Raw genomic sequence first — 114,331 nt, 5'->3', positions numbered from 1 at the left:
TCATAGGTATTCCAGATTTAGCATACCATATGGGATGATTTTTACCCTACTGTTCAAACATTTTAAGGTTCCAATTCCAGAAAATGAGCCGGCAAAACCTTTAAGAAACACTGACTACTACAATGAGAGCACATTACATAGGATGGAGTTTCACAAGAAAAACGGATCTTGGGTTAAGGCCCCTAAAAGAAAATTCCAAACCATAGAGCCTGAGATCCCACATCAGGAGCCTGACCACCTCTCACCTCCACATAGTCCCATGGCTTTTCCTGATGTACCTTCCAGCTCGGCTGGACCATCCACCTCAATGCCTCCTCCTCCAGTCAGTGGGCCATTCACTCTATCAGATGAGCAGATGCACACCCTAGCATCTGTGATATGCCAGCAGATGAGCGAAGAGATGAGATCAATAGTCTCTGCTGAGTTGGCTCCCATCCGTACCTCACATGAAGCACTTCTACAAGAATTGAAGGAAATCAAAGTTCAGATAGAAGCTACAGCATCAGAATTGGTTCATGTGGGAACAAGTCAAACCTTAAGATCAATTGAGATACAGGCTGACTTGAAGAACATATCAGATGGTCTTCAAGAGTTGACGAGCCCTGGAGGCAATGTGGGCACTGTGGTTGCCCAACTTAGAGGAAAAATTGAAAGGGCAAGTCTTGAGTTTGAAGCACTAGTGGCAGCCTTCCATCAATCTCAGGGAGATCAGTTCAGAACTCTACTGGATTCAATAAATGGATTTATAGAGGCAGCTGCTAGGGCTATTGAGCAACGTCGCCGGTGAAGGACATTTTGTAGACATCTAGGGTTCATCTTTTTGTAAAACCCTAGGCTTATTTGAAACTTTCTTTGTATTAGCAATCAATACTTGTAATGGTTTCCTTTTCAAACTTGTAATGACTTCAAATGATTGCAATGATATATGAATTTCATACACTTCCTTTTGAAACTTTGTGTATGTTTCTAATTCTGTAGTATCAAACTTTGTGTATGCTGCTAATTCTGTGATGTGCCATAAAAATATCATAACATACTTTAAGTGTTCAAATTTGACACTATCCTGCCAACTTATCAATGCATATGAAACAGGGGGAGCACAACTTGTGATAACTGCTTTCAAAAAGTCTGAAATGAATTCCAAACCAAAGGGGGAGTAAAATGAATGCTGAATTCATGGATGGCAATAACTTGGAAATCATTGATTGCTTTATCATAATATGAATGCTGAATTCTAATAGGAATTGCGTTTTAGGTACTTAAGGAAAATTTGTCCCCTTCATTGTTGATGACAAAAAGGGGGAGTAGAACCTAGAACCAATATATGGAAACCAATATATGGAATGCAAAATACAAAATTTACACTCATACTTAAAAGTTGAATTAGAAAAGATAAAATTGAAGAATATTGGCTTTAAGATAATTGCCCTTCTGGAAAAGAAAGGGGGAGTCAAAAAGTATTTAGCTTTCAATTGTCTTTAGCATCAATATTTCATTAATTTACATTTTAACTTGATTCAAATTCAGTTGATATGCTAAAATTGCTCAAGAGCTACTAAGATCAATACTTATGCATAAGGATAGAACTGAAAGTTGACTATTTTGAATTATGCATACTGTATCTAGCTCTAACCAAAACACAATACTTGTACATCTGATCAAATACTGTGTATATGTTTAAATTTTGAATTTTGCATATACTCAGTGTTTTGTCATCATCAAAAAGGGGAAGATTGTTGACCCCCTAATGGATTTTGATGAATACAAAACACTAGAGTATAATTCCCTTTATCTTAACAATTTATTTGAGGATTTCAGGTGTTTAATTAAGAATATTGTTAAGAAATGTCTAGGCAAGTTCCCATATTTTTTAAGGATTTATTGAAGAATTTTTGAGATGAAGAAAACAGATCAGGGACAGCCGAGACGTCTCCGGTTTGTCCCAGAGACGTCTCTGGCACGAACAGGAAGAATTGGCACGTCTGGAGACGTCCCCGGCACCTGGCGAGGCATCTCGCAGGGTCGGAGTCGACTCCCGACTTTGCGGAGTCGACTCTCTCAGAGGCGGCAGAAAGACCAATTTCAAGGGATGCGCGCGAGTCGTCTCCGAAGGACGCGGAGTCGTCCCTACGCATAAAAAGCAAACTTCCCGAGACGTCCCCAGAAAGCGCGGAGTCGACTCTCTCAGGGGATTCCAGAGGACTTGTTTTTCGGTGATAAAACTACGGAGTCGTCCCCGACGTCGCGGAGTCGTCCCCATGTAAAAAGCGCAAACATCCCGAGACGTCCCCGTAAAGTACCGAGCCGACTCTCTCAGAAAAACAGAAAAACAAGCATTCAAGCTGCTCTTCTTCAGAGACGTCCCCGTAAAGCGCCGAGTCGACTCCAAACAACGTCAAAAGAAATTTTATACAGCCGAGACGTCTCGCGTTCAAGCGGAGACGTCTCCGGAGCGCCTGGGACGCGACTGACACACTTTTGCAGGTTTGTTTGAATTTCAAATGTTCATATTTTTGTGTCTAACGGATCTATTGCTTTTTGGGCTATAAAAGGGAGCTTTTAAGTGCCTTCCAACAATTTCTCACCAACCTAACACAAGATCATTCAAGAGAGAAGAAAGAGAAAGAGGTTCAAGGGAGTTAGTGCTTTCAAGAGGAGAAATCAAGTGCATTCAAGCTTTCCCATCTGATTTCGTGCTCAACTACTCACTCCCACTCGGCATTCAAAGCTCACATTCAATCCAACGCGATCCACATCGAAAGAACCACCATTACCCACGCTTCCAATGGCAAAAAGGATTCTTCCGGATTTTGTTATTTCTCATTGATATATTTGCCTTCTTAAAAGCTTTCAAATCTTTGTGAAACACTCGTTTATTGTGCTTGTTCCAGTCAAGGGACTTGGAACAAGGGATAGGCGTCCCAAGCCTAGGTTAAATTGGGGGATTGTAGGGTTCGTTGTTAGCCCGATGTAAAACAACGAGTTGGGTAGTGCACTCGCAAAACTACCGGACTGTAATCGCGGATTATAGTGAAATTCCCAAAGGTATTTGGGGAGTGGATGTAAAGCAGTGGAAGCTCCGAACCACTATAAATCTTCGTGTTTGCAATTGACTGTGCTTATAGCTTTATCTTTACTTTAGCGCATACACTTGTGTGTTTTATTTTTAATTAGACAAAAAGTTTAAAACACCCAATTCACCCCCCTCTTGGGTGACCATCTCTGGGCAACACAGCCTTAGCTGCGCGCCATTCGACTCAGAGCCACCCTCTTCTCATGATGAGGGCGGACAATGCCTCTGCCACCTGCGCCTCTCCACCGGGACTATAAATAGCCCGATCAGGTAACTTCGAAGGGCCCTCACTGGAAATACCGGTAGGCTTTGTGCAGGTCCGCCGTCGCTGCCGCGTAGGAGTTGGCCTCCGTCTTCTTCCTCCAAATGACTGGCAGCTCTCTCGACTCCTCCGGCGTGGTCACCCTTGGGCCAGATTCGAACCACAACTGTGAGACCCTGGAACTCGGCCCGGTCCACTTGACCGGCCCAATCCCAAGACTTGGCGTCACGTGCAACGCACGTGAGGCAGCGAGATGAATTCTTTCCATTCCGAAGAAGGAGGAAGCTCTGTTTTTAGGGCTTCTTCTCCTTCTCTTTGAGGCCACCCGAGTCCTCTCTTCTTCCTTGTGCAACCGCCTAAGAGGGAGAGAGAGAGAGAGAAAGAGAGAGAGAGGGAGGGAGCCGTTGAAGCCGGTCTTCTTTGATCCAGGTGGTTCCATTGCCGTCGGAGAGGAAAGAGCCGCCGGAGAGGGAGGAAGCCGCCGGACCTTTACCGGGGCTGAGGTAAGGATTCCTAACCTTTACCTCTGAAGAAGGAGAAGGCCGACCGCTGTGGGCTTTTCCTCTTCTTCCGTGTGCATACCTCCTCCGCGGGAAGAAGGAGAGAGAGCCGGCGGATGTCTTCCGAGCTCGCCGACCTCCCTTCACGGGAGAAGAAAGAAGAAGAAAAAAAGGGGGGGAAGGAGAAGAAGTCGGGAGAAGAGGAGGAGGAGAAAGAAAAAGAAAGAAGAAAGAAAGGGGGGAAGGAAGAAAAGAAGTCAGAGGAAGCTTCGGGAGAAGAAGGAAAAAGAAAAAGAAAAGGCAAGGAAAGTGAAGAAAAGAAAAGAAAAAGAAAAGAAAAGAAAGAAAAAAAAAAGAAAGAAAATAATAATAATAATAATAATAATAATAATAATAAAATAAAGGGAGGAGGGTGGTCTACGGGTATGAACCCGAATCCGAACCCGAAACCGGGGTGCTAGACACCTTTGCAGGGTCAGCCCTGGGAGAATGTTAAAAATTTAAGTTTTATATATATTGTGATGAATTTTAAAAGAAAAAAATAATTTTTGGATATTAGGTTCTGTGAGGAATTTGTGAGATTAATTGAAATTATTGTGAATCGCTTTCGAAGTAAGTAATGAACTGCCTTCTCTAGACTCTTCATTTATATAATATTATTTTTGCATCGAATAAATTGTTAATGAATTTATATGTTATTTATGAATTTTACGAGATGATGCTTTGAATGAAAAATAGATAGGTGAATTGGAATTAATATTTTTCGGATATACTTACTATTCTTGCATCGTATATGCATATTTAGATCGGATTATGATATATCTATTATGTTACAAAAGAATTTTGATGTGCATCAGATTTAGAACTCTCAGCATGGCTATGTTCTGGACCCTGCCAATAGGGGGTTATGCATTGGCAACTCTGGCCCCACCACAAGGTATAAGTGTGGTATTCTGGCCCACTCCGCAGGGTATAAGTGCGGTATTCTGGCCCACACCGCAGGGTATAAGTACGGTTTTGTTTCTGGCCTAGCCACAGGGTATAAGTGTGGTCGTAGCTAAAGGCTGTTGAGATGAATGTGATTTGTTTCGAATCAGATTTACGATTATGTATATGGATATTTGAAAGATACGGATTTCAATGAATTTGTATTTGAAAATGAATTGATTATGTTATTATGCTGACTCATCGTAATTTGTATTCATATTTTATGTTATTATATGAACTGACTAGTTAAGGTGTTTATTACTTACTGGGATGTCTAGCTCATTATACGATTTTTTACTGTTTTTATAGATCTGAAAAATTAGCTCGATCCGGGGTTTTACAATATGAGAGAGCGAATAAAAGAATTATGGCACAAGTTATCTTAGATTAGGTTTTATTTAAATTAATGTTCTATCTTTATTGTTCCGCTGCGTATTTAGAACTGTGAGACTTTATAATTTGTATCAGTCAATGGAATAAGATTGCATTTATTTTAGTTGAATTATTTTAGTTACATTTTTAAGATTTAGTTAAGATGCCTTGCATGCTCGTGGAGAGAGTTTCCTACGGATGTGCGGCGGTTAGCGCGGACCCTCAGCTCGCGATCTCGGGCCGGGGGCGTGACAACAACAATTCTTATTCTTAATGTGGATCAATTAACAACTATGTCTAAAAATTTTTTACTTTTGACCCCACTCAAGTTTTAGATTCTCGTCAAAGGTGCCAACATATCAAGCTAGCAAAGTCTTCGGCAGTTGGACCAAGTGACCCAAAATTGAAAATTGTAATTTACATTAATAATAGGCTTTCAACTAATGTTGGAAAATAAAAGAAGCTGCTCAGAGCAAGTGAGCTATGAGTTACTGGACTCTAACCAAGGATGCCAATTAAGGGATCATGGAAATTGAATTTGTCAAGAATCATGAGAATATGATTTAGATTTTTTTTTTACTTTTAGGATAAACAATGCTACGAACACAGTAACCCCAGAAGCTTTGATCTGGCAAGTTCCAATGATGGTCTTCGACAAGACGATGGAAGAGAAGAGGAAGAGCAGAGTTTGTTGCAAAAAAACCTTCACTTTCTTTATTTGTTTTTAAATAAAAGTGACTTATAATAAAGTTGGGCAATGGATAGAGATGTGCCATGCATTAGCATTAAAATTTTACGTCTATTTAATATATGCTCAAGTAGAGGAGCTACAGAGGTCTTTATAGCCGAGTGTCATGGCCCACATCACCTGATAAGAGAATGCCACATGGGTTTATAAACTTAATATGATCCTCTACCTAATAGGTTAAGTTTTTTAGGATGCGAGTCAATGGCAGATGGTATCGGAGCCAGGTTCAGTATGCATTACAACCTTATTAGTCATATGGATCCTTCGCCAAGGATATGAGGGTCATATGCGATCTGAGCCATGGATGGGCTTGTCTCTGGCAGAAGAGCCAATCTAAGATGAAGGCGTAATGATAGTGGGTGTGTGATATTATCATAATGGAACATTGGCTAATAAAAGAGTGCCGCATTGGTCGATAAGCATATACCAATCCTCCACTTCGATCAAAAGTACATAACATTGGGCTTGAGAGGATTTGTAGCCACTTCGCTAGTCTTTCAAATGTTGAGCCAGTGTCTGTAGGAGCGGCCCAATATATTTGGAGGTCTAAGGCGAATTTACTAAGAGGAACCTTTTTTCTTTTTTTTTAATCTTTGAAATCATTCCTGTAGTAGGTCGGCCTAAGACGAACTTATTAAGAGAAACTTTTTTTCTTTCTGTTTTGTCTTTGAGGTCTTTCCTGTGGTGGATTTTTTTTGGGCTGGGTTTTAAGCGACCGCCTCAATCGGCTAAGGGTTGGGCCGGCCCTGAGTGTCTGCAGCGATGTTGAAAATATCCAAAATACCACTATTATCGAGTTTTCTTGGCTTGACATATTATTGCAACAACTGCCCATGCCTCTTCTCTCTCTCTCTCTCTCTCTCTCTCTCTCTCTCTCGGCTGAGATTAACTTATTCAACCTGTGGACAATTTATACCAACAGCGAAACAGCCCTTAATTATCGATGCCACGAGAAGATCTCAGAAATTTTTAAACTTTATTAAAAAATATTAAAATAAGATAATTAAGGTATATTGATGGAGATAAAAATATAAATAGAGTTGTTCGATATAATTGTCAACGTAAAATGAGAACCAATCTGAGAGTCGGCATGAGCTTGTCTACTGCCACGAACGCGCTCTATATGTGCTGAAATTCCCTAGGAGGCTGAAGCATCATCGCTCTCTCCTGCCGTCGAAGGTGGCGACCACCAACTCCACCCCCGCCGTGGCGTCTCAGAATCCTGCACTGTTGAAGAAGAAGAAAAAAAGCAACAAAATTAACACCAGGAACAGCGACATCATCAGCACCAAACCGGACAAACTCGCTGCTTTACTCACGTCCCTGCCATGCTCCTCCCCCTCCCACCTCGACCAAATCCACGCCCACCTCCTCCGCTCCCCCCTTCCGCCCTCCTCCCTCTTTCCCGCCTTCGACCGTGCCGTCCACGCCGTCTCCAAGACCAAGCCCATCCTCGCCCTCCGTCTCTACCTCCTCATGACCCGCGCCGCCCTCCGCCCTGGCCGCTTCACCCTCCCCTTCCTTCTCAACTCCGCCGCTGCCATCCCCCTTCCCTCCGCTGGCGCCGAGCTCCACTCCCGCGCCCTCCGCTCCGGCCTCCTCTCCTTCCTCCCCGTTGCCAACGCCCTCATCGATATGTACTCCAAGTGCCGCGCCCTCCATCTCGCCCGCCAGGCCTTCGACGAAATGCCCCTCCGCGACGTCGTCTCCCACAACGCCCTCCTCGGTGGCTATGCACGTCTCGGTGTCGACATGCCTGCCGCGCGCAGGCTATTCGACGAAATGCCTGAGAGAAACGTGATATCATGGAACGCTATGGTCGTTGGGTACGCCAATGCCGGTGATCTCGCCGCTGCGAGAGACGTCTTTGATAAAATGCCCGTCAGGAATGTCGTCTCGTGGACAGTGATGGTGTTGGGATACTGCAAGGTTGGCTCGGTAGACGCTGCTCTGGCCCTATTTGAAGCGATGCCTGAGAGGAACTTGGTCTCGTGGACAGCGATGATTACTGGGTTCTCCCAGTGTGGCCGGGCGCAAGAGGCCCTGGCACTGTTTCATGAGATGGAAAGGGAGGGGCTTGAGCCGGATGCAGCTGCCATGGTTGGTGTCATCTCAGCAGCTGCCCAACTCGGGAGAGCCGAGCTGGCGAACTGGGTTGCATCGTACGTCAATTACAGGAAAATCGAGCGGAATGAGCGTGTCCTCACCGCTCTTGTTGATATGCATGCCAAGTGCGGCAATGTTGATGAGGCCTCCAGCTTATTCGATGAGATCTCCTCTCCAGATGCGTACGCATACACTGCTCTCATTAATGGGTTGGCTTCCCATGGACACGGGAGGAAGGCACTTGAGATCTTTCAAAGAATGCAGGTGGAGGCCATTGAGCCGGATCCCATCACGTTTGTTGGTGTGTTGAGTGCGTGTAGCCATGCAGGGCTTGTTGACGAGGGTTTGTTTTTTTGGGAGAGCATGGTTCGGGACTTTGGTATGGAACGTGGACCTGACCACTATGCTTGTGTGGTTGACATGCTTGGACGGGCAGGGAGGCTTGAAGAAGCTCACGAGATGGTGAAGAGGATGCCGATGGGGCCTCATGCAGGATCTCTGGGAGCGTTGCTTGCAGCCTGCAGGACTTATTCCAATGTTGACATTGCTGAGAATGTTGCAGAGGAGCTCTTTAAGTTAGAACCTGACAACACTGGGAATTATATACTTCTTTCGAGTATATATGCAGCAAGAGAACAATGGGCAGATGCTGCTAGAGTTAGAGCAATAATGAGAGGAAAAAGAATTAGTAAGTTTCCAGGTTATAGTTGGACCGAGGACAAACGGAGGGGCCATATTAAGTTGCAAACAATGAGCTGACAAAGCTTGAAGGCAAGAGGGCTTTACGTTGATGCTGGCTAGTGCTGTCAAGTATATATGAAGCAGGGTAGCTTGCAAAGATAATCCTTACAATTGAATGATCTTACTAAGAGTTTGTAGCAGAGAAGTGGTGCAATCCGTATACAAAGTGATGGGGTGCCTGAAAGCTAGGAGGCCTGACTGTAGACAATATACTGGATTTGGATGTGCTTAGATGGTAGGATGAATTCGTTGTTTCCAGAGCTCAGCAAGAAATAAAAGGTGAGCTAAAGATACTGAAGTGGTATCTGACGTTTCATGTTCTAAAACACTGAAAACCCAGGATATTTTTGGGACATGAAGAAAATGATGTAGTCATGTAAGAAAGATTTATTTGATAACTGATAAATATAGCCATCAACCCTTGTTTCAACTATTTTGTGCATTAAATCCTACTCATTATATGCCGTATTTTCTTGTATTCGTGAATCTGCACAGCTTACTGACCTCCAAAATTACTTTTGTTCACTAGAAAATATTAGTGGCCTTTGACTAGGCTTCTAGTTGCATACATGAATGCAAACTATATATAGTTTTGAGTCACAAGGTCCGCCGTACCGGTACCGGTCAGCGTACTGTTGGCGGCCCGGACCGGTACGAACCGGTCCCGTACCGGTCCGAACCGGTCCCGTACCGGTCCGAACCGGTCCCGTACCGGTTCTCCAACAATAAACTACCGGTACCGGATTCTACGCTGATCTGATACCGATCTCAGGCCGGACCGGTACGTATCGGCCTGTACCGGCCGGTACGGACAGGTACGGCAGACCATGGTTTTGACCCTTTTAAAATCTTATGTTTGACATGAAGCTCCAATTAATATTGCAATAGGATCTCAGATTTCGGTCAAGGCCCCCTACATGGCTAGGATGGATGGGGAATTCTTGGAGTTTAATATAGATGATTTTAAGATCAAAAGAAAAGTATGTATCGAAAAATGTGTCGAGTTCGGTATCGCAGTCCTCACCCTTGACTTGGCACTCTCACGAATGAAATGCACCAACATGTTGTCAAGCTTCGTGGTCTGGAAGGGATCTAGCATGAATGCTTCTGGTGAAGTATCATCAAACTTTGTTGTTTAGAGGTCAATGATAGGCTTTATAGCAGTTTGTACCAAAATCCACAATCTCGGTAGCTGGTATTGTATCAATACATTATTGGTTCAGTAGGATACATGTTGGTATAGGACACACCCTATACCGAAACAGCCTTCCAACTATTTTTCTCACTTTTTATCTTGGTACGTCTCAGTATGGGTCGGTACGTCTCCTTATGGATCGGTACAAATCTTTACATCTCGGTATAGGATGGTACATACCTCATTACTCCTCGGTAGACCTTGGTATGTCTCGGTACATCTTAGTACGTCTCAGTAGAGATACGGGGCCTATACTGATCCGAACTTGAGTTTCGTTCTAGTACCCACCCAGCATAGTACAGTGCACCCCGTACAGGGCGGTGCGGGGCGATACAATAGTCCATGGTTCATACACTCCTACAGGCTACTTTGATTTAGTTGGTTTGTATTTGTGGATGAGATGCTTTAATTGGTGTTCTTCTTAGATACATGTCTGTCTGTGGGACATTATGATAGGAGTATATGGAACTAATACACATTTTTCATGCTCTTGATTTTTCTTCTACTCCAGATGATCTTTATTTAAATCCATTGGCTTGTACAAGTTAGTACAGAAATTTTACTCCTTTTACTGCAATTCACTGCTAGGCGTCTAGTGTTCATCTTAAGGATCCTGAAGCATCATAATGTAGAGTTGATGGCGTGAGAAAGTTGCTTATTTGCATGAGTCGGGTTATGCAGAACTTAAGAAACATATATGACATAAATGAAATCCATGTAAGTGCATATCATGGATTGAGGTCAAATTACTGCTTAAATATTCCTGCCAGTTATCTATTCTATCATAAACTGAACTGGGGGATTACTTGGAATGCATGCCACATGGATGTGATATTGTATGCTCCATACACCTTCAGATACTTGGGCATGGCTGTGTTTATGGAAGTGTTCCTATCTCTTCTTTTTTCTAGTTTACCCTCTTAATGCATTCAAGTAGTTGAAGGATCTAATTGTACAGCCTGCAGACTTACAATGGATCTATATTAATTGTCAACTCTTTAGACAATTTTGCAGTTTCAATGATGAGAACAAATGAATAGGATAGATAGAGAAGATATATCATATACCTATATCATGTTTGGAATTTGTGGTTTATATTGGTGTAAATCCAATCACCTAGATTTGAGATGAAAAGCAATTCCCTAGTACTGCATCATTTCTATGGCAGCTACGTGATTGAGCAATATGAAGGGCACAACTTTTGATGAGCGAAGGCCCCATCCTTTTGCTGTTTCAGTCCTGCATATATTGTATACTCATGTCCAGCTTTTGCATATTCTGAGAAACCTGGAAAAGTAAAAGAATATAATTTGATATTGCTTACAGTCTTGATATTTTTATGCATATAGGTTGGATCTTTTGATTATGAAGACAAAAAGGTGCTCATGAAAAAAAATGTCAGCCATAATGCATATATGCTAATGCAATTTCTGTAGCTCTCCTAATACTTATTGTTTTTATCAGATCTCTCATATAAGTTAGAGCAACAAGAACTGTGCTACTCTGGTGCTCCTGCAGGGCTAGGGGTTCTTCACATGGGCCGCCTTCTGCAAGGCAGGTCTCTTGATGGCACCTTGCCTACCTCACAGTGCTCTTGTCGGTGGCAGTTGTTCAGAAGGCGTTTAACAAATCCTTCATAGAATCCTTTGAAATATCAGTATTGAGCTACTCCCCCCTTTCTGATTAAGCACATGCTATTTTCAATATCCAGCATTCAAAGCTCTGAACCTTTTTTAATACCGGCAAATCAAGGTTTGCCGTACCGATCCCGGATCCCGTACTGGTGCCACACTATCATACGGACCCCGTACCGGTGCCACACTATCATAATATCGATACAGTATGGTATGCGGTACGCCTAGCATACCGAGTATTGGCATGCCACCGGTACCGATATGGTATGGTACGTTATACTATGTGTGGCAAATTAAGTTATGTTCTGCAGGTTTGCCAGCATAAAGTGTGCCTATGTCTGGGATTGTCAAAATCCTTTTGCAGATATGTTGTGGCTGGTGAAGCTGCTGGGATAGCATGGGGTTACTTTTGGCTGGACTGTAAGTGTGATGCTTGCATGTGCCCATGATACAAAATATGATGTTGAATGACATGTAACAATAAATAATCCTTTGGTCATCTATTTAATTTTTGTAATGCTTATTATCTTATAATGGTGTCATTATTTCTTGATGAAGAAAAGAACCCTTACTATTCCTTGTACATAGACCTTAAATATTTATGAAGCTGAAGTGCACCATTTATTGTAATCTTAGTATTAGGTTCAAACTCAGAAGGCCACTGCCTTGTTTTAAAGCTGCACATTTTCCATTGTTATGCATTTGATTACTTGGTCATTTACATTTTCCAGGAGCTGGTTGCTGAGAATTGCATTGACAATTTAGAAGGAGAAGAAGCTGAACTTTAGCAGGTCAGTTTGCCATTGCTGAAGTTTATAGTCGATATCTACATTCTTCGGAAGTAAAATATTATCTTTAACTGATCTTGAACTTGATTTTGCACTAGTCATTTTATTTGCTGAAGATGCGCCCAAGAATTTTGATACGTGCTTCCAGAAGTCTAGCTAGAGTTTTCCAAGGGAGATAGTTTAGATCACATACTTTTTGTTTATCTGTAGTCTGTACCTTTTATTCAACTGGTCATGTCAGTCTGTCACTGAGTTTAAATTTCTTTCATTTATTGCTCTGTTGAATAAGTGGCTCATTAATGTGTGTCACTTATTTATTACTTACTGTATTTCTTAAATAGAGTTCTGCATGAAATCAGAAGAAATGATTGGTATGTTGTAGACTTGCCGATTAATGTTATCCATGACGGTCCATGCTGTTAGTCGTTAGACCCTATGCATGCTCCTATATCATTGACATATGTTTAGTTATTTGCCTACATCATAGACGTACAAGAAATTCTTTCAATGTGCCATAAATATGTAATTTGTGTTGTTTGGATGCTATCTTACATCAGTGACTTGATTTATTGTTTATGAATACAAGGGCATATTCTCTTTATCTATATATTTAAAATTACATTATTATAACTTTCGTTAAAAGGGAAAAAAGACATTATTATAACTTTCATTAAAAGGGAAAAAGAAAGGCATTTCACTAATATTTCCAACATAGCACAGTTGGTTGCTTATGCAAAATTTAGTCGGCTCTTTTTATGACATTGTCCAAACTCCAAAGCTTACTATATTAAAGGAAAAGCCTCTGCTCCACAGAAACAACGAAGGAAAAGATAAAGAACAATGAGCTAAACTAGTAATCTAGAATTATGGAGTCAACGGTTTTGGTGGGAGGGCCAACTTGTGGGCCAATAGGACCAAACATCGGCTAGGATTAGATGCTATAGACCATGATTTGGGAGCTGGAAAATATAGCTAATTTATTAGATGAGAGCTTGGCTATTGAAACCAATGGCCTATCAGAATTTTCATAATGTACACGTACTAATACATGCGCATGCATGTATGTGTGCATGTATCCAATAAGATAAAGTAAATTCTTTAAGGATGTCTAAGCTCAGGCCTTTGTACTAATAATCAGGCCCAAAGCTTGCAAATCCAAGTAACCTGGTTCGGGGCATATCGAACTAAACTGGTGCAAAACTGTGTCAGTTTGCTTGTTCAGTTTGAGACTTGGGCCGAACCAGTCTTAACCGATCCAAACTAGTTTGAACCGGTTTAAATTGAGCAGAACCGCCTAGTTCTTCTTGCTACGACTCGGTTCGAGTCAGTTCTAAGCCCTCCTACAAGTAAAAGGGAGGAGAAGGAATCCTAATGCCTTTTTCCTGACGGGAATGTTTAAGAAATGATGGGAAGGTAAGAAAAATTAGGGAAGAAAAGGGATTTTTTGTATTTTTTGAGCCTCAATCCAAGCCAAGATCGGTGTAATTTCCTCTCTCTTCATTCTTCTTTTTTTTTTATAACTTAAAATAGGCTAAGAAATGGTAAAAGAAGTGAAACAACTTATAGTACTGATGGCTCCCTCCCTTTCAAGAAGATGACTTCTGATGTTAATTGCAAGGTGTGAAAGCATGCAGGGGATCTTTCTGTGATCACTAGAATTGGATATTGTGACAATTCAAAAGACAAACCTTTTCACATCTGATGCCTTGCAGAAGTGAGAAATGATGGTGCATCATATTCTTAATCTGTAGTAAAATGTAAAGTGAACATATTTTAGTACTATTCATATCTGTATCATTAGGAGTAGCATATCCCATTCTTTACAGCCAAGGAACACCATTCCAGATAAATTTTCTAAGTGATTCTTCCGTAGCATACTCAGATTTGATTATCTGGAGGGCCCGATTTCAATATGAAAAATATCAGCTTGACTTTGCTGTCTCAATTGCAGCAACTAAATCATCCAATTTGGCCCCTGTTACTTCCTTTACAACCTTGCTGTCCTTGAGAATCTTGAAGGTCGGGACGACCCTTATACCCAACTCTTTAGCGAGGGGCTGCAAGCAACATAATAAGGATCAAAACCCACCAGTATGATGGAAGATTAACAAATATTGGGGAGGAGTATTGGAATACCCTATTTTCTTGATTGCAGTCAAGCCTCAGAAATACAACATCAAGGTGCTTCTCAGACAATTCTTGAAACTTAGGAGCGATCACCTTACAAGGACCACACCTTCAACAAAATGTTCCCATCAAGACACATACATGCTTGTAAAAAATGTGTTACGAACTCATGCTTGTAAAAATGTATACAATTCTGCTGACTGCTAGGATGAAATTGAACGTACTATTATAGACAAATTAAAGCAAAAATCAAGACATATGCACACAAGGAAAGCAATTACAAAGTGGCAATTAATAATTGATTAGTGTTACATTAAGATTTCCGAATATGAATATAGTCTATGATAGGACAATGTTAGGCATTCAAGATCTATTGAGGCAAGCCTGGATGTAGTCAACATATCACTTGACTGATGTAGATTACCAGAAATGAAGCTAGGATTTCATTACACTGTTATAGAATAAGTTGCACCTACAGGCAAATGCAAGTGATTGGTTATCTTATATTCATAAAAGATTGGAAGATGTGAATATTGGTCCACAAGAGGAAATTCTTAAAAATTAAACAGAACCAACATCTAGACGTGTACTGGTCGCTGCACCTCATATCCAAGTCCATGTAACATAGATGATATCTTACTGTTTCCTTCTTAATTTTACTACGAATTCATCTCAACAATATCATCTTCATTATGCTCTTTTTTTTTGCACCCGAACTCTTTTTGTATATTGAAAGATTTTGGAACTTGTCATATTATAGGCCTTGTCTTATAAATTCCCAAGTTCCCAAGGCAGCTGCAGATCACAAGACACTTTGAAACTACTCATCTACTTTGTTTACTTTGCTTGGATTCTATCACATGTATTATCTCTTTCTCTACTCTGCTCTTTTTTTGGTATAAAGTCCAAGATAGCAAAACAAATAGTGTTATATCTATAATAGATACATTTACGTATCAGCTCCATGTATCTCAGAGTAGAATTGCTTGTCCCATTGGCTATTGGTGATATTCCACTGTTCTCAAGAATTTTTTTGTCATGGCCCTTTGGCCCCATCAATGCCTTCATCAAAAGATCATCTTATCTCGATTAGTGCTGCTTACTATCCTTAAAATCTTTACAAAAGTTTCAAGTAGTGTAATCCTGATCCCCATCCATAAGCTATCAATAGGACATCACATATATCTCATCCTTGATCCTTCTATCCTTAAACCTAAGCATACAGCATTTGGTAGTCTAATCCTACATGCTGAAGATGCTTTTTAAATCATTATGATGCTTGTTTATTGATTGCAGGGATACAAAATGAATGACGAGTCATAAGATAACAGGCTATATAGTTCTCCATTCCCTATCACCCTCTTCATCAACCATGTTTGTATTAGACCTCATCAGCAACTATCCCTGGAAATCACCTCTTTCATCTGAGGTTTATCTCCAATGACCTTCAGCATCCAATCTTAATAGAATGGAACTTCTACTGCAGTTAATGTATCTGCTTCAGAAACTCGAGTAAAACTCGAATCTGCACCTTCTTCTTGAGCATTTCATTGCTTCAAGTATTTCAAAAATACCCCCTATCCCGTTCCTGCATCTGTACCTGCTCCCAATTCTAGCAACTGAGAATCAAACCATTACAATTTGCCATACACAGTTTAGAAGTCTACTCCAACATTAGCTGTTTAGGGAAGTTGAAACTGGCTCCATTTTCATTTATGGGGCCTACGAAGTACAGATCTCTACCATGAAATCCATCATGTAGAAGATGTATTCACCACACTCGAACTACAAAGAACCATCTATCAACTTCAAAAGTTATGCCCATAGGACAGCAACCAAGAAGTTTATGATTTTCCTTATATCAAGTATGGACCAACCATCAGATTAGCATACATTCAATCTCAAACCAGTACCCTCTATACATATCAATAATTTGTTTCCTTTACGCTATAAGTTGTACTGCATGAACCTGCTTTAAATACTAACTTAGTATACATTGTTACATTGTCAAATGATAATATTGTGCTCACTCGTACTAGATTTTTCTGATTCTATGTCCTATTGAGAATTTTAAAGAGAGTTTGAAATGGATTTCATGCAGAATAATTAACATCACACAACTGAATACATAAGACTCTGAGCAATCACCAAAACGGATAATCTTATGCATAACAAACAAGACTTACCCCATCAAAATGGGTTCACTCTTTAATAATCCATGAAATCTAAGAATAACTTAAGATGGTGTCTCAATATGAAAAGAGAATTTGAGCAATTGTTGTTAAATTCCCAAACAAGGAAACCTCTTGAAGAACTGGCATCAACCATGTCAAGCCCGACAAGCTTTCTTCATCATAAGCCATAGCAACGTGAAAATAAAAGTTAACATAAAGTCTTGTGCAATTCCTCCAAAATTATGTTAAAATTTATATACCGAATAACAAAATATCCCAGAATAAATAATGCCACCAAGCTACCAATTTCCTTCATGGGCTTGCCGGGCTAAGCACCATGATTCTAGAGCACAAAAGTAAATGTTCTGAAGGTAGAAAATGGCTCTATGCATAAGAGGGAACTAAGACACAAACCAATTGAGATTTTGGTGATTGAAGATCTTTTAATATGATGTAATCGAAAAGTGCATTACAGGGTAGAATTGCCTTTGCAGTTCATGTTGGGTGGAAGAATGATGAATTCAATTAAATGGTGGTAGAGCTTAGTAGGAGGAATCTTCCATTTAGTGTGGTGAACCTATATCCATATCTCCTCAAAAACTTGTCCCCTCACCTGCTTACGAAGTGTTTTCTTACTAAATTTTTTAAAGAAACCTGCTTCCCCATACCTACACCCAACCTGCTTCAAGTACGGGCTAGAGTGCAAGAAACTAACAGTCCAAATAAATGACAACTGAAAGGCAACGATATTTCAATATTCCTTGCTTGTACTTTGTAAATCAGTTTATTCACTGGCACTTATATCACATTTTGAAGTTCGAGAAGCTTGGTTGACCAATCATAATCTCTATGAAGCCATCAAATGGATGTCTAATGTCGTAGTTGCAAGACCTTCCTTGCTTATTTTGGCATACCAAGGTAGGAATGGACAGAAACATCAGGTGCTAAGAACATCTTAAGATGTTTGAGCCTATGATGAAAAACTAAGAATTTGAATGGACACACTATGATAAGCAATTAAGCAATAAGCAATGGAAGTTGGTGACGTGCCCGTCAGCACCTGCAAAGGTTTAGAAAAAAAATATAAGAAAATAAAAGCATTCTCTTATTCAGAGAAAACCTTTCACTAGGGGATCAATCCAGATGACTATATCAATGTTGGAGAATATACATACCATGGCAATCCATTGAAATACAGGGTCAGGGTGGTAACCGCATCCACTAGAGCGGATAGATCGGTCAAGTGACAGTGAAGACCAAGCAAACAAACACCACTAGATTAGCACGGAATCAAGGATTCAACGATTTGTATCATTTTCTATATGACATGTCCATTTACCTCAAATTAATCATTTATATACTCTTATCTCATCTAACAAAATATCTGATCTTGTACGCATGCAAGTTACCAGTCAATAATGAAAAGTACCAAAAAGTAACTCATGGAATCCCCAATTACCAACGAAATTTTTAGCTTTTAGACGAAAAAGCAAACCACAACCACTAAAACCTTTGCAGCAAAAGGATCGAAAAGGGGAACGACAAGGAGGATCCTACCATTGGGTGTACATGTCAAGAACGACGATCTTGGAGCCGGCGGCCTTCACAAGAGGCCAGAAGGTGTCCTTGTTGACATCAGTCACCTGCCCGACGGCCGGCGCCTCCGTCTCCAGGCTCGACGACCTCACCATCAGCGCCCTCCCCCCTCGCCCGGCGGCGGCCTTCGACAACCCCGAGTCGGCCACTCCCGTAGCTCTCCGGCTGGCCCATTTGAAGGCCGGATTGAGACAAAGTGACGAAGACGAAGGAGGAAGAGGAGGAGAAGGAGAAGGAGAGCATCGAGGAGCAGGAGAAGAAGAGAGAGAGATCCGAAGAGCCATCACAGTATCAGAGATCTTCGGGGCTAAAACTATGGAGAAGACTAAAATTACTCCTGATATCGCTTTTGAAGGGAATGTGAAATCCGCGAATGCGTTGGAGCGGATTCTGATGCTGTGGTTCAGAGGAGGGGAGGGTGGTTTGGAAATTTTATGGTGGGTCGTCTGGTGGTGGGCGTTTGGGAGCGGGTTTCGTCCACATAAAAAGGAGAGACGGAAGGGCGGCCTGCTCGGGAATTCCAATCGCAAAGGATTGCTTTCTTTCGATATTTTAGCAAGAGCCTTCCCGTGTGGTGGCCCATTGGAACTTGGGAATTTGGCCGGTTATGCCATGTGGAGAGAAGGGGGGCGCTTGTGGGTTTGGATTTGCGTTTGGGTTTGAATTTTCATCCCAACTCATCCTCATGTTTGCTAAATCATTTTAGAGCCTCTTTGATTGATATAAAAAGTAGATTGAAAAAATGGTAAAATATCTATTCCGGAGGCATCTATCGTCAATGCGCTAAAAAAATTATGGTCAATGCCGCTTTTCCCTAAGATCATTGCTTTTTGCATCGCTGGCAATTCAATGGAAGTTTCTAATGGCTAATGACTCGTCTAAAAAAGGCTGGTCGAGACCAACAACCGTATGTTCTAAGATACACATCCGGAATTGCATGACTACCACTTTTTCTTCCAATTTTGAACATTATAATGAATTGAGACACCCTTTTAAGTTGCCATTTTTCTAAAGATATTTGGAATCTTCTAAGCTCTTGGTTGCGATCAAGTTAGGTAGCATTTTCAAAAGCTAACTACAGAGGATTTTAAGCTGCAACAATTTAAAGATGTTGACTGTAATGCAGTAGCCCACTATCCTCATTCTATATAAAATCCTGAACTCGGTAATTTCCAGGTGCCCTGGACTAAAATCTGAATCCGGTGCAACGTTAGAATGGCAGTTCTATTTGTGGCAGATCCAAACATGAGCAAATAGAGAGACGGATGCTAAGTTTCTGGCATCCTTAATTGCCACTAGTTTTGCAAGTGGGTTCAGAAATCTTCTAAACTGCTAAACCAGGAACATGGAGCACTAGAAGGGAAACACGATGCCTTCGAGCATGACAGCAAGAACAGATTGATGGAATCATAAGTGACGATCAATTTTAGAACCACCAAGATCATTTTCTACATATTTGTCTAATTCCTACTTGGTACGTTAAATACAACTCTGTAGCAATTTCTGGTTCTTCATAATTAAGAAAAAGACAAAGGACCGATTGAGATTGAAGAGGAAGATGAGGCACAACAGTTTATCAAACTTTTTTTTTTTTATGTAGGACATTATTAGCAGGAACTTAAGATATACATACATGCATGATATATATTTTACTTCAAATGTTTCTCTGCGAAATTGTTGTTTCTTAAAGTAACAAAAAAATGTGACATATCCGGGCATGAAGTATGTAAAGACAAGTGTATGAGCTTCATATATATAGCAAGAAATTGGCAGATTTAGTACATCATAACAGTGAGATGCTTCGCTTTTGTAGCATACAGAATTATTGAGGAATGTAATGTGAAGCAAATCTAAGATGACTAAGATCAATAAAATAATTAAACAAACTATGCTTAAAAGCTATCATCAACCAACTAGTGGAGTATGTCATCAATCGACGGCATGGAGATGTCATCACGGAGTGACCCAAGTAATGCGGCTATCTCCTCAGCCTCCTCCGTCTCCTCACCACTAGCTTGAATATTTTCTTCTCCAAGTGATGCGGCCATATTCTCAGTCTCCTCACCACCAGCTTGCATAATTTCTCTCTCAAGTAATAGGGCCATCTTCTCAATCTCCTCTGTCTCCTCACCACCAGCTTGCATAAAATCTGGAGAGAAGGTAATGATGGAACCCTCTGCATCGATATCCTTCAAGGATCGGTCAAGATTATCTAGCCTAGACACATGGCTTGGACCTTCTTCTATCATCTCCACATGCACGGGAACGGTTGGGCCAGACTGCGGCAAGGTGCCATCGGCGAGCTGATGTATTTGGAAGAAGTCAACGGCAATGTCCTGGCTTGGAATTGATGGCTCCTCACCAGCATATTGTGTAGAGAAATAGCTATCAATGGGCATGCCGGACACATCGACAAGCGGTGGTAGAAAATTGTTTGGCAGCTGAAGAATTTGACGATGACCGGCAATATCCTGGCTGGGGTGCATGAAAGATAAATTAATAGTTTGTGGATCTTCCATCCTTCTCCTTTTTGCTTCCGGCTCCGGTGGAGCGTTGTTTACTAGTTGTATTTCAGGTAGATCTTCATATGTCACATAAATCTTGCGAGCTTTCGGTGTCAAATAAATCTTACAGATGACCCAATCATCGAGCTGCAATTAAAAAAAAGAGTAGAGGAGATATAGTGTGAAAAGAAAAAAATCTACGTCCAATATCAAGAAATCAGAAACAACAGGTATAGGGGTTGTTCTTTAAGGTGATATGTATACCTTATTTGAGCCATTTATCGCGGATGCACCAGCTTTTCTTCGAAGGCTAGGGATGGAGTATTCCTCCATGAGCCAGACAGTCTTCCTCTCTCCACCAGATGGACTTCTTTCCATATAGCAGAAGCTCTGCTTTGAACCGAGGACATTGAGATTGGAATCGAGCACCGTCTTGATGCCTTGGCTGGCCTTCCACCGTCCCGAGCCCGTAGATCTTGATGCCCGGCAGCTGTTGTTGGCACCGGGATGTTTCCGAATCGTGGAGGCGAAGAAGAACCACTCCCAGTCCGGATTTGCCATGCGGTACCGAGCTGCGACCACCCAAGAAAAACCCAGACAAAACCCAAGAAGATGAAACCGTGACAGAACACAGGGCAACAAAAAAACCAAGGAATTAGAAGGAGAAAGGTAGGTGTCAACCAAGAACTCGCTTACCAGTTAGGTTATTCGGGTCGTCACCGTAGACGTCGGCCTCCACGATGGTGTTAGAAGGAAGCTGTTCGCCGAGGATCTTCTTCCTCAGGTAGGAGTCCAGGAGGTGCTTGTCAAATGGCTTGAACATATGGCCGGGCGCCAGCGCCATTGTCGTGTCCAGTAGTGTTTCTTGGCTCACACGACGAAGAACAGAGAACGGAGGAGGAAAACACCGAGAGAGAAAAACGAGGTTAGGACTGAGATCGGCTGGGGTTATGAGTCAAACACCCGAGAGAAAGAAACAAGGCGAGGCCGGCAGCACCGTTTTCGTCTCCGGCAATGTATCTTGGCTTCTTGGTTTCTTGGCTTCTTGGTTTCCTGGCTTCGGCGACAAAGATCAGAGGTCGGAGGAAAACACCGAGAGAGAAAAACGAGGTTAGGACTGAGATCGGCTGGGGTTATGAGTCAAACACCCGAGAGAAAGAAACAAGGCGAGGCCGGCAGCACCGTTTTCGTCTCCGACAATGTATCTTGGCTTCTTGGTTTCCTGGCTTCGGCGACAAAGATCAGAGGTCGGAGGAAAACACCGAGAGAGAAAAACGAGGTTAGGACTGAGATCGGCTGGGGTTATGAGTCAAACACCCGAGAGAAAGAAACAAGGCGAGGCCGGCAGCACCGTTTTCGTCTCCGGCGATGTATCTTGGCTTCTTGGTTTCTTGGCTTCTTGGTTTCCTGGCTTCGGCGACAAAGATCAGAGGTCGGAGGAAAACACCGAAAGCAAGAAACCAGACACACGAGATCAGAACTCACGCATGGGGAGCGAAGAGTGAAACGCTCGGTCCACACATATATAGGGAGGTTCCCATGTAATCGAGCGCGGATCATCTGTGATGCTTTGTATGCACCCGCAGCCCAGTGATTCCTTCCACGTGTCAAGTTGCAGATCGGACGGCTCTTAGCAGTACTGAAAGATGGCACTGTAAGTGACCTGGCAAACCCATGCGACCACCATCTGCCCCTGGATTTGATCTTTCTACCGGAGGATTAAAAACGGAGCCGAAACCGGGACTTCTGGAGTTATAATACTTGGGCTGAGAAGTGAGAGATGTGGGAGTAGGCCTAGGCCGAATCCATGCAAACACTTTTGAATGACCCGATTGGGCCCATGAATCGAGCCAAGTTCAGTGGGCCCGAACACCTTGGACCCAAAGAAGAGCTTCGTCGGCCTGATAACAACATGGTTACATGGGCAAGGGCGTGCCTTTTATATTAGCAGTTAGGGGAGAGTAATATTTTCCTTCTTCTGTTCATCAACTGAACATCTTTACCAGTCAATCTAAACCAAGCTTTGACTAGTCCATGACTCATCGCATTATTACCTCAATGTGTAGGGCAAGTTCTAAACTAAGTCTCAAGGACTTGTTCGATCGGTCTAGGGCTTGATGGTAATGCACTTCATCTTCGAGTAGGTCTCTAGCCCCTGCATGTCAATCTGATTGTCCAAGTGACCGGTATTACACTATTGCGCTGTTCTTCATCTTTCCCATGAGATGCTTCTAGATAGATCAGGTCTGATTTTAGGTTACATTTTAACTTCTTCCGGTGGTATCAAATCAACTAAATTGCAACCAAGGTCTTTTGGGTATTTTATTAGGTGAATAAAAAAGGAGATAAAAATATCTGCAAAATGTGGCTATGGAGGCCAAGGATCCCCGCCAACTATCCCAGTTAGATATATTTTTTCAGTTATACCTTTAAATTTCTTTGATAGGTTTTCATGTGTTGCTTAGTCTTCTTTGAGAATCAACTGAGCCAATTATGAGTATTTTAAAATCAGAAGAGAATTATTATGAAAATAGCACTAAAGATTGCTTCATTAGCTCGTATACAAACTACCTTTTCGAATGCTTCTGTGATATGATCTTGAAAACTCACAGGTAGAGCGACACTTATATTGAACATAGAGCTTGTGGCTATGTGAATGGGAGGACATTAGATGAAGTAGTTTGGCATTCGATCTTGCAACATAATTTTCTTTAGATTTCCGCTTGGAGTGGACCCCTAAACAAAGATGGACGGTGAACTCAGTAGACAGGATACAAAGATAGAATTGCGAATTTTTAGCATAAAACTTTTATAGCAGTAATCTTAGTTTTACGAAATAATCTGTCATATGATGGCAGAAGTTCATTGTTAACTCTACGTAGGAAATTAGCTAATCGAGTCGCAATATTTCAGCTAGCAGAAAGATATTTGTTCACAAGGTTTGAGTCCAAGCACGGTCAAATCTAAAAAAACAATTTCAAAAATTTCACAAGCATCGTAACATGAATTACCTATTTTCGCGTAAACATGATAGGATGGTCAAGGGAGCACCGAATGTACTAACCTCTGCCACCCTAACTATTGGGGGGGGGGGGGGGGGGGGGAAAGGATTGTGTCCGAGCAGGAGGCGACCGAGCGCCCCTCCGGGCAAGGGGCGGCCGAACGGGTCCCAATTCAGGGGTTTGAAAGTGCCCAAGCGGCTCCTCCGACTAAAAAATATCCGAGCGGTAGCCTCCGAGCGGATCCCCGTCGTTCGCTCAGCTTTTCCGGAGCTCCTTCTTTCTAGCCCAGTGGACGTCTGGGTCCGAATTCCACCAACACTAACCATGCACGTAAGGTTCGAAAGGATGAACGATCCACCATGGGCTTTCGGACTAGTTGCAGCTTCAAACAAGTACCATGATAGATGCCATTGGCTTGAGTGGGATCCCCGATCGATGCTTGCATGGGCGTTTGCATGACGGACGTTTTTCAGTGGATAATAAATGCAAACGGACACTCCTTCTGATTTTCAGAGAATCTCTAAGCCAAAAAAGACCTCTATCCGCGCATTTGTAGTTTCTTTGTGCTCATAAATCTATTTGACTATCTTAATGAAGAAAATCCTAACAACATATTTTTGAGAAGGATTGGACTTTATAGTTTATGCACTCTGATCAAAGATCAAAAAGCTGATCGTTTTCAACTAACATTGAGGGATATGTTTATCATATACCTAGTATTCAAGCCCGGATCCAATTGTCTCTACCATTGCTAGATCGACATGGATCTTGTTGCCGGAAAACAAACCATTAGCCGCAGCCCCTCCTACGTTACATGCAAAACAATAAAAAATGAAGAGGGAATTAATCGGATGGGACAGCACTTGTGCCATTTTTTCTCCTCTCTTAAGTACAACACTTATCTTTAATGAGATTGTACGTAATGCACCCCCCCCTCTCTCCCAAACCCTATGCTAGATCCTTTTCTATTTATTTTAGTGATGTTTGTGTTTATTTCCATAGGCTAGGTGTTTATCATCAGGAGGTTGATGTTCATCGTGGACCTTTTAATATTTATTTTTGCAAAATTGGTATTTATTCTTGATAGGTTAGTGTTTATTTTTGGGCACCTAGTATTTACTCATTTGAACTTTCTATTTAACCTTATGCATTGTTGTTTACAACAAAATAATCTTACCGAGTTGGCATCAACGGGCCGGAACCGAATTGAAATTTCGAATCGACCCGATTTTGCACTAAGATGACTCGATATTGCCTGAATCGGACAATTCGGCCTGGTTTAGCAGACCCTGCTAGACCCTCCTATCTTGCAGACCTAACAATATAGAAAGCTACTCTCTTACTCTTACGGCACTGCAAGCCATTTGTGGATATAAACAACCATATGTCAGTGTCTATTTTTAGGTTGAATCAGGGCTGGTGTCACAAGAGACCTTATTCTGGTATTGCAACAAGCCTCACAACCTTCCATCAAAATCCATAGTTGATCTTTTCAAACCCTAACCTTGCTGCCCCTAACACCATTAGTTTTTTATATTTGTTACCTATCTTTATAATCCACAAATAGACCTTTCTTTCTAGCCAAAAAGGCAGCTGATTGCTTTGCCATGTTTTAATATCCTAAACTTGCTACTAATTAGCCGAAATTTTCAGCAATCTGTAGGTTTAAGCTATGCTTCCCTGGAAATTATAGACCCCAACTGTCTAGACTGTTACATCACATGATTGCCTAACTTCCCTTAAAATTGTAACTCTTTTTCTGCATTTCCCTCAACAGTCGACACTTTAAAATGCCTATCCATGTTTTCAGGATAATACAAGTGCATATTTGCTTGGAGAAACAAATATTTGACTTGAGAAAACAGATCTTCTATGGAGAAGAATGTGAGTCTACTTTCTACCATCAACCTAAAAAGGATGGAAGAATACAAGGGCTATGAAGGAGGAAAAGGAAGAGGGAGGAGGAAATGGAAGGGGACAATGGCTGTTGAGGGAGAAAAAAGCAGGAAATATGGGATATATTCAACCATGAGCTTGAAAGGCTTCACTAGTAACATAGTTAAACACTCTAAATATTTTATTTACCTTCAAAAATTTGTTACATAGTTGATACAAAAAGAATAACACTTCTCCTCTAATTTTATCATAATTGTTGAAGTATCAAAATCCTTATTTTAAATTCAACCGCAACAATTGAAATGTGGCCTGCAGGAAAATCCAAATCTCAGCCATATATCATACTCTCGATCAAATTTGCACCTATAATATAATCTTGGAGATCAGGAAAGATTAGTTTCTTAATTTTGTTAGTTTTCTTCCGCCCCCCTCCAAAAAAAAAAGAGCAAAAAATGACAAGCTTTATCTTAAGAAGGGTAGAGAGTGATATCGAAAAGCCTGATATCTGTCTGTGTGAAGCTTGGTTTTAAAACCTTTAGCTTTTTTCCTATAAAACAGTTTGTTCTTTCATGCTTCAGACTCATTCAGTCATTCAGGATTTGTACATATAAGTTTCATATAAGCATTTCACTTCTCCAAGAGCTTCCGCAATACTTGCTCCATAGGGTGGGAAAAGGGTCTTTTGGGGATGTGCTCGGGTGAGAAACGGAAGCTAAAGATACCTGCAAAACTTGGCTATGAAGCTCAAGGATCCCCACCAACTATCCCAGGTATATATTTTATTTTTTACATGTTATAGTGACTAGGGCTTCATGATGGATTGTCCTTTCAATTTCTTTGAAAGCTTTTGATCCGATGCTTAGTCTTCGAGAGTCGAGTGAGCCAATCGATCATGATTATTTTAAAACCTAGATGGGAATTATCCTGAAGATAGCAATGAAGATCTTTTCATTAGCTTTCAAATGCTTCTCTAAAATCATCCTGAAAACTGATATATAGGTGGAGCAACAGTACTTATATTTGACACGGAGCTTCTGACCGTGAATGGGAAGACATCAGATAGAGACCAATCTGCAGAGGGCAAAAGCGAGCTATAGTTCTGCAGGACTTTGGCATTCGATCTCGCAACATAATTTTTGTTAGATTTCAACTTAAGAGGAGTGGACCCTCTAAATTAGACGGACATTTAACCTGGTAGATAGGATACAAAGTTCAAATTGTGAGATTTTGGTTTAAGACGTGTGTAGCAATAATCTTAAATTTGCAAAATAATTAATCATATGTTGTCAGAAGTTCATTTACTTTATCTAAGAAAATAGTTATTTGAGTTACAATATTTGATCTGGCAGACAGATATCTGTGTGCGGTAATAGGCTTTAACTAAGCCATGCAATTTTGAACTGTAAATACAAGCAGCCTGACATTATTTTTTAAAATAACATGCCACAATATCATGCCATTAATCTGATATTCCCTACATTGGTGGATCACTTAATTGAGAAAGGAAAGGAACATTAGAATGTGAACTATCAGTGGAAGTGAATCAGTATTCCATTTTTTCGCCAATCTTAGATTGTCGGGATAGTAATCCATTTGGAAGATGATTTCCATCAAACAATATTGAGACTTGCATGCCATGAGGAACCTTGATCACTTGGACTTCATCATCCTTCTCAAGCAAATTATAAAAAAAATCTTGTACTCCAGGTGACATGACCAAACCTAAAAGCTCAAAACTCAATTTTGATGGTATCAAGTCAATATGCACTTAGCTAGCTTCCTCGATCAGAGAATTTCTAAGAAAACAAGATAAAGAAAATTATATATTTTAGAGTTTTTTGCATGAATACCCTCCTAAATATTGGATTTTGCATAAATACCCTTCCAAAATTAATATTTGTATGTATATCCTCGTAAAATACTTATTTTGCTATTCTACCATTTTTTTATTTTTGTTTTTGCATATGTACCCATGCTATCTAACAACGTTAAAAAATTAACGGTTTCAAATTAAAATGACTAAAATACCCTTAATGGTAGACATCCAAATAGATCACGATCCCGATAGAAGATAGGGACAATAGTATAATTTAAAAAAAAATATTAATTAATATAAATTTGATTTTTCTGAACCCCGTTAGAATAACCGTTATAGTAGGGGCATTTGTACAATAACAGAGTTTTACGAGGGTATACATGCAAATATTAATTTTGGAACGGTATTCATGCAAAATCTGATATTTTAAAGGATATCTATGAAAAAAAACCTATATTTTATTCTATGAGGCCATTACTTAGTCTCAGAGCTCAGTAGTTCCTGTAATCATGCTACAACTTGTTATCTAGCTACCACTAATAAACCTGAGCAAATTTGCGACAACAGCTGGCCATCCAATGTAGATGTTCAATCATGTCAAAACCACAATCTAGATTATGTCATTTTCTAGATAACGAATTTTTCTGTTCGATATTCAGCCAGACAACTTTCTGAATAAATCCCAATGAACAGGGATGCTTCTTAAATTTTAGAGAAAAATGGAGGAAAAAAATGATGCTTGTTCACCTTAAACAATGTTGAAACTATTTGAGAGAAGGGTGGGGGAGGTCAAATTATCTTGTACCTTCTTGAACAAAGTTATCAAAGTTGCCTTTAAAACTGCTTAGCAGCCAAGAGGCAGTCCTCCAATTGCCTTCCACTCACCGAAGGCTCCACATGACACTTACATCCTCAAAAGTACAATTATTTCAAAGAGCACATCCTATTTATAAGAGTGATACAAAGAAGTGCATGCGAAACTGTAGTTTTAATACGGAAGATAATTACCTTTATAATGGGGATCACAAGCAATGCAAAACGTAGGGTACTGGAATGCTGACAGTGATTCAGTTGTTTAAGCACTGGTACTTTGTCTTCCTCATAGACTCCAGATCTGCAACAGCTTAAAGAATTGGAACCTACTCCTTTGTTTCTACATTATGTGGGCTGATTTGGAAGGAGTGCAATTAACGCATCTTCAATAACTCCAAAGAAAATTTTCAGGAATCGAGCTTTTTTTCAGACTCGGTCAAGCTCACTTTGCACTGTCCTCTATGTTTTTTTCTTTTTATTATTCTTGCTTGCACTGTAATTTCATACTCTTGATGAAATCTAGGTGGGCCTTGCACTCTCAAAAACAAAAAAGAATGGTCAAATTGGTCCAAGTCGTTGAATAGGTTCATGAGGATATATTATCCAAATTAGGATAGTCAAGCCAATTACTGACCTCAAGTGTCGACTAGTTTCAGCTAGATTTGACAATGGACCAACTTATAGTCCTATTTTTAAGTCAAATCATTGGGTGAGCTTCAGATATATGATTTTTTGGGGGAGGGGTGCTGGGTTGGATGAAATTGAGAGGGATTCCTACGGTATGTGGATAGAATGAACTGTTTTGGTTAGGTATAGGCAATGGATTTTTTTTTCTCTTTTTTTTTTTTGGAAAAGAAGAAGAGGCGTTGGCTATGAATAATGATATTTGGGCTGAGATTTAGGATATGTGATGGTAAGGAAAAAGTTTCATCGGTTTAGGGGTAAAGCTAAGGCTTATGGGTTAAGTCCAGGCTCATGCCTTTCATCGGGTTTGGAACTTATTTGGTCTAATAGCCTCCTGCAATTGCTTGCTTCTGAAGCACTTAGGGAGGGTGCTTATAGTACACACTATGCCATGTGTTCCCCAATATCTTACCTAATATGGCAGGTCATATCTTATAGATCTTTTATACAAATAGAGATTGCTCGCTTAGTGAGAAAAACAAGTACATTAGAACTTAATTGATGGAGACAAAATCTAAAAAGTATGATAACCATTTTTGTTTTAATAACAGTTCTGTTCTATTTGTAGACAAGAATGTTTTCGCGAACATACAAGATAATCTTTAAGGTGCCAGTTTAACAAGCTGATAAAGTTTTTGGCACTTAGATCAAGTGATCTAGGATCAAATCCTGTCTACGGTTTAGAGGGTTAGGGAAGGCTGCCCCATTGTGTAGCTCATCATTCTAGGTGCCCTTGTATCTTCGAAAGAAAGAGAGGAAGAGAAACATGTTCTCCCATGCATAAAGGTACTAATACATCTAGCCTAATGTCCTGAACATATCCTCCTCCTATCTAATGTTTACATCTTCATATGACAACACACCAACTTGTTATATTCAAATTCATTTTATCCAAAGTTTGACTAAAAATTCTACAAAAAAGAAAACTGGTATTAACATCTTACATGAAGCAGGTGAAACCACAACATGCCTAGATGTACATCTGCACGAGTGTCTAGTTCAGAATGAGGGTGCAGTTGCAGTTTGCCAGTTTCCACATGAGTGAACATGTCAATTAATTTAAAGGTATCAAGATGACTTTCAGGTACTTCTGTTCCTAACATAATTCCTTCATTTTATTTTTTTTAGAGGAATTCCTTTACCTTCTCGCTAGTTCATTCTAAGAGAGAGTTTTAATGTTGGTTCGTTCTTGTTTAGCTATCCTATTGCAAGTTCCTTCTTTTTTTCAAGCCTTGCACATGAACCCTATTTTTTTTTTTTTTTGGCACTTTTATCCTCTTCAAGTTGTGGCAAAAGGTGGCCTCATGCATATCTGTATTGTGAACCAATAATTATACTAGCAGCCAGTCGGTGCACCACTTAAATCAAGAATACAGCCTCGCATGCATCATATGCATAAGAGAAAGGGAAAAAACAAGTTGCGTACCATTTGCAAGGAAGCATTTTTCTTCACAGCCTTAAAGGTGTGTGTCAGTTTTTGGGCAATCCCTTAAATGAATTGGTCCTGGTCCCCTCCTCTACAACGCAACGATCCAAGCATTATCTCATTTGTCTTCATCAAGCTCTGTTCAGGATCCATGAACGACAGGCATTAATTGGTTGACAACAATTTGCCCTCTCTGCCATGGTCTCCAATTCCATACAAAAAAATTTGCTTTCACTGCAATAACCTGTTCTTGCATATGTTACCAAAATAAATAACCTTCTTGCACATCAAACAGCAGCATAAATATCAATTTTTACTTCAATCCACACTCGACAGCTTGATTTTACTCCTGTAGAGCCCTTGCCCAGAAGAATAGATCATATCAAATTTAATTTTCTATACAAGAACCATCAAATTTAATTGACACTCGCATGCACCAATCCAAATCCAAGCTAATGTACTGCCACTGCACACACAACAGAAAACTAACAACAGAACAAATAAATAGATAATCTTCTTTACATTCACAACTTTTCAAATATCCAGTTCTACCATAATTGTTGTTCTGTTTGAGGCTTTGGATGATTAGGTTGCTAGCTCCTTTGTCAAGAACATTAATGGAAATATCAACATCTAACTTGGCAAATCATCGTCGGAGATCGTCTGAAGTGGTCTCCATCAAAAATGCCCATTTAAGATGTGTTTTGGAGCTAACATAAAAATTTCAATTGAAGAACATTAAGGGAAACATCAACGTCTAACTTGGCAACTCATCCTTGGAGATCGTCTGCAGTGGTCTCCATCAAAAATGCCCATTTAAGATTCCCACAAGAATTCTAGCATCCATACTGATATCTTAAGCTGTGTTTTGGAGCTAACATAAAAATTTCAATTGATCGGCACACCATCACACAACTTGGAGTCACCAACACTTGCTCTGTCAGAACTGCTGCAAGATTACTCCAAAATAGCTACATGTTATAAAAGTTTAGGTAGAATAACAATTTTTTTCACATATCCACAATCAAAGAAAAGCAGGGAACTGTTAAATGGCAAGACTTCACCTGAAGCATTGCAATATTGCTCACCCGTTGTGCCTACAGCTGTTGTCACCATTGATCATTCAAGCTCAGTACTACAATCATATACTGACATGTATTTCGTCCTAACATTGCCAACCATATCCTAAATTTCTAGACAAGTTCAAATCTAAGCAGATACCTACATGATTTCCAAACTTGAGATGCCACTACTGGAGTATGTCTGATATCTGCTTGTTCTTATCATGTAGCAGCCACAAATTATCCGTAGAATTTAATTATTAAAACTCATAAGCCTTTGCTCAGCTACTTGAGCATCTGGTTTCCATTTGATTCACCATAAGACTGGTAATACACTTTTTTCTTCTGCATAGATCACTCATATCAACAATTCATATGATTAAATCCCTGATTTAGATAAATCAAAAAGGAATATAGAAGCTAAATACAGTTTAAGTGACTCTGAAAGATAGTAATCCATCCTGCAAGACAGCAGATATAAACTAGCTGTTTTGAGTATCTATCTGCATTCCAATATGATTCCATAAGATTGACAATATTTTTTTGTTCATAGATCACTTATCTAGACAATTGATATCACCAAATTTCTAACTTAATTGATTCAGAAAGGAAAACAGAATCAACCCATAGTTTGACTCCAAAAAGATCGCCTTTCATCACGTAAACAAGAGATACACATATTTAAAAGCTGCCTTCATCTAACAAATGCCTAGAGAATACATAAAGATAGATGATTCCGCCATATACAGAGAGACTCGAAGCATTACTTACAATACAACAAAGGCAACATAGCAGGAAGAACAGGGTCCATCCCAACTCCCCTGCTATACATATATATGAATATATATATATGTAAGCCTTTCACCAGGTTCATCGTAGGTAACAAGAACCAAAACTTACAAGCAATATATAACATTAATTACCAGATTTCATTTGGATGGAATTGAACTCCCTCAACTCCCTTTCCTATATCCTCTCGAATCTTATCACTCGTTGTTCTCACCGTGACGACGACTCCATCCTTCATCATTCGGTCAAAATTTTCCGCATCGCTAGGATAGAGCAAATCCGAGGGAACCTGCACTGCAACTGCAATCACACACATTATAGAAGCCAAGCCGAGCCAAGACTAAGCCCTAAGACTTCTCTAAAAACAAGGTATGATTTTAATTCTTCTCTGATTCACAGAACCGGCCTTTGAGCATCCTGTTGATCGAGCGTGTAACGCAGCTTTCCCGATCGATTCTGCAATCCAAATCAACGGATATTATTATTATTAGATCCGACCAATCGAACAAATCAATCAGCCCGATCTTTTGTGTTGTTCGAATGAAGACAGGGGATACCTTGGAGGGGAGGCGGGCTTCGGAGGAGGAAGAGGAGGAGAAGGGGATGCAATCCAGCGGCGTCTCGAAGAGGGAGAGGGAGAAGCGCTTGTAGATGACGCCGACGTCGAAGTAGATGAGGCCGGAGCTGGGGATGTCGACGCGGATACCGCGGACGGGGAACCAGAGGAAGAGCTCCTGGGCGGCGACGCCAGAGAGGGCGGCGATCTGGCCGTAGGAGAGCGTGCCGGCGACGGTGGAGTTAAAGCGGACCTCGCTCTGGCTCTCGAACTTGGCCGTGCACGCCGCATCCAGCCGGACCTCGAACCGCCCGTCGCCGTCGACCTGGAAATCCCTCACCCCCTTCGGCAGCAACCCCATCGGCAAGCCATGCGATTTCAGCACCTCGTACGCACTCATCGCAGCCGCCGACGAAAGCAAGCAAGAAATAGAGAGGCAGAAGAGTAAATTGGTCCGCATGGTGTGTATCACCATTACTAGCACGCAGATAAGTCTCTTGCAGCCTCTTTACTCGCCGGGATTCGAACGGGGGGAAATGATAAAAGAGCGAAGAAGTAGAGGACGAGAGAGACAGCGGCGCTGCCAGCGAGAACCCAGACGGGAACAAGGGAGGGAGAGAGAGGATTAGGAACAAGGCTGCAATAATTGAAGGGCCGATGGGGACGGAAGCGTAGGACCCACCGTCCAAACCCTCCGCCCTCTCTCTTAGCTCCTAAATCCTAATCCGAGGCCTCCTCTCTCCCTCTCTCCACCGTTGTTGGTCTTGATGGTGTTATTTCTTGTTCTTTTCCCCGCTTAGGGTTTATTATTATTATTATTATACAAGGGCAGCTACACTCACGGATTGGAATGTGGCTAAAAAAATTAAAAATTAAAAATTAAAAACTATAAGGGCACAGAGAATGGCACATTGTTCGTACAAAAAAAATTTTGCAATCTAATCTACAGTATTATTTATTTTCGTGTATACATATGTGACTTAATAGAAATTACTCTTCCGGCAATCTGCAGACGTCGTGGGACAACGGTCTTTTCTCTGTATTATATCTCCAACTTCAAACCTACTTAATCACTATGGCCGAGTCTTTTTCGAAAAAAATACGATCCGAGTCCAACACCAGCTTGCTTGCCTTCCTTGTTTCTCCTACTCTTCAAACGAGCTGTAGTTTTGAATGCGTGGGGTACAAGGATTGGGGGAGGGAGGGAGAGGAGAAGGGGGGGAGTGGATCAGTTACAGCCATAGATTGTGGGGAGGGCATGTTGTTTGTCTGCCACGTACGCTTCTTCTGCCGAGGGCGCACAGGGATTACACGTGGGGTGTTGGACAGGGAAGGGATCGTAAATTCGTAAGACGAAGGCCAGGCACGGCACATGGTGTCGGTGTCGGTTTTGGTTTTGGTTTTGGTTTTGCGGATGAGTGGAGAACAATTTAGCCTTGAGATGGATGGATGAATAGCTTATACTAGCCGTCAATCAACGTATTTTGCATCCTTCATTAGCAAATCTGAGGTAGGTTATGGGATTTTGTCCTACCAAATGTCCAAGATAACGTATCAAGGTTAATGAGAGTTAAATTATGGTTTGAGCAATGCTGTGATGATGGTGATGATGATGTGATGGTTGTTTTTTTTTTTTTAGAAAATAGGAGGAGAGGCGGAGGGGCAGAATCCCACCCGTGTAGCAGCCTCCACTGGGCTCTCCTTCCATTAGAGAATGTTCGATGCATGTCGCAAGTTTCCGCGTTACCCCAGCGCCACCTCAGTACTAATGAAATGAAAGCATATCCACATAGAGCTATCCGGGCATGAGGCATGCGGTCTCCTGATTTAATCGACGCCCATGCGTTTCGAATCCAGACAACTCGGGTGGAGTCCAAGTTCCCTTACCACCAGACTACCCACCTTGGTGGCTGATGTGATGGTTGTTTGACAAGTTAGCATTTCCATGTATGCCATATTGAGCATGGTATTAAGTTAGGGCATAATCAAAATAAAGTGGTTCTAGATGGCCCTAGGTTGCATGGGTATGTATGTATGTAGCATGGATGTGATAAACCACAATGGGTAGGAAAGGAAGTCTGTGAAACAATGGGTTCTAGAATGTTGGGGGGAAAAATTGGGGGAAAATGAAAATATTTAAAGAAAGGAGGCTTGATTTGCTAATACAATGCATGATTGAGAGAGAGAGAGAGAGTGAGTGAGTGAGAAGGATAAGTGGTTTGGTTGATAATAATGGTTGTCTTTGGTTAATCTATTCGTTGTGGCCCACCGCTAACGCACGCACTCAAATCACCTTAAAAAAGAGGCACATGCACTCGATGCGACGCGCGAATCACGTAACCCCCACAGCAGACCCGAGAAACTCACGGGAAAAAAATCTTCGTACCTTGTCAATATATATATATATATATATATATATATATATATATATATATATATATATATATATATATATATATATATATATATATATATATATATATATATATATATATATATATATATATATATATATATATATATATATATATATATTTGGGTAAACCAAAAAAATCTTTTGGGACTTGGGATACTTTTCTACTTTTAGAGTGAGGGTAGGGGGGATTTTCTGGCCTGTTATTTGATGGGAGCCCGTTGGAAAATGCCCTGCTTCAAGTATGGGTGCAAGGGAATCAAGCTTGATCGAGTTTGGATTTGATCTAATTTAGTTTAAAATTAATTTTGAATTTGAATTCAAAGATCGAGCTTAATTTGTTTACTGATATTTTAAGCTAAATTCAAGCTTAATTTTGAACCAAGCTGAGTGAAAGCCTACTTGATTTGCTTGATAAGTTGAAATCAATTTGAGATTAAATCAAGCTTCATCGAAACTTGAATGTATGCTTGATTTCAAGCTTTGATTTGAAGTTTGGTTCAGGTCTAAATTAATATTCAAGCGATCCAAAGAATCAAAGAAAATATCAATTAAAATTGTATTCCAATGATCTATTATATATGAAATATTTTTTTATATATAACTAAATATATTTGAGCTTTGTCAAGCTAAGTTTGATTGAGCAAGATCAATTTTTGACTTGACTTCAAATTAATTTCTGAGCTATGTTGGTGGTTCAAGCTTGATTTGTATAGCTTCAATTTAAGCTCGATTCAAGCTTCTCTCGAATCATGCTTGAATTGAGCTTAAGATGCTCGGTACATTTAATACCCCTATCCCAATGTGAACCAAAAACTTTAGATTTTTCAAAAGCTCCAAAAAAATTAATTCGATCATCCATTTAACAGTATGTGAGGCACTTGGATCCAACAGCAATGTTTGATTTCACTGTTCAATTTATGAGCAAGGAATGAGAGCAACACCCAAAGAGGCATGGGATCTGATTTGCGCTGGACCATATATAATAACCAAAAACAATTCATTGCATGTGAACCATATCTCTCATCTAAAAGAAATATCTCAGTCAAAAGCATTTGGTGCAAATAACTACTCCTATCTGGCCATTGCAAAACCAATATATCTAAAACAGCATCAAAATATTAGCCAAGATTTGGCAATCAATTTCGTACTACATTAAAACATAGGTCTTTTGATTGTTGTGTTAAAATCAAGATCTAGAATGACATATAAGCTTGTTTTCTACTATGCCAATCAATACTCTAGAATCTCAGTCAACACATATTGGAAGATGACTAATGTTACACAGTTCTCATTTGATGTATACAAAAAGTTCTTTTCATCTTGATTCAAATTCGTCAGGCCTTCATTTCGAAAAATTATGTCCTGCACTGCATGGCCATGCACCATGTCAATCATCAAGATGCATTTCTCTGAATCCATTCATCATACTCTCATCTCGGTATGGATATGCATGGCTACGTTGGTGCATGCGGTGCAAAATATAAACTGTAACAACTCAGAACTTCATCCATGATGGCTAACCGAAAAGTATTACATAGATTTTTTGATCCTGTATAAGTACCTATAAGATCTATCCAGCAAATAGCCGATATGGAACTAAACATACGCTCGCATGGGTGCTTACATAAACTCTCCTCCATTTCAACCTTAATAAATCAATATCTCGAATCATCGCAGCATGCATGGATCAAACTAGTAGTGATCGCTGAGATACTCCATCTTTATAAACCTTGACATGAACCAAACGTCACTTCAAGTTTTTGAGAGCCCCAAAAGATATTCCCCCAAGTCGAGGCCAAGATATTTCCATCTCTTGTGATCATAGGCTCAGGGGGGGGACTCTTGGAACCGTGGGTATCATCACCTTATGATCAGAACCATGTTCTCGTTTCACACACACACACACACAAAAAGGCCAATGTATAAAGTTTGATTAACATCGAGTCCAAGGTACATAGGACCCAGGCCGAATCTTTTCGGCATTCACAGAGACCCCGTTTGAAGGACCAAAGTTCCCTTCCATCAAGTATGTCTCGCTTATGGACAAAGTTAGGCTTAAAGCCTTAAACTCACAGTTCATCCCTTCATCTGTCATGCAGGCATGCTGGCCCTCGTTAGATCAGTTGCATGCTCGTACTAATTGTTCTGGCCCCGCTAGCCACTGATACGAGGAATGACCTCTGTGGGCACTGCTCTTGTGGAATTATTTATTCAGGTAATGGTGATGGCTCCATGTATATTGCTATGCACAACTCATGCCCTTTCGAGTTGGAGTGAGAGACCTCTCACACAAATCTGCAAGCTGACTCATCATGGTGCCCCGTCTGGGGTTTGGCCCTCCTCAACCATATTTTTTGTTGTTAAGTTCCTCAATGGGTTCCCATATTTTTCGGCATGCGGCGGAGGTCACCACGGCAACCGCGTCGAGATCTTATGAGATGGCTAGGAACATCTGGGGTACCCGTTCCACTGTCACAGCGCCCAGATTCGCCCTATTCTCCTGGGTGCCCCCACCCCTTGTTCATGTCAAAGTTAATTTCGATGACGGTAGGTCGGCGGATGGAGTTCATGGAGGAGCAGACTTTGTGATCCAAGATCACCAGGGCAGGCTGATTGCGGCGGGTGGCTGATGCACCCCTGGTTCGACCGCTATTGAGGCGGAGCTTCGGGCAGCCTGGAAGGACGTCTTCTATGCGAAGAGGGTACTTGGTGCATATGGGGTTTACTTGGAGGGTGACTTCTCTACGGTGATTGACTTGATATGAGGAGTGAATAGATTGGGGGATGGCCACCCACTGATTCGGGAGACCCACAGATTGGTTAGGGAGATAGATTCCTTTCATGCAGCACATGTGTATTGGGAGGCAAACAGAGCGACTGATTGGATTGCCTCTTTTGTTGTTCGGCATTTTAGAGAGTTTATTTGGACTAGGGATACTGATGTTCCTGATGCTCTGTTTTATTTTCTTTCTGCTGATGTAGCTGGATGTACTCATTTTAGAACAATATGAAACGCCGTTTTACCCCAAAAAAAAAAAAGAAAAGGCATGCAAAAATTATACATTAATAAGCTACAACTCAACAATATTAGAGGATAGGAGAAATTATACCTTGCACCATGTGCACCGCGCCGATCATGCATCTCAATCCCTAGGGGTCCCTCCCATTCATCCTGCGCTTGTCTTCAATTGCTACCTCTCAGTTTGTTCTTGTGGTGCACTGCTGACGTGGTGCATACGGTGTAGGGTATAATTTCCTCGGGATAGACAATATAACCTAAAAGCTATCAGAAAGAATTATTAGCGAGAATTTAATGATGGAAAATTCGGGTTCGAGATTTTATGAGGAATCAATCTGTTAAACCTCAGCTTAAAAAAAAAAAAACAGAAGTTGGTCAGTGGTTGGTGTGACCAACTGGCAAATAACTTGGAGCATGAATAAGAAAGATTGTTATGCTTTAGTATCAAATATTATGACAAGTCATCAAGCAAGAATAGCCAGCAAATAATGGCATGTTATTGATTGAGGGGAGAAAACATCATTTGGTTCGAATTTATAATGAATCATAAACATCAACTGTCAACTTCCTAAAATGATGCAAATGGATCTATCATGCAAGTTCTGCATGCAGAGCTTGCAGGTGGTGTCAAGACCTGAAGACATGAGTAGCCATGCTACAAAGCAATCAGTAGATGTGTAAGACTGTCATTATATTACCTCACAGAATAATATTGGATAAGCAAAGAAGGACTAGTGGATATGCAATGGGCAAAGATTTTAGGAAATTTTGGACCAAAAAGGGCCTCCTATGAGGTCTTTTTCCGTGGGGTCTAGTTATAATTGCACGATATGTGTGGCATTTCTGTTTGCTGAATTGTGCCAGCCAAAGTGCGATCGATCTCGGCATAACTTATTGCACAGATAAATTAACTGTCAAAAAACAAGTTAGAATTAAGGCAAGTGCAAGAATTCAGCAGACACCTCGCCAACCCCTAACAGGAATAACTGATCTTACAACGCTTGTATTGTTTTCAGATACATATAGCATTTATTTCTAATGCATTTATCAAACTTTTCTTAAATTAATGTCTAGCTTTTTTTAGGTGAAGGCTTTTTGGCACCTAGCTCCTCAGGTGATAAAGCGAACATGTCGTCTTGAGGGCGTCTTTTGCTTTTGACAACCTTAGTATATGAACTGGGTTTCTGCACTCTAGGATGGTCTGCAAAATAGTCTGCAGATCAGTTCCCCTCCCATAATCAAACTATAATAGCGCGAAACATCATCTGGTAGTCTTCTTGGCCATCTGAATTTCCCATTCAGAAGCACCGCAGCAATTGCAGCAAGGGATTCTCAGCATAATTTCTGAAAGCTATTTTTCCTAGCCTAGATCAATCAATCCATTCTCAATTGCTATCAGATCTAACAAAACAATACCATCGATTTATGGATGTTTCAGCCAGTGGTGTCCCCAGCATCTCTGCAAGTAATTTAATATCTGCAAACTCCCCAAGTTTGGTGGGTGAAGCAGCAGTCTTGGTGATTTTTAACTCAACCATGACCCAAGTTCAACACATGTCTACTCAACTCGACCCAAATATCAAGTTGGTTCGGATTTGTTTCAGGTCAGACTGGCCCAAAGGGCAAAAAGAAAGGAAAAGAGAGTGATAAAATGACAAGTACATATAGTGTAGATCTGAGGATTATCTCAGAAGAGCAGAAGAGCACATACTTCAACATGTCTGGCCATGAGCCTCTTTCTTTTGTTGTCATTATTAGGGAAGTTATGCTTTAAGGTGTAACCACATGCAACTTCACCCCTAAAGCATTAGTCAAGATTTTGTTAATCTAGGAGCATTAAATCTTAAACAAAAATATGGTTTGTGATCAAAGGACCATCAAATCTTCAACAGCCTCATCATTTGAGTGAGCCTGCCTCACTTTGGATCTTAACCATGGTGCTTTAGTTTCATTTGTAACCTCCAGTAAGGTCCCTCTTCACCATTTTCTTTGTTCATCTTCATAAGTAAAATTCAATCGCATATATCCTCACATTGACCGCCAAGAAACTGGGGATAAGAGTAGAAAGCATGGATGATGCGCGCATGCATTGAACTTGTCGGTGCTCATAAATAGCTTGAAACTGAACAGATTAATTGAGCTTTCTTTCTTTCTGGCATCAAACTTTTTAGCATATGTATAGCATCTCTAAAATGTATCCATCACTATTTGTTTCATTTTGCTTACACTTGAACTGCATATACTTCATCTTTTAGATTTTAAGCTAAAAGTGACAAAAATCATCCTCTTTTGCTCGGTTAGGACAATGACAAGAACTGTGGAAGGTCAAGAGGCTTTGGGTTTGTCAATTCTTCCACAGAACATGAAGCTAACCGTCTTGAAGCCAAAGATGCCATGGATGGAAAGGTAAAAATATATGTTGCCTGTAGTTCAGTGGGTTGGCTTTGTTGAAGAAACCCACTGTATGTACAAACAAATCAATCGATGTGGTGGTAAAGTTCTGAATTAATTCTGTTTTGCAGGCATTATTAAGGCTCTGCTCTTGCAAGTTCCGTGGAAGACCAGTTATAGTTCTTGACTTCCCCGGTAGATGAATCCACTAATTAAAAAGTTTTGACTCTACAATCAGAAAAACAACTTTAAGCTGCTTCTGTATTCACCACTTATACGGCTGCCAAGGAGAAAGCTGAAGTCAAGGAACCATTTGGAATGACAAATGTCACAACAATGGTTTAAAAATTCTTATCCACAACAGTGAAAAGCATTTGTGAGTAATTTTTAAACATTAAAGCGAAATATGCCTCTACTTCTAAATTTTTATTTTCTGTTCATACCTTGAATTATCTTTTATCAGTTCTTTTTTCAGTAGAATCTTTTATCAGATTCTACAAGTTCGATTCAACCTAGATTTTGTTGTGTCTTGTAGACTTTCCACATGCTACTGGTATGGAAATGATGCAGTAGCCAAAGATTATTTTCTTTGTATCTTTTTGGTTTTTTTTTTTACTGATATTCTTTTATGGAATGCTGTAATGTATGTATGGTGCATTCATGTCACATGCATAGCTCATTGGACTACCATTTTTCCACTTTAAAATGATATATTCTCAATAGATTACATAGCTGCTATTGGAGCAATATATCTGACCCACATGAAGCACTTGCAGCCCTCTATTATGATTCTCTTCTTAGAGCGAGATCATATCTGGTCTGACCCTTTCTTGGCAAACTTCAGAATATTTCTCCTTGGACCTGGCTTTTTCCTCAAATAATTTTATGTCACTGCTCCATCACACATTGAATCCATGAAATTCCCTGCATATTGTTATTGGATTGCTCAGAAAGTTTTAACTTCAATGAAGCTTTAGTTGCATATTATATCATCATCATTACAAACACCTCTACATCCTTTCATCACTAACTTCTGCCATTTTCTAAATAATGCTTCAACTCCCCTCTCATATATATAGACCATACCCATGTCCCAAAGATTTATTCTTTTACGGATGACAACCCCTTGTAACGGTAGTAATGGGCACACACAAGGAAATAAAGCACATTCACCACTCCCATGATAGCTATGACATAGTAGTAGTAATCCACTCTACCGATATTAATGTTGTTGTCCAGCCAGCTTGCCCGACCGCCGCCGCCGGTGATTTTCTTGACGACGCTCACTAAAAAGCTGCTCAAATAGTTAGCCCCAGCCAGGCTGCAGAAGAATAGAGAACCTGCTAAGGTTTGCATGTGTTCAGGGAATTGCCTGTTGTAAAACTCCACTTGTCCTACTGCATTGAAGCCCTCCGCAATGGCAGTTAAAATAAGCTGCGGCGAAAGCCACAGGACCGACATTTGCATAGCCCTGCCATGAGACAAAGCTAAGTCTCTTCTTTTGCGTTCCACCAAGGCTGCAACCACCATGGATAAGCTAGAGATGACCAGTCCAATTCCTTGTCTTTGGAGAAGGGTGATCCCGGTCTCAATTTTTGTGATTCTTCTAGCCATGGGGACAAAAACCTTGTCATAGATAGGGAGGAACAAGGCTAGAGCAAGCAAATTGATGGTGACAACAGATCCTGGAGGAATTTGGAAATGTGAACCAAGGTGTCTGTCCATCTTCATGGCTTGTAACACTAAGAAAGTCCACTGCTGAGCCATTGCCACAAAGCATATGATGCCAGAAAACCATATCGGCACGATACGCATTAAGCATTTTACCTCCTCAATCTGCTGGATACTGCAAAGCCTCCATGAATTTATTGTACCATCTGGTTTTATCTCGCCATCGCATTTAACTGCAGCTTTGTTAAGGAACCTGATGATGGATAACATTACCGAACAACACCATTTCTCTCCTCATTAGATTGATAATATAAATTTATATTGTTGATCAATACACAAGTGTGTTTCTTTATTTATGACTTCATATGTGATAAGAGTTAGGTATTTATCATGCTTTTGTTGAATTTTATCGACACATATTTCAGCTCATATTTTCCATAGATCGACATTTCTTATTCAATTTTTTTACATGAGATTAATATGGTCCAGATTGAACTTTTAAGGCTTTTTTTTGGCACTTTTGAATGGTTTGATTAAATTTAATTGAAGATTTGTGAGTATTGTTGGGATTTCAAATGAGATTGAATCTGCCAGGCTGAGAATTTAGAATGAGGTTCGTTAGAGTTTTATGAGGTCATTATAGAACTTAGAACTCGATTAAAGATTTATTGAAAAAGAAGAAGTGCGAAAAAATACTATGTCAGAGGTTTGTAGTATCATTGTTGTTATTTATGTTTATTAGCAACTGTAGTTATTTTTAATGTCTATAGCATTTAGAGTAAAATAGACAGAATCCTCTGTCTATGTAACTGAAAAATCTTGTGAGACTCCCACCATCTAGTAGGTCTACTAGGTTGGGCTCCTAATCAGTGACTCACCCTAGGAGTTTTCCCATATTTTTATATGAATCATATAATGTTAGAAAACATGATGTACTAGCAATGTCTTTATGATATTGTAAAACATGGTGTCCACCTTTTTGTGTGGACTATAATATGACTCCTATCTAATAAGAAAAAAGAAAAGGGCAAGAATTTTATTGTGGTTAGATCAACAATTTACTTACATAATGCATTGGATGTCATGCATCAGAGTGTGTCCCCTTCTTTTTGTGCATGTAATTTTAGCGCCTATGTTATCGTAATAGCAATAGTTGCATGGATAACTATATAGAGGCATTCTCAAAGTTTATACAATAAAATATGGTTATTTAAGAAGAAGAGAATGCAGGAACTAATGCATCAATTTAAGGGACCATACATAGTTTCTTGATTTAAAGGGAGAAAAAAATTGAAAAGTAAAAGGCCCATCGAACTCAGCTAAATGTCATGGATTGTTCTGCTAATCAGAGTTGATAGGCTCTTGCCTATTAGACATGAAACCTATTGGGTGTTGGCTAGTAGAAAAACACCACATGTTAGCATAGTCATACAAGATGTATATATGTTTCCATACCGATGATTCGTATTAGTATATGTTATTTATGTAATACCGGAATAAGAGATGAGAATAAGATTTTTTTTCTTCAAATCTAATTATTGTGCCTTGAAGATCTCCAGGGAAAGCATGATGGAAGAGATTAAGACTCCATTTGGGATTAGTAAAGGACGAGTGAGGAGGAAGATGGGAGCTACCTTATTCTCACTAGTGACTTCTACTATGAAAGCTACATAGCATTGATTTTAGACTTAAGCTTATTTAATGCTCACTAGGATGAGTGGAGGGACATAGAGTTACCTGAATTGCAAACTTAGTGGAAGCTTCATGATTCGGGCACTTGGAGTAGGAGGGTTATATAGCACTGATTCTTGCTGCTGAGCATCATCAGGAAATGGGAGCTCAAGTTTTCGCTTCTTGAATGAGGCAACAAAAACTCGAGCAATTCCAGAGAAGACACTCCCCTCAGGGGGCACATAGACATATAATCTAGTGCCCATAAAGAACAAAATTATTGAGAGGAGCATGAGGACTGTTGGTATGCCAAAGCCAATGGACCAGCTGATGCTATTTTGGATATAAACAACAACAGTCACAGAGATCATAAAGGCAGCAGTAGTGGTGCCATAGTACCAATTGAAGTAACTATTGATGCCCCTTAACCCTTGCTCTGATGTCTGGTCGAATTGATCGACACCGAAGGGCAAGCTGCATGGCCGTATACCCCCGGCGCCAAGAACTAAGAAGCTCAAGGAGATGAACAAGATGCTCAGTTTTGCTTTGGATGGCCTCATGCATTGCCCTACTTGGTGGGCCAATTGGCTACAACTTTGTCTTTGCAGTTGTGGAATTGAAGCAGAGAGAGTCAAGGCCAGCATTCCCTGAACATAATTAGCCATAAGGAGATAAGAATTTCTATTCATAAATTTTGCTACATGCCGCTATTTCAAAGCATAAGCCATCAAAAGTAATATAGATTAGAAATCTCATATATCTGTAAACATGAATTAGCCTATAACATACAATTCATACTTCTTCTTTTTCTTTTTTTTTTTGAGAAATTCTGTAGGAGAACCACCTCTAGGATTTGTACTTGATATATATCAAAAGAGAGGGAGGGTGCCAACTAGCTAATAATATAAGACTACTTAGATGCTAGTTGTCATATCGGTGTGTCAAATGGGATAATTGGATGAGGATGCCAACAGGTTGACTCAGTGAAGATACCAAGTGTTGGATACCAGTTACCTGGTTTGGATGCATTATTTGTCTTCACATACTCTCATCAGCTACTAAACAATGTTGCTTAGGAAAAATAGTATGTTATTGTGAGGCTTAATGTACATGCACATATGTAGATGAATGTATATGCGAATGTGTATATATAAATATTGATTAAACTACAAAGATTAGCTTAATATTCTAACTATTAAGGCTCCATTTGGGAGAGCTGTTGACAGTAGAGCTTTTGAAAGTAGAATTTTCTGAAGTGGAACTTTTATAAAAAATTGTTTGTTGTTTAGTAACTACATTTTTAAAGTGTTGTACCATTTTAATATATATTTGGTAAACAAACTAACAAAGTACTTTTAGTATGACAAAATAACCTTAAAAGACATTACATTATATTATGCAACAGAGCATAATAAAATATAATAGATATTAATACATAAATATATAATATAGTATAATATTAGTGTAATGTAATATGATATTATTATAATAGAGTAATATAATATTATTATAATATAGTAATGTAATATTGTATACTATAGAATAATAATTTAATATAATATTAAATTATTTAACACAACATATCAATGTATTATGATATAATATAATATAATATTATATTTATAGTATAATACAATAAAAAATATAAAATATTATAATTATTAGCGTAAATTAATTTCTCATAGTATAACAAATTTTTAGTTGTGTGATAAAATTGGTTAAACAATTATTAAAGAGACATTTTGTGTAATTATTATAATTTATCATGGGTATTTTGGTCAAAAAAATAGCTTTCCGACCGGGCCTAAAACTGATTTTTCGGAAAGCTCCAAAATGGTGCTTCTTCCAAAAAGCTGTTTTTAGCTTTTTGAGAAAGCTAAAACAGCTTTCCGAAATTTTTACCAAATACTCCTATTTCATCTAATAGTACTTTTGGAAGGTCAGAAAGTACTTTTTGGCCTCCAAAAGCTTCCTCAAATGGGGCCTAAGATTAGCTGAAAATATGTGTACATTTGTATATCAAGAAAAATGAAAAATAAACTAACAAAAGAAAAAGAAGAACAAGAACAAGAACTGGAACCTCTGATCTGGTCATCTGTAAATAGTTTTGAGTTCAACTCAAAATTAACCAAGTCGAATGTATTCAAGGTACTACTCGTGACAAGATTTGGCGAGTTCTTACCAAGAGAGATGCAAAACAGCCATAGGCTAGGGTTCGGAATCTCCCCCAATAAGCATCAGAAATGAAGGCACCTATCAGTGGTGCAAAGTTGGTTGTCCCAAAGAAGATGTTTGTCAAGTTTGCTGCCTCCACCTGCTCCATGTTGAAATGGCTTACCAGGTATACCGTCAGATTTGCTGTTAGCCCAATTGTTGCCACCTTCTCACATGCTTCATTCCCTGCAGAGGAAAAAAAGCATACATATGCAAGAGCCTCAAAACAATTTTTTTTTTAACAAAATATGAGTGTAAAAGGCATTAAACTCTTCGTGTACAGGATCGAAAATATTACAACTCTACAAATCTCCCAAGAGACTCAGGCTCATAATCTACTCGGGTTCGCAGACCAGCCACCTGCGATAAGCTCATTAGATCTTAGACAAACCAAGTTCAATATAGAATTATAAAAAATCTCCAAGTTCTACTAATCTAAACTGTTTATACAATTTTTTTTCAATTTATTTTGTATTTTTTTTCCTTTTTTCTTTTTTCAAAGAAAAGGATGGGCTGCTATGGGATTTAAAGCCAAAAGAAACTAGAAGTAAGAATTAAAAAAAAAATCGCAAACTTATTAACATCTAACCCAAAACTATATGAAGATCATGTGAACTTCACACACAGGTCATGTTCAGCTTAATTGGTAAAGTCGAAGATGTGCCAAGCTTGATCTTGCCCTTTAGGATCAAAATCAGTTTCACGTCAAACCTGTGTATATCATGGTTCACGAAGGTTTGGATACACACACACACACATATATAATTTTTGGATACATATTTACAAGGAATTCTTGAAATCAACCAATCAACAGCTTACATTAAGATCCTTTGACTGTTTTAAGTTTTAACGTACGGTTGACGGGTTCTATTCACTGTACAAGGCAGTAGTTAATTTTGAGCTTGAACTGCATGTGTTTGCATTAAACTCCATCCTACCTCGATCTAAACTTGCTTGGTCTAAGAGTATCACGCTGTTAGAAATAGGCTCACCAAGCTTAGGCTCAATCTATAGGAAATTAACGACTGAGATATAATCACGAGAGAGAGAGAGAGAGAGAGAGAGAGAAAGGAGGAGGGAGAGAGTGTGAGAGAGAGACCTATGACGTAAGGCATGCATTGCCATCCTCTGGGCTTCCTGTCGACCACCTCCCGGTTGGCTTCTTCCACCTCCATGGGTTCAGCCGACGGCGATGCAGTGAAGGAGGCGCATTTCCTGTACATCATCAGTCGTAGCCACCAGTACTTCATCATCATCGATTCTCTCTCTCTCTCTCTCTCTCTCTCTCTCTCTCTCTCTCTCTCTCTCTGTGTTGATACCTCCAAATCCTGCTGGCCTGCTAGCTATCACCTTGGCAGTCCTTTGGAATCAACACCCTCAGGCTCTAAATAAAAAGAGTGATGATTCTGCTGATGAGTGAAGCCAAAAGAGCCAATGATGGCGGAGGACCACTTCAGTCATGCGCATGGTCATGATCTGAAACCCTTGCCTTCCGATATGGCGGATTTCTTTTTCCACCCAAATTGACTACTTGTGGATTCTTTATGCTGACTATTCCTTTATCAGCTCAAGTCGGGCAAACCTTCTTTATCCCTTTGATGATCACTCTGTACCGGGAAATTAGAGGTCAGTTCTAACAGCATGGTGATTTTTGTCCTCTTCTTGCTCAATGGATTGTACTCTAGGGCAGGTCTTGCTAGGACGTACATTAACTCTAACAGTGAAAGGAAACGAATCCAAAGACCCATTTAATGGCATCCTTACAAACTATAGGGTTGTTGGGAATAAGGTTCCAAAAGCCCATTAAAAGCCATCCGTAAGAGAGGGGCCTGCAAAATATGGTTGTCATTGTAAGAGAGCCATTGTGACTCTGATATGTCGACCTGTGCACTCGAAGCTTCAAATGACTTTTTTTTTTTTTTACTTTTTACTTTTGACATGAAACGAGGTTATCGTTGTCGCACATCTCTCAAAGGAGGAGCGACATGGATGCTCCCATGACTCCTTTGCATGCCTAAAAAGTAATGGCATGGCCTAGATTCGTTGCATGGAATGTTGCCGACCAAACCGGCCAACCAATAACAGCATACCATATGTGCTTGAATCAACCTACATCAAAACAGTTAAAATTTATTTAAAAATACAGTTATAGCTGCATATATTTATGAAGCACGTTGTTAGACTGTTATAGCTCGTGCTGCATATTTGAACATTTAAGCCACGTTTGATGGTTGCGTCCATATTTTTTTGGCAATGGCTTCACCTCTTCCTTCTATATATATGAACAAGGTGCAGGATTTCCGAGGACCTTCAGGTGTGTTTATTTTCCTACTGCATTTCATCTTCTACATATAGCTCGTAATCTCATATCTCCAATGTTTCACTAAAACTCGGTCAGACTTAAGCATCAGAGGATCTTCGACAACTTTCAGTATATTTTTTTTCTGCTGGTAGGTTGGACCTCTAATTCTGGACAAACTATTCGAGCAGTCTAGTCACCAGTTCATCCTGCTCTATCGGGCTAGATTCTGCCAACCACAGTAACCTTATGATGGCAGACCCTCCCATTCTCCGTTTAATGTCTTCATAGGACGTTTTTTTACCGGATTGTTTTCTTCTTGTTTTGTTTAGTTTCCCGCTAAAAGAACTCTTATACTCTTATGTGATGAGGTTGTGGGCTGGGTTATTTGCTTCCTATCTACAAAGTAACATCCGTTATTTGCTTTAAATAATGACCATTATAATAAGCCAACGACTAAATGATGGCAGTTATTTAAGTAAGTATTATTTTTTCCAATGAAATCAATAATTATTATCCTAAATCGTTGCAACTTTTTCTCATTAGTCTGGTGTCCGTGGATAAATAATGCACCCTATTTAAAATCATCGGGAGACCGAGGTAAACATAGCACTCTGATTTAAGGTTTTTTTCTTATTTCACACAGTTGTCTCCTTCCAGTATCTAGGACAATTTAGCCGGCCTTTACTCCAAAATTCTATAATCTTGTTATACGTTTACATTGCTGGAATCTTATATACTCGAATGCTTCGGTTGGGTCAAGTAGGGGGTGGTGTGGAGAGAAGGTCACACATGTGGACATTAGTTTTCATTGGAGCGCTATAAACCTAACAGCTTAGATTTATTTGCGAGTGTCGTTGTAATATTGTTCTAACAACAATGGTTCAATTTGTCTAGGGTTCATGCGGATTTATGATTCAAAGTTTGAACGGGATTTTCTGAGATACGACTTATGCACTATAGAGTGCGGTACCATAAATGCCAGTCTCCTTCATCCTTGAAACGAGCTGTGATCGTGCTAAAAAATAATTGGACATATTTCCAACATAAATGAAAGCCACTTGAGAACGATATATGTTGATTATGCACGATGGTACAAAATTCTGTGATACAAAAATTGCACCGTATAAGATCCATACTCTTTAAAAACCAACTCAGATATTATCTAGTCACATCCAAATTAAAATCATCTAGATCAATCCCATAATCTAACTTGGTCCAAGCAAAGATCTTTTGAGGTTTCATCCAAACTTTTTTTTTTTTGAAAAAAAAGAAAGAAGAAAGAGGATGAGAGTCGTATCCTCTCTTCTCTAGGAGCATGTGTGGTACAGGTCCTGTCTTCCCTAATAATTTCTTATCCATCTTATCCTATTCCTAGGGCCTAGGAACATATATAAGGCTTAGCAGCAGCAAAATACAAGATATGCTTAAAAAAACTCAACATATGTAAATAAGAGTTAACCAGAAGAATCTTTTTATGTATGAATAGAAAGAAGATAAGGTAAACAATCGTGGAGCTTTCCTGCTGGTCCTTTTAAATTGCCATTGGCCTCAGTTCTAGAAAGTGGATCAATGGCTACCTAATTGTGGAGCAATCTCCAAAATTTATGGCCGGCGATTCCTTCCTCTCCCTCCAAATCACAAGCCTACCCCCCTCCCCTCCCCCTCGTCCCTTTCCTCTGGTTAGTGTTGGTCCCCTCTATTGGATTTTGACCCACATGACTAATCGTGGGTGGTTACTAGATGATTATAGTAACCCAAAGTTATAACTCTCTTATCCTTGATGGAAGGATAAACTCATGGATCTCACCCACTGCCTATAAAAAAGAAACACAGAAATCAGTCTCCATCACGGGTGTTATTAACAGGAGTAAAGAGGGAGAAACAAGTTTGATTGGTCAGATTATTCAATGGATCCAAGTACGCTATTCTTCTATGATTGTTTATGATCCTAATTATAGTTTACACCCTCATCACCAGATTTATCAAATCATTCTTCATTAATGTGCAGCATTAATTACCTTACACTCCTTCACCTTGCTTTATTCATAATTGTTCTTGATATCGCTTATCGCATGTAACTTTTAACCTTAGCACTCATGGCACTACAATCTTGAATTATGTTAGACACTGATTGCATGATTTGTTCGATGAATGAATTAAATATAAATTACGTTAATATTGTAATTACACAATTCAATACCAATCCAAACAAACTATACCCAAATTTAGAATTTGTATGGTATATGTATAGTCATAGCTTCGTACTAATTGATAAAATGTTATAGATTGATTCTTTGAAAGGTGAATTAACCCATGCTTGAAATTAGATCCGATTTGTTTTTTTTCCATTATTATTGTTCATTTAGAAATTTTTCTTAATGAACACTTTTGTAGAAGTTCTGCAACAAGAAGCACTTCATCTTACATATTGTTTGGAATCACATAACAAAAAAATAAAATTTTGTGATTCCTTACATACAAGTATCATTTCAAGTGGGTTTGATCAAAATTTGGTTCAAATTAACTAGTGTTAACCTAATTTTATTTTTATCCCGTACTCTTGTTATAAATTGGAAATTGTAAGGCACTTGTTCTTCTCATCTTAGGATTAAGATGTATTAGGATTCACTCTACACTTCAATAGAACAATTTCAATACAATAAGTTGTCATATGCTTGATTCCTGGAGACCAAGATGGTGAAGTAGCACTCTTTTTTATTTAGATCGCCTAACCTTCATCTCAAGCTTCTTCAAATTATAAAGTTTTACATTTAGAATTTCCAACGCTTGCCTCCCATTCTAGAAAATATATTCTGAAAATACAACCATACCGAGCAACCAAGTTAGAACTTAAAATATTACAATATCAAATTAAGATAGAAACCAAATTTCTCAATCTTCATCAAAACAAGCTAGTCAAAATTTTAAATTTAAAATCAATATTACCAATATATTTTTGCTGCCCTCATCTTCCATTCTTTTGAAAACAATTCTTCGAAGAGCCGCGAATGAATGCAATCGTACACGTAGGGGTACAAATGGGTCAGGTCGGGTCGGATCTACCGTTACAATTTTTGACCCAACGGATCATTTAGAGTCGGATCGGGTCCATGTATAACTTGGACTCAGCTCAAAAAATTTGGGTCCGGTTCGAGTTAACCCATCCATGACTTTAGAACTTGTTTGCACGTCCATGGGCTGCGGCCCGCGAGCTCAAATAATTTTATAGATTCAGGTTGGGTCGGATCGGATCGTAGGATTGAAAATCTAAAATTACTCAAATTTCAAATGGATTGAATTGGATCTGAATTTAATAAATCTAAACCTAATTTAAAAAATATAATAGATCTAATTTTAGGATTCGATCTGACCTTGGCCTGGCCCCATGGGTCTTCCAACACGGGTTGAGTTGGGTTGTGGGTCAATTTGGCCCATTTGCAGGACGGCTCATTATATTAAACATTCAGTACACAAGTTGTTAGATTACATTTTTAATATGTATCCACAGCATCTCTGAATGCTTGCGTTTTTTGAAATGAATACACCATGTACGATTGCATTCATTACTTTTTATTTTGATATTCTCAATGATCGCACGAATCTTGACCACCCCATCGTAGGCTATTTTATAAGGCATATTGACGGTTGGCGAAGTGTTCGGATTGTATCCTTCGCGCGAAAGAATTGGGTGATCTTCTTTCGCGACGTCAGCCACTGGATCACGCCTCACGCAGATCTCAAAGCAGTAAAATTTTTTCATCCACCTTCACAGATCTCGAAGTAGATATTGCGTGATTCAACGGTTTACGTTGCGAAAGAAGGTGAATCATTCTTTCGCGCGAGAGCAGGTGGGCATGATGACATATCTAGGGGTCCCACTCTACGGTCAGCGGTTGCGGCGGAGGGATTGTACAGCTATGGAGCTCAGCATCAGACGGAGACTAGAGGGGTGGCAGATGCATACACTCTCGATGATGGGTAGGATTACTCTGGTTCGCTCAGTTCTTACCTCGGTTCCTATCTATCTACTTTCCAATACTCTCATTCCAGTTACAGTCCTGAGGTCTCTTGAGCAACTGTTCAGGAACTTTATTTGGGGGAGATGCAGTGGCAGGGGGGGTATCCATTTATTGTCCTGGGATGTTGTGTGCCAGCCGGCTAGCTATGGAGGTTTGGGGGTGCAGTCCCTAGTGGCGACACGGGAGGCACTGATTGCCAGACATGCAGTTAGACTTGTGCTTGAGCTAGAGGGTATGTGGTCCTCGCTGATGAGGGCCAAATATGGTGCCTTGGTTCCTGGGATGCGAGCTGGTCGTCACCATTCTCCGATTTGGAGGGAGATTTGTACTCGAGCAGGGGTGGTACTTCCAGAGATTAGATGGATCATAGGCGATGGTCGGTCTATTGATGTGCTGGAGGATAGCTGGGTGACCGAGATACCGATCTGTCGCATGCCGACTATGGTTGATGTGACGAGTTTAGATGGCTGCAGGGTTAGCGAGCTGCTGACATCAGAGGGGGCCCGATGGAGGGAGGAGATGGTCCGGGAGGTCTTCGGGGAGCAGCTGGCGGAGTCGGTTTTGTCTCTTCCGGTTCCCATCGACGGGGGGGGGGGGGGGGCGACAGGCTAGTATGGGGTCCGACGGGACGGACGCAAGTGCGTGTCAGAGATCTCCGTGCACTGCTCGGTAGGGAGCCGGCTCGTCAGATTGAGGGTGGCTGGATATGGAGATTGCGGATTCACCCGCGAGTGGCTTTATTCATCTGGAAGGTGGCCTGGGGCTGCCTTCCTACGAGGAGTCTGTTAGCCTCGCGTGGCATGGCGGTCTCTCAGTGCTGTGAGGAGTGTGCAGATAGTGAGGAGACGATCGAGCATGTTATCTTGCACTGTCCCAGAGCCAGAGAGATATGGAGGAGATCACCGATCCTACTACCCGACTCGATAGTTTCTGCGCAGGATATGATACAGATGGTGAGAGCATCCATGTCGAGCCCCCGATCTGTGGAGGTAGGGATTTTGGTGGCATACCTGTCCTATCACATTGGGTTGGATAGGAATGCCGGACTATTTGAGGGGAGGAGGTCGTCCCCGAGGAGGGTGGTGGATAGAGCGACGCTATCTGCGAGGGAGGTTTTTGCGGCTACTATGCGGTTTTCTTCTGGGATAGTCAGGGACATCTGGGGTACTCTCCACGCTGCTTCAGCGCCCCGTTTTGCCCTTGTTTCCTGGGTACCCCCACCCCTTGGCTATCTCAAAGTAAACTTCGACGGCAGTCGGTCAGTGGATGGTGTGGCTGGAGGGGTTGGTTTTGTGGTTAGGGACCACCTTGGCAGGATGATAGCAGTAGGAGGACGACGCACGCCTGGACTCACAGTGGTTGGAGCAGAGCTGCGGGCGGCTTGGGAGGGATTATCCTATGTGTGGCGAGTACTTGGTGTGGAGCGGATCTATCTTGAGGGAGACTCATCTGTGGTTGTCGACTGGCTTTGAGGGGCGGATCGGTTCGGGGATGGCCATCCCCTTATTCGGGAGGCTCGGAGGATGGTGCGGTTGATGCACGATGTTCAGATAGGACATGTGTTCAGGGAGGCGAACAGGGCTGCAGACTGGGTCGCCTCTTATGTTGCCCGGCACTCCGGTGATTTTACCTGGACGTCTGATTATGACGTTCCTCCTTCTTTGCTCTTTTTACTTTCTCGCGATTTAGCAGGTTGTACTCACGTTAGAGTTATATGAAATGAGTAGCCGCTTTTACCAAAAAAAAAAAAAAAAAAAAAAAAATACAACCCGAACCAGTTGGCGAAAGGTAAACGCGGACAGCTGTCCATCATCTGGCAGCATATTTCGCTGTGCCGTTCTTTGCTTTCCTAACTCGAGCCCGTCGCTTAAACAACCGTCGTCCTTGAAATTCCGAGACCCCGCGGAGGAGAGCGAGAGACCCGAGCCCCGATCTCTCCCCGAACCCCATCCCCCCTGGGGAAGCCCCGCCGAGGGCTTAAATCCCCTCCCAATCTCCCGGCTCCCTACTCGACGAACCCTAACCCTAACCCTAATCCCTCGCCCTCGTCGCGCATCGATTTCGCTCTACTCGGCCTCCCCTCGCCCTTTTTCACCACTCCCCTCACCTTGAAGATCCAAGAAATTGCAGCGAGTTCTACCAATGCAGGTGATTTTGCGCATTTCCTCGTTTCCCCATCAGAACGTTGCGATCATTTTGTTTCGAATGTCTTCCTCCACTGTGACAGGGTCGGGAGGAGTCCAATTCTAGGGTTTGAAGCAATCTCGAGGACTCGAAGATGTCGCGGCAGGCAGCCGCCTCTCATTTCCACAAATCGAAGACGCTTGATAACAAATATGTGAGTGTTCTGGCGCGATTCTCCCAAAACTTAGCTCCCCCCTCCCCCGCGTTCTTTTGTGGGTTCATGTGCATTTGGTTTGTTGGTGATTCAGATGCTCGGAGATGAGATTGGGAAGGGAGCGTACGGGCGCGTGTATAAAGGTTTGGACTTGGAGAATGGAGACTTTGTGGCGATTAAGCAGGTCTCGTTGGAGAATATCCCCCAAGAAGATCTTAACATCATAATGGTAAGTGCTTTCTCCGTCTTTTGAAGTGCTGGTTTGTAATCATCTTCAACTTGTTAGCATGTCACAAATGTATATTCCTATTGTGATGCTTTTTTAAATCATCTCTATTAATGCGATAGCTAGAAAGCGAGGCTATATGTTTGTCCTCTATCCCACATTTTTATTCTCTTTTCTTTTCTTGTTTCTTTTTTATTTTTTTGGCAAGAGCTTAGCTTAGAGTGACGTTACAATTCCACAATCTTCTGCCAGAATGCAGCCTCCCATTGCTTTCGACCACATGTCCCACTACGTTACGATGTTGGTTGGATTTCAAGGTACTTTGTACCTCATTTGGAATAGGATAGGTTGACCCCTTGCTGCAATGATCTGCAGTTGAGAATATGGACTTCCTGTGGTGTCACTTGCCATGGGCTTCTAGTAGCTTGTGTGGGCTTCTTGAAGTGACCCTCTTCAAAAAGGTGCTTGCCACTTGTTTGAGACAATTTTTTTTAATGGTATTATGTTACATTAGTAAATAGGTGCAATAGATATTTTGTTTCTGGATTATGTTTTGGCCGTTCCACTTGACGCCAAAATTTTTGAACCTTGATGACGAAAGTCTGAGAAGACAAAAAGTGAGTTTTTTGATGAATAAGGACTTAAACTCCAAAATGACATTAAATCCTTGATATACATGGAAAGATCTTGTTATATAGAAAGAATTTGAAGCATGTGTCAACATACGATCCAATTATATGTGTATTTTATGGCTATTTAGTAAACTTCAATTCAATTATATGTGTATTTTATGGATATTTAGTAAACTTTTAATTAGTTTACTAGTGCACTCTTATAGTAACATATGTGTATGTGTGTGTGTGTGAACTTTAAGCACCAAAATTATAAGCTACCATGTGAGACATTAATGAAAATAAAAGAAGTATTGAACATGAAGCTACGAGAACATAATCTGTAATGGATAGTACTGTACTCATAATTCGTGCTCTCCATAATAATGCACAGTGCTGTAAAAGTTGGTTGCTTGGACCACCTAGACTGAGGTCTGCTCTTGGCTGCACCTCATAGATCTTGGCGAGCCTATATGTAATCTGATTCCCTAGCAGTTATCCGGGTGGTCTGTTAGGCCAATATAGGTTAGGTGACACGTGGACAAGATGAGCCAGTTTTGGTAACAGGTCTGGGGCGAGTTAGGTCATGTTGGCTACACAAAATTCAATGGGTTGTTTTATGAAAACCTCCTCCTGAGACTTCGTGCGCTCTATGCCATGCCCTAACATGAAAGAACAGAGCAGATAATAAAAAAAGGAAGAGGAGGGTGCTGCATTTGTGCATCTAATCGATGGCCGACGAGACTCTGGTAGGAAGGTGGGAGGGGGGGGGGGGGCGATGGATAGTGAATGCAGAGGAAACATTACTATCTTAGTCTTAGCGAGTCTTTTTCAATTTTTCATTTTCTACCTCTTGTTTTTTTAAATCATCCTTCTTTTTCTCCATCTCCTACCTCCTAACTCCATCACATTACTCAGTATACTCGACAAGGCAAATTTCTTCACCGAACCATGCTGTTCCCTTGATAATTAAGGTAAAAGGCGACCCTTGTGGATTGCTGAGGAGCTAATGTGGCTTAATAGGGTGGAGCTGTAATATAGAGACGATAGCAACAAGATTGAAATTGGTTTTTGTTTTCCAGATATGCAGATTTACTCAAATCTTTATTTTACTCCAAATGTTTATATTGAGAATGTGTGGCATAAATTGAACAATCAAGGTGTGTTCTCAAGCCCATAGGAAGAGAGATGGAGGAGTAGTAGGAAGAGTAATGATAAAAACTAGGAAAAACTTAAATTTCATGAAAATTTCAGAGAGATCTGAATGCTCTGAAGTTTAGCCTACCCTGTATATATTGGTCATTATGGTTCAAGCCATAAGAAACTAAGGCATAACTGAAACTTGTTTTAACTAGGCTATCCTTGTTCTCAGATCATGTTTTTGACTGAAGGAAGATTGTTGTGTTGTGAATCTTGTTTTAACCTTTGTAGGCCTTGATAAATTTGTCTAAATTTAAGCATTTTTTCCTTATAATATGGTGAAAAGATAGATCAAACTGTGACACCTAAAATCATGCATAATTTAGTTGAGATTGACACCGGATTTCTACTTATGGCTCTAGAAAGCTATGGTTGTAATTAAATATCATAATCAGAAAACTGAAATTTTAAAAAAAATCTAACAAAGATTTATCCAGATCTTTTTGATTACTGTTTGCTATATCCAGTCCTTCAGTTGTGTGGATCTTTCCATACATCAATATGTTGTGCAGATTCATACAACTTTAGATTCTAACCATCTGATGTTGAAGGCCGCTTAGGATTTCCTCGATGTCAAATGATTGGATGGCTGTTCTAATCTTTTGTTGTAAATTACGAATCACTTGATTTGTTGCTGAAGGAAGCGGATCATATGATCATTTGAATCAACGTCAAAGGAATCCGGAAACTTGTGCTTGATCCTGATTCTCTGTTTATAGCATGACCTTAGCGGCATGCACCTTGTGCGCTTTGGTTCTTCATCAGTCTGACTATTGACCTTTCAAGATGCCAGGTGGTTCTTCATCATTAGCATTTTGACCAGTACATCTATAATCATTACATTTTTGCGCATTGAATCTTCAATTAAGGTCTTTCAATGTGGTAGATCTCCATATTTCAAATCTTCATCTGCAAGTGTGTTTTTTCCCTCACTGCAAGGAAAGATAGAATAGTTGAAATTCGAAGAACTTCTATCATCTTCATTGATGCGACAGTTCATCAAATGCCAATCAAGATTTTCTTTTATATTGTTGAAAAGTGGTGCATATGTTGACATGATGCTCATGTTTTTGAAGTTACAACATGGCTTGTTTCCCACAGAATTGCCATCACATGTTAGGATCTTGCTACTTGCACCCCAAATTAGTGTGGAGATATTTAATATGATTGATCTCCACAAGGCTTTTGTTTGAAATTTATTTTTGAATTTGAAACTTTTCTTAAGTTATACTTTTAGATTTTTAAGAAGAAAACATGTGGGAAAGAACTTAAATCTAAGGTGACTTCTCAAGGCAAGAAGAGAAGTAAAGAATAAAGAAAAAAGAGGGAGAACAAGCAAACAGCTTTTGTTAGTTTTCCAAGAACAGATATGTTCTCTTACGGGAAGGCCTGGCTAACATATATGTCACTCATAGAACTGAAATCCTATAAAACCAGGACTTTGTCTGAACCAACTTTGAATATCTAATCTGATTTTAGTTTTTTGCATCGTATCATAAGCCAGTTTAGATGAACCTCTTGTGATTCTAGTGTTTATGGCGGGTAGGTCTCTTTTCATCAGGACACTGCAAAACCTTAATAGAACCCTTAACATTGGGAACTATAAAACCTTAATAGAGATCAAACAGTTTGCTGTAGACTGATTTAATTCCTCCTTTGTGTTGGTTGCTCTATATCCTACAATTATTTCTATTCATGTTTAGGCTTTATTATTTGCATCTTTAATTTGTTTTGTATAATTAGAGTATAATGTCATGCCAATGATGTTTTTTGGGTTATTAAGCAATGCTGATCTGTTCTACATTTAAGAATTGTTTGTTATTTTAATGCTTATTACTTGGGTTCCTCTAATGTTTCTCACAAACCTCCTTTTCCTTTTCTTCCAAACTCCTTGGTGTGGTGGGCACATTCTTACTTCAGCAAGAAATTGATCTACTAAAGGTAATCCATTTAGTGCAGTCTTTTCTGGCATTGCACTCGTCAATTCCATTATCATGCATTTATTTTTATTGTGTTGCTTAGATATATTCTTACATATTTGGCATTTGTTTATATGTTTGAAGTAGCAAAGCTTCAAATAATAGTTTATCGAACCAGGTGCGGTTCACCTCGTATCGAACCAAATCGGTGCGGAACTGGCACGATTTGGCCGATATTTTAAAAAAATGCCACGAACCGCTCTGAACCGGGCGGTTCAGAGCGGAACTGGGCGGTTCAGAGCGGAACCGGTTCGCCCCCCCTTCCAGAAGGCTTGAATTTATGATCCATCGAACCGGTACCGTACCAAACCGGCAACATACCGAATCGGTATAGGTCCTAGTACCGATTTGGATAACCTTTCAAACAATCTTTAACATGAGATTTTGGTGCAATGTTAATGTGATGGTTCAACACAGGTAAATAACTAGCACTAAGGGAAGTGGAAACCTTATATTTCAATGTTAGAAAATGGAAAGCTTCTGGATGTCTGGATTCATTATACTGCATATTGCCTCATGTTTATATGTCAATGCTGCCAAACTATTTATATTTTTTAAACAAAATTGGAGAAATCGGTATCGGGCACCGTATTGGTTCTTTGGCGGGACGACTCGGTTCGGGCCGTGCCGGGCTCGTATCGAGAGGGACCGTGGGAGAGAGGAAAAGATAGAGAGATCGAGCCTGGAGGGAGGGCCGGAGGTGGGTGGCGGATGTCGATGGAGTGCCGGAGGAGGCCGGCTTCTGCCGCGGGAAGCGCGGCCGCTGAAACAGGGGCCAACCGCGACCTTAAAAAATTTGCGATTTTTAAGTGAAGTCGGTAAATCGCTTGCCGACTTCACTTAAAAATTGTGATTTGTCGACTTCACTTATAAATCACAATTTTTTTTAAGGCCACGGCCGGACTCTGTTTCGTCCCGTGTCCGAGGCCGGCCTCTGCTGGCACTCCGCCGGCGTCCTGCCTTCTCTTCTTGCCTCCCCCGCTAGCCCTATCTTTCTTTCTCCTTCTCTGGCTCTAGCAACGGATTCCGTTTTTTGGCCAGAATCGTACCGGTGAGCCACCGGTATGATTCGGGACGGCCGGAACCACCCTGCTCTTAAATGCTTCTAAATTCCAGCTGACTGGAGAGCAACAATGCAAAAAATTGTTTCGGATACTGCAGGATGCTTCTTCATATTCCTAATTTAAGCTGTTGATATTTTTTGCAGAATCTTAACCACAAAAACATTGTGAAGTATCTTGGATCTTTGAAGACAAAGACCCATCTGCACATCATTCTTGAGTACCGCCCTCTCTTCCCTTGTGTATTTTATCACTTGTTGCAGCAATTCATCAGTATTATCTGATATTAATAAAACAAGTAACATTTTACAAGGTGCATATTTTTCATTCATTTAGTGTGGTCAATATAGGTATGTGGAAAATGGCTCACTTGCTAACATTATCAAGCCCAACAAATTCGGTCCATTTCCTGAATCATTGGTAGCTGTTTACATTGCTCAGGTGTGTGTACTGCAGTATATTTCTTGTTTAATCCTGCTTGATTAATCCTCATAGCTGAATGCATTTCTAATGATGCACAGGTTTTGGAAGGTTTGGTCTATCTGCATGAGCAAGGTGTAATCCATAGAGATATCAAGGGTGCAAATATTTTGACCACCAAGGAGGTAACTTTGAACTCAACTTAGATTGTCTCGATTATGTAGGTGATCCTTTTGACTTCCTTTTCAAAACATGTCCTATTCAATTCTCTTTTCAATTAGGGATTTATTTCTTTCTTAATATGTTAATTGCTTGATGTTTTTTGATATTTGCATCTATTTGTCTTGCACCTCTTCTATATCTGTTTGTAAAAAGAATCTATTATAAAAAATTACTTAGTTTGTTTCCTAAGTTGATTATTTTTGGGTGTAAAAATTTTGTATAAATTGTTTCATCTTGGACTTTTCTTACTCTGGATTTCTTTATTACTTAGTCGAAGTTTATGACACTATTTCATCTATCGACCTATTTGTCTTTGCACATGACACACAAATAGACATAACCTATCTATATCCATCTGTCAATTATCGTGAGTAGTTAATCTTATTTTATAGGAATCCTCATCCCTCAGCAGGATTTCATCTCTCTCTCTCTCTATATATATGTATCTATTTGTGTGTATGTCTATATATACAGCATCATATCTACTGCTAACTGTACACGTGCTGATAACATATGCATATATGTAAATATACATATATATGCATATATATATATATATTTGCAATATAGACAAACATATATATGTGTATGTGTGTGTATAGTTGTATATATATAGATATATATGCGTGAGTATATGTACACTGACACACATCGATACACACACGCTGACACACATCGATACACACACTGACACAAACACACATGCTGACACGTATCAATACACACACACTGACACAGACACACATATACATATAGATGTGTATATATAAAAATCTTTATATATGTATGTGTGTATGCGTATATATGTATATGTATCTATTTATGTATACCTATTTAATGTATATGTATAATATATGTGCACAAGACATGTTCTTATGTAATATATTTATGTAATGACTGTATTTGTTCATGAGATTTTGCTGACATTGTTATGCCTTGTGCCAAAATGCATGCTTAGCTATCCAAAATGATGCTCCGTAATGTACATCATGTTTTATATATTTCAGACCTATGTGAACGAAAATTCAGGTGGCTTGGGCACTTTCTAACCATTGATCAGAGGGAATTATTTGTCTTGTTTAGGATTAACATTTTGTTGCTGTGACCTCTCAATGTGTAGGTTACAGGTATCCCATATTATCATCACCCAAGCATTTTTCCTCAAGATAGAGTTTGAAAGTTTGATTTGAAGAGAATACATAGCCGAAAAATAAAAATTATGCACTCGGATATCATGTTAGATTTCTTGGGCAATTAACATGGAAGCGCTAGAAAACTATCCACTTTGCTTGTTGTGAAAGTATTCTGAGGTTTTGAGAAAGAGAGATGGAATGGAATGTGAGTGCATGAGAGAGTAATAGTCAGACAAAAATAAGGCACACAAAGGGCCGATGGACATAGGCAATGCCCTTTTGCTGTAGAGAGAGAAGAAGCATAAGGAACAAGAAGAGAAGAGTGGAGGTAGATTCCATGAAAATTCTATTAGTCAATTGAAACAAGTCGATTCCAAATGGAACCCTTCCAAGATTCAACTAGAAAGAGATAACCTGGCCCAAAAAGTAAAAGGATATTTAGGACCACTCTACTACAAAATCCCTGAATGGGATCTCTCACTTTGAATCTGTTGGCTCTTAGGAGGTTTGGCATGGTCCAATTGATCATAGTACCTGCCAGCTGTATCTAGCACTGTATCATCGACCCATTCCTCACTTTCCTATAGGGGTGCTATCCGGTTAGGCCGAGTCCAAGTACCTCCTCACTAGGACCTGTGCCCACTACATATCCTTGGACCCATGCCTAACCAACAGGCTTACAAGTCTGATCGGGCTTGGTTGAGGTCTAGGTAGGACATAGGTTTGGTTACTGCAGGTACTAGTGAAAATAGGAGGAAAGGGACCCACCAAGGTTGTGCACATCTTCTTTTCCTTAGTACTAGGAGGGGACAGGTCACATTAGTGAGGGCCTCCTCTTTTTGTACCTGCTAATCCATAGGAATGATGGTGGGCCTAGTAAGAGCCTGCCTTCTCTTCACCCTTTTGTTTAAATATAAGAAGAAGAGGGCTAACAGTTGGTGCAATTCCGGTTGTGTGCGGGTCACCATGCTGCAAGTCACATTTTCTTGATGGTTTCAGTATATTCCCTTGAAATTTCTGGACATATGTGGTAGGGGTGTCAAGGGAGGCTGACAACCCACTAACCCAATCTGAATCTGACTCGAAACGTAGGGTTTAGGTATGAAAAAAGATTCAATAAGCTATTAGGTTGGGTTGAGGTTCCAAAATTGGGCCTGAAGGCTTATTGGGTTGGGTTTGGGTTTAGGAAGATCCATATCTGAAAACTCAAAACCTGACCTGAATATTTATATATACACAAATATATACACACATACACACATAAATATATAAATACATACATGTATACATGCCTGTGTGTGTATCTATCAGTTTTTCAGTTTAATCATAAAAGAAAAAAATGGGAGTAGTGCAATTGTAGCCATTTTATTCGTCCAAATTTTTATCCATGTCATTTTTATTATTCTTTTTACAATGTATTTGTTTTTATTTAGTAGTTATATTGAACTTAATTATCGTAGGATGTTTTTTGTTTTTCATGTCTTCTTACATGGACCCTAAGGTAATAAAAGCAATAGTTGATTAAATGACCATTTTTATATACAAATTTTTATATTGTTTGTCATCATTTTCGTGTTTCATAGTTCATGAGCTAGTATTTTGGGTGCGTAAAATGATTTTAAAAAAGGCCAAAATGTGTATCAAATTCACTTGTTAAATACTTGATTTCCACATGAAACACGAACCAAACCTGACCTTTCTTTGGTCCAACATTAGGTATGGGTATGAATATTTAATTGGGTTTTGCACTGGATCTAACCAATCTATTTGGGTCCAAATGTGGTTATTGCTGAACTCGACCTGAGTCGGACCCACTGTCACCACTATATATGGGGTTATTCTGTGCTAGGACTTAAGTCCCGGCGGGACGCCCTGTAGGATATTGGGATGGGGTACCATCCCAAGTGTTGGGATAGGACCATGCCGCCCTTGTCGAGCGTCCCAATCGACACGTCTTGGGACATGCCCTGTTCCAAGCATCTGGATGGGACGGGACGGCGGCACATCCCTTTCCATAGGAAAATCAGGACAGCCCCATCCCAGGGGATTTAAGACCTTGATTGTGTTTATATGTACATCTTGCAAATTCCAACTTGTAGGTACACATTGACGGCATGCATGCACCAATAGACGGAGGAATTGAAGAAGGCACTCTTATTTTTTAGCATCGGTATCTGCTCTTGAAAAACTTAGTGCATCAGCCATTTGAATGTAAACATTCAAATTTAGTATTGTTCACCTTTCATTCATTAGTTCTGTCATTAGTTCTAAACTTCTAATGCTATGAAATTTTTTTTCTTGCATTAAGTATTCATTTTTTTAGGTTAACAATAGAAAACTTTCCTTATATTTTTTTCAATCTTTTTAAAGCTTGCTTTTTTTTAAAAAAATTCCTTTTAATCATTCTGATCTCTTTAATAAATATTCTTTTAGGGTCTTGTTAAGCTTGCTGACTTTGGCGTTGCGACAAAATTAACTGAAGCAGATGTAAACACACATTCAGTGGTTGGAACCCCATATTGGATGGCCCCTGAGGTAACATGATAAATTGCATCCTGGACATCTTTACTTTAATCTGATTTCTATCATTTTATAGTATATAGTGCAAAAGCTTTGCCTTTATGGTATCCTGGAGATTTCTTTACAGCACATGGAATCAAACTTCTTTAGGAAGAAAAGATGGTGACAGTTTAAAGATAGATATCTATCAACACTATTTTGTAGCACTATGAAACTCATGTTTTTTGATGAAAGTAAAGAAATGAACATCATTGCGTAGATGAATAAGAACAGAATACAACTTCTTCCTTGATCAAGGGTTTAATCCCGGTATTGGTACCTATCCCGGTCTAGTCCAAAGTCGGATGGTATTGGGATGATCCTATGTTGACTCTTGGGAAGGCTTGCATCCTAGTATGGTATTGAGATGCCTCCTCTTTTTTTCTTCCGTTTTTATTTTGTTTATATTTTCTACATTAGTTTTGTATTTTTTCGCAAATATTTAGAAGTTTTTAGGCACTTAGTTAGAATTTTTAAGCAGATGGTCGGACTTCTGGTGCTGGTGCAGGTACTAGCGTCTGTGGTTTAAAGAAAATATGATAACTAACAATATATTTAATCAAATCACCACTTTATCAATTATATTATGATCAAGAAAGCATCAATTTGAAGTAAAATAATAATTCGTTTTTCTTCTTGCATTTATTATTCTATTATTTTTTCTAGTCATTGCTTCTGCAAATAATATAATTTTAGAAAAAAATAAAATTCACATTAAAAGTTAAAATAAGGTGTTCGAGATTGATGCCTTCCCTATGACATGTTCCAATTTCTTGTCAAACAGAAAAAGGTTGGCATGATTTTTCCTTATTTTCTTTATTTTTGGCAATGGCAAAATGGAAGAGGAAAGAAAGGTTGGATATGCTTATTAGAGTTGCACAACAATTCTGGTGTAGGAAAGTTTGGATTTGAGAGGAGGCCGTATATGAAGACCTCCTCTCACGTCTTCCTCTCGTTTCTCTCTTCTCTTTCTCCTCTTTCTGACTTTTTCCCTGTGTTAACCTCTCTCATGTGCGAGTCCGAACAAAAAAAATAAATAAAGAGCATGTTGTTCTCTTTTATTCGACATATGTTTGCCCTAGTTGGTACCAGGCTACCAGCTAACTTGGTCTCAGTTAGTTTTAGCCGTATTCACTTGGACGAGTCAGGACGAGCTAACCCAAGAGAGAATAGGTGTCCCGAGGGCATTTGAGGACCCAATTCCTTATTGGAGCAGTATGATACTAGTTGGATGGACTGATATTGATCGTGTCTTGGATCATTGGCTTTGGTTGTGGATACATCAAATGTGCTATATTAGGTCTACATGTCCCGAATCTAATATGTCATTTCAATAAGTGAAAACAAATAAAGGGCATGGAAATTTTGAATTGGTAGTTATATATACTATTGTATCCAGCTACATCCTTGGCGAAATTAAGTGGTGAAAATGAAATGGAAGAATATAGTTTCGAATTGAAACCTTAATAGAAATGGACAACTTGCTCTTTTGATTAAAGAGCTGAAATATTTATTGCTGGAAAACAATTGTTTATGTTGTATATATATTAACATCTTGCATGAGAGGACTATAGACTGTTGCAATGGTATAGTTTAGGCAATTGCCCTTTGTAGTGGATTATAACATTATGATGCTAAATAATTACTTATATAATTCCATCGAAGTCATTCATATTGATGACTTAAATGTTACATGTTTAAGCCCTCTATTTCTTATGACAACAGTTGAAGTTGGATATCATTTATTTTATATGCAGTAATCCATTTGTTCTCAACTATTGAAGGTGGATAGGGCTATTGTTCATGAAGTTGGCTTCCATCTGACCTTTGGGCTTTTAGATCTCATAGCCAGAGTTTCCCTTGCCCTTTGAGCATGCCACTGGCATTGGACTAAAACAAACTAAGAAGGGGATTCAAGCATTCGTGATTAGTGATGGAAGGCCTAATAGTTATTATTTATCAACGTTTAGCCATGGGAAAACGGTTGTTAGAATGGAAGGAAATTTGGGTGGAGGTAGAAACTTAGGGTTTAGAATATGATTAAGTGTCTAGGACTGTTTTAAACAAAATGGCGTGGTGATAACTCACTATTAGACCTAGGCCTAGCTAAGTTAGGCAAGGACATAACTCGGCATCAAGCCTTATAATATTGGCCTTTTCTAGGCCTACTCAGGACTCGTATATGAAGATTGAGCTCAGTTATCATCTTCTTTCCAAAGCTTGGGCATGACATTACTTGACCTTTGAGGGTGGAGATAGGAGGACCTTAACAGTTGGAATCTTTCACCCATGGTAGCGCATCCACTTTAGAATCATCTAGGAATTTTGAACCCAGCACCCACTACCTAAATGCTTCCTTCAAATGTTTCTAAGATATCTGTTTTGCTGTTCCCGATTTTGGCAATGAAGAGGAGGACAAGGGAGGCAGCAGGAGTCAAAGAGTACAAGCAAGAGGGGGGTGGGGAGGGTAGGGAGAAGGGTGGTAGGGAGGATAGATTGGGAGACAAGGAAGAGAAGTGAGGAGATGATTGAGAGGGTGGTGGAGGCATCTGATGCAGTAGGAGAGGTTAGGAGATGTAAAAAATGGGGAAGATAGGAATATATCTATATCTTAATTACCTGAAGCAGGAGTGGATTCAAGTGCAGGTTAGGGGGTCAGATTTCTCGAAAAATTTTAGAATAAGAAAATGCTCAGGAAGTACATGTTAGTATGAGATTCCCAAGAGGTTCAAAGCAAGTGCAACACCCTAGCCAGAAGTTTCTTGCTACCAAGACCTGGGGGTCTAAAGTTGAAATAGATGTCTTGGATGGATGGCCAAATGTCAAACAAGAGGGGCTGTCAAGCAAATTGGGTGGGAACTTGTAGGTGCTTCGGTAGTATGTGTTAACATTTACCTTGTATAGTTTTGAAAACATATATTTATTATGTATATTATATTTTAATAATAAGCTAATGTATTATTTTTTCTAGGCCAGGCTATGTGATGGCAATGTAATTTTTGTTATGCCTAAGCCTACAATCTGATCGGGCCCAAAACTTTAGGCCTTGCCCAACATGCTTTGCTTAAAATGAATACTTAAGCATTGTGAGTTGGCCTATGATGACCTAGCAACACTCTTTCAGGTTAACCATAGTAACTAAGCTTATGGTGAGTACCGAAATCATCATTATCAATCCGCCTTCTTCCGTCAAAAATGGTGTTGGATGTATTGCCAAAAAAAGTTGAGAAGGCTCCGTTGATGGACCGAGCACATCTTATCACTGGCTGTCGGCCTCTTCTATACTTGGCAATGACAATTTGCTAAAGAAAGGGCCTACCACGAAATCTACATGGCTGTCAGAATGTTGGTATATCTAGCTTACCAATCATGGTTATAAGCTAATGCAAGTAGCATGACTCCAAGATTTTCATAGACATGCAAAGTCTAGATGAAAGGGTGAGATAACACCTTCTAATATTGGGACCTGTGTTTGTCCCAAAGGCACAAAGAAGCAAAGAGTGGAAGTGTGAATGTTTTCTGAGGTGTATGTGACATCTAAATTAGAAGGTTCTGTTATGAAGCCCACTCTAATAACTTCTTTTTTTGCAACCATCTTGGGGGCCTATAGCTTTTTTCATGTTTATATTTAGACATCTCATTTTTGTTTCCCTGTGATATGCACTTTGCCCTTAACCTGTTTTTTCCCTTTTTTCCCTTCTTTTTGATGCTTACAACATTAAGCTTATGCTCTCTTCATTTATGTCATCTTTATTACCTTGCATTATCTGTTAAGGTATTGCAAATTGTGGTATTTGAGCAAACTCTCACATTTTCTACCCTAGAAAAGAGATTGCAAACTTCCACTCTGATGCACACACATGTATACATGCATGTCTTTAGGTACAAGTTTTAATGTATAAGTAGTGTTTATCTATAATTAGTGTATGTATCTATGTGTTACCTACCTTTCCTCTTGAGTGCTACTCTAGCATTTATTACATTAGAATCTGAAAGACCAAACTAATTGTTTTACTAAACATCCTTCTTGTGGTTCTTAATTCTATATTAAACTTTAGCTAACATAAATCTTCTGAGTTCCATCTCTATGTGGTCTCTGCAAATTACTAGTTGGTTTCCATCTGTTTGCCATATTGCTTTATAATCATCAATTTTTACAGGTTATTGAAATGTCTGGGGTTTGTGCTGCATCAGACATCTGGAGTGTTGGCTGCACTGTCATTGAGTTACTCACATGTGTTCCTCCATATTATGATCTTCAACCTATGCCTGCACTTTTTCGAATTGTTCAGGTTTTCTCTAAATACCTTTTCTTTATTGTGTGTGGTACAAGTGCACACATGTGTTTGCATCCATATGTATGCTTCTATCATTGCATTATTAATTTTTAGTTTTCATTTTGTCTTACACCATTGTTGGTGCTTCTTGGATAATTTGCAAAGATCATGGAAGAAAATATTTTCGCAAATTTTACCAAAGGCATTTCGTATTATCAATATGTGAGGTCAGGCTTCTAGTGAGATAGAGGGCACGCCCATGATGTTAAAGATGTTGTATCATAGGCTGGAGGGCTAATGTTCCTTCTTTTGCTGATGATTATCATATACTTTATGTTGGGGTATATGCCAGGTAATGTTGTATGAAAAAGTACAAAGATATGCCAATTTGCTTAATGGTTGAAGTATGAATATGACAACAATATCATGTGGGTGCCAGAAAATTTCCTTTGTAAACTATGATGCCCTGGACACCTTCATCTGTTGGTCCTAAGAAGTGTGCCAAAAGAGTCTGATTTCCTTGTTGACATTTAGCTGTCAAACCAGGTGCAGATTCAGATGCAAAAGTCAGCAGCTACAACCTACATTTAGGTCAAGTAATCATGCCAAACTCTTCTTTTATAGGCAGGTGAGATAATAAAATGTGAATATGAGGACTAGAGTTTAGTTTTTGCAAGAAAGGGATAAAATTCTATAGGATGACAAGGTCTTGGATCATGGAGAAATTATTCCTTTATTCTTTGGTATAGCTGTTCTAGCTGTGATCTGTTGAAGTTCTTGAGAGTTTCACAATTGGCTCTGAACTTGATGTAAGCCCTGTACAGATTGCAGTAGAGTCTTGGCCAAGGCAACTTTAAGCAGTAGTCTGGATTTAGATGCTATCTAGAAAGCAAATTGGCAGGTGGGGAAGCTAGCTTATTATCGAAGTCATTTAAGCTAATGCAATTAAGCAACAACCCTTCTTGGAAAGAGTATGATGGAGGGCAGTAGAAGGAGATTAGAAAAGTAGTAGCCATGATTTATTCATGGAACCTGCAAAAAACTTTGCATGTAAACATTATATTTTGCAAGTTCAACTTTTCAAAGAAAATATTTATGACAAATTTGAGAAAATTTCAATAATTATTCAGTAGTTGAAGAAGATTGTTACAAGGTTTCTTTTGGGCTGCTCCCATTATTTGGTCATCTGCTTAAGTTGTTATATAATTTTTATATAATTTCTAATCTAGCCCACTCTAGACTAGCTCTTTTTCATGTCATGCGCACACATTTGGTTCTAGGTCAAATGGTTTACAGTTTAGATCAAAGTCATTATAATCCTTTTGCAGCCTAGCACCCACATTTCTTTTCCAATTTCTCTTACTTTCTATGAAATTCACAAAACATCTCTTTGTAATTTTTGTTTTTTTGTTTTTGTTTTTATGTGTTTGTATTTTTCTTTTTTTGGAAGTGTTAGTGGACTTTCTGATTTGAATAACTTTTTTTTGGCTACTTTTAAGTGTTTCTTGGACATTTTCTTTAAAAATTATTTCCTGGACATACGACATACTTAAGGTATTATTTTTCAGGATGTACATCCTCCAATACCTGAAGGCCTGTCACCTGACATTACTGACTTTCTCCGTCAATGTTTTAAAAAGGTAATGCACTAAATTGTTATCACCTCAGGTTGTTTATAATTAAGAGCAAATCTCACCCACCCAGTCCACTATTTGTCATCCATTTAGTCCCTCTTCTAACTTTAGAAAGTCAATTTAGGATGCAATGCAAAGACCGGATGCAAAGACATTGTTGCAGCACCCATGGATCCAAAACTCAAGACGTGCTTTGCCATCCTCTCTGCGACAAACAGGTGGATCAATTAGGTAAGTAATGGTGATTGTCAATGCAGTGTAATTTGCCCAAGAAAATAAATACAAGATCTAATCCGCCCTCCCCATATATAATTTACGGACATTGTTGGCTGCTTAATACGATCATTGTTTTCTTCTTTCTTTGCTCAAACATAAAGCTTTCTTGAGAGAATAAATTCAGTGGAGCTAATGTAAGGGAATGCTCATACAAAAGCCATTTGTTATCATTTTTATAGTAAGATACTTTTATTCATGTGCAAGAATTCTTTTTTCCATTATAGTTTGAACTTTGAACAGTAATGTTCTTAAATCTGGATGTGAGGCCAAAAGGCTTGGATAGAATTGTTAAATGTACTCAGTTTGTGGCAGTGGACAGGTATTATGACTGATAATATCTCAGGTTAGGCTACTTGGAGCAAGGGCAGGCTGAACCTTTAAACACTATTCTAGATTGACGATTTTGAATCAGCTCCTGGCATAGGATTTCTGTGAAAATTTTAGGTCTGGCTGGAGCCTGGCTCGAATCCTATACTCATAGATTTAAGTCTAGTTGTAGCCCACCTGGTGGAGAAATGCTTGATTGGGTTGTAGATGAGGCAGGAGTGGGCTGGGGAAGCGTTCCCATATTGGTTGCTATTGGGAGGGAAGGGTGGGGGATCATGGTGATAGGTCAGGCCTTAACACATATAAAGTCTATATATGTTTTTATGTATTTGTAAGTATTGTTCATAATATTATGAAAGATTCAAGCCAGACCACGTTGCCAGTACTATTTGGACCTAAAATTGAATCCATGATTGGCCCAAAAAGATCAATTTTGTTCAAGCAGGCCTGATTAAGTCTCAGCCCCATGGACCTCATGCTTTGTGGGCCCATTATCAGCTGAAATGTATATTTATTTTTAACAAAACATATATGGAATTAGGCTTGTGGTGTATCAGGTTTAGTGGTGGCAATGCCTAACCATTTAACCCGTTTAACTTGATTCAACCTCTTGTTGGTTGCATTAGGATACATGTTTGCTAAAATGGTCAGGTTCGGATATGAGTTTTTGATTGGTTTAATAAACAGATCAGATTCGTATTGACAGATTTTTGATCTATCTTGTATCCGATCTGATCCGTATCTAGTCCAACCCGATTGCCATCCCTATTTGAATTTCATATCATATGCCAAACTCTATTTTGAAATGACAGTTCTATACATGGTCTGCTGTGCCGGTACTGGCCCCTGGACCGGTTGCCGGGCAACACGGGTCGGTATGGGCCCATGCCGTGCCGTGCTGTGCCGGGCTTGTATCGACACAGTAGAAGAGGCGGGGGAGAGGGAGAACGAGAGTGGAAAAGAGAGAAGGGGGAGGCCGATGGAGGCGGACGAAGAGGAGGCGGAGGGCCGGGAAGCCGCCGCACAGAGGCGGAGGCCGGGGAGCTGCCGGGGAGCCAAGGAAGAAGGGCTTTGCTCCTGTCTCTTGTTTCGTTCGAAATAGGGACTGGATGGGACCTATTTTATTTTTGAGGTTTTTAAGTGAGTCGGCAAACCCATTGCAGACTTAATTTTTTTAAATCCCCTCTGGCCCCTATTTTGAATGAAACAGGGGACCGGAGCGGAGCCCTTCTTCCGCAGCTCCCTACTTTGCGCGGCAGCTCCCCGACCGGCCTCCGCCGGTTGGCCTCGACCTCTCTCTCCCTCCCCCGTTCTCTCTCTCTCTCTCTCTCTCTCTCTCTCTTTTCCTCTTTCCTCCTCCCTCTCCATCGCCGGTCTCATTTTGCCGGAACCGTCCCGGTCCGTGGCCGGTACGGCTCAGGACGCCCCAAACTAGGTGGTTCGGGACGGTTCCGCCGCCCGTGGCTCTATATCATATTATATTATACTACTGCAGCCTGCAACATTATTTTCTTTTTTTTCTGCATGTACCTATGCTATCCAATGGTGATATATCATAAACATTTGAACTTGTTTATTTCTGGATTTGCTCCTTACTAAAGGAACCTTTGCTGCCATATCCCATAATTGAGTTGCATCCTCCCTTCGCGATGCACTGTTGTTAGGTTTAGCTCCAAATTCATTGAAAACCAACTTGCCAGTTTCCAGGCTGTCTACTGACTGGTGCCATTTCAGGAACATTGATGAAGATGCTGCCATGGCTGATGACAACTTAAGCGGGGATAACCAAACTGGCAATGAAAGACCATCCATAGAGAAAAAAAAGATAGTATGTCTTTCTACGATGATTAACATTTCTCTTAATGCATGATTATGACCGAGCAAACGTTATATAGACATTTAAATGAATTTAATCAGGCTTTCTTAGTTTGGATTTTATATTCTCAATCAGCCATTGTTCAGGTTATAACAAACTGATGCCTCCTTGTGCTATCATGCTTCAGGAAGAGTCTGAAAAAGAGCTCTTGACTACTGATTCTATTGAAAGGAATGGGACCGATGAAGATCTCAGTTTAAAGTGTAACCTTGCTCAGAATACCTGTTCAGACGGTGCAGAAAATATAGTTGATGATATGCTTTCTGCTAAAGATCCTACTCTAGTTTTCCATGAAAAGCCATCATTAGGATCTTTTTCTGCCAGAGCAGCTTCTCCCAGTAATCCGGATGAGTTATTGCATAATATGATGGTCACAAATGGGGCTCAAGACATTCCAGAGTTGAGAAGAGAAAATGCTGGAGATGTAGAACATGAAGGTGAAGGAGGCTCAAGACTCGATGAAAGTAGTTTATTTTCCTTTGGACCAGGAATACAAAAAGTTGGTTCTCAAAAGGTGAAATTTTCATCAACATTTTTCTCATTATATCTCTTCCTGATAATCAGAGCTGGTGATTGTCTTTTTTTGCCCTCAATTGCATTTATTGTGACAGTTTAGCTGTTGCATCTATCATAGATTAGTTATGTTCCAAATCGACATGCTCATTCGTTGGTCATATCATTAAAAAAGTTAACTTGAAAGAAGTTGGGAGGAACCAATTCCATGGTTATATGTTTATGATTTATTATCTTAAATATCTTGTGCGGCTTTCTTCCATGTACTATGCATTGAGATACAACACAAATCTTATTCAAATGATCGTCAATAAGATGTATGTTTCTGAAATGAATATCATTTTCCTTTAAATTTCTTATAACTAACTATCGTGACCTATCCGAAGGTTGTAAAGCCAACAGTTCATGGAAGTAATGAGCTGAGTAGGTTTAGTGACACACCAGGAGATGCTTCCTTGGATGATTTATTTCAACCATTGGATAGACAGAGAGATCAAGGTTCTGAAGCTTCAACATCTGCTGCTGCTCAAGGAAATGCAGTCATGTATGATGGTGGGAAAAATGATTTAGCAAAAGAACTCAAAGCTAGGATGGCTCATAAGCAGATGGAAAATGAAACAGGACGGAGAAATGGTGGAAAGCTTCTAGAAATTGTGATGGGTCTGGGGAAAGATGTGATCGATATTGATGTATGTCTTTTCAGTTCTAAACACATTTGTTTCTTCAGAGGCTCTTTTAATTTAATTTGCACTGTGCACCTGTACATGTCTGTGATATTTGTTAAGAAGATACAGTGTTCAAAATTTTGATTAGTAACCTTCATTTGTTAATATCTGACATTGTTATTGCTCTGTTTTAATTCTTTTGACAGGTCTTTGATGAAAACTTGCCTGCAGACAACCTATTTCCCCTACAGGTGCTCATTTTTTATACTAAAATTGAAATTACTTCAGCTGATGTGGGATGTCATAACTACTTTTCAGATGATTATCCTATCTGAATCTAATAATATACATGACTGAATTTCTGAGTGTATTGGCTATTCAATGATTCGTTTTTAAATGTCTGTGTTTTAATCTGAGTTTGCCGTCTCGGTACCGGTGCCACACTGGCATAGTATCGATACGGCACGGTACGCGGTTTTTTTACGTACCGATTGTCGGTACACCACCGGTATTGGTACCGGTTCCGAACCGGTATGGTATGATATGCCCGGCACCGTCCGGTTCGGTACGGTATGGCATGCCATGGTTTTAATGGGCATATCATGAATTTGTGCACTAAGCAGTTGAAGATAATCTTTTTCTCTAAAGACAATCAAATGCATTCTCTAATATTTCTAGAGGACACTTGAGGAGGCTAGATAAGCGCATAAGTTATCTACATATAGTTCATGGTTCCTTCAACTAATGTGTGACCCTTTGTCCAAGAGCAAGTTAGATGCATTTGTCGGGTGCTACTAAAAGTGATATATTGAATGTATTATTATTTGGAGACACCATCCTTACAATCTAAAAGACCATTTTGGCCTTGTTTTGTGCCGTCATGTGATAATTAAAACCAGACAGTTTTGTGCCATTCTGTAACTACAGTTCAGTATGTAACCTTGCCCTCATCTTATCAATCAACTTTTTGTCATTTGCAAATGACTAAAAGCATTAATACCCGTTCAATGTCAGCAATAAATTTGTCATATATGACTGCCAAAAAATAAATTCATCTTACAAGCACAAAATGTCATGCCTTGTAATCTGGCTCTGCCAGGTTCCAAGGGTGACTACAATTGCATTAACGACTTGCCTTTAATTCAATATGTTGTCATGGAAGCATTACCATTCCCAAATCAAACTTCAAGTCATGTAATTATAAGATAAGTGGCCGTTGATTGAACAAGGCAAACTAAAATTTTGTCCAACTTAAGCTTATAACAAGTTTTGAAACCAAACCAAGATTTTTTTTCATTCCATTATTTTATAACATGCAAAATGATTCATTTTAAGGCAAATATTTTATCCGTCAATATAGGTAGATTGCAGAATTCTCTCCTTAATTTACTGATGCAGTCATTCTACAGGCCTTTTCTTAAGATACACAAAAAAGGATCTAGCTCTTTCTTTTGTAGTAGTAGCTTTACTATGTACACCAAAAGCACTTTAAGCTTGTTAATAGCCTCATGCCAATCAGCTTTTCACTCTGAAGTACATCATTCAATGGTGAGCTACACAACTTAGCAAGTATCCAAACATAGTGAACAACATAGTGTTAGGAAAAATAAAACAATGGAAGTACATGCTTATTAAAACACAGTAATTAACAAACAATATCTTATAGGAGATTAAATAGGTACATTTATCCTCCTCAAAGAAAGGTGCATTTATCAATATTTCATTGTTCCGAAACAAGGGAATGCTTTTGAAACAATTAATATCATCAAGATATATGCCTTTCTTTTGCAGAATTGTTGAAAACGCTTGTTTGGTGAAACATTGGAATACACTTAGAAACATTTGAATACGCTGGGATGCATTTGAAAACACTCGAATATACTGAAAACTTCCAAACACTTATTTATGATCGTTTCAATGCCAACTGATCGGTAATCTACTATGGTACCTGTTGTGGTTCAAATTTGGCCCGAGGGTGACCACGCTGGAGGAGTCGAGGAAGCCGCCAAAGTGTCGAGGCAGAGGGTGAGCCATCTCCTGCGCGACGGCGTACCTGCACAAAGCCTCACCGGTAGTTCCAGTGAGGGCCCTCCGATGCTCAAGTTAGAACGGATCTTAGTTGGTCCAAAAGTTCCTTAGGCGTTACCTAATGGAGTCATTTATAGCCCCGATGGTGGCGCCCAGGTGGCGAAGGTATGGCCTGTTTCCATCAAGAGTGGAGATGGCGCGCAGCTAGAGCTTGCTTGAGGCACACGGCGTAGGCCGTTCTTATGAATGGTAAGGCGTTAACAGATATGGCAGGGCATGGCTAGGGAAGCAGGGCATGATCCCTGTCGTGGCATGGTCAGCAAGCAAAACATGGTGCGGTGAGGCTGCTGCAGGGCATGGCTGCAACATGTGGACGACAGGTCGGCCTTCTGAGGTCGGCTTTCTGGGCTCGGCTTTCTGGGCTCGGCCTTTTGAGGTCGGCCTTTTGGGCTCGGCCTTCCAAGCTCGACTTGGCCAGAATTGGGTGACTTCATGCCGAAAATAGGACAATCCATTTTGCCTCCCCTTAGTACCCATTGGTTAGGCGTTCACTGAAACCATTTATTATACCCACTGCTTAGGGCTTCACTGAAGATCAACCATTATTACCCGCTGGTCAGGGGTTCACTGAAGATCAACTAACTAAGGGTTCATTGATCAATAGGCCTATTAGCTAAGGGTTCATTGAGACTAACTATCATACATGCTGGTCAAGGATTCATTGATGCCAACTATTATACCTGCTGCAATGGTTCACTACATTGTGTCTTACAGAGAGCATGAAAGCCAACAACTTGTTGGCCAGGGTCAATTATCACAATATGACTTGTCTGAAATTTTCATTTGAATTCACAACAAAATGAAACTTTTCACTTTTAGGCAATATAACGATTAATGAACTTTTTGAAGGACTAGAGTTAAAAGCAAACTCTTTTATACATTGACTTAATGCTGATAAAATAGTTGTCAAATAGTAATTCAAAACACAGATTTTTCAACATTCACTTGCGACAAAACATTCGGGAAAAAGATCAGAAATCATAGAACTTTGATCATTTGCATATGACTAGGGTATATAGCATATAAAATATCCATGTAACCAGGAACATTGTTGATATTAGAATCTATAACCTGCCTCAACTTTAGTCAGAAACAAGAAATTAGGCAATTCCTAAGGCTATGTTTGGGAGAGCTGTTAGTAGTAGAGCTTTTGGAAGTAGAGCTGTTGGAAGTAGAGCTATCTGAAGCAGAGCATTTATAAAAAGCTGTTTGCTGTTTGGTAACTATATTTCTAAAGCGTTGTGGTACTTTAACATGTGTTTGGTAAACAAACTGAGAAAGTACTTTTATGCGACAAAATGACCATAAAGGACATTACCAGTATTATACAACAAAGCATAATAAAATATAATATGTATTAATACATAAATATATGATATAGTATAATATTAATGTAATGTAATATAATATTATTATAATATAGTACTATAACATTATGTATTATAGAATAATAATTTAATATAATATTAAATTATTTAACATAACATATCCATATATTATGATATAATGTAATATAATATTATATTTATAGTATAATCCAATAATAAATATATAAAATATTATAATTATTAGTGTAAATTAATTTTTCATCCTTCTAATGATCATTTATCTCTCTAACAAATTTTTTAGCTAGGTGATAAAATTGGTTAAATAATTACTAATATTTTTATTTATTTATTTATTTATTTAGATCAAATTATTTGCCACTCACTCATTATTTTTCTTTTTATTTATTATATTTAGTTATTTATTTATTTATTTATTTATTATTTTATTTTATTGAAATATAGAGGGGCCGCCGGCCATGGGTGGTGGCCGACATGGTGGCTGCCATCGTGGGCAGCCACGAGCTCCCAAAATAAAAAAAAGGAAAAAAAAGGAGATGAAGAAGGAATAGAGGCGGCGGCGTTGAGAGGAAGAAGAAGATAGAAAGGGAGAGGGAGGGGATGGGTGAGAGAGGAAGAGGTGGGATGAGGGTTTTGGGAAAAAAAGTGAGATTTAAATGAGGTTATTTTGATCCAAAAAATAGCTTTCCGATAAAGCTGAAAACAACATTTTCGGAAAGCTTCAAATTGGAGCTTCTCCCCAAAAGCTGTTTTCAGCTTCCCGCAAAAGCTGAAACAACTTTCTGAAAATTTTACCAAACATCATTTTTTATCTAAAAGTACTTTTGGAGGGTCAGAAAGTGCTTTTTGGCCCTCCAAAAGCTCCCCCAAACAGAGCCTGAATATTGAACCGTAGAAATCAAAATTTTGAATCTATATAATATCCATCACCTATTTGCTAAAATATAAATTGTCAACTATGTTTGGACACTTACCCTATAAAATATGTTCCAGAGATTAACACTGCAACTCCCCCTTTTCCTCTAGCTTGCCGCTATTCTTTCCTATATTTTCTTTCTTCACTAGCTGCTTTGTATAGGTAGCAGTGTATCACCCTCCTTTTTTTAGAAGTCTTGAAGGAGAAGGTCTCCAACTATAACATAATAGTAACTAGGTTCACGCTAAGGTTCAGCTAGGTGGCTGATATGTAAGCATGAGGTGGCTATTTTAATAAGGACTTGCGGGAGGGGTTGAGCATGAGGTGTTAGATCAAGCATGAGGTCTCAAGTATGAGTTGGTAGGTTAAGCATGAGGCACCGATCCCTACCTAAACACGAGGTAGCTTTCAAATATGAGGTAGCTGCTTCAACATTAGGTGGCCCAGGCATGTGATGGTTATTTAGTAGTAAGCATGATGTCTTCTAAACATGAGGTGGCAGTAAGCTTGAGGTTGTGATTCACTTAAGAAGCACGACGTAGAAGCCTATAAAAGTATGAGGTGTCCTACTGTTTAGTATTTGAAATATGATCCTTGCACTTTCCTTAATTGTAGTCAGAATCTCATCAACAATTTCCTTGTAGTCCTTAATATCATTTACTTAATCTCATGGTAACTCCACAGAAATAACAATGCTTAATATCAATTACTTAACTTAATCATAAGGTAGAATGGATTAACTGAATTGTACAAGTAGTCATAAATAGAATATTGTAGCGTTGGGGCATTGCACAAAATATTCAGACATAGTGCGAAGAGTTGGTTTTAGTCATTAGTGGTTTGAAATTCCCTTGTTTTGCCACTAAATTTACATGCTTGTCACAACTCTGCATACATTATCTTCAACAATTTCATTGTACCCTTTGAGTATCAATTCTTCTTAAATGCTCATAAAATTATCTCATGTGGTGTTTTATTATATGTTATTTTCAAGTCACTAAAGACCATGTTTACATTCTTTATTCTTAAATCTTTCCATTCTTTTTGGCCAAGGAAAGAAACTAGCTTTTAAAGTTGAGCTTGGATCTGTACAGTCTTACCCATGGTCTGCCGTACCGGCCGATACGGGCCGGTACGTACCGGTCCATCCAGGGACCGGTACCGGATCAACGTGGAATCCGGTACTGGTAGCTTATCGTTGAAGAACCGGTATGGAACCGGTATGGACCGGTACGGGACCGGTATGTACCGGTCTGGGCCGCCACCAGTATGCCAACCGGTACCGGTACGGTGGATCTTGGTCTTACCCATTCTCTAATATTGTTCTTTTCTTTCCTTATTCAACCACCCTTTACCCTACCTTTATGTTGCAGATTTTTTTTTATTCCCGACATAAATGGTGTAACTTTATTCAATCCTTTATTCTTATAATCTATGTTTCTTGGACTGTTTTATTTATCTAAAGTGCAACCTATGTTCTGCAATGGATATCAATGTCATACTTGGTTATGGATCTGCATGAAGAAGTTTGTTAAATTAGAAGGTTCCAACATGTAGACTCATTACTGCATCTGACACTCATACCCAAGTCTGTGTTGCGTAGCTTATAATTGAGGACTGGGCTTATTTAATTATTTGTTGCATTCCTTCTTTTCAAGATTTAATTAACCAAGTTATTTAGTAATTCTGAAAATTTTCTCCCACCTTGTATATCCATGACATTTTTGCACCTGACTTGAGGACATCTTCAATTATCCTTTTTCATTAACTCGAAGCTATCTTCCTCACTGCCTTTTGATGCCAACCAATTATCGACACGTTTAACCTTTGTAGTGACCAGGGGTGAATGAAATTCAATAAAATAATGAAGTTGTTCGTAGTTTTAAAATTCAAATTGTAGATGTTGCCACTGCCTCTTGTACTTATTGGAAGCATAATTAAACAAGTATAATATATTCATAAGAACCTAATATTTTATAAGAATTCCATTATTTACACTTGCAAACTTGTGAAATATGTCAAGTTGATGCATTTAATGCTTAATAGCTTGTACTATGTGCATATTATGTGCTATTAGAGCTAAAGCGTGTCATTGTGATATAATAAAGATACCTTCACTTCTTACTTACGCAATGTATTTGTGAAGGTGATTTGCCTTGAAATTTCCTTTACCACCCCCAAGGCCGGGGGAAGGAGAGGGTGTTGGGTTGTGAACGATCTGAAAAAACAGTTGTCTTGGCTGCTTAGGCGCCCGCATTAATGTTTTGGATCATGTTTGAGTGGGAAGGATGAGATCAATTTATGAGTTATTATTCAGAATTCTAATTAGTACTTCCCATCAATTTGATATGTTTATTTATTTATTTTTTGGATTCATTCTTTGTAGATTTCTCCTTATAGCTATTGGTTTCTTGACTTTTTCTCCCTGCCATCTTGAGTTCTGATCCACTTTTTTGTACCTATTAGCCTACATATATATTAGTGCTCAATCTTGTTATTACCCTCACGTTTTAACCAACCAAGATATTTTACATAACTAATGCTCTCTTCCATAGTAATATAAAGAACAATTTGATTTTTATTAGTGCAATTTTACATGATGCATTGGAGAGTGCATGCCACTTATTCAGTTGCCACACCTTTACATACATTAAGAGTTTGTCAATTGTTGGAAATAGTAAAACCTCATTTAAACATGTATGTTTACACCTGCACAATTAGCTCTCCTTACCATGATGTGGTGTCGTGGTTTTAAAATTGTTAGGTTATTAAAAGATATGTAGTAAGTATCTTAGCATTACTTGCTAAATTGCGTTTGGGCCAAAATTCAACCTTTTTAGAAGATTATTGATGATTCTAAGGTCATGGGAACCCATTTTATCTGTCAAAATATATAATATATGATTAAGAAATAGATAAGCCTTATCCAAAAATACAGTTAGTTTTATAAAGAAAGTCTAATTTTACCCACTTCCAGATGCGGATTTTACTGGATATCTGATGGTGTTCATCTGAAAATACATGTAAACTAACCTGTAGCTGTGCTACTGTTAGATATTTTTCTGATCTCCATCACTTTTCCTATTGATGGGACACTTTGCTTTTGCCCCAGAAATCTTGATTACCTGTATAATTTTTGCATTCTTGATTTATGAGATAGCATAGCCTAGTGTTTTACTCATGCATTCATATTTGACCACCTAATGTTTCTTCCTTTGAAATGCTTATTAGATCATTCTTGCTTGACCATGATATTTTTTTTCCTGTTTTGTGATATATAGTCCGTGGAATTTAGCAAATTAGTTGGGCTGCTGAAACCAGAAGCACCTGAAGATGTAATTTTGTCAGCTTGTCAAAAGCTTATGGTGTTCTTTGCTCATCGTCCTGAACAGAAACATGTTTACATGTCGCAGCATGGTTTTCTCCCACTTATGGAACTTCTTGAAGTCCCTAAAAATCGTGTAAGTACTTAACTCAGTTTGTTTTTCTATGGATTTGTCATCTGCTAGCTTGAGTAGCTTTGGATAATGCATGATGTACTGCACAAAACAAACACTCTTATATCATAAATTCATATTCATGGTTTTCATATTTATTTTATAGCCTAAGATATTATCCTCTGAAGCTTCATCTGCAGGTCATATGCTCCGTGTTTCAAATTATCAATCATATAATCAAAGACAACATTGGTTTCCAAGAAAATGCTTGCCTTGTTGGACTTGTGAGATCAGCATTCTTGCAATATTCTATGTATTTCCTTGTCATTTTATGTTGATATTGTTTAGTGGGAATCACCATCTTGATTGCAAATTTAATTTGCAGATTCCAGTTGTAATGAACTTTGCAGTGCCTGATCGTCCTCGGGAAGTTCGTCTGCAAGCAGCTTTTTTTATCCAACAGCTTTGTCAGTCCAGGTTTAATTCTTATATGCTTTCCTAGCAAGTACAGTAATAAAATAATTGCTTTAACTGAGGGTATTTTGTTTGTTATCCAGCACCGTTACATTGCAGATGTTCATTGCATGCCGAGGGATACCTGTTTTAGTGGGCTTTCTTGAGGCTGACTATGCAAAGTTCAGGTTATACTTTTTTTTTCCGGTCATAATGAACACATATTCCTTTCTGTTCCATGTTCTTCAGTCTCCTATATTTTTGTGTTAAACATTTCCCGAATTTTATATGCTCAACATACAATCTGTACATCATCAGGGAAATGGTACATCTTGCTATAGATGGCATGTGGCAAGTATTTAAGTTGCAGCATTCAACACCTAGAAATGACTTTTGTCGTATAGCTGCAAAGAATGGTATACTTCTTAGACTTGTAAATACCCTTCACAGCTTGAATGAGGCAACTCGACTAGCCTCAACATCTGGTGGAGGCGTATCTCTTCCACAGAATGGTCCAGCTCCTAGACCAAGATCGGGTTCGTTGGATACAGCTTCGCACACGAGCCAGCTTGATGCTTCTAGGATTAGGCTTGACCATCCTTTGTCAGCTGTAGCTTTAGAGCCATTACATGCTTCAGCTTCTCATTCTCAGAGACCAGATGCTGTCCAGTTAGACTCTAAGCAATTTTCTGGAGATGCGGATAAGTCCCACACAAGCCACACTATAATGGAACCTTCAGCATCTTCAAAGTTTCCTGAACTTCCAACAGAAAATGTTGGCCATCTGATGAACAGAAATTTGAAGGAGCATGACCATTTGGGCTTGTGGAAGCATGATACTTCTCGAGCGGATAATGACCTACAAAGGCAGCAAAGACTCTCTAATTCTGCTGGTAGAAGTTCTACTGACAAGCCTCCAAAATATATGGAACATATATCAAACGGGCACCCTGGTGGTGCAAGTCAACCAGGATCTCAACATGATCAGATCAGGCCACTTCTAAGCCTGTTGGACAAGGAACCACCTTCTCGACATGTCTCTGGCCAGCTTGATTATGTTCGCCACCTTTCTGGGTTGGAAAGACATGAAAGTATATTGCCACTATTACATGCTTCAACTGAAAGGAAAACAAATGGCGAACTTGATCTTCTGATGGCGGAATTTGCAGGTCTTACCTATTTTTCTGATTCAGTGTACTTTAAGAGTTAAAACAGATGAAATGATGTTGATGCTTTTTATTTCTGAGAGTTCTAGATTTTAACAGATAGCATGACTGTAAGATTCTAACATGTTTTTTCTGTTATGAATTATCTGGTATAAATTCTGGCATTCTTTGACTTGTAGTTGTTCTTATTTGTAATAGTAAAAATTGTAGGAGATTCTAGTTGATGATTAATTAGCTACGTTAAAGAGAATTAGTCATAACAGATACTGGACTTCTATACCTTAAATCATGTGCATCTGTTTGTATTCCTCTGATAAACATGCATCTCAGTATTTCAGAACCACCAGGCACCTGGAACCATGCTTTGTCCCATGCTTTTATTTATTTAGACTGGAAAGATAATTACAAAATGCTTATCAGTTTTCACATTTGTTTCTATGCCAAACGTCTAGAGATCTGGTAGGCTGGTATTTACATTGCTGATTGCTGGTCCTTCTATGCATAACCATTGGAAGGGTACTTAGCAGACCGAGACTATCAAACGTTTCCTGTTATGAAGTCTGTTTTGAGTATTATTGCAATTGTTAATTGTATTGTTGGACTGTTCAACAAATAACCTGAAATTATGCACTTATTTTTGTGCTGATCATGTGTGCTTTTAGTTCTAAAGGAATCAAACAGGCATGTGTGGCATGAACTTGCACACAAGCACAAACACAGACAACAGTCAATTGGTTTTTTGATGCTCCGAATCTTATTATCGACGTCATATGTCGCTAATGTAACAGTGAAGCTTATTCATTCAAAAACATGCATGCATAAACATGTTTATGGATGCTGCAAATTTTATTGTGGACATCATATCTCACTTCGTTTAAATAAATGTGCCTGCATGCTCATGTGCTCGCGAGCGCGCTTGCAGAGAGAGAGAGAGAGAGTCCTTGATACATGCATACCTTTCTCAACCAGGCACTTCTCTTTCTCTTTTTTTTTTTCAATTTTTGGATGGTAATCACTGCTTGTTCAGCTTACTGGTTTTATATCCATATACCATGTACAAAATCATTTTGGTTTTTCTATGTGGAATGATGGAACTCTCATTTTATAAGTGGCCTCTGCATGAAAGTAGAAAAGGGTATCTTTTTGTTTTTCCAGTAGAGCAGCAGTCTTCACATCCTTTTGTATTCAAATCATCTAGTTAGGCTTCCCATGATCGTCATCTGCTTGGAACTTTTATATTGAACTTCAGTTACACCATTCTTGTGGCGTTCTGCTGTATTAATCTGATATTGTTGTCTTTTACAAGCTTCTGTCAAATACTGTAATATAGTCTGCAATCAAAAAAAAATACTGTAATATTGTTTTCTTTTGTTTGTTTGCTAAACAGTTCTTTAATTGTTTACAGAGGTATCCAGACATGGTCGAGAAAATGGTAATCCAGACTCAAATATGAAATTTTTAAACAAAACGACGAGTAGAAAATTTTTACCCCCATCTGTGGAAGGACCTTCCACTTCTGGAGTCGCTTCCCAGACTGCGTCTGGTGTGTTATCTGGATCTGGTGTATTGAATGCAAGACCAGGAAGTACAACATCATCCGGATTGCTTTCACAAATGGTATCTTCAATGAGTGCTGATGTGGCAAGGGAGTATCTTGAAAAGGTGGCAGATCTTTTGTTAGAGTTTGCACAAGCTGACACTATTGTAAAATCTTACATGTGTAGCCAAAGCTTGCTCACTCGTCTTTTTCAGATGTTCAATAGGATAGAACCTCCTATCCTTCTTAAGGTCAGATTGGACATTTTTAACGTGGTATTAATTACATTTTTTTCTTGTTTAATTTACTAATTCTGTAATGTTATCTCATTTATTCTTCTAAATGTAGATACTGAAGTGTATCAACCATTTGTCAACCGACCCAAATTGTTTAGAAAATCTTCAGCGTGCTGATGCAATCAAACATTTGATTCCAAATCTTGAACTCCGTGAAGGACCTCTTATTGCTCAAATACATAATGAAGTGAGTATCCTACATTCATGTTCTATGTGATCACAATTTTTTTTAGATACCTAAAATTCAATATAATTTTTCTTCACATCTATAATTTGTCTAAATTACTACTCCAGTATGTTGCTGTACTTTTTTCCCCCTTTGGCATGATTATGGATGTAAACGAGCCTAGCTCAAGCCTGGGGTATTATGTAGACTAGAGCTAAGCTCATGCCAGCTCATTTAATTTCTAGCTGAGCTCAAGCTGTTCATGAACAACTTGTTTGAGAGATTTGGGGAGAGCATAGGGTATCTCAAGACTTTCACATGTGTACTTTGAGCTAATTGACTTGATAATATATTAATCTTAAATTAAAATATGTTCTTTACATTTTAATTGTTTTATTTTATCATGAATAATGATAATTTCTTATAATAAAAGATAATGATTGAAATAGTATATAGAAATATTTAAATCATTTATGTATTCGTATCTTGAATGTTTTTGAGCTGAGCTCAAGCAAGCATTCCTATTTCCTACTTGGCTGATATACTAGTTGAGCAAAGCTGAATTCAAACCAAATTTCAAGCTGAATTCAAGCCAAATTTCAAACTGAACATGTTCTGGCTCACGAACTGCTTGGTCGTTTGGCAGTCCTATATGGATGCAGGAGGGAGTGCTTTTATTAGTATTAATTTTGACTTGTGCTTAGTTCTATCATATATTCACTCTGCACTCGTACTTTGCTACCTATGCAAGTTTAGCCTCAATATTTTAATGTATATAATTTTAGAATTATCTTTGGAATGTTACTGAAGTGCAATGATTGGGCTGCAGCCTGAGTATGCTGACTCACTTAACTTTTTTTATACTTCTGTTGAAAATAACCTATTTTCTTTTCTGATTATTTTCATTTAATTGTAAAATTATACTAATATATTTTAATATCTCTCAGCTAATAAAGTTAATTTGGCCCTCCTTATCATCTAGGGCTGCAACTTTGGCAGGTCGGATTGAGTTGAGGGCTAATCCTAACCCAACCCAGCCTCTTCTTAAGCTAAAGTTCAGGCTGTATTGGGTTGAGCTGGGTGGTTTGGTCGGATTAATCAGTAGATTGAATTGTACATTGGCAATAGGGAAAAGGTATTGGGCACTTTATTTAGTTAGGATTCCATTGGTTTGGTCTTGTTTAGGTGCACTTGTGAAATTCTGTAACTTAACAAGGCTAAAGATGCAGGCAAATGAAACATGTAGGTATTTTTTGTGAAACATTAATTTCATATTTTTTGTTTATCGGGTTGGGTCTGGAGGAGCTTAGTCGGGTTAGGGTCTGGGGATTGTTTTTAGCTCAAACCCAAACTGTATCCAACTTGGGGTTTGTGTTGTGATTTTTTAAGCCCAAGCCAACCATAGTTCATAAAGCATTGGCCCTACTGTACCCAATTAGCAGATTGGGCTGACCATTTTTGGTTACCCCTGCTATCAAGTAACATTGTGTCTATGTATTTTGTTTCAATTTGTCAAACATTGATTCTTATTCTTAAAAAGATTATTTATATTAGGGTAGCATTTATCTTATAATAATATTTGAACAATGATTTCTGAATACCAGTCATCATTACTCTTATTTCAACAGCCAATACCAGATCATCTCTGTAAAATAAACTAGTGGTTATACATATTAAATATCAGCTGTTAATTTCATTTTAAACATGTCCAGCTATATACTTTCATCTGATCTCTTTTTCAGGTTGACTGCAACCAATACAGTAATATATCATTTGCATATGCAGCGAAGTTGTGTTTGTGTGTGTGTGTGTGTGCCACTTGCAGAGCTGTATGCTGCTGTTGTAAGAAGGGACAGCTTAAATAATGATATATGCTCTTGCTCTCTCTTTTGTGCTTGTTTACTTTATTTCTCTCTCTCTCTTTTTTTTTTGGGTATAACATGGGGTTCGAGACCCTTTCCATGTGGTATGCAGCATTTTTCTATCAAGATTGATCTGTGAGTGCATGGTTTTGTGAATATCCCCTTCCAGATATAGGGATACATGAGTCATTTTGCAAGATAGTAACAAATATGCCGGAAGATGTAGCTGAATATGTAATTCATTTCCGACTGGAATTTTTTGTAATGCCAATAAAAGCAGTCCAACTTCATAAGCATACTAGTAGTTCATTCATATGTAACAATTGCCAAGGAGTACAGAATTTAGATGCAGAGTTCTTGGGCCTACCTAATAAGCAAACTGTAGAATTCTGTATATATTACATGCATTAATTGTTGAATCACTTAAAGTATAAGAATTCATGTGTCACATAAACATGTGTGTGTTAGGTTTGTTGATACTTCATATTGTTGAGAACAAAAGGAGAATAATCTGGTTTACAATTTTAGTGCTGCTACTTAACAATATTTCCATCATACTTTTTCCCTAGATGTTCTAAGTTCATTTTCACAGTTCAATGATCTTATGTGCATTGGTTGAAAGATACTGTCCAATTTGCTCCAGTGCAATGTTCATCCGGAAGCTAATTTCTGATTCCATTATTATTTTCATCTGCAGGTCCTCAATGCCCTATTCAATCTGTGTAAGATTAACAAAAGGAGGCAGGAACAAGCAGCTGAAAATGGAATTATTCCTCATTTGATGAACTTCATCATGTCAGATTCACCATTGAAGCAGTATGCATTGCCTCTGCTGTGTGATATGGCCCATGCATCACGCAACTCAAGGGAGCAGCTAAGGGCTCATGGAGGATTGGATGTGTACTTGAACTTACTGGAGGATGAGGCTTGGGCAGGGACAGCACTGGATTCTCTTGCAGTCTGCTTGGCACATGATAATGACCACAGAAAAGTTGAACAAGCATTGCTAAAGAAGGAAGCAATTCTGAAATTGGTGAAGTTTTTCCAGAATTGTCCAGAACAATATTTTGTCCATATTTTGGAGCCTTTCTTGAAGATAATTACGTAAGTATCCTTCACATCGTTCCTTCTCATGTCTTTGTTAATCAATCTAAAGTTCCAGGAAATGCCCTATGTCTTTTCCGAATTATTAACATTGGATGCGGAAACAAAAATGCAGGAAATCATCGCGAATAAATACATCTATGGCCATCAATGGTCTGACTACATTGCTTATTGCAAGACTCGACCATCAAGATGCTATTGCTCGTCTGAATCTTTTAAAGCTAATAAAGGTTAGTTGTCATTATTCTTGCATGAATACAAAGATGTCCATTACAAATGCTTCAGGTCATTTTCTTGCAAAAATTTGGGTGGTAAACGGAGAGAGTGAGGTAGTTGGAGATGTTGGGTACAGAGAGCAAGAAACTGGCATAGCGGAGTGACATGGGTGGGGACAATTAGAGAACTGGATGTGGAAAGTGAGGTTCAGCCTCTGTCAATAGAGCACAACCTTTTTTTGGGGTAGAATGTTTTCGGTACTATACCTTTCTACAGCAAAGTGAATGAATTCTTTTGTCTAAACCTTTATTTCTGTCAGGCTGTGTATGAGCACCATCCTCGACCGAAACAGCTCATAGTGGAAAATGACCTCCCTCAAAAGCTCCAAAATCTGATCGAAGAACGTAGGGACGGACAGCGCTCCGGAGGTCAAGTCTTAGTCAAGCAAATGGCCACTGCACTGTTGAAAGCGCTTCATATCAACACAGTTCTGTAAATTCAGGTCAATGCATCTTCTCATGTACATTGATTCCCAAAGAAAATGTAATTATAATTTTTGTTCTTTTTTTTGTTTGTTATCTATATTCTGGTGGAGCATGTTCTCTTCATTTATTTTTTCCGTTCACCTTTGTTTCATTAGGTTGTTTGGTCACCGTAATGGCTATTAATATCCTTGAGTTTTGCTGAAGTTCATTCACCAAATGGTAGGAATCAAGATGGACGAACTTCTTAAATGTTTTGATATTAAACATGTTAAAGATAAACTTATTAAAGGTGTTGGAATGCTGTGATTTTTGACATGATCTTTCTAACCCATACTGTATTATCAGACGAGGAAATCTGTACTTCACGGAACAACTATACCATGAATATATTTTTAGCAAAGATAATTGTATGAAAAACTTTAGTATGCTAAAATTGCGACATAGTTGAGTATACCTGCTATTTGCTCTCGTAAGTATGTGAGGAATCTCATGACAGTTTAAGGTGTTATGACGAATAATAGCTGCATGATTCTGGTTGGAGAGGGTTTTTGTTTGATCTAGTGAATATTTGGAAGCGAACACTCGGGAAAACTGTGTATTATGTCAAAAGTTGCTTACACGTGAGTCGAGTCATTTGGGTAGGCTTTTTATAATGGAGGCTGCATGTAACCAGGTTACGGATATGGTGCATGTAACTTTTGAATGGCTTTTTACGTGACAAGTAAATCGGCCTCTCATAAACAAAATTAACTTCTAGGGTTTAAACTGAATGGTAATGCTAGGGTGAAAATAATGAAATCAAGTTTTAAGTTGGAGCATTTTCCGTTTGTTTTTTGAATTTCTTGAATAGGTCCTCGTTATAAATTTTCTTTCGAAACACTTTCGGAAATTAGACCATCTAAAATCTCATCCCGTCTTCTTTTTCTTTACCCGTTTTAGTCGTTTCTTTTGTCTCTTTTGCCAACAAGGTTATGAAAACAATATTATGTTCCAAAAAGTCTGAGAATAGATTGTCACTGTTTTAATCAAGCAATTGACCCGTTGCCGCCTGAACGTTACCTTTGAAGCACCTAAAGTGGGTTTAAGTCTGATGGAGGATGTGGAATGCAGCAAACAAGAAATGCTGCCTGATGATTTGTTCGCTCATTTTGATGTTTTTGATCGTTACACCCAGGAAGTCTTGAGCTATATTTTAACCTCCAAAGTAGCAAATGTTTGCAGGGTCAGGGATTCCCATATCCATCTCATGCATGCCCGTTGTCAAACTAGTTTTAGCTTCACTCGAAGGCTGTCCCTTTGTATTTTCTCAAAAAAAACCACACCTGTGGGTTTGACGGGATGCTTCCGCAGAATTAAGACCCAGGTTGAGGTGACGTGCAGACAAATATTAGCAAAACATTCCTGTCATGTTCCATAGCGCTATCCATCTTTAGTAATCAATGCAGTGTTAAATGATGAAAAAGGAAAACAGAATCTCCATTTTTAGATACAATAAAAAATAATATATACAAACAAACATAGCGAGCAGTAAATTTCCATAATAAAATACCTAGGTACTTGCTACGTTGTAGTTCTCTGTTGGGTTGGGTTGTTTTTTTTTTTTTTTGACCAAGTTCGAAAGAAGAAATGTAATGGAATTGTGCTTATGTTTGCTCTCTCTCTCTCTCTCTCTCTCTTAACACCGGCTTCTCACACCACACGTAGCTGAGTATAGTTTTTTTTATTGATTTGTTAAGAGTTAAACAGAATGTGTAAGACGTGGGCAAATTTTTTAGAAGTTTTTATTTTTTAAAGTATTTTTTTGCATAAATATTTTTCTAAAAATTCAAATTTTTGTTAATACTCTTTTACAATTTATATTTATTTTTGTACCTTATAAAATATCGTTTTTGCACAAATGTCTCTAATATAACGGTTCTTCTAATACCGTTAAGAAAAATCATATTTATTTTAATTAAAAAAATTTAAAATTGAAATTATGTTTTTGTCTCCTATTGCAATCGTCTTATAAATATATTTTTTTGCACATCTACTCATTAAGGATATTTTAGTTATTTTAATTTGAAATTGCTAATTTTTAACGGCGTTAGATGGCATGGATACATTTACAAAAATAAGTATAAAAAAGAGTAGAATAACAAAACAATTATTTTACAAGAATATACATGCAAATATTAATTTTGAAGGATATTCATGCAAAATTTGATATTTAGAAGCGTATTCATGCAAAAAATAAAAATAAAATTTTATTAGCTGTCTATCATTAATTTGGAGGGAGAAAGTAAATATGGCGAGGTAGGTAGAAAGATTTTGTTTGTTATTAAACAATTTTTATCTTAAAAAAGGGCGATAAAATGAGGGAGGATCATACAAAGGAGAGAGATAGAGAGAGAAATTGGTTAGTTGGGAAGAGAATTAGAGAGATATCATGTTAACGGAGATTTTTTTTCCTTTTTTTTAGTAAAAAGGAGAGAATTTCTTTAGCTGGCTCTCTCTCTCTCTCTCTCTCTCTCTCTCTCTTCTCTTCCAAAATTGCCGCTATAAATAAATTCTATTTTTCTCTAATTGCAAAAGTTGTCATAGTATGGGATTATTTAATCGAGTGAGAAGGTTTAAAAAAAATCAAAATAAAGGACTGCTATGAATTTGTAAACAACCGATGAGGTCAGGTTAGGAAAAAATATGTACATATATCCTTATCTAAAACACTCCTACCTTGGACAATGCAGCTTGCTTTGGAATAAATATCTTTATGCAACCTTTCAAGTTATCAATTAGTAGTTTTAAAACAATCTTAAATATCTGTTACATAAGTTGACCGGGAGCTACAAGAATTGTTAAATAGATTGGCATTTGGGAATCTTCCAAATTAAAGTGGTGAAGGTAGATTTTCACACTTTTGATGTCTTTTCCTTATTGCAGAAATGTTTCACTATATTACATCTCTCTCTCTCTCTCCACAATTTTCCTCCTCTTGAAAATCGAAGAAGAATCCAGTCGATCGATCGTTTCATTTACTAGATTAGCTCAGCCCTAGTCAAGGTGTTGAGTGGAAGGCTGCAGAGGAGAGCCTTATCCAAGTGATCTAACTCCCATCTTTTTTTGATCAAATTATTCTTTACTGTTATCTTTCTATTAAATAAGCTAATTATCCTTGCTGACGGTATCAATTTCTAATCTATTTGATCCTTACACTTTCTTATATTCTTTATTTTCATTATTTTTTTATTTTTTTATTTGATTTTTTAAAAAAACTTCAATTTTTTTGTTTGGACAAATTATTTTTAAATATTGAAACTGTAATGATGATTAGAACTCAGACAAAGAAGTATGCTTATTAAAACTTAAGACATTTGTATACAATTTAGCATAGTTGGGCTTTGGGATGGGCCATGCCTGCTTCCAACCACAGATTCCAGTATATAAAATGGCTAAGCTTTTAAAGCCCAAATCCAATAAATTTAAAAAATAATTATCATTTTTATATATAATAGAAAAGTCTCGAAATTCAGCATAGTTTGCCCCAGAGCCTTCCCACTCCGTAAACCTTCCATTTGACATCCAAATCCTTCCGTTGGAGGTTTCCAGCTCACAAAATTACCCCCTACAAGGGAAGTTTTATTTATTATTATGATCATTTTTAAAGTATCGGTATGTGAAATACGATTTTCTATCGAAGACGACCATGTTAAACACTATCGCCTCCTTGATACTTAACACATGAATCTCACGTACCAAGGGCATCGCAGCCATTTAAAGTAGATTTTTGCAGACCACGTACTTGCAAATAATCCTTTATTTAATTAGATAGTCCGCATAAAAGCGCAGAGCTGTTCATAAAATCAGTCGCATATATGCATGTTCGACCTCCAGTAGTAATAATAATAATATAATAATAATAATAACCAGTAGTATCCAATTAATTCAATCAAAAACTACTTGTTTAATTTGTTGAATAGTTTAACAGTTTTACTTACAGCAACTATCTTTTGTAAAAAAAAAAATTATTTTTATGTTTTATAAATTTTTTATAAATAGTTCCTATAAATTTTATTTTTCTAATAAACGCAGGGTGGTTTTGCCTCCTTCTTTATTAAAAAAAAAAAAAAAATCTATTTTTGACTCAAAATTGCAAAGGCATGAGATTACCAAAACATATTTATTAACAGATCATAACGTAGAAACTATTCTTTGACATCCCGCCATCCCAGTTAAAAAACGCACAACAAATACCCTGCACTGCCCTTGAAATGATCACACGAGGGGGAAAGGAAAGGAGTAGATAAAACGCATCGACAAGCCTTGCGACTCCACCAGCTGCCGGCCGGAGGCAATCTCCATCACAGCCCTCTTGAGCGGTCCAAAGAACTCCACCACCACCCGCCAGCGCACCTGCGACCACCGCACGAGTCGTCGAAGGGTCAGCTTCCGGCGTCTGTTCCCCAGCCGCACGGTGCCGCCTCCCCGCCGCCTTCGAAGCCTCCGCTGGCCCATGGCCAATCCAGCGAGCTGCCTATCCTTCCCCCAGCACCACCGGATCACCGCCACCCTCCGGAGCTCCGCCGGCGACACAACGCAAGCTATCTTCGCCATGTTTCTATCAGGCACTGCCACTGGAGTTAAATTAGTCTACTTGGCTTTAATAGCGAGTGAAGGGAAAGCTTCAGCCTGGTTGGCCCTTATAGAGAGTGAAGGGAAAGTCTAGAGTCCTTAATGATGGTCGTCATGATGATTGTAATATGATGAGGCTAATAAATAGGATGATGATTCGATGGGGCTTACGATATGCTGTTAAGTTATTCGGCCTTGGGGTCCACAGGTCATCATTTTAGAGTGTGAGAGCAATCATTAACTACGTACAAATTGGGCTAAGAAAAGCGAAGGATGGGCCGGCCTTCGCTTGTGGCCTACTCTTTGTGCTTGGCACATGATGAGAGGAGGCTTGATGGGATCTTGAGGGCAGATAAAGCATTAGATCTTTATTTTTCTCGAACTTAGTTTTGTTTTGTTTCGCATCTTTTGTTAGATTGGTATAATTATCTATTATTATGTCACTACTTTTAATTTGATATAAACCACCAGGAGTTCCCACATCATCATCATCATCATCATGATTCATTCACAGGGATTCAATTGTTTACTTTGGGTTTTCAGGTGTTGCTTGAGACTTTAATCTGATGCACCTTTAATTAGGCATAAAGAAGTAGCAAGGCGACAACCAAAGTGCTTCCAGAGTTAAACATAACTGGTGGGTCTAAGAGCATCAAAATTAGATGCCCCCGCAGCATCATGGCCTCCGTCGTGCACGAAAAATCCGTTTGATTTAGGAAGAAGTTTGAATTGCTCCAATGCTTCTCAGCGACATATCCCTTTCATGACGCGGTTGCCACGGCAGCGAAAACGATCTTCTGCTTGGACTCAAATAGGACGATGCAATTCTTGGAATCGTCTTATCACCAAACTGACCATCGAGCTTACCCAGATGGTATCACGCTTTCCACTTGGTCAAGGGGGCTGCCGCCGTTCGATTCTTCTTTGTGCCAGCCCTCAAGAGATGGATAACTATAGAGGAGAAAGTCCCCTTTATCATATATATAATTGGAAAAAATAGCAATTAATTTTGTATTATTTTTGATAACTACAGTAGGAGAAAGTGTTGAATTAAATTAAATATTTTACATCTTTTTGAAAACCGTGCCGCATTTAATCCTGCTTTTTCATGCGATTCCTTGTGCATCCGGCCCGTGTCCGCACATGATCGCGCGCGGTTCGCACGATTGGGCCGCGGCAACGGGCTCTTTTTTTTTTTTTGGACAGATTGTGCTTCTTTTGGCACGATTGGGCCGCGACAATGGGAAAAGTTTCTGAAGTATTGAAAATTTGTTAAGGGCACATCTGACCCTGCTGAGACCTAGCTGAATGAAACGGACAAAGTTTTTAATACCCTAAGATGCTTTGATGGGGATAGGGTCACTTGTGCTACATGTATGCTGCTGGGGGAAGCTGATACTTGGTGAAATATGGAAAGAGAAAAAATGGGACAAAATACTGCATCTTTGACTTGGGAACGATTTATGGATATTTTTTGTGACTAGTACCTTCTTTGGAGCGTGAAATTAGAGTAAGAGAAACCAACTACTGTGAGTGATAGAACTCAAGGATACTAGGATCCTCTGCTCTCCACCTCTCCTATTCTGGCTGCCACCACCTCATTCTGATCTCATTGCTCTGCCTTGCCGGACTTTATAACCTCCATCTCACGGAACTTTACCACACCTCTCTATTCCCTTCTTCCTGCACACATGCATGACTTGCAATGCTGACGCCAACCTCAGCCATAGGCCACCCCTCCTTTTTTGTTCTCTATCAATGCTTTAGATTCTTATCAACTAGTCTGCCTATGCTTATCCTAAATTTCAGATTCCTATGTCTTGATGCATAGGATAGAGATTTCCAAATCATATAACTCTTAGTATGGAAGCAGTTTAGAGGTAATAAATCATATCCAACGGCTCAAATTATCGATGTGAAGGCTGATTACGAGCTAAAGCATGACCATGGATAGACCAAAGTCGAAAAGATCATTATTGTCTGATTGGAAAATGACAGATAAGTTTTTTGAAACCGTTGTCGGAGTAAAATAATTAATCTAATAATATATAATACATCACTTTTGAATAAAATAACTATTATGACAATATGACTAATGGATTCATAATACATGAAGGCTGACATTATGTAATGATTCACGTGTACGACTAATTCTTTTCTTTGAATTTATGAGTAGCAAACGAGAAAGATGGTGCACTATTACTATAATGAGGGCGCCATGATTCTACGTAAACGTCATCGTGGTTGAAGCCTATAAATGATTCTTGTTTATCATAAAATGACTAGTGGTCTCGCAAATATGATGCCTCCTGCATTTTGCTTTCCCTAATGAACAATTAATTAATAAATACCAGAAGCAGTTTAATGAGATGATGCCAAAGTTATTCAAATTCATCGCAAATAACAATTTCATAGAAGCCTCGGGTCAAGATGGGCCTAATATAACATCGGACTCGGCTGGTAACACGTTCCTATTCGGGCCATGGACAAGCAAGGCGTGGATCATTTCGCAGCCCAGCTAGCTTTGACCCGACGAGTTGGGCTTTTAAACCTGGGCTGAGTTCTTTCGCGCGGTGGGACGGATGGTGGGGACAAACCCAATCCATTTGTATCGCTTGTGGAAGCTGGAAAGCTCGACCATTGGATCCACGATTGGATCGCGCACTTATCGCTTTGAGAGCAGTGTAGAATTTCGATTGCTTTGAGATCTGCGTAGGATATGATCGAACGGTTGATGCCGCGAAACGGATGGCAGTTTGGTGATTGATTGGGGTCGGAAAAAGGCCACTGTAGAAGAAGTTTTTAGAAACGGATGCTGTGGGACAGGGTGTCACGAGAAAGGCAATTTCAAAGAACACTAGTTTTTTCTTTGCATGGAAATCTCCTAAATTTCGTCGTAATTTGAATATCTGAAATCTTATCCGACCTGAGCCTAATTTGATCGGTCTAATTACATTTATCAAGCTAAGACTTGTATCTAGCTTTAATCAATCTCAAGTTCAAGCTTAGTCCATTCTTGGTGGAAGTTCTATCTCACTGTGGATTATATGCTAATTGAACCAAAAAATCAACTGTTGGATACTTGGTTTAGATCAAATGGTTGACCATATGCCAAAAAATAAATAGTTAACCCAAACTTAGGGGCCATTCTTGTATTATTCTTCTCTTCTCTAATAAATTTGGATGGTCTTTCCCCCTCCAATCACACGCATGCATGCACGCACATAGTTCAATAGAGAGCACCAAAATCGAACCTTAGCAGCTTATAACCTTGATTGAAGTTTTACTCACTCCCATTTATATTGAGCTTTATTCAATATAATTTCAAATCAAACATGAGCAGGACCCAAGCTGCTCTAATCAGTTGATAAACATTTGACCTCTTCTTATCCGAAGAGGATGAATCTTATTAAGCACTGCTTTCATTTCATAGAAAATTCATTTTTACTTTTTTACAGTAATACCAAAGATTTGAACTGTACCTCCTCCAAGGGCAGGTATTTAGAAAAGAGGTGCCAGCAAATTAAGCTGACAGTTGTTGGCAAGTATTCTAGTTTTCTAGTTAATTGTTAGAGATTCAAAGTAGAGAAAAAAAAAAAGAAATTTGTACCCTCCTTTTCTTTTTTGATTTCTAAGTGAGAGAAAGATAGACGTTGCTCATTGATTCATTTCATGAGAAAAATAAAATCAATGCCCAAAATAGGGTTGGTACATATCATGCCAGACTGTTGCCCATTTATTGTAAGTTTTTATTAGGGTAAGAACTCATGTAGATATGTGTTTAGTCTCATATTGATTATACACTGCGTAGATTCTGGATATTTATATTAGACTAATAAATCTAAATAATATCCTCTGGCTAGTTTTTTAAATAAGTCATAAATTATTTCAGATGGTATTAGAATAGATTTGGTCCATGATCCATATAGATCAAGGAACGCTACAATATAGGCCAATCTGGGTTGACCACGAACTGATTGTGGTATTTGTAATTGAATTTTTGTAGTACTTGTGATTAGATTTGAATGGATTTAGCTCTTTAGCCTAGTGAGGACACTAGGACTTGGAAGGTACATGTGAGAATCCGTGGAGGCGCGTATTTAGTCCTATATTAGCTATGTATTCGATAGATCTTAGGTATTTATATAGGATCAAAAAATTTTAAAAAAACTTTCCAGCTAGTTATTTTTAGATGAGGTATTGAGTTGTTAGTTCCATAAGAGCAAAGTCAAATTTCCAAACAGTGTTGTACAAACTTCCCTCTTGTTCCCTCAACAATTGAGTCAATCCATTGCACTCTGCAAATATAGTATGAAAAGTCAAATTTACAGCAAATATAGTTTTTTTCTTTTTAAGTTAAGATTTAGCTGTATTACGTTTTGAGATTACAGTGCTATAAAGTAGATATATGATGATACTAGCACGGCTCTCCTAGGTTATGTAAAAGAATAGTTACACCAGACATGAGATAGAAACTCAGGGTCAGTTTAATTTCTTAGGTGAAGCAATATTTCATCATTATCTTTGGCAAAAAGACCTAAATGTTAAGTAAAAGCATGAGACACTGCTAGGTTTTGGTAGTGTGGACAATTATAAAGTGTGAAGATTAAATTCCTTTATATGGCTAGAAAAAGAAAATTCTTTGGTGCCATGGCCTTGCAATATTTAGAAGTTCAAAGCTCTATGCTTCCATGGTACATCATCATGCAAAGATAATGGTACTCAGTCTGGCTCTATTGAGATTTTGTTGGTGGCTGGTAGTCATCAAATTGATATTCTCTCTCCTGCATCCATTGGGGGATACTCTTGATAAGAAAGGTGGTGGGCACTTATTCAGCAATCTCTTCCCTCAAAAATCAAAAAAAAGGAAAAAAAATCACGAAAGCTGCATTTATCTTTTGACATAATTGCTGCCCATGTATTGTATCAATAACAACAGAGAAAAAGGATATGCTTTAGCCAAAACTGATCTAAAACAAATTTCTTAGAATTTTCAACCACAATATATATTCACTTTTGTTACTAGAATTTTCTCCATGCAAGAAAACATCAAAATATTAAATCATCATACTTATATCAGTAAGCTAAAATCCAGCTTGTTAACAGCTTTTTTTTCACACACACGCAGAGAAAGAGAGAGAGAATACTGATTGTATTGCTTGTGGAGTGGGTGGCAGGAAGCATTGCATGCTAAAGGATGGCCCATGTTTTACAATACCTCCAAATGCTGACCCACTACCAATGCTACAATCCACCTCCCTGGAGCATTAAAATATCAGAGAAACCTTTCATTCCATTGTGGTCCAGTGCCATGGGTATTGTTTTAAACTGGAAAAGAAAAACAAATTCAGGATGAATGGTGGTTTTTTTTTTTTTTAGAGGGGTGGGGGGGTACAACAGGATGCATGGTGTTTTAAAGAAATCTAATTAACTTGCCCCTTGATTGACTTGTTAAGAGGCCTTCAGTCCAATAAGACAATATTGAGGAAAGGCAGTCCTTCCTGATGGTGTGGATCAGCTAGCTGCTTTTGCTTTAATAACCATAAGAGAACATCATCAATTACTTCTCAAAGCACAAAAATAAATTGTAACTGGTGCGATATAAGCTATAAACAGCAATAAGGAATTAAGATATCGATCAATACTCATCAAAGTTCGTGAGTTAAAAAAAAAAAAAAAGGGCCAAGAGCTTGCCTGTTCCATTTACATCCATGCTAGAGTTTAGAGATGGATATCTAATAGAAGAAAATTAGGAATAATAATGCGATGCTAACACTGACATATTGCCTTCATCAATAGCCCAAGAGAAGAAGAGAGAGGGTACAGCTCTTATCATCCCTCTACCATGAGAATGAGCTAGCTGTACTCTCTCTCTTCTCCCATTGGCCTTGATGATCTCTTCTTCGCCTAGATGCCTCCTATATATAAATAGGAAGGCCAGTTATTTTGGCTACCAGCATTCCGGTGAGAGGTTCTTGGCACTGCAAAACCATACTTAAATAGAAGGAGCGAAGGGATGAACCCTAGCCACAAAGATGTGGGAATTCCAAGTGTTGGAAGGGAGAGGGTACATGGTTGCATGTTGGTAAAGCAAAGTGCCTGGGCTGCTATTGGGGCTCCATTTGACCTTTAGCCAAATCCACTCCCTGGTCTTAGTGCGGAACACTGTGGTTTCAGAAGATGATGGGGTTGTGCCATAGAATCCAACAACGTAGAGAGTGCTGCTGCATCCTTTTTGAGCAAAGACAGTCTTGCTGCATGTCCAAGTTCTTATCCGCTGCTGCTGCAGTGTTCCTTGAGATTCATTTCAAACCATAGCTTACATGTAATAACATACATGTAAGCGTGAGATTTCTCCATTTTTTTCAGTGTATAGTAATGATGAACAAAATATGAAATGGTTCGATGACACTAGTCAGTCTGCTGCATGATTTTGTTGCATGGGCTGGTGAGGAGGGAGCAAATTATGCTTCCTTTTATAGCTCTATTTTTTCAGTCCTTTAATCTTTTGTCATTCTTTTTGTTTCTTGCTTACGTTTCGTTGGTAGAAACAAGATGGGCTTCCTCCTTTGTCCTGAGGGCAAATCATCTCTGTCCTAAGTCAGTTCTTTTTACTGAAAGGAAAAGAGAGAGGGAGAAGCCTACAAAAATTTATTGGAGGAGAAAGAAGACTATGCATGGGCTAATTGATGAGGGAACATTAGCCTGTGAAGTTTACACATACTAGAAATAGCTCTCTGATCCCTGAATAATGGAGTTCCACTCGGACAGAAAAGTAAAGAAAGAGGACAAATAGCCTTCCTGTTGGAGCACTAGCTCAGGAAGATTATTCAATCCCTTTCTAACCAAATTATGGAAACAGAAGCTAGCAAGTCATGGTCTCAGACTTTCCTCATATCCCTGTTTAGCTTTTCTTCACACCTACCAAAAGGATTTAACAGAGCCCAATCTACCTCTCATTTCAAAGCTTTCGACAATATTGGGGCCATAGTTGCCTGATAAATGGACACAGCAACAACAGATGATCGATGGTTTCTTGAAAGTTATCAGGAAAAGTACACGCCATTCCCACTGGCCATCCTCTCTCAGCGAGGACCTCACTAGTGTGCGTCCTGTTTTTGATGGCCAGCTAAAGAATTTCACCTTCATTGGGGTCTTGACTTTCCCAAAGGATTGATGCATATGGGCAGGTCACAATTGGACGGTTCAGAAATGTGTGGGAATATCTCGTAGAGATGGAAGACGATATGAATGTCATGAATCATAATCTAAATTTTTTCACTCCCTGCTTATTTCTTGATTTAGCTCAAATATAACTAATAGAATTTCTGAAGTTATCATGTTAACTTGTTATCATTTAACAAGCTTGTAAGTTTGAGATTTCTTCAACTCTTTCAAAGAACACCTGTCTTGATTCATGACATAAGTTTCCTATTCATCGTTACGAAAATTGAAGATATCATGGAATATAATGTGGGCTAGTTTTGGTAAAAATTGCTATATAATCTACTACATGCAGAAAGAATGATGAAACTTTTGGACACTAGAGTCAGAACTATTCATTCAAAAGCATGAATTGTGTTGTACCAAAAAGAAAAAGAAGCAGGAATTGTGATCCTGAGCCCTGCCCAACCAAATCATTAATCCAAGTAGCTATTGGTGCTTGAGAGAGGAGGGTCAATGTACACAGCTGAAGACAAAAACCATTAAACGATTCTTGACTATGGAGGTGCTATTATAGTGAAGGCAGAAGGAAAACTTTGAGCTTGTTTGGCGGAGGATGTAACAGGGACACAGCGACTATTGACCGAACAAGTGACCTAATTGTTTAATTTCCATCAGAAGGCCCCAAAAGTTGTGTCATGATGTGCTACCACCAATGTGAGCCATTAGCTTCTGAGCTTGTTATGCCATGCACAGAAATCTGCTTTAGACCCAATACCAGAAGTTCTGAGAAATCAAGCATAAGATGATGAGAGAGGCAGGTTAAATGCTTCATTTTAACATGCAAACCATGCAACTAAGCCGGCATGCCCACGTATTTTTACATGTCTAGAATGATGCAAGTGATTGGTCAAGGTAAGCCACTGCCATTTTTTTTTGTCCATCATAAGAATGCTGTACTTCTGCAATGCATGCCTGGATATTGTAAGGACCTATGCGGACGGTTATGCATTGGGTAGATTTCTAGATATTTATATAAAACTAAAGAATTTTAAATAATATATTTCAGCTAGCTTTTTTTAGTGAGATCCCCGATTGTGATAAATGGTATCAGAGCAGATCCGGCCTATAGTCTATATGGGCGGTTATGCATTATGAAATGAAAGAGGCATGCCCTGTACTCATAAATTATCAACTTTTGTGAGAAATATATTGCAGTGATCATTCAACATGAGAGTACGGATCATTTTTTGTATCTAATATTGTACTTGATTAATACAATTATTCTTGTCGACTTAAATACTATATGATACTTTTTAGATGGAAACAAGGAATAAGCTATGAAAGGAATGCAGGCAGAAAGGATAGAGATTGGATCAACTTAAAACTAGATTAACCTATATTTCTTAAACCATGGTGGGGGCCTTATATGACATTTATTAATCCCTTGAACATCCATAGATGTTTTACTAAGAACCCACTACTTGCAGGTGACAAGGAGGCTGTCCATGTAATTAGATTGCCCAATAATGAGGAAGTTTCTAAGAAGGTAAATGTCAGCAGGGTAGAAACTAGACAGCAGAAAAAATTGTCAGTGGGAAAGAACAGCAGTCTTCAACGGGCCAAGTTCATGCAAGCTAAGAGGCTGCCTTGCCAGGCCCCAACCGGGCCGTCACATCAACATCAGAGCCCAAATGCTGGTCACAATGGACTAAAGAATAAAAAGCCTGAAACAGAATAACATAAGAGCTCTTGCTGCAGCCCATCCCGTGCACAAGGGGGCCCAGGCCTAAAATGACATTTGAATGGAAAATATGAAATGGGGGCCTCCTATTTTCGTCCTTTCCCAGTCAGGAAAGAGGCAAAGAAGAGAAAATTCTAAGCTGAGTTTGGTTGAGGAATAGAATTATTCTGCAGGGTAGGGGGAACTTATCCCTCCCAATTATTATAATTTTGTCTCTTATTCACTCTTTAAATACGTAATGATAACTTTGTCTTAAAATCCAAAAAATCCTGGAAACCGATGCATCTACTTATTGCTGCACCTATCTCTCTAATCAAATGCCAAAAAGATAACTTATTCCATGGAATAAACTATCCCATCTACAGTGGAAGGGATAATCTTCCAAAAGTATCCCCCTCTACCAAAAATAATTAAGTAATACAATTTCTTTCTAACTATCAATTACTCCTATCTTAAATCCCAATATTTCATTTAAGTACTTTCAGCAAGAAATATATCGAAGAGTTAGCGCCGGACTAGCCGAAAATCTGAGTTTATCGGAAGCTTGGTCTAAAATTCCCGAAAAATTAGCTTTTTATGATTAAGAAAGATTCAGAGAATTTTGCCCTCTTTTCGACGAAGTATATAAATTTATATATTAAGTTATAAGAAGCCTAGGTTAAGGATTCTAAGGATTTGGCATTTCAGCATAGTATGGAACATCATAATTAATAACCTCTTGTACAAGTGAAAGGAAAAATCGAAAAAAAAACTCGACATTAGTGAATTATTACAACATTTCAGGCCTAAGCGAAGAGCAGCACCACAATATTGGCTGTTTATCTTATGTAAGATACAACTATGTCACTAAGTTATTTTGACAAACATCTCCATTTCCTCCTCCCTGCTTGCACATATATGATCCATTCCTTATGTATGTCGTGTCATGATTCATTGCCTATCAGTAGTAGCTAGATTCCCCATCATCCAAGACTTTATAGCATTTCTTTTTAATCCATATTTAGCTTATATTTCGTGGCTTCATGATCATAGAGTCCATGGACAGAGAGAGACCTTCATTCAGACCTCATGCATGCATCCATCCTTCTCTCTCTCTCTCTCATTTTTATTAGGAAATGAAATGGTGATGTGCCAGGCACACGTGCACATGCCTCTTGAGTACTAAATCGAGTGGTGACCATTTCTTTTGCAGTCACGGATCTCTCACTAATGATCAAATCGCTGGGCATAACATCCAGTTAGTTCCCACGTCCAATCCGTGGCACGTGGGAGTGGGAACCCTCATGGGCCGGTGGTTTTGCTCTTCAAGGTTGACTACGCTACGTTCCAAGCCTGGGATAACCACACCACCTTTTTTCTAAAGAATAACCGAAAGCGTGAAAACGAGTGCAGAATTTGCTATCGTGGATTCAATGAGTAGATGAAACTGACCAAAGTGCCAAAAAGAATCACTGCATGCTCTACCATATGAGGTTCCTCCTTCAATCCTCCGCCACCTTTGAGACTTGGGGCGATGTATATGTGATTAGACAAGGACGGTGGTAGGGTCCCCATGGAATGGATCTCATCTAGATATATTTTATACAGCTCTCAATATTGAGTTTGTCAACCTTTGAAGGCTCATTGATCTACGTGGTAGCTAGCATCTCTTGTGCTGAGGTGTCGGGTTTCCATTGGTGGTCAAGCTTCAAGGTGGGACCCTGGAAACTTATGTCAGCTGATGGCAGGTTTGGAGTTAGAATACATGAAGCCTAGCTACCTGCCGTGGTTCATATATGCTCTCTGGAATTCAATTTGTCGGTCGGTTGAAGCTTAATTAACCCTTGAAGCGTCACACATTTTCTCAAAATATTGGTGATGAACAACTAGGCTGGACCTTTAGAAAATGATCGTATCCTTTGAGTAAGAACATAAGAATGACTAGTTGCCAACCACCATAAAGATCAGGAAGCAAAGGGTTTATATGTACATTTGAAGCCTCAGTACATGTCTCCCTATAAAAGTCTAGCCTAGTAGTTACTCGACGAACAATCAAAAAGAAAAAGAAAAAGCCACCAAGAAAAAAAAAATAGACTCGTTTAATTAATTACAAGGTGTATAAAGATAAGATTTAATGATGCTTATTTTTTTTTATTTCCTTTTTCGTTGTAATAAATATTTTCTGCATTCGAATAGATATATTAACATCATCGAATTTTTTTAAAAAAAAATTCTCAAAAAAAAAGTTATATTTTATAGCTTTCATGTAAATTTGTAGCTTTAATCTTCAACCAGATGGTCCTAGAATTAAAAAGAATACTTTTTAAGTGTTACTTTTGGAATGACACTTTAAAGAGATATTATGTTGATTCTCCTGCTGCTAAATGGAATACCTGGGAAATGCTTAGTGCGGGTAGGCTTTCACATCCATTTGGACTTGATAATGGTCTTCTCTGTGGGAGCATTCATGGTAGGTTTTTTCCACAGACCATTTCAAAAAAGTGGAAAAAAAGAAGGAAAAGAAGACGAAGTAAAAGACGAGAATTTCAAAGATTTACAACTTTGAGGTCGGCATAACCAACGGTGGGCCTACTTTGTTGTAGTTAGCGTTCTTCCATTTCCAACAACTCATGTTCTTCAATTTGAATTCATCACATATACGAATATCAAGAGGATCATGCATGTATTTATATCATCATGAGAGAATTGAATATATGTCTCGGGTTCACTAGCTATATATATATGTTTTTCTTTTTTTTTTCTTTTCTATCTATTAAGTACATTAATTAGGATCCTCTTGAAGTTTTTATGGTAATATTATGGCATGCTATATAACCTTCAACTTCATCCTTGTAATGGTGGATAAGTTCTGCTTAGAGAGAAAGCAACAAAATAGCATGTCTTTAGCATGATATTATTCTCTACCTGATCAACCCTATTTCTGCCATTAATTTATTCAATGCTAAGAATCTGACCATGTGAAAAGATGGATTTATATTCTATATTCCAGTGAAAAAAAATCACCAAAGCAATCCCTGTGAGAATCAGATTTGACCTGGAATGATTGTATATTATATACTTCAAGCTCTCCCATGCTAAAAATGGCACCAGGAGGAAGCATCAAAGAAAATTAAGATTATAAGAAGACCATTTTCTTCTACGCATTTCTCTTGTACATTTAACAATTGTTTCTCATCTAAGATGCACCGTACGGTAATAAATAAATTACATGCATGGTCATTGGATATATCAGCTTCTCAGTTCTTAAGAATTAATTTGGATGATAGACATATGTATATGTTAATTTATGCGAAATTCGAGACATAATCTAGTGGGCATAAACCAATATCATGTTGCTACTAATCAAGATCCAGCTGTAGGCGTTCAAGATATGGACATGCTGCAATGAACTTGGCCATAATTAACAAGTCTTTTTTAACTAATAATATGATGATGACATCCAATTAATTAATATATATCTCCATTTTCTTCTCTGGTTTTTGATCAAAAAGAATAATTATAGATATATATACCTGTTTGGGCTCTCGTTATCTACTTTCCATGCTATATATACATTTTAAATCCTTATTCTTATCATGTTAAGAAATCAACAGTCACGGGAGAGAAGTTGGGCCATCTCTCATTTGAAAAAAACAGCGAGATTGAAAGGTTTAGACGTGAGACCAACCGAATGGCAAAAGCCAAGAGCAAACAAATGCCATAAAGGAAATAGAAAGCGGGAGGAAAGGTTCCCATCAGCCCTCTCAAGTGGGTCTTTTATTCCATGTGCGATCATGTGGTGGTTTGGCTCCTTGGCCCCACCCACCACTTCTCCAACCCCCACCCTCTCCCTCCCTCTATCAAAGACTTGATTCCTAAGTCTCTCCCACCTCTTTCTTTATCGACACCCCCATTCCCATCCTTCGCCTCCTCTCTCTCTCTCTCTCTCTCTCTCTCTCTCTCTTTCTCTCTCTCTCTCTCTCTCTCCCTGTCTCCCCTTATCTTCATCCAACCAACCTCTTGCCTAAGAAATAGCCTCATCTTTCTTAGATTATAGAGTTTTCAGAGCAAACTAAAACTCTTATTATCTTATTTCTTCTCTCTCTCTCTCTCTCTCTCTCTCTCTCTTTCCTTCTCTCTTTGTCAGCCATGTTTCATTTATAGGACAAAGGATTTCCATGTTGACGCGTGTGTCAGAGAACTATTTCTCTCCCTTTTGTCTCTGAGATCAAGGAGGCCCCTCTTGTGTCAGAAGAAAAGATCCTAACCGTACTTCAAAAGAGACCCCCTTCCCCCCCAAGTTCGTTAACCCTCGCTCCCTACTCTTTGTAACCACCTAAGTCCCCCCTCCCACCCATCTCTCTCTCCTTCTCCTCCTCTTCCTCCCGAGTCCAAGCCCATGTCGGCCTTCCACTTCCTAAGAGCTCTATCTCAAATAAACAAGAGCACCCCCAAGTCCTCCCTTCTTCTTCGCAGTCGTCGGATAAGGCAAGCCGCCTATGTTTCGATGGCCTGCAGGGCTGGACGTAGTCGACTGTGGAGTCGCGCTTTGCTCCGCAGGCTCCAAAGGCGATCGAGGCTACGGTATTTGATCAGCCAGAGAACAAGGGCTGGCATCGCCCCTAAGAGGCTTAAGGTGGTGAGACCAAGGTCGGGGGAGCCAAGCCGAGCTGAGGCCCTCCGGAGGCTGGTTCCGGGTGGGCCTGGCATGGATTACTGCAGCCTGCTCGATGAGACTGCACACTACATACAGTGCCTTAGCTCGCAGGTGCAACTCATGCAGAAAGTCGTGGGCTCGATCTCTTGTGAGACTCCGCAACCATGATCGCAGCACCAGATACGAAAGGAGGAGAGAATTAATTATGATAGAGCTGTGAAGGAAGATCGAGGAGGAGCAGGTGAGATGGGCCGGTCGGTAAGTCTCTGCGACCAGAAAGAGAGGGCATCTTATTTTAATAAAGCATGTGTTTATTAATATGATATATATATTTTGGTTGTAAATTAGAGTGAGCTGTTGTGTTTGTTAAGGTGTTCATGTACTTTAAAGTTGAAGGTTTTGTCCATAAATTCACAAGAACATTGTTCAAGGTATTGACAGCTCGGTATATTTTGGAGTATTGTGCAACTGGTTGCACTAAACTTGTTCTCTTTCTTATATTTACCATTTACCATTCCAGGACTAATTCTAATGGCAATGACTCCAAGTATTGCAGGTGGGAAGAGGGGAGGAGGAAGGGAAATGTTCACCATGGTGAGTATTTCTTTTTTTGTTCCTTCTTTTAAGAATATGGTGACTATTAATCTGCCATGATGGAACTATAAATTAGCTTAAGAGTTGGGTGGTGGGTTGGTGTGGGTTCCACAACCTGGCCGGTGGTCGATGGTTCTTTCGTGCCCGCAAAGGATCGAACCGTGCAGGGAAAGAAACCAAAATAAATACCCGCACGAGGAGAGGATCATCTTTCATGGCTTGCGGCCCATTTCTGCTTTCATTCCACCCACCAAGTTATTCTTCCCCTTTTTGGGTGGGACTGCCCCTAGAGATTTCAGAGTGCTAACTCTCCTTCTCCAGGGTTTGATTCTCTCTCTAGTTGTTTTTGTGGCCTGGTATTATGCTTGTTGTCGCTTGCTTTACCAGGCATGCATGAACTGATGCATATATACCTCAGATGTCGAGCATTTATGGGAAGCTTCTGTCGTCATTTCGACCATCCTTAAGCCCTTGAAACCTCTCTCTCTCTCTCTCTCTCTCTCTCTCTCTGTGTGTGTGTGTGTGTGTGTGTGTGTGTGTGTGTGTGTGTGTATCCATCAGCATCTGCACAAGCATGTGTACTTTAGGTTGATGAGGCCTGCAATTTTGGGGTCACATGACGAGAGATGACAAGAGTCCCTTCTAACTTTACTAATTAAACACTAGCCTCATCCTAGGATTAGAAACAAGTATCAATCATGAAGCTCTGGTACTGTCATCAAGAGATTTACCATCAGGCACCTTCACCATCTTTGAAGAATTCTTGATGACCATGACCATGGAACTTTGAAGTCTCTCGATTTCTAGTAAATATATCTTAATTATGGTCCTAGTCAGATTGGAGTCTAATGAATTACCTGCAATAATAATCATGCTGATATGCGAAATGAACTGTTACTTGACTAAGATGAAGGAAATGAAACATAAAGAAATATTGTCTTTTGAGTAAAGAGAGAGGAGTATCGTTCATTGCTTCATATGCAAACATATGATAATTGATTTGGTTGCTTAAGGAAAAAAAATTAGCAGGAGAGTATATATGTGTTCTAGATGTCTAAATTTCTTCTATGTATGATAATTTTGGATTGAGTCTTGTAATTCAATTAATAGTTGGTTGGTTAAGGGGCTTTTCCGGCCATGAAGAAACTTTTTATGTCATCATGTGAAGCATTTCAGTTGTGGGGACCAATTAAAGTGATTAGTTGTTTTAATTAGTTTTTCTGCTTATTTACTTCATTGCAGTTCCAAAAGTACTTATCTTTGCTTGCTTCCTAACCTAAGAAATTGGTCCTACAACTAATCTAATTTGGAATCTAGTTTCTGTTTTTATATCTCTATAGTACCAAAGGATTAATTGATCACCTTATCCACAACTTTTATAAAGACAACGACAATTCTTTTATTTGCACCAAAATAGAATTAAAATGTCAATGGCTTTTTACCTTTTGGTTGTGATAGTTAATTGAAATTGAAAATTCCACCTATGCTAGGTGATCCTTCAAAGGAATTTTTGGTGGTAAAACTCTAGTTTATCCTTGACAAGGCAAACAAAAGCAGATCAATTTTTTCAAACCCTATATTTTAATTCCCATAAGTGCTATATATATATATAGACACAAACACACACACACTTATGTTCAGATCACTACTTGCAAAAATTTTATTCATCATTTTAGTTAAAACTAAGTTATCCCTAAATTTCTTACATTAATGCCACATTCTAGATTTTGAAGGTAGAGTTCTATGTCAAATAACTTTTCGTTCATCCTTCCTGCTAGACTAGTATTAGCCAACGATCTCTTAAGAGATTCAGTATTGCTATTTTCTTTTTGTTTTGAGAAATATATTACGAATGCCACATGCTAGACTTTGAAATTAGAACATATCCCCAGCCCAGGCATTGAGGAGAGCACTGCTAACTAGCAAACCCAACTTAGGAACATAGAAATCACTAAGATTCACTTGACCTTTAATTTACTATTTTTACTACAATAAAAAAGTTAAAATATGAATTTCTCAATGTATTTTGCTGATGATTTTTATTATCTCCCAATGATAAGAGTTTTAAATTAAATACCTGTTAGATAATCAATTTTAATTGTTAAGCATGATATCCATTGTTCATACATTCCGTATCAAGTTAAGCTTTCATAGTCAATTGGTTAGTTAACATGGTATCTGAACTCTAGATTGCTGGATGTCAATCAAGAGCTCGAATTGTCCAATTCCATTGTTTATTTAGTTATCCCCGATTTTGTTATTCCTATTGATCTTGGTTTCTGATTTAGTTATTCCTCCACATGTGGGGTTTGGGCTACAGCCGCTACACGTTTGAGGAGAGGGTATTAGTCCTATTTGCTTATTTAAATTGCAGCTTGTATGCAAATTAAATATTATTTATACAATCCTATGATAAAAGCAAGGAGAGTACATCATTTAGTTGCCTTTTATCTCTTCTTTTATTTTCTATCTTATGTTTTCCTCTCTGTTTCCATTTCATCTCGAAAGAAATGTGGGGAGGTAGCTTCCACCGTTTTGATTAAAAATAGCAAGAAGGTTAGGTCACATTTGCTAATCAATTTCTGCATGTTTTCTGAGAAACTGACAACTATCTTTTTTTTTTTCTCTATCTTGCGAAAACTAGCTCAAAGGATAAGATAAAGATATCCATCATGTCTTTAAAATGTTTTAGCCTAAATGTGAGACATTAAATTCACTTTGATTTCTGTTGCTTCTACCCTAATTGACCATATTTTTAATTTCCCTTCCAAGAGCAAAGTTTAAAAAAAATGTGACCGTAAATCATCTAAACTAGTTGGAGTTGTGATGAATCAAATTTGACAAAATTATAATGAGTTTTTTTACATGAATACCCTCCTAAATATCGAATTTTGCATGAATACTCTCCCACAATTAATATTTGCATATATATCTTTGTAAAACACTTATTTTGCTATTCTATCCATTTTTATCCTTATTTTTGCATATGTACCCACGCCATCTAATGTCGTTAAAAAATTAATAGTTTTAAATTAAAATGACTAAAATACCCATACTGAGTAGATGTGCAAAAAGAAACATTTATAAGGTGATCGCGATGGAGGACAAATAAGTAATTTCAAAATTTTATTTTATTTTTAATTAAAATAAATATAGTTTTTATTAACGATGTTAGAAGAACCGTTATATTAGGGATATTTGTGCAAAAAATGTGTTTGATGAGGGTATAGAAATAAAAAATAAATTTTAAGAGGGCATTCACGCAAATTTGATTTTTTAGAAGGGTATACATGCAAAAAATCCAATTGTAATTGCATGTGTTAGTTTCGGTACAGGAGAACCTAAAGGAAATTATTTGAAAAAAGCACTTATGAGAACAAAAGGGGTATTTACTGGTTATAAAGATCATATTCTCTTTTGTACTTCTCTTTTCTTAGACTTTTTTTTTGGTACATCTTTTCTTGGACTTTAAATACATTGAAAAGATGATTGTATATGATGGCTTAGTCATATAACTGAAGGATTGGTCTTAGGTATAATGAGAAATCATTGAAACTTTTATATGAGTTTAACCAATAAGATAGCTATTGATTTTAGAATCGACATTTTAACACTAACACTTATTATTGGAGGAGTTTTATTGGCTAGAATTTATGGAGTCGGTTGTGTCAACCATTCTTTTCTCCTCCCTGGCCTACAAAAACAATCTTCTGGAATAGAATTGCACTACAAGTTCAAAACATTCTATTTGGGGATTATAAAAGTCATATGCACTAATAGTTCTCTTTAGCGAGATGGATCAAAAGCTTGGGTATAAATATTTTGTATGATGTGCATTGTGTTTCCTGAGAGAGCAATAAGTAGTTGATGTAATTCTATATTATTAGTAGTCCAATTAGTCTAGTAAATATTTCCTTGTGTACTTTCATTTGTCTAATGAAAGTCATCAGCCTTGTTGCCTTATCCATTCCCCCCCCAAAAAAAAGTCTAATTAGTCTAATGAATATTGCACCTTAAATATTTCTAAAATATAAGTAGTTAAATACAATAAATTTATGTACTTAATGTAACAATGTTAAGTTAATATTTAGAAAATAAGCATGCACGTATAATGGAATAAGGGCAATATGATCGAATCAATAGATCCCCTAGATTGAATTGTTTATGCAATTACCTTTGGTTTGAGTAAAGTTGAACTCAAACCGGCTATAGGTTATAAATCAACATATCTAGATCCCTATTATGGATACAAAAGGATATGGATATGATATTAGCCAAATGCTAAAACATACATCCGTATTGTTTAAACAAATATGTGCACAAGTTGGATATCAACCGTATTTTTTTTTTAAAGAGCCCATAGGCAATAAGCTACGCAACAAGGGATAGCTTTCCTCCAAATACCCTTAACAAGGGATAGCTTTCCTCCAAATACCCTTAACCTCCCAAATCTTGAAGGTGAGATTTAATCTTAAATCGCTAGGTCCGACTTCCAAGGATTTTGCCTGCTTGATAAGCTAACACCTTCAATTGAATACTTACAGCATGGTTATAAATGCGAATATAAATTATATAGTTTAACTTTATAAACTACCAAATTAAAGATATCATTATGAAAAGTAACATAAGTTAAAGATATCACTATGAATAGAGATACTGGTTGGATGTTGAAATTTTTATCTATGTCTAGATATATTAATTCAAATAAAAATATGAATCCAAATAAATATTGTCTTGTCCATTGATAAGTGACCCCCTAAATATTTCATCTGTAAGTCATACTCTACCTACCACAACCAACCTCCTCTTTGAAGTCTTTACATGACATGGCAACCTATTCAGGTACTAGCAATTCTAAAGTTGGTCGCTTAAACTCTATCTACAATAAAACCAACAGCTTTACAAGTTAATTTACAAGAAATTAAAGCATTTATATGAATTACATATAAAAGATTTGGTGTTTTTTCTTTCCTAGAAACAATAGACTTAGTTATTTAACATAAATCATGACAATATATATCTCATGTAGTTTTCCACATGCTTTGTTTTGCCTAATAGAATAGATGATCGAAAAATTTATTTGTAAGTTTAAAATGTCAAATTGTAAAGGGTAACACCCTCTCAAAGTAAGCATGATGACGAAATCATAAATAACGAAAGAATTTTGGTCATTTTGTGCTGGTGGTTAAATATATGGAATTTCGAATCAATTATCATACTCTCTTTTTTGCCCAAATTTTTTTCTGCATAAAGTAAGTTGTTGCTTTTCAAATAACATCCGATGATACTCCATGGGAAGATTCGCTTTTACTCAGCAAGTAGTGAGCACAAACAATGAAGTATTTTATACAGGGGAAAAGTTATGTAAGAAGTTAAGGAAATAAATTTTGAATTTAAAAAACCATTCTGATAGTAGAGTTTTTCTTTTTTTTTTCCTCCTTTCTTTTGCTGTAAAAGTCCGAAGCCTAAGGGCCTATTTGGATAATCCCGTGCAATCTAATAGGATTCACCAGAACAAAGTTCAGGAAAAACTCATTTCATGGTATTCACACGAATTTTCTAGAGTAGGCCGGCCTGAATCTTATAGAAAGAAAAAAAAAAAAAAAAGGGAGACCTCGCTAGGTTTTCTTTTTCTACCCTACAGAAAAAGGACCGGCAGAGATCCAGTTGGCATGGGCTAGGCCGGCTTTGTTTTCGGTAATATTAGACATAATGTATGCATATTGTTAAGAAGATATGTGTTGTATGGGCCAGGCCCGATTCCTGCAGAATTTTTAGCCCAATCTTGGTGGAATATTCCAACAGGCCCTAGATAGTTCCATTGAAATTTCTGGACTAAGGCATAATAATACATATATAATTGCTTGACTGTGAAAATGATTGAAGTTCAGATATGTCCATGTGGTTGTAGCTTATGATCATGTTAGCTGATATATACTGATATATCCCAGATATAAGGCAATATTAATCTATCGTATTTGCTTTTACTGTATCAAGAATGTCTTCAATCTAATATGAGAATTCGTGTATATTTTAATAGCTAATCATGCATGTTTTTACATCATGTGCCCATACCTAGATACCTCCATCTTAATACTTAGGTAGATGCATGCTCTTATCTTAAACCATAAAGAACTAATCCATAGAGATAAACTGATACCTCAGTTAACTACTGCAATATGGTTTAAATGTTGAATGGACCAGGCAGTGGAAATCTGGCATGAAGAATAACCCATAACGTAATTGGAAGCTTTAAAGTTTAGAGTTTAAACAACACTCGCATCCCTTAAAGATAATGATCTCTGAAAACATATAAGTTGACATAATCACTATCAGCCATTGTCTATCTAATATCAATGTTTCGGACTGATCTTTTGGATTAAAAAACTTTGTTTCAATGGCCAATGTTAGATATTACAATGGAAGATATTGGTTTTATCTAATTTCGTCTTTGCCTACATAATGAGATATTAGTGCTGTGATGATGTGAGAGGTTGGACTAGTAGTCATAATCCCTTCTGATCAATGCACTCTCATTTTTAGCTAGCGCACATCTTTGTTTCTTAACACTTGAACTAATAAAGTCTCTTTACTGGACAAGGTTAGCTTCTGTCAAGATGTGGAACATGGTGTGTACCTT

General features: G+C 38.7%; 6 protein-coding genes, 1 non-coding gene and 2 pseudogenes across 20 annotated transcripts in view; 4 read left to right on the top strand and 5 right to left on the bottom strand.

The window, feature by feature from the left end:
- The first annotated feature begins 7,009 nt into the window (after positions 1-7,009).
- LOC103705758 (pentatricopeptide repeat-containing protein At2g22410, mitochondrial pseudogene) lies at positions 7,010-12,790 on the top strand (annotated as a pseudogene). Of its 8 annotated transcripts, none has more exons than XR_015972088.2 (4): positions 7,280-9,068; positions 11,449-11,641; positions 12,350-12,409; positions 12,505-12,790. The product of XR_015972088.2 is annotated as a pentatricopeptide repeat-containing protein At2g22410, mitochondrial pseudogene, transcript variant X7 (transcript). The 8 variants fall into 8 exon arrangements; XR_015972084.2 differs by adding an exon at positions 11,983-12,038 and having other exon boundaries at positions 11,449-11,887; positions 12,350-12,790; XR_015972085.2 differs by having other exon boundaries at positions 11,449-12,038.
- Positions 12,791-14,121: 1,331 nt separating this feature from the next.
- On the bottom strand, positions 14,122-18,825 carry LOC103705696 (thioredoxin F1, chloroplastic-like). Its single transcript, XM_008789514.6, has 3 exons — positions 18,265-18,825; positions 14,543-14,642; positions 14,122-14,463 (listed from the first exon to the last, which is right to left on the bottom strand). Exons 1-3 carry the CDS (start codon positions 18,585-18,587, stop codon positions 14,329-14,331), a joined length of 558 nt encoding a protein of 185 aa, XP_008787736.1. The 5' UTR covers positions 18,588-18,825; the 3' UTR covers positions 14,122-14,328.
- A 1,387-nt stretch (positions 18,826-20,212) lies between these two features.
- LOC148700467 (uncharacterized) lies at positions 20,213-21,346 on the bottom strand. The gene is made up of 2 exons (XM_088708762.1): positions 21,072-21,346; positions 20,213-20,954 (listed from the first exon to the last, which is right to left on the bottom strand). The coding sequence occupies exons 1-2, from the start codon at positions 21,183-21,185 to the stop codon at positions 20,217-20,219; spliced, it is 852 nt and encodes a 283-aa protein (XP_088564888.1). The 5' UTR covers positions 21,186-21,346; the 3' UTR covers positions 20,213-20,216.
- Positions 21,347-25,789: 4,443 nt separating this feature from the next.
- On the top strand, positions 25,790-26,893 carry LOC148700466 (FK506-binding protein 2 pseudogene; annotated as a pseudogene).
- Positions 26,894-32,135: 5,242 nt separating this feature from the next.
- On the bottom strand, positions 32,136-33,636 carry LOC103705697 (uncharacterized protein At5g01610-like). Its single transcript, XM_008789515.5, has 2 exons — positions 32,852-33,636; positions 32,136-32,750 (listed from the first exon to the last, which is right to left on the bottom strand). The coding sequence occupies exons 1-2, from the start codon at positions 33,323-33,325 to the stop codon at positions 32,688-32,690; spliced, it is 537 nt and encodes a 178-aa protein (XP_008787737.1). The 5' UTR covers positions 33,326-33,636; the 3' UTR covers positions 32,136-32,687.
- A 7,730-nt stretch (positions 33,637-41,366) lies between these two features.
- On the bottom strand, positions 41,367-48,050 carry LOC103705759 (protein NRT1/ PTR FAMILY 2.13-like). 3 transcript variants are annotated; one of them, XM_088708761.1, is made up of 5 exons: positions 46,822-46,963; positions 46,531-46,592; positions 46,201-46,418; positions 44,085-44,665; positions 41,367-42,600 (listed from the first exon to the last, which is right to left on the bottom strand). In XM_088708761.1, the coding sequence occupies exons 3-5, from the start codon at positions 46,339-46,341 to the stop codon at positions 41,778-41,780; spliced, it is 1,545 nt and encodes a 514-aa protein (XP_088564887.1). In that variant the 5' UTR covers positions 46,342-46,418; positions 46,531-46,592; positions 46,822-46,963; the 3' UTR covers positions 41,367-41,777. The 3 variants fall into 3 exon arrangements, with proteins under 3 accessions (XP_088564887.1, XP_088564886.1, XP_038985915.2); XM_088708760.1 differs by having other exon boundaries at positions 46,858-46,956; XM_039129987.2 differs by lacking the exons at positions 46,531-46,592; positions 46,822-46,963 and adding an exon at positions 47,332-48,050.
- Positions 41,618-41,680, bottom strand: LOC148700465 (small nucleolar RNA SNORD36). The gene has a single exon (XR_015972492.1). It is a non-coding gene; the product is annotated as a small nucleolar RNA SNORD36 (small nucleolar RNA).
- A 6,297-nt stretch (positions 48,051-54,347) lies between the features above and the next one.
- On the top strand, positions 54,348-89,230 carry LOC103705698 (MAP3K epsilon protein kinase 1-like). Of its 4 annotated transcripts, none has more exons than XM_008789517.5 (25): positions 54,348-54,701; positions 54,781-54,891; positions 54,986-55,120; positions 58,849-58,869; positions 60,115-60,188; positions 60,319-60,409; positions 60,490-60,573; positions 64,177-64,278; positions 68,463-68,594; positions 70,148-70,219; positions 70,338-70,444; positions 72,551-72,644; positions 72,820-73,206; positions 73,592-73,894; positions 74,077-74,121; positions 81,502-81,681; positions 81,858-81,941; positions 82,043-82,134; positions 82,215-82,298; positions 82,429-83,279; positions 84,682-85,064; positions 85,162-85,296; positions 87,835-88,241; positions 88,357-88,471; positions 88,777-89,230. In XM_008789517.5, the coding sequence occupies exons 2-25, from the start codon at positions 54,832-54,834 to the stop codon at positions 88,951-88,953; spliced, it is 4,215 nt and encodes a 1,404-aa protein (XP_008787739.3). In that variant the 5' UTR covers positions 54,348-54,701; positions 54,781-54,831; the 3' UTR covers positions 88,954-89,230. The 4 variants fall into 4 exon arrangements, with proteins under 4 accessions (XP_008787739.3, XP_008787738.3, XP_088564884.1 ...); XM_008789516.5 differs by having other exon boundaries at positions 54,405-54,701; positions 81,846-81,941; XM_088708758.1 differs by lacking the exons at positions 70,148-70,219; positions 70,338-70,444 and having other exon boundaries at positions 54,405-54,701; positions 81,846-81,941.
- Positions 89,231-106,752: 17,522 nt separating this feature from the next.
- IBH1 (ILI1 binding bHLH 1) overlaps positions 106,753-114,331 on the top strand; it is a gene marked incomplete at its 5' end in the record, with an annotated part of 7,713 nt that continues 134 nt past the window's right edge. Inside the window, one exon of the mRNA XM_088708757.1 lies at positions 106,753-114,331. This exon is cut by the window's right edge and continues 134 nt beyond it. Within this exon, the coding sequence (XP_088564883.1) occupies positions 106,753-107,265 (513 nt within the window).

This window comes from Phoenix dactylifera, chromosome 12 (genome assembly GCF_051530095.1).
Source record: "Phoenix dactylifera cultivar Ajwa chromosome 12, Ajwa_hap1_PhDact_Kaust_v1.1, whole genome shotgun sequence".
Classification (NCBI taxonomy): Eukaryota; Viridiplantae; Streptophyta; class Magnoliopsida; order Arecales; family Arecaceae; genus Phoenix; species Phoenix dactylifera.
The sequence above is the reverse complement of the archived record's forward strand: the minus strand, read 5'-3'. Positions and strand labels throughout refer to the sequence as shown.

Bases quoted from the DNA above. Each gene is read 5' to 3' on its own strand.
- LOC148700467 (XM_088708762.1), bottom strand. From the start codon at position 21,185: ATGGAAAGAAGTCCATCTGGTGGAGAGAGGAAGACTGTCTGGCTCATG. The intron at 20,955-21,071 runs GTATACATATCA...TTTTAATTGCAG, and splicing joins CGATAAATGGCTCAAATAAG to CTCGATGATTGGGTCATCTG.
- LOC103705759 (XM_039129987.2), bottom strand. From the start codon at position 47,488: ATGATGATGAAGTACTGGTGGCTACGACTGATGATGTACAGGAAATGC. The intron at 46,419-47,331 runs GTCTCTCTCTCA...TTTCCTCTGCAG, and splicing joins ATGCATGCCTTACGTCATAG to GGAATGAAGCATGTGAGAAG. The intron at 42,601-44,084 runs GTAACTCTATGT...ATCCATCATCAG, and splicing joins CCACTAAGTTTGCAATTCAG to GTTCCTTAACAAAGCTGCAG.
- LOC103705698 (XM_008789516.5), top strand. From the start codon at position 54,832: ATGTCGCGGCAGGCAGCCGCCTCTCATTTCCACAAATCGAAGACGCTT. The intron at 72,645-72,819 runs GTATGTCTTTCT...ATCATGCTTCAG, and splicing joins CCATAGAGAAAAAAAAGATA to GAAGAGTCTGAAAAAGAGCT. The intron at 81,942-82,042 runs GTGAGATCAGCA...TTTAATTTGCAG, and splicing joins ATGCTTGCCTTGTTGGACTT to ATTCCAGTTGTAATGAACTT.
- LOC103705696 (XM_008789514.6), bottom strand. From the start codon at position 18,587: ATGGCTCTTCGGATCTCTCTCTCTTCTTCTCCTGCTCCTCGATGCTCT. The intron at 14,643-18,264 runs GTAGGATCCTCC...ATTTTGTTGAAG, and splicing joins CTTGACATGTACACCCAATG to GTGTGGTCCTTGTAAGGTGA. The intron at 14,464-14,542 runs GTATTCCAATAC...TGTTGCTTGCAG, and splicing joins ACTGCAATCAAGAAAATAGG to CCCCTCGCTAAAGAGTTGGG.
- LOC103705697 (XM_008789515.5), bottom strand. From the start codon at position 33,325: ATGGTGATACACACCATGCGGACCAATTTACTCTTCTGCCTCTCTATT. The intron at 32,751-32,851 runs GTATCCCCTGTC...TTTGGATTGCAG, and splicing joins AAGCCCGCCTCCCCTCCAAG to AATCGATCGGGAAAGCTGCG.